The sequence below is a fragment of the Pteropus medius genome, unplaced genomic scaffold, assembly GCF_902729225.1.
Source record: "Pteropus medius unplaced genomic scaffold, Ma_sr-lr_union100, whole genome shotgun sequence".
In the NCBI taxonomy this organism is placed as follows: domain Eukaryota; kingdom Metazoa; phylum Chordata; class Mammalia; order Chiroptera; family Pteropodidae; genus Pteropus; species Pteropus medius.
Window position 1 is genome coordinate 1 of NW_024351200.1, and position 129,212 is coordinate 129,212.

General features: G+C 49.2%; 2 pseudogenes and 9 gene segments (V, D, J or C); all 11 read left to right on the top strand.

The window, feature by feature from the left end:
- Positions 1 to 5,455: 5,455 nt before the first annotated feature.
- On the top strand, positions 5,456 to 50,243 carry LOC120586559 (immunoglobulin lambda variable 1-40-like). The segment is given in 2 exon segments: positions 5,456 to 5,568; positions 49,924 to 50,243. Coding segments are annotated over 2 exon segments (366 nt in total).
- Positions 10,843 to 11,760, top strand: LOC120586557 (immunoglobulin lambda variable 8-61-like). The segment is given in 2 exon segments: positions 10,843 to 10,959; positions 11,055 to 11,760. Coding segments are annotated over 2 exon segments (366 nt in total).
- On the top strand, positions 18,282 to 18,900 carry LOC120586558 (immunoglobulin lambda variable 1-40-like). The segment is given in 2 exon segments: positions 18,282 to 18,375; positions 18,488 to 18,900. Coding segments are annotated over 2 exon segments (444 nt in total).
- LOC120586556 (probable non-functional immunoglobulin lambda variable 5-48) lies at positions 29,011 to 30,241 on the top strand. The segment is given in 2 exon segments: positions 29,011 to 29,114; positions 29,232 to 30,241. Coding segments are annotated over 2 exon segments (390 nt in total).
- Positions 42,560 to 43,386, top strand: LOC120586554 (immunoglobulin lambda variable 5-45-like). The segment is given in 2 exon segments: positions 42,560 to 42,747; positions 42,850 to 43,386. Coding segments are annotated over 2 exon segments (477 nt in total).
- A 4,885-nt stretch (positions 50,244 to 55,128) lies between the features above and the next one.
- Positions 55,129 to 55,650, top strand: LOC120586549 (immunoglobulin lambda variable 8-61-like). The segment is given in 2 exon segments: positions 55,129 to 55,229; positions 55,325 to 55,650. Coding segments are annotated over 2 exon segments (372 nt in total).
- Positions 55,651 to 60,739: 5,089 nt separating this feature from the next.
- Positions 60,740 to 114,118, top strand: LOC120586553 (immunoglobulin lambda variable 5-37-like). The segment is given in 3 exon segments: positions 60,740 to 60,799; positions 113,383 to 113,735; positions 113,945 to 114,118. Coding segments are annotated over 3 exon segments (501 nt in total).
- LOC120586551 (probable non-functional immunoglobulin lambda variable 5-48) lies at positions 98,232 to 99,076 on the top strand. The segment is given in 2 exon segments: positions 98,232 to 98,364; positions 98,441 to 99,076. Coding segments are annotated over 2 exon segments (570 nt in total).
- LOC120586552 (probable non-functional immunoglobulin lambda variable 1-50) lies at positions 104,510 to 105,173 on the top strand. The segment is given in 2 exon segments: positions 104,510 to 104,666; positions 104,770 to 105,173. Coding segments are annotated over 2 exon segments (537 nt in total).
- Positions 114,119 to 117,487: 3,369 nt separating the features above from the next.
- Positions 117,488 to 118,193, top strand: LOC120586555 (probable non-functional immunoglobulin lambda variable 5-48; annotated as a pseudogene).
- Positions 118,194 to 122,950: 4,757 nt separating this feature from the next.
- LOC120586550 (immunoglobulin lambda variable 1-40-like) lies at positions 122,951 to 123,573 on the top strand (annotated as a pseudogene).
- Positions 123,574 to 129,212: the final 5,639 nt, after the last annotated feature.

Consider the following 129,212-nt stretch of genomic DNA (forward strand, 5'->3'; position numbering starts at 1 on the left):
GTGACCTAACTCCCCTGAGTCTCCAGGTGCCAAGAACGCGATTCTTGTCACGGCTGTGCTTCTCTGCTGAGCCACTGCTGACACTCCTCCGTCACGTCTCCCGGTGCGGCCTCTCACCCACTTTATTATTACAGACTGAGTGTCTCAGCTGGGGCTGCTTCTCCAGGATCATGACCTCAGATCCATCCCGCTGTCCCTGGCTGAGCCCACATCCGCTTCTCATGAGGCTCAGGAGAGGGTCAAATTATTGTGGATGTGCTGGGATCATTCCTGTAAATGTCTTCAATTAACCTGATGGGTGGGGACACCACCTGGAGGTGGTGCAAATGACGATAGCCACCCCTCCTAAATCTAGGGTTTTCTAAGTTTGGACCAGCTGACTTTTTGTGCAGGGGAGACCCCTTGGGTGGTTCATAGCGTTGTGGTTGAACATGACTTCATGTGGTTCATTTCATTTTAGGTTCCCGACACCTGTGCACAGGAATGCTCCAGGCAATCCACTCGTCCCACTGCTAACGACCTAATTTAGGGACCAATCTCCCAGATTCGGCATAACCAAAATTGTCTTTTATCGTCTCCTATTAAAGTTTAGTCTTTTACATGTTTTTTTGTTTTGTTTTGTTTTAACTAAATCTACTTTCATCGTGAATAGTCAATAAATATTCTTTGTTTTAGGGTTTATTCTTAATGGTCTTTGGACCTAAGTTTTATACAAAAATGAGGAGCTCTGGCATTAGAAGGCCACCCAGAGTCTCATCATCACAACAGAAGATGCTCCTGTCACCCTGATACATAGAGCTCGGTGCCAGGAAACGAACGTAGAGACATATTTTCTTTTCTTATATTATTATTGTAATTATTATATAATTCTTCTTATAGAAATAAGACAATCAAAATGTTAGGTAAATTATCTAAACTTTGCCAGTTAATAGCAGAAATAGAACGCAGTGTTCAGTGTTGAATTCACATCATTGGTTTTAAAACTTCAAAGTGTATTAGTGTACTTTCTGTAAACTTGGAGCTAAAGAAATAATAGCACAAAATTCATTACTCTGTATAGTCCCTGTTTTCTGGAAATGTGCAATCTAAGGCTCTGAATGCCACTGTTGGCATAGGTAACGCATATACACAAACTCTAGAAACAATAAAAATCATACATGAAGACAGTAAGCAATAAAACAGGTAAATCTAAATTGCAAAATGAAATATTACGAGAAATTATAAGCTACATATATTATAGTATTATTAGTCATATAATCAATCCTCATCGTCTATGAAGCAGTAGAATCTCAAATAAGATTCAAAGTTTAGAACTAATTTCCGAGAAGTTCAAGTTGTTAAAGAGAAGCAAATTGGGACAAGCAGCGTGTACCCCAGGCTAGGTGTTCGTGGCCCCAGGAAAGTTAAAGCCACTCTAGGCATTGGTTTCTTCATCGATAAAATAAGGACCGAACTAGAGAAACATTATTCCTTCTTAAGTAAGAGTTTAGTGATATAACTTTTCTCAGAGGCTCAGTGAACTCTTCAAAGAACATATCAGGAATTCGGCAGAAAATTAGCCACTAATAGTTCAAGCCCTGTTTCCCTGCTGCCATTATCAACTGCTGGACCATACTAAACTCCCCAAGCCTCTGTTTTCTTAACCATTACATTGAGATGACATTCATACTCTCCTCGAGCTTTGTGCGATGATTAAATGAGATGATACATGCAACCTCTCCAGAAAGATATTTCCAATAAAATAATACCTAACATTTATTACAAGATGATAATCTTTCAGAAAATTTGCTTAGGAAGGGTGTAATTTTATAGCTGTATTCACGGTAAATCTACAATAATATAGGATGAAACCTTATCTCATCTTATTCCTTGTTCTTGGAGCATCCGTCCAGCCCAGCTACTCTAGATCCCTCCTTTCCTTCGTTCAGATCTTTTTATAGTGTCGCTAAACTCGTGGCTTTTCTGGTAGTTGAAATCAATACAAAAGGTGATCTCTTCCTCTGCCAGTTTTGCTCTGTACATTCTCAAATGTATTTACTCTCTTTTCAGTATATTTGCTGGTTTCGTGTTGGGGTCACCCTCTAAAATTTTGAGGAGGGGTCACCCTCTCTTCTTTTCTAAGTTCATTTGTTGAATTTCATAGGCATTTAAAGTTTCCATGTAAATTTGCTTTTTGCACGAAGCTACTTCGACCTTCCTGAAGTTTTCTTTTCCTTTGGCTTCAGTGACATTGGACTCCCCTGGCTCTCCTGTCTGTCAGGCATCTTTGTTCACCCTTTCATCCCTGCTTTATTGTCCTCTTCCCAACTTTGGAATGGAGGCCTCCCTTCATTGAAAGCGCTTTCACTTTCCAGACTTGAAACATCACCTTTAGCTAGTTAATGCCAAAACCTGTGCCTCTAGACCTCATCTCATTTTGGAACTTAAGACCTGCATTTCGAAAAGCACGTTAAACATTTTCCCGTTGATGTCCTGGAAGTCTTTCAAGCATTTCAAACTCAATCAATCCAAATAGGACTCAGGGTATTTTCGAATCCACCCTCCACTTCAACTATCACTCTATCCCCTAATTTTAAATGTTATTTAAGGACATTTTATTCACCTCTATCCTTCAAACTCTGGCTTCTTAGACTCTCCCTGCCTCACTCCCATCCTCTAGGCCAAGTAAGTTTCAAATTCTGCTAAATTCTTTACTTGCAAACTCTCTCAATTTTCCCTGCCCTTTCCAGGCTTATGGTGCTTGTGTTTGGACTCCCACCCACTTTTAACAGTATTGATTGGTAACTTAAGGTGTTCTTCCTGAATTTTATCCTATGCAGCACTGTCAAACTATTCCATTTACTGACTTCGTTTTATTTAGAATGTAATGAAAATGCAGTAACCTAGTCTACAAATGGCTTTCATTATCTCCTCCTAGAATATCTTGATAATCTTTGAACACACTGACAAAACACCTGTCTTTCCATTTTTCTTAATCTTTAGCTACAACTAAAGACATTTATGGTTTATCCCATGTTTATACATTTAACTAGATATTCTTCTTCTTCTTTTTTTTTTGTAAGAACAGGAGACACTCCTGTCACCCTGGCACTTGGAACTCTGTACCAAGAACCAAGGGTAGAGACATATTTTCTATTATCTGAAAACACTGTGTCGGCAGCTAAAGATTATGATCCAGTCAACCGTGATCACCCAGAAGTTACTATCATAAGTGTGAACTTGTGTCATGATGACACAGCCTCGGCTGATACGTTAACACTCATCCTGGATTAGACACAGTTTTCTCCTTCTCTGAACCAGAGGCCAAGACAGTAGGTCGCGGCTACCGCAGACTCTCACTGCCAACGCCCCTCACACCGTCCGTCCTTCTCTGTCCTCTGCTGCTGCCTCCCTCACCCGCCTGGTCTCCCCCTCTGGCTCTTCAGGACGTAACTCCATGTCCACGTTAGGTTTTCAGAGAAAATGGGCAAGTCCTTGCTGTAGATTCCACTCCCCAGGGCTCCATCTCTCGGGAGGACGATTACCGGACACAGAATGGCGTGGAAACGCCTTATGGTCTCGTTTCTGGTCTCATCACCATGCTCTACATTCCTGCCCTCAACACTCAGTCAAACTGTTTAAAATGAAAAGGAAGTTATTACATTTGCCTAAAAATGATGCACTCATTCAGCCTCAGAACCTACAGGACAGTGTATCCACCACGACATCATTTCCCTCAGGCCCCTAAATCTCATGCTTTAACTTTTTTTGCCCAAAGTGAGCACTGTCTCCTGGTCACCCCCAGGTAGACATCTGGGGAACACAAGAGGTTGGTGGGACATAGCTGCGGTGTCAGGAGCATGAAGGGGGACCATGTGGTCACCCCCTGCCCTGTGCTTCCTGGGACCGAAAGGCCCCACAGCTGTGGGTCCAGTACCTGTAGGATGAAGAAAGACAGATTTCTGTCACTCCACAGACCCTGGACTTCTGATTAAGCGGATTGCTCCGAAATGAGTCCTCACTGCCTAACGTACATCCTGCTCCTAGAAAAGTGCTTTTGAGACACTTGCTGTTTAAATGAAAGATCCAGGACTCTGGAAATTTTTACAGACAATCAGATTCCAGGATCTGGAAGAGGAAGGTGTGACAGCACCAGCTGTATCAGGATGCCCCTCGTGGGCTTTCACGGGGCAAGACCAGTTTCATGATACAACACTCATGACTAAATAGTGTGAAAAATAAACAAGCAAGTGTTTTAGAAAAAATTGTATAGGCCGTTATTTTCCTGAGAACAGGAGATGATTCTTTACCACTGCTTTTCCAGCCATATTACTTACCACAATTTCCATCAATATTCTCTCTGCAATTAGCACAGATTAAAAAAAAATACTTCTGATTATTCTTTCATCTTCAGAATGACATTAAGAATAATTCTTAAAATCTATTTTATTGAGGTGAATTTTATGTAAAAAGACATACATCCTATTTAATTGGGTAGGCAGTGACTAGTATATGAACTCTTTTAATCAATATCTATCAGAGCAACTTAAAAATTGAAGTCATTCCATCCTAGAACATTCTGCACATCTGTCCTTATTGGACTTAGGTAAGTGTCACAAACAATGTCATTCAGCCACGGCCCCTGCGGACATGTGACTTGGTGCTTGAGGACAGACTCCTAGGCGGGAATCTCTGCTCCCAGGACCTGGAGAACTTGTTGAGCGGGAGGAAATACAGACGACAAGGACTTACACAGCATCGTCTACGAGGGATGCATGGAAGGGCGTCCTCCCCACCCCCTCCCAGCCCCGGAGAGAAGAGCCCCTGCTCCTCAGGGAGGTGGGCGATCCACAGGTCAGAGAGCTCTGGGCACATGGGAGGGGGACACGGGGTGACTGAACCTGCATCCTGCACAGAAGGGGACATGCCTCCGTGGGGACAGTCACTGCTCTAGACTTGATCCTGATCTGAGAGGACTTTGTATGTGACAGGACTCCAGTCCTGACCACTGAACAGCCAAGGTAGTCAGGGACAGTCACCTTGAGGAGTCCGACTGAAGCCTAAAGGTGCTCCGAAGTGATGCGGAGGCCACATAAGGGGACATGGGTCCTGGCCCTATGAAAAGGCAGTGAACAGATTAAAGGGGAGGCAGGAGTTATTTCAGATGAGCTCTGGTCAACAAGTCACAGCATGGTGTGTCTGTACTTGAACAGCAGAGGGCACACAGGGCCTGTTTCTGAAGGTCTGGGGATTAATACAGCTGGGACCAGCCACATGGCACTGCCTGGGGCCCTCTGCATAGGCCTCACAGCTGTGACCTCCCCAACCCCCACGTCCCACACAGTCCCGCCTTTGCCCACCCCTTAACTCCCAAGCAGAGGGGCCTGACCCCGGGCACAGTGTGGGATGAAAAAGCTGGGGGTCTCATTTGCATGAGTGGACCCTCCCTCTGTCAGAGCTTGAAGAGGGGAGGGAGAGACTTGGGGGAAGCTCTGCTTCAGCTGTGGGGACACAGAGGACAGGACGCGGTGATCATCTCCACCATGGCCTGGTCCCCTCTCCTGCTCACCCTCCTCGCTCACTGCACAGGTGACTGGATACAGGGATAGTGGAGGGGAGTCTGGGAGGAAACATGGGACCCTACTCGCTCCTCATGTCTCTAGCGCCAGCATCACCATCTCTGTGTCTCTCCCTCTTCCAGGCTCCTGGGCCCAGTCTGTGCTGACCCAGCCGTCCTCAGTGTCTGGGGCCCCGGGACAGAGTGTCACCATCTCCTGCTCCAACATTAGGGGTAGTTATGTGCACTGGCATCAGCAGCTCCCAGAAACAGCCCCCAAAACCCTCATCTATGATAATAACAAACGACCCTCTGGGGTCCCCGACCGATTCTCTGGCACTAAGTCTGGCAGCTCAGCCTCCCTGACCATCAGTGGGCTCCAGGCTGCGGATGAGGCTGATTATTACTGCTCAGCATGGGACAGCAGTCTAGATGCTCCCACAGTGCTCCAGGCCCATGGGGAAGTGAGACAAAAACCAGCTGTTCCCAGTGCAATGGGGCTTCCTTGGGCCGAACTCACTTCTCAGACAAGACAGCTGCCTTCTTTGTGAGTTTGACCTAAACGTGAGGGCTGAGACCCACCCCAGGGAACTTTGTCTAGATAGTGTCCTCGTCTCTCTAAATCTGTCCTTGTTGGCAACACATTGACTGATTTTCTCAAACAGAGCACAAGTTCTTAGACGTGGGGCGGGCTGCTCTGGGGACAGATAACCAGAGTCTATGCAGCTGCCCCTTTTCTCCTTAATGAGGAAAATGAGCCTTTCCTCGCTTTCATGGTCGTCAGAGCGGGGACCACCCCATAAAGTGGACCGTCCTGCCCAGCACGGACTCTGCTCTTCCAGGGGTGACAGCACACACCTTCCCATCTCTCCCAGGCTCCAGTGATCATGGCGGGTCGAGGAGCCCTGTGTCCCAGATATGAGGCACTGAGATGTGGGGTGCTATGTGAGGATGGAGGCCCGGAAGGTACTCCAGGCACAGAGCTGGCCTGAGACCCTCACTGGGGACCTGAGACTTCGGATATGATGTCAGGAGAGGGGCGATTGTCAAAGAAGATTTGGGACCTGAAGCCAGGAACCTTCTTCATGGGATACGAAAGTGTCGAGGTACCCAACAGTTGCTGGGAAATGCTGAGTCCACCCCAGGGAAGGGGGTGAACTTGGCCCATGGATGACAGGTCCTTACAGTGACACCAGTTCAGACCATGGGGACTCCCTTGAGTGGATCTCGTGATCAAACAGGCACTGACTGTGTCGTCCTGTCCCTTCAGACCTCACTGGAGCTTTCCAACTATCCAGGCTTGAGGCAGGCTGTGGGACAATAAGATTGGAAGTCTCCATTTAGTGCCAATGTCACCTCCTTTTGAAGTTCTTGATGAACCCAGATCCGAGGTCACAATCTCCTGCACAGGATGCAGCGAACACATTGGGGTCACCATGGCAATGGTCTCAAGTGTTCCCAGGCAGAGCCCCTACCTTGTGACCTAGGACAGAGGTGATTGACCCTTAGGGGTTCAGCCCTCATCTCTGACTCCTGCTTTGTACTCGTGGCCTCTTGACCAACTTTGGGCTCCAGCCTGATGAGGAGGCTGATTATCACTGTCACATGACTAAATACAACGCACTGCCACATAGAACTCCCATCCCAGCAGGAAGTGAGGTGAACTTCTGCCCTGCACACCTCTGTCTCTGACTGTGTCCAACACCAGCTCAGGTAAAGGATTCTGCTGTCACATGTACTATTAAACCTGGTGGCTTCATGTTCTCACCCTGGTCTATGTTTATAAGGTCAATAAAAACACCTCGTATTCCTACCGGTCTCCAGTGCAAACAGAATCACTTTGTACCAGACACACGAGACTCCTCAGAGTTGCCGGCAAAGCTGGCGAGGAAAGCAGAAGTCCAGCACAAGTGACCTGGGAGAACCAGGTGGCCCTCTACCAACCCCTGGCATGTCCCCTGCTCTCAGCCCAAGTTACCCTCCTTCTTCCCTGAGCCCTGACACCCTAAGGAAGCTGGGTTTCTCTCTCTCTCTCGTGAGATGTCACTCTTGGGGAGGTCCTGTCTTCCTTGTACTTGAAGACCCCTCCCCATGATGGACATGGCTTCAGACCCACCACGTCCTCACTTTCTCCAGTGAATCCCCATGACTTCCAAATCTTTTCTCCCACTGGTTCTCTGTTGGATATGATATTCAATAAAAAATCAATTCTTTTGCACATAGACCTTATCAACCCAACCGCCATTAAATGCATGGAGCTCGTAACACAGGAACTTGATCAGGCCCAATGCAGATTTGGTAAAAGGTCACGAGGTGTCCTCAGGCCAGGAGTGAAGGAGCGACCTCTAGAAGCAGGTGACAGCTTCATTCACAGGAATGTTCTTTTTGTGTCAATCCTCGTGTTGAGAGAAATGGCAAAACTAGAGTAAAATATAGATTTAATGTGTCAGAGAATCCTAAGAAAATAAGTACTGCCGAGAAGACATTCAAAGACAGAGGAGATCCCACAGATGTTATCGAGAACACACGACATCTTGTTCCCGGACAGTGTTATAATGTCATGGAAAAGACAGACCCAAAAAGCCAAGACGCTTGCAGTGGGGACTGGGGACCCTAACTGGGCCCCTGACAAAAGCAACAGTATCAACCACATATTTCCAAACGTCTGGGTGACACAGGCTGAATTATGACCACATATGAACGAACAGGGTTCTCTGGGAACTTTAGAGGATCTAGGTTCAGGAACATCATGTGCTGGTAATGAACCAGGCAAAGCCAACTCAACCATCAGGCAATCCCAAAATTTCTGAAAACAGAGCACTTCATTTGGATATCTGGAGGTCAGTAGTGACTTGGAAAAATTAATGGCTCCATCCCACACCACAGAGGGAAGCTTCTCATTCTACTGCCCTGGGTAGTGACATCAGAAAGATCCACCTGCAAATATCAGAAACCCTTCCAGGAGAGCTGGGTGGTGTGAAATGGGCTGGAGGCTGTGGGGGGGTCTGGGCCCAGCAGGGGGCGCTGGGGGTCGGGTCATGAGAGCTCAGGGTCTGGGCCAGGCAGGCTGGGAAAATGCTCCACTGGCTCTTGCACACTTGGGCAGCAGCGTCCTCACTGAAGTGTGACTTTCTTGCACCTGGGGCCCCTGGAGCCACATAAGCAAGGGCTCTAGCTCACACCCTGGCTGCCTACTCCATCCTCCACTGCTCCTGGAGTCACAGCTCCGGCTGCAGTTCAGGCAGGATAGACAATCTCACATCTAGAACCAATCTGCAAGAAAACAAATCACCTACAATGCTACCTGGACATAGGTAAAGAGACAGCTGGGGAGGCGAGGGTCTGAAATCCAGCAATGAGACTTCAGCAAGCAGAGCTCCGGGCTCTGTGTCGTGGTCCTCATTCCTCACCGCACCCTCCTCTCTCGTAGGACACGGGGTTTCCTTTCGCATGAGGAGGAAAGACGGGGTGTGGGGTTGGCACTGCGCTGCTCCCATCATCTGTGCACAGGTGGTTGACCGTCCATTCTTGTTGTCACCTCGTGACCCTCCTTCTCTCCTTCTAGGCTGTGGAGTCAGACTGAGCTGCCGCTGCCGCTCACAATGTCTGGGTCTCTGCTTACAAATACATTAATTAATTAATGATAGGATTATATTATATAATATATAAACATTACATATACATATATAAGTAGTATATGTAACACATTATATTTCAATTAGTAATATAAAAGTATATTAGGTAATATATAAATATGATATAGAATACATAAACAATCATGATATAAGTTAATATTATAACACATAGTTTATATCCTGTTTCATGTTATATATATGTTATATATAGACACACTGGCTCCAGACCTGCCAAGTAGGAAAGAGTTATTCTGGCCCACGGTGCTTTGAGAATGTCTGAGACACGTTCCAGGGTTGGCTCAGGGCTCCCTTCAGAGGTCGGGAATCCTGGCTAATTACCGTGACTTCCCATATGTTCATGATAAAATAGATAATAAATGCATTAGCTTTAAAACTGTCGTAATTTTAGTTATTTGTCAGCAGCATGGTCTTGGTCGTTTATTTCTGTCTTTTAGAGTGACTATGGAAGCCCATATCGCTTCTGTTTCTCAGATATTTATATTACTCTTTCTACATCTTTCTTATCCTCCTAAGATCGAAGTCATCTTCATCTTGAATGTGGTGCACATCAAATTACACATTGTTCTCCACTATTGAAGAATCCTTCGTTTAAAAGGCACCGTAATTTGGTACGAATCTTTGTCTGAAATCTGTTGGGGTCTCAGACACGGCTCATGAGCAATGAGAACAAAAACAATGCGCATTTCATGAAGCAGACCAGGTACTAACGATTCTGAATCGAATATGAGATCATATTTTATTTCCCACTGCGGAAAATGATCTCTGTAGTTATCTTTCAAAAATTAACGAGAAATTTTATCTCCCTGCTGTTCCCCTTGACCCCAAACCCCCTCATCTGTTCTTCCCAGTTCTTTCTGCTCCTGGGAGACTGTTAAGAGGAGAGGGAGTTTTAAAATTCTCACGATGTTCGCACCAACTTGTTCAGATAGTATAATTTTCATTTCCGGTTCCAAGTTACATGTTTCCTTTTTCTTTTAAATCTGGTGTTGGGAGGAAGCTCATAATGTCGTGGTGACATCATCTCCCTGCTTGGCAAACCCTGCAGGGCATTGAAGCCGCTCCAGGGGGTCCATGGCTCCTCACAGCAGAGGAGAGCTTCCCCTCCCCCGCCAAGGCTGGCAGTGTAGCTTCGTGTGTGGGAGCCCAGCCCTGGGCTCTCACTGCTGAACTGGGAACCGTTGACAGGATGGTGACATTGGGAGACCCCTGTCCCTTCACACATCGCATGTGACCGGGATTTCCCACCGAGGCTGCTGCTGTGGGAGGGATGCCCGCTACTCGTCCTCCAGGGAGACAGGAAGGGACTGGACTGGGGAGGAGAGACAGCTTACGGGCAGGGGTGAGTGTTGGGGTGCACTAGATTGTCGCCTCCAGAATATGGAGAAAGCAGCATCTCATCATCCAACTCTCAGCCTTTCCAGAGGGGGAATTTGGAACTGAGGTCACCAGACACAGGAGAGACCATTTTGGTGAAAGGCCTGAAGTCTCTTCATCCATGTCTCAGTCACCACGGCATCTGGTCTGTGTGAGGTCCCAGCATCTGCCTCTTTCAAGACCTCGCCCAGGGACATCAGGGTGACTCTGGGTCAGGAAGAGACAGAAAGCTGATTTGCATGAGGCACCTTCTCCTCCTAATGAGTCTGTGAAACTTAAAAAGGCCTGAGGACACCACAGTACAGCCCAGGAGCCTGAGGAGTCCGTGACCTGTGAGTGTGCCCACCATGGCCTGGACGGTACTTCTGCTGGGGCTCCTCGCTTATGGCTCAGGTCAGGGAATGCGACTCTACATATTGGGGGTTCATAACGGCAGGTTCTCCAGGTGACCTAGTTTCATGACAACTGTGTGTCTCCTTTGGTTTTAGGGGCGAATTCTCAGACTGTGGTGACTCAGGAGCCATCGCTGTCAGTGTCTCCTGGAGGGACGGTCACACTCACCTGTGGCCTTAGCTCTGGGTCAGTCTCCACCAGTAACTACCCCAGCTGGCACCAGCAGACCCCAGGCAGGGCTCCCCGCGTGCTTATCTACAGCACAAACAACCGCCCCTCTGGGATCCCTAGTCGCTTCTCCGGATCCATCTCTGGGAACAAAGCCGCCCTCACCATCACGGGGGCCCAGCCTGAGGACGAGGCCGACTATTACTGTAATCTGGGTATGGGTAGTGGCATTTCCACAGTGATGTGAACCCACAGGGAAGTGCAACCAAAACCTCCTCACGTGCTCAGAATGGCTCAGCCTCAGAGGCAGAAGGGAAGAGAGAGGGTGGAAATGACCATCATGCCATGGGGCGGGGGCTCCAAGGCCCTGTTCTCCTGCCCAGTGGTTCATCACCACGTGTCCTCCATTCTCTCCAGGGTGACTCCACAAGACTGGTTTCCACTCTCCCTGTCTGCCTGTAATAACGGGGAGGGGCTCAGCTCCTAAATATGTCAACCACAGTGAGACTCAGAGACCCCACTGCTCCCTCTGAGTCTCCTCTGATGCAAAGAGCATGAGCAGATACACTCTCATTCATTGCTTGTCCCTGCAGATCACCTGGATAGTTCACTTAGCGTTAAAATGGGAGTCTCACTGCACTTGCTGGGATTGCAGTTCCTCAAACTAGGCCAACTGTGTGAGAAACCTGTGTTCTTCTGCAGGAATCTGTTTTAACAATCTCTCCAGGAGGTTTTTATGAACATTAAAGTTTAAGAAGTACCTCTACTTCTATAATTCTGAACTTATTCTTGAAAATTTCTGTTTAAAATTCAATTATTTTAACAAGGTAGGACAAAATCTCTCCCATTCAAAAATCAGGGACACTCAGAAACAAAATTCAAATCTCAGGACATCTTTGAAAACTGCGATTTATTTCAAGTTAACCAGAAATTGGAAGGAATTTCCACAAGCACGTGCTCTCTAAGGATGCATTTTGTGGCTCATGGGAATATGTATGCTGTTAGAAGGCGTCTAGTGTAGAAGTGGCTTCCAGAAGCTTCTACCTGAGCTGACTCCCCTGACGTCAGGACAGGAGGAGCAGGGCTGCAGGTTGTGTCACTACGCGAGCTCCCCCTAAGGCGTCCGGCACTGGGCCGTGACAGGAGAGAGTGAAATTAGGAATTGTTTGTTTTTTCTCCAATAAGAAAAATCTTGTTAGAAAAATATTGTGTTGAGGCAATGCAAAATAAATTTAAAGGAAGAATGAATTCTATAAGGCATGTGATCTGTATGGCTTTTTGCACAATTGGATTCCCGGATTGGCTCAAGGAAGAGAAATAGGATATTGGGGAAAAAATTATGAAGTCTGAATAAAGCCTGCAGCGGAGTAAATATTATTACTCCAATGTTCTTTTTTTAAAGAAATGACTGTGGTTTTCCAAGATTATAGCATTATGTGGATGTTTCTGTATTAACTTTTCAAGCTTTCTGCAATTGCTATATTATCACAAAATTCAAACTTTTATAACACACTCAGATGAAAATATTCTCTATTCCTTCCCCCGAGGATAAGGGTCTAAACCATAACTGCTGTGCTGTACGAGGTGCCAGAGCAGGTGATAAAACTTTTCAAACTCGACCCAGGGCCAAGTGTTATATTTTTGATATCATCTTCTCTAAAAAAACAAGCAAACATATTTTTAAAGTAGTAGTCCTACTTGCCATTTACCAGCTCGATGATCCTATAAATGATCTCCCTGGAATGAGATAACTGTAATCTCTCATCAGTCCAATTACTGGAGGAAACCGTTTAAAACTGGTGCCAGGAGATTTCCAGTTTGGATAATACGAAGTGTTCCCTTCTTCCCAGATCCTCTGTCTTATGAGTACAGGATCCAGACATCATACAGCAAATAGCATAGTTGTCTCTACAAGGTGAAAAGAAGGTAGACTTCGCACATCCTCAGAAGTGGTGGGATGACAGGATGTCATGTCCTTGGGACCTTATTACCTCCCTACAGTCAAGGTGGGATGAGACAGGGACATGGGACCGTGGAACAACAACGAGAGGAATAGACAGGTAGATAAATAGGTAGATTATGATGATGATAGACAGATAGATAGATAATAGATATATAGACAGAAAAAAGAACAAAAGAACAAACAAAAGATTATAGATATATAGACAGAAAAGAACAAACAAAACAAAATAAAGAAATGAAGAATCAGAAAACAGAGACTTCAAGAAAATCCTATCTTGCTGGCCATTTGCCATGCTCTAATCCTACCATTAACTTCCCCTTGAAGCCGTCGCCAGGGGGAGCTGTGGGTCTGTCCTGAGCTTTGAGGTCTGAAACCCAGTCAGAGGGTAGTAAGTGAATGGGCCCTGTGACCATGGTCATGCATGGCCTGAGTTACAGATGACAGCAGGTGCTTCCTCTCAAGGGACAGACTCAGTTCACAAGCATCTGAGCCTCCTCCTGGGAGTGAAGCTACACGCTGGGCTCAAACGCAGAACTAGATGGTGCTCTGCACTCATATGTGCATGTTGCCCCACCAAACACAGTCTCCACCCAGGGAGCTGAGGAGGAGAGGAAGGGACATCCCAGAGACCAGCGCCAGCCTGAGTCCAGGGGACGTTGGAAAGCCCCCAACATGACCTGAGCTCCTTTTTTCTCAGGCTGTGGTGACTCAGGAGCCATAACAGACCATGTCCTCTGGCATGACGGTCACTCTCACCTTTGGCTCCAGCACAGGAGCTGTTGCCGGTGGTCATCGTCAACACTGGTTCCATCAGAAGAATGGACAAGCCCACAGCATACTGATTTATGATACAAGCAATGAACTCTCCTGGACCCTGCATGGTTCTTGGGTTCCATCCTTGGAGGTAAAACTGCTCTGACCCTCTAGGGCCCCACCTGAAGCTGAGGCTGAGTATGTCTGCTCATTGGACTACAGTGGAACATGACACGATGAGAGACCCACATGACGAACCAGGACATAACCCTTGTCTGCAATGATCCTGGGCACAAATGTCATCAGTCAATATGGGGATCAGATGACCAGACCACTGAGCCCTCAGGGTGGCCTAACGTTGACCACCCTTAGCGAGAAAGATGAAGGAAAGGGTCTGAATTGCTTTCCATGCTCCGTGAGGAGTTCTCATGTGAAGGAAATTGATGAATGAGTTGGGAGAAACTGGCCCAGAAAAAGTACAATTCAAATACTTTATGTTCCAAAAGTAATAGTAACGTCTGTGTCTCATCTAAGGTTTGAGACCAAATGTGTTTCCTCCAAAAGAATCACCTTCGATGATTTTGGTGTCAGCTGAAAACAAAGAAATCACCTTCTGTACATTATAGATGTTTATTAGGGTTCATTGTAATGCAAATCATGTGTATTCTTAACATTTTAACAGTCTTAAAAATATTTCTGGTTGAAGGTTTTCTTCTTTCCTAATGAATTGAATGGTGTCCCCAAAGAGACTGTCTTTTGAAGTTCTAACTGAAGAACTAAGGAAGTTATTTGAAAATGGGGTCACTGCAGATGTAATGAGAGAAGATGAGGCCATACTTGGGAAGGGCGGCCTCCTGATGCCATATGACCGCTGTCCCTTTAAGAAGAGGCCCGTGTGGAGATGGAGAGATGCAGGGAGAACACCGTGTGAGGATGGAGGCCGACACTGAGCTCACACGGCTGAAAGCCAAGGAACGCCGGAGGTTGCCGGCCATCCACCAGCAGCCAGGAAGAGGCGAGGGAGGCTTTCCTGCAGCTTTCGGAGTGAGCTGGGCCCTGTGCTCCAAAGTTTGGACTTCCAGCCTCCAGAGCAGTAAAAGATAAGTTTCTGTTGTTTATCAACCACCCAGTGTAAGGTCGTTCTTTATAGCAGTGGGAACAGAGCAAGACAGAAATGGATCCTGAGAAGTAGGGGTGATGCTGTCAGAATTCCCTAAAAGGCGTCCTTGCTGTAAAGCTGCAAGATCATGGCTGAACGCTGCTCCTGTTCTAGGGTTTTGTGGAAGGACAACCTTGTGAGCAATGGAATTGGATATTCAGTTAAAATGATTTCTAAGCCTAGAGTGGAAGGGGCTTGGCTTCGCCTGACTGCTTATGGTAAAGTGAGAGCCGAGAGGAAGTTTTAAAAACAGAATCATAAAGAAAATGGAAATAGTACTTAAAGATACTTCACATTCTGGGACTGATCCAATTATGTGCAGTTAGCACACAAAGAGTGTGACCAAGCAACCACGTGACCAGGAGCTGAGAGCCCATGGACCATCTGCCCAGTCACCAGGAGCTAGCCTCCAAGCCGATGGAAGAATTCCCTGGGAGGAGATTCAGAGATCATCAGAGCTCCCACTGGCATCAAGGCCCAGAGACGAGGGCTGGGAGGAGGCAGAGAGGTTTCAAAGGGGCGCTTTCAGCACACAGGGGACCTGGGCGCTTCCCACTCAGGGCCACCTCACATCACATTCTCTGTGCTCCCCTCCCAGCTGGTCTGTGCTCCCCTCCCAGTTGCTCTGTGCATCTGGCTTCCACAGGTGTGGCTCTGGCAGGCGTGGTGTGGGCAGGGCCCGTGGCCACCCCTCCAGGCAGCAAACTTTGGTGGCATCATCTGTTTGCAGCATTTTCACCATTAACTGAATGGACAGTCCTGGGGCGTGGCTGCATCCACTTACATTTTAGAGCAGGAAATCTTGTGGCTGTGGTGTCATCCTACGGGGCTGTGGGGTCGAGTTTCCCCCGGCCTCTAACATCTTGTGTTCTCAGAGGCTGGGGTGGCCTCAGGGGCTTGTTGTGCATGGCCCCAGAGGAGGTGGTCAAGTGCATTCTTGTCAGACCCAAAAAGATTTATATTTAACATACAACTTTATGAAAACAATGTGATCTTAAAAAGAAGAGCTAATATAATCAGTAATCACAGAAAATGGACAAGATTGGCAAAGGAAAAGTTACACTCTCCCCCACACACATATTCAAGTCTAAATTCAGCTTGGCTGGTATTTAGTAACCAAGACAAAATTTAGTAACATATTGATATGAGACAGCTTGATTTTATGTGTAAAGATAAACGTAGAGCAAATTATATTTAAATGAAACTTACAGTAACATAGAAGAAATAAAAAAATCACGTCTCTCATTTGCTAATATGGAGAAAATCCTAAGTGAAAGTAAAATGGGAGAAAAGAATCCAAAAGGACCAGGATCGTTTACCACACCTAACAGTCCAGGGAACATTGCGTGCGTGTCAGACTCTCCACCCCGCAGAAGAGGGCGTTCTCTTCCTGCGTCTCAACCCCATGGACCAGAGGGAGCCTCCCTGTGTGTGTCCCTGAGGAAAAGCTCAGAGTCACAGAAGCAGAACAGCACTGGTCCCTCTGTCCTCAGAGCGTGTTCCCTACAGAGACTCCTCGTGACTCCCCAGTGATCCCTGCAGGGGTGACGGGCAGGCAGGGGGCTGGGAGGGGGCTCAACAGAGGACATGAGTCTGCAGGGAGGATGTGTCAGAGAGACAAGAGTCACAACTCTCTAATCAGCCTATTTCACGCAGCTTCTGTCTTTATTTGTTTCTCAAAACAAAACCAAGAACAACAACATTCTATAAGCACTTTAAAGGAATATCAAAAATTGAAAAAGTAAAAAAGTCTAAGTATATTGTTCAGAAAAAAATTGCAGAATGAAAATTTTAGCATATTTTAAATGTTGGAGACAGAGAAACTGTGCCCTCATTTCTTCACAACTAAGCCGAGAAGAAATTTTGAAATCTCCATATGTGTCCATGGGGGTGTCCATGAGCTGAGATCCGGTGTCCCCCACAGCTTCTCAGAGGAGATCTGGGGTCCAGTGGGTCATGTGAAGTTCATTAGTGCACAGGGTCCCTGATGAGAAGATTATACACAGCAATCGAACCCTCGTATTCCATATCCAAGTGATAAATTCTAGTGATCGTGTCTCCCACACAAAAGTGGGGGACACAGGGAAGTGCCACTCAGGACCCTTCAAAAAAGGCATATTGGCCTTCTTGACAGTAAGTCTCAGTGGAAAGTCTCAAGCTATCAGCAACTAAAGGGTGACCGTCAGCCGCAGAGAGCGGCCTCTACCACACACGTGTGTCCCAGACGAGCCCGTATCCACTGAGAGACAGGAGGGTATAAAGATCAGGTTGGTGGAAAGCGCCCCAGCGACACCGACACAAGGTGACACCTGGCAGGAAGGGAGACCCACCCCTGAGACTGCGGCATGTGCCCTGAGTCACAACTAGGATGCACGATCTGTCCCAAATGATCAGCTACACGGGCACTGGTGTTACGGGGGTGAATGGCGGAATCTCCATGGCACCCAGTGAATTATTTGGGGGATTGATGACTCCATTCCCCCTAAGTCTTGGCTTTGAGGGTTTAGATGTCGTGATGCCTAGACAGGCAGCACTTACACCACAGACACCGTCAAATCGCAATAAACTCACACTCAGCATCACTGTTTATCGGACAATCATCAGGATGAGAGAACGACGTGAAGACAGTCAGAAGATATCAGGACACATGGACCCTAACGAGCAAGGAATCACATAATAGGAAAGAGCCAAGTATCCTGCACAGAAGGGGACACGCCTCCTGGGATGGACGCTGTTCTGAACTTCATCCTGGGACAAGAGGAATTTGTACAGGAGACACCACCTCTGTCCTGACCACTGAACAGCCAAGGGAGCCGCGGACAGAGCGACCCTGAGGAGTCTGAGTGGAGCACGGAGACACCCTGAGGTGATGAGGAGACCACAGGAGGAAACACATGTCCTGGCCCTAAGGACAGAGCAGTTGGGAGGCAGGAGCTGTGTCTGAAGGGCTCTGGTCACCATGTCACACAATGGTGTGTTTGCGCCTGTGCACCAGGGGGCGCTCTGTCCTATTCCTGAAGGTCTGGGGGGGATCAGAGCTGTGACCATCCAGCCACCTGGCACTGCCTGGCACCCTCTGCTCAGGACTCAGTGCTGTTAACTTCTCACCCCTCAGGCCCCACCTAGCCCCACCCTTGCCCACGCCCTAAATACCTCAGGCAAAGGGGCCTGACCAGGGTTCCAGTGAGGGATCAGAAAGCTGGGGGTCTCATTTGCATGAGTGGACCCTCCCTCTGTCAGAGCTTGAAGAGGGGAGGGAGAGACTTGGGGGAAGCTCTGCTTCAGCTGTGGGGACACAGAGAGCAGGACGTGGTGATCATCTCCACCATGGCCTGGTCCCCTCTCCTCCTCACCCTCCTCGCTCACTGCACAGGTGACTGGATATGGGGACAGGGAAAGGGGCCCTGGGAGGACACATGAGGCTCTGCTCCCTCCTCTTGTCTCTAGCCCCAGCATCACCATCTCTGTGTGTCTCCCTCTTCCAGGCTCCTGGGCCCAGTCTGTGCTGACTCAGCCGTCCTCAGTGTCTGGGGCCCCGGGACAGAGTGTCACCATCTCCTGCACTGGAAGCAGCTCCAACATCGGGGATGGTTACTCTGTGCAGTGGTACCAACAGCTCCTGGGAACGGCCCCTAAAACTCTCATCTATGATACTAGCAGTCGACCCTCAGGGGTCCCCGACCGATTTTCTGGCTCCAGATCTGGCAGCTCGGCTACTCTGACCATCCGTGGGCTCCAGGCTGGGGACGAGGCCGATTATTACTGCCAGTCCTATGACAAGAGTCTCAGTGCTCGCACAGTGCTCCAGGCCCATGGGGAAGTGAGACAAAAACCTGCTGTCCCCCTGCAATGGGGCTTCCCTGAGCAGCACCCACATCCCTGATCATATAGCTGCTTCCTTTGGTTGTTTGACCTAAGAAAGGATCTAGAAAATCCGTCCACATCCTTTGAATTCTGCCCTCCCTCAGGCTGTTATACATTGGCAGCTACTCAATGTATAATTTTCTCAAATTGAGCAGCAATTCCTGAATGCCTGGGTCAGGCTGCCACGGGGACAGCGTCAATGACAGGTTGAGGCACAACTAGGAACACAAAATCCAGCTGTGTCTGAGTCAGGACACATTAATAGTGTCCAATATGTGTCCTGTACCAAGTGCTTCTAAAAACAGCCCCGGACCCCTCATCTGCTGTGAGAGCATCAACCCGCAGGGTCCCCAGTGGATTCTCTGGCTCAAGTCTGGCAACTCAGGCTCCTGGACTCTCATTGGGCTGAGGTCTGAGGAAGAAGCTGTGACACTCATGTGACAGAGGCCTCAGTGCTCCCACAGAGCTCAGACCTGTGGGACACTGAAACCAGAACCCCTTTCTCATCTGCCCACTCAGTCTCAGCCTGTGGCTAATGCTGCTGTTGCTGCTGCTGCCACCAGGGGTCGCGAATCACCCAGTGCACTGCCTGGGAGTGATGTTTCCTCCTCTTTCTGTCCTCAGAGTCACTCCCAGGGGCTCATTTCTAGACAATGTGTCTCAAAGGAAGCCAAGTCCAGCTCCCCATCAGCTGGGGACACCGAGACTCTGCACCGATCCTCAGGGACTGAGGTGAGGGGGCCAGCCGGTCATCTCAGACCTGAACTGTGACTATAGAATCCTGCATCTTCATTATTGGTCATTTACCTATTTCCAGAAGTTTCCAGAGCTAAGTTGTTCTCTCGTTAGTCCTCAGTGTGAATGCCTGCTCTCTGTGCTCACGGGGAGGTGTCTTCTGTCCCGGCACCAGAGCATCTCAGGCTGCAGCATCCGTTTGGGGCTCTGAGAATGAGCACGTGTCCATGCCCATCGATGCGAAGAGCTAACCGTCGATTTCTTCTTCTTCAATTACATTGTTTGACACTTGCAGATAGATGGTGAATAATAATGGAGTTAAAGTCACATTGACCTACTCCTGATCTCCATGGCCATGTCCTCCTCCCCGCCCCATTAGCTCAGGTGCTGGCTGTAGGACTAAGTCATTTGTGTGTGGGAGACTGTGAATTACCGTATCATGAATGTACCTCTGTTTCTATTTGTGTTTTCATTAAGAATTTATTTTAAATTTGGTGAAAGATTCTTTCAGGATCTAAAGATATCATATAATTTAACCTATGATCTATTGATATGTGTTACATTAAAGGTTGATTTACATGGAGCTTAATTTATATATAAGCCTGGAATAAATCACATGCGGTAATGTTGCATCCACTTAGTAATCTGATACTGACATATCTGTTAATATTGTATTAAGAACATTTTCATCAATATTTTGTAGCATTGCTCTGTAATTTCCTTTCAATATATTTTATTTGTAAGGTCTAGGTATCATTGTTATACCTACCTCCTACAAGAATTAGGATATTTGTTATGACCTTTGAAACTATCTTATTTTTTTTCTTTTGACATGTGGTATATTTTTTTTATCATATTGTTTTCTGAAACCAATTTTTTTATCTTCCTTGGAAAATACATATTTTATCTATTTTTATTACATGTTAATAATTTTTTTCATTTTTCATTTTCTCTATGTGCCATTTTTATATTGTATAATTATATATCATCCATTTTTAAACAAAATTTGTTCTATTCTGTCATTTTAAAATGGTATATAGATGTGCCAATTAGACCGAATATTTTGGTAATATCTTCCTCATTTGAGTTACATTTATTATGATGGAAAGCTGCTTCTTCCTTGTCTTTCTTTTTGTGTCCCTGGAAGAATTCTAAATGTCTCCCTCTTGGTTGCTGTTCTCTTTATGATATGGGAAATGCTCTACCTGTATTTCATCAAATAAATATAAAGAGATTTTAAAAATGTACAAACCAACACAGTCTCATTGAGCCAGGAAGTGACAGCCTTTCCTCTACTCGCCTGCATGTGAGCCTCGAAGCCGACGAAACCCAGATGCCCCTCTGATGAAGTCTCCTGGCTCAGAGACTCCACGTGGGCCCAAGGAAGACCCTCTCCTCCCTCCAGGGCCACGGCAGTGAGCACCGGGGCAGACCTGGCCGACGCCATTCTGGGAAATGTCCATTTAGGAGTAAATTCAGCTTCAAAGACGGGAGTGGGGGGCAAAACTGTGAAGAAACTGCATCCGTGGGGTTGGAATATAAAGCTTTGTCATCCATTGGTCCCAGAGTCCCACAGACGCCAGGAGTTACAATAGGTTAAACCTCATCCTGGTGCTGACCTGGGTGAAAGGTGAACAAGTCCATTAGAGGAAACTGGTACCCCGTCAACTGCAGCCCTGTGCCAGCCCTCACTGGCGTCCCTTGGCCCTGCTACTCAGGTGAAGGAGACCCCTCTGTGACTGCTCAGCCTCCAGGACCATCCCTGACCACGATCACCAGTGGGCAGGTCACTACAGGTGAGGAGACCGTGCACGTGGTGTGGCTGGAAACCACACATGAAGACGGGGACCCCTGGACAGTCCTCAGGCTCCTTAGGCACCTGCGGAAGCTCCCTGATGGCTTCTGAATCCATCAGTCAACATCTAAAACGTCAATGAGGGGCCGGGAACCCTGACCTTATCTTCAAAAAGCCCCCGTTCCCCTGCCATTCCCCCATCCCTCAGGCTGCTGTCTCTGCTCTCTGCCCTCCCTCTGGAAACCTAGGGACATCGCCTCACCTTGGGGCACCCCTGGAACCTACGCGGGGTGACAGGTCAGGCGAGGTCAGGCCTCGCAGAGTGACTGCTCTGTCTCCTGTTGTAGAAGGAGCGGTCGTCATGGTGAGAGACCCAGCGCTCGAATTTACACTCAGGACATTCAGTTGCACAGTGAAGGAACCCCCTAAACTCCTTAGGAGGCCACACCCACTCCTCTCTGACACCCAAGGCCGCCTGTTCCACGACATCCTCTTCCTGTCACGGACCTATTGGCCTTCATTAACACAGCCCAAAACAAAAGAAAAAGGCAAAGAAAATGTCCTGTTGGTCGTACAGAAATGCCAGGTGGCACAGGTCTGTGCAGGGAGGTCACGCACAGTTTCTGCCCATCAGACCTGACGTTGAGCTCAGAGCTTCATCCATTTGAAACCACTTTTAATCTTGAGTTGTTATTTTGGGTCACCGTGATATTTCTCTTAAGTCACTTTTTTATTTGGATTTCTGATGAGCTCCAAGTACTACATCACGACACACTTGTCGGGCTGGAGAACGCACAGCCCAGTCCTGCGCCAGGAGGATGCGAAACAACAAAACATCTGTGCTACAGCCTCCTGCAGCATCGATTTTGCTATCGGACTGGGGAGAAACAAGTCAGTTTATAATAATCCTCTCCTCTCCCCCCCGCAAACACAGAAGAAGAGATGGAGAAGACTGGGGAAGGGGAGACGCCCGAGGAAACAGTCCAGTCTCTGAAGTGTCACCAGGTGGGGTGGACGGGCCAGTTGCATCAAGGATGGAAGCCTCTCTCTCCTCTTGTCTCTCAGGTAATTCCTGAGAGGTCTTAAAACTCCATGGATGTTTTGGACACGATACTTTTGAAGGCCATGGAGGGGCCAGCCGGCCTCTTCATCTGTGCGCTGTGGAGGGAACACCCAGCACGTCACACACCTCCTTCCTCCACGGCACAAGTCCTCTCGCCTGCACGTGCTGTGCACACAGGGCCACGCGGACTTCCAGCAGAGCTCCCGCCAAAGCTGGCCGGGTCTCGCACATGGCCGGTCTCCTGCTCCATCGCCCTGGGCTCCCTGGAGGTCCAAGAATTCCTGCTCCACGTAAAGCACAGGGACGATGTCGTGGCTTCCCACGCGCTTGACCCTTGCACAGTGAATAGTGACCCCGTGGATGAGTGACACATTCAGATCTGTGGCTCAGAGCATCAGAATTGGCTTTTCTCCTTGGGAACCTGAGAGCTGGGCCATGAACCTGAGCGCCTCGGTGTTTCCATCTGATGAACTCGAATAATAAACAAACCTGCAGGTGGAGCTGGGCTGCGGGTTCTCTGAGTTATGGGTAGAGAGTGTGCAGCTGTGATGGAAGTGATTTCAGCGGGTTCACACTGACATCTGTGTTGTGTAAGTGGAAAATAACTCCTGGGGGGACACACAGTCTCACACACGCACCTCATAAGCAAACACTCATGATCACGCCACACAGAATTACACAAGACACCCCCACCCCAAGCACACAGCCCTACACCACCCAGAGGGAGCTCAGTCACTTCCAGGTGCCGTACAAACATATTTTTCCTAATCTGGAGAATCAGCTCCTTTTTCTACCAAAGCCACATCCCCATTCCCTCCAGGAGCCTGGAGTCCTGTGGGAGCTCAGCCTGACAGCAGCAGGGCTGCCCCCCGTCTCATCTGCGTGTCTCCCTCGGCCGGTGAGGACGTCCAGAACGTGCTCTGTGTCCTCTTGCTCTGAGACCACCTGAGATCACAGAAGAGAACGCTGGGAGGGTCACATTAAGCCACACTTTTTGGGTTCTCTCTGTAAATACCGAAAACCAAATGGAAATCATGGACACGTCAAGGCCGCACAGCAGGCTCAGAGTGCACCTGTGCAAACGCATGGACTTGTACTGGACGCCGTCTCTGCCCCTTCAGGTCGGTGACCAGGACGTTCTTAATCCCAGGAGGAAGTGCTGCTTCTCAGCAAAGCCCCCCCACACAGCTGCCAGCCTGCTGCTGCCACCGTGGATGCTCCTGGGGTCAGACGTCATGGTGTTACAGCTCTGCTCCCACCCACAGGACACAGCGTGGACGCCCACAGCGCGCATTCTCATGGGTGCACATCTGCACTCGAACGAGAAAGAGAGAAAGAAGAGGGAAATTTTGTTTGACAAATTGGAGAGTGAGAAATGAAAGAGAAATGATATTTCAAGAAAAAAATAATCACCCATTTGTCGTGACGGCATTTAGGAGTTCATATGAATCTGTCTGTGGAGCAGCAACTCACATTCCCATCTTGTTGGACTCCAGCTAGGAAGCTGAGGGCTCTCAACTTCTACCACATTTTAACCTCTTGGCTCACAGGTGACAGTTACAACGGAAGGCCAGATGTCCGTCACCACATGACAACTGCCACTGGTCATCATAGAATTTTCAGAATGACCGTACGGGGTCCAACTGCTGTTACGTAGAAAATTGTGTTTTTAATACATAAAAATCTCTCATTTAAGAGGAGTTTTGTATCTATATCTATTAATTTACTGATCAGCATCTCTGCATGTCACTGTCTGCTTGAAAGCCTGGCTCTTCATAGAGTAATTAAGACAAAAAGCAGTATACTTTTAGCAGTGCATTTCTGTAGGTCAATGTGACTGAAGGCAGGGTTGGCAGTGAGTTTTTAGACATGTCATTCCAAGCACAATCGAGAAGAGAAACATTTCATTATTTAGAACTTACGCTGTCCTGATCCAGGGCAGGATGACGGAGGTGGGGCCTGGGCCTCACAGAGCGGGGCTGAGAGAAGTGGGCAGAGGCAGAGAGGATGTTGTTCTAGAATATATAGGAAGAGGTTCGCTGCATGCTTGGTCAGGTGTGGGGGTGTCTCTCGGGTGACTCCACGTGTGTGACTGGGTCAGGGTGTGCGATCACAACGCATTAACTGTAACTCTGTCCTAGTGTCTTCACAGTGCTTCACCCATATGTCGTGGAGGGTGGAAAGATTTTTTTTTTAATATCGAGTCATCATATTAATGAGTTATTTCTTATAAAGCACATATTTTATGTGTTTTGGTTTTGCTTTAGAAGACACTTTTGTTTCCAAAATACTTTTTATTAGGTACTAAGTGTCATCACTCACCGGGAATTGAATGCCGCAGCAGTGACCAACACTGTCAAGGCCATGGACATCCTGTGAGTTTTGTTCTGATTCAGCGTTAGGGAAATCGAGCTGATGTTGTCGGGGAGCCATTTTGTCGAAACCATGAAGTACTAACAGGAATGGAGTACAGAAGTCTGAAGTTCAAAGGCAAAAGCTTGGCTACATAAATGTGTTTTCTGTTGACTGCAGTTTATTAAGGCCATTGTAACTACATTGTGGATTCGATCACTGGTTTAAATAATCATGTTAATGTTCACGAAGCAAGTAGAATAATATCAAGCACATAGCGAGTACCACAGAAGGATCTGGAAAGTAGTTTAAAGAATTTGTGGACTGTGAGGAGCTGGCTCAGGTGAGGAATCTGGCACTGGGTGTCACCCCTTTGTTCCTTTACTTGCAACGTCAACCCCTCAGCACTTGCCCAAACTTCCAACCCCATCCTGAAGCACAGCCTGCATCTTGTGTGGAGACCCCTTCTCTCTGGTGTCCACGGTCTGGGCTGTGGGTTCCTGGCTGCTCCCTGGGGTGGGGGGTGGGGAGGCTGGTGCCCTTGATCACCTTCCTCCGGGTGGAAGAGCAGCAAAGGGATCCGTCTCTCTTCTAAGTAACAAGGTCTCTTCATGAAGAATTCCCCAGTCGTTTCTTAAATGGATCTGCCCCTTCAGGATGAAGATCAGGGCACGTGCAGAGAGTGATGGACACTGGCCTCTGTGCTGGGGAGTGGCCTGTGGGGAGTGGGAGAGAGGGGCCGGTCCACACAGGCCTTCAGCCACAGGATGTGGCATGGTATAAGTGTCCTCTGCCCTTCTGCTCACTAGGCTCAGGACAAGTGATCTCTGAGGGTCACTCACGTATGTCCCCAAGAACATCATGATTTAAAAGGTAGAAGGAGCAAAAGATGACCTCATGCTGAAGACGCCATGTGTGTAAAGTGAGGAGTGAGGTGTGGGGACTCCTGCTGCCTAATAAAAAGCCTCTGCCCCGCGTGGTGGGCCGTGTGCCAGGCAGCGCTGGTGTCCAGATTCTCTCTCTCTCTCTCTCTCCCCTCAGCCCCAGATCACCCAGCCCAGGCATAAGTGAATCAGGTCTCTGAGACAGCAGAGGGCGCTGTGGGTCTGTCCCTGAAGGTCTGTTGGGGACCTCAGCTGGGAAACCAGCCTGGAGCCCTGCCTAGTCCCTCTGCTCTGTGCTCACTGGGACCAGCAGCTGTGAGGCCGAGGGCCCCAGGAGAGTGTCCCCCCAGCCCCACCCTCTCCTCAGCTTTCACCAAATTTAGCCCCAGAGACACCAGGGGGAGGAGCAATTTGCATGAGGGGTTCCTGTCTGCCCTACATGAGGGGAGAAGAGAAGAGGGACTCTGTGCAGTTCTCTCGCTTGCGGGGCTCAGAAGCAGAGTCTGGGGCGTCTCCGCCATGGCCTGGACCCCTGTCCTCCTCACGCTCCTCGCACACTGCTCAGGTGACTGGTGGGGGCTACACGTTGTCTCACTTTATCAGCACATGCTGCGCACAGTGGCCCCCGTCTCACTCTCTGCGTCTCTGCTCCTCTGTTCCAGGGACCTGGGTGCAGTCTGGCCTGAGGCAGGAAGCCTCGGTGTCAGGGTCTGTGGGACAGAAGGTCACCTTGTCCTGCACAGGAAACAGCAACAACGTTGGAAGCTATGGTGCAGGCTGGTACCAGCAGATGCCTGGTGCTGTCCCCAAAACCGTGATGCTCGGGAGATCTCGACCCTCAGGGGTCCCAGATCGGTTCTCCGGCTCCATGTCTGGCAACACGGCCTATCTGAGCATCACGGGCCTCCAGCCTGAGGACGAGGCCGATTTTACTGCTCAGCTTGGGACTATAGCATTAAGAATGACACAGTGCTCCAGCCCCATGAGGATCTGAAACAAAAACCTGCCCGTGTTTCCCTGATCACCCCCACGACTGCCTCTGACAAATGAAGAGGGTGACTGTGGCCAGACAATAGTGTCCACGTCTGACTGTCTGAGCACAGACACACTTTAAAGGGTCAATGAGAGTCGATCGCTCTCATAGTTTATTTCAAATATATATATATATATATATGTATATGCTTATTGAGAAGTAATTTGAATACCATAAATTGCATCCATTTAAAATGTGCAACTTAGTGTTTAGAATATTCACAAGGCTGGGAAACCATCCCCCAAATCTAATTTTAGAACATTTCCATTATCCCTCAGAGGAAGTCCCCACACATCTGCATCACTCCTCACCAGATTTCTACTCTACCCTTGATAACAACTGATCCACTTTCTGTCTCAATACATTTGCCTATTCTGGTCATTTCATATAGATGGAACCAGAGAATAGGTGGATTTTTGTGACTTTTATTTGTTTGTTCTCTTGCAAATATTTCTGAGATCTACTGTTTTGCCCATGGGTGAGTCATCCATTTTTTCTTGTGACATACGATATTCCATTTTTTGGACACCGTCCAGTTCACTACCCATTCATCCACTGTTGGACATTAGATTATTTTTCATCTTCTGTCTGTTATGCATATATCTGCCAAGAACATCTGTTTATGTGCTAGAAACTTATGTGTACAGGATTTTGACTTTGTTTTTGTGTATATTTATTTTTCATTTCTTGAATAGACACCTGAGATTGTGATTGATGAGTCATTTAGTAACTATACATGAAATTTCTCAAGGACCCATCAGAAGTTTTCTAATTTAGCTGCACTGTTAAATTTCTGCCAACAATAAGTTATGGTTCCAATTTCTCCTCATCTTCACAAAAAAACTTATTATTTCTCATTTTTTCTCACAACCCTTCTAGTCTGGGAAAAGTGATAACTCACTTTAGTTTTGAGTTGCAATTCTCTAATGATCAGTGGCACTGAGCATCTTCTCTGCACTGTATTGTGTTTCTCAGTGATGAGTGGCTGAGGCTCTGTGCTGTCTTAGGAATCACGGACTTTGACAAACTTTAAACTGAGCTGTTGCTGAAATCACACACTCAGCCTGTGTTCACCTCAACACAGCAGAACCTTCTTCAGAAACAGGATTCTTCTCAGAAACAGTGGAGTGGGCAGCGGGAGGCCACCATCGCCATGCAAAGACCACAGCACAGGAAAGTCCTGTGGCACCTGCCTGGGACGTGCCCGGCAGCCTCAGGACAGAAACATTTTCCTAGGCCTGATCCCGATTCTCCATCTAACCACGTTTCTCTTTCAGTCACCTGGTCAGTAAAACTGTAGGCCCAGCCTGTGTCATCTGATGCCTCAGCAGAGGCCTCTCCCCTGGGGACAAGGAAATGCCTGGTGCTTAACCTTAGCCCCTTCTCCCTCCACCCCACACAATATCACCACATGGACTCCTGACAGCCACCTGCCAAGGAATGCCTGAGGACAGTGTAAGACGAAATAAAAATTCCAGCCAAAGAGGGAAAAGAGAAGACTTGAATAATGGTAGATATAGATGTGTTGATAAAGAGGATATATTCATATAAAAAACACTGAAAACTATGATTATTTAATTTATCAATATTTTAAACTGAATTTTACAAATACCACACATAACTAATGGGGAATATTAATATTTTTTATATTTATATAAAAACAGTTAAGTCCAAGAATCACCTAAAACATTTTCAAATTAACAAAAAGACATGAGAAATACAGTTTGGCAGTTAAGAACATTAAAAAAAAAAAACAATTGAAAGATGTTGAGGCTGTTGCAGAAACATACAGTACAAACAAATAAACTCAATGTACAGCGTATGGGAATCACATTCACTAGGAATCGGCCCATGGGTGTGTGACTAGAGACAGGGACCTGCTGAGCTGCACAAAGCAGCTGGGCTCTCAGGGCTCTGGGCCACAGGGAGGTGTGTGTCCTGCCACCACTAGGGGCCGCTGTGGGACGGCCCTGTGGTCCCTGCACAATGGCTCAGTGAGGACCATTCACTCAAAGGAGCCTGGGCTTGGGGACTGTTCTCTGTGCTCCCTGAGGGGACTCAGCAGCTGTGTCCTCTCTGGGCTGGCAGAGTCCCCTGAGCAGGGACCTTTGCGTGGTGTCAGCAGGTGCTTCCTCCCAGGACTCTCTCAGAGGGAAAAACCAACCTCCATCCTCAGTCAGGCTGTGAACTGGGCTCCCGCACCATGGCTCAGGGAGGGGCTGGGCGGTCACTGGATGGACACACATTTGCATGCACAGCCCCTCCTCTGGTGGAGGGTGGAGAAGAAAAGGAGGCCTGGGGCAGCCCAGCCCCACTGTGGGCTCAGGGGCTGCGTGCACCATGGCCTGGACCCCCGTCCTCCTCCTGCTACTCTCTCAGTGCACAGGTACAGATAGGCCTCAGGATCAGATCTCGGTTTGAATTTCATTTCCTTCACGCTCAGTCCCCCCAGAAACTTTATCTTGGTCTCTAACCCGACCCTAACAATTGTCTGTGTTTGCAGGTTCCCTGTCCCAGCCTGTGCTGACTCAGCCGCCCTCCCTCTCTGCTTCTCTGGGAGCAACAGCCAGACTCACCTGCACCCTGAGCAGTGGCTTCAGTGTTGGCAGCTATGGAATAAACTGGTTTCAGCAGAAGCCAGGTAGCCCTCCCCGGTATCTCTTGAACTTCGACACAGACTCCAGTAAACACCAGGGCTCCGGGGTCCCCAGCCGCTTCTCTGGATCCAAAGACGCCTCGGCCAACGCAGGGCTTCTGCTCATCTCGGGACTCCAGCCCGAGGACGAGGCCGACTATTACTGTGCTGCAGGTCATGTTAGTGAGAGCAGCTTCAGTTACTCACAGTGACTCAGATGATGAGGAAGTGAGACAAAAACCCCTGGGCCCTCAGACTTGGGCCTTGAGAACCTTTATCAGGAAGCTTCTGTGGAGCCTCTTGTAGGGGAGACTCCTCTGCAGGAAGACACATCCATGAAAGGAGGAAAGGCAGAGCCAGGTTACCTGAGCTGGCACAGAGCATCCCAGGAGCACACAGGTGCGGTGACAGAGTCCCACTGCACATGCCCATTGGGTGTGGAGTCACGAACAAGAGAAATACTGTGTCTGCACCTCTACTGATGACCAGGACAAGCTAAGTTACCCAGAAATCATATCCCATTAAATATGAGTCTTGCGTTACTACTGATGTGTCCATAACTCGTATGTTGATTCTCACCAAGGTCATGGACAGACGTGACTTCATCCTCCATGAACATCCTACACATCCCATTGGTCTAATTTGTATAGACTCTCGCTGCCAAAACCCCTGACACTGTCCATCATTTTCTCTACTCCGCTGCTGCATCCCTCACCTTCCTGGTCCCTCTCTCTCACTCTTCAGGTATTAACTCCATGTCCACATTAACTTTTCAGAGAAAACAGACAAGTCCTTGCCGTTGTTTCCATTCCCCAGGGCTCCGTCTCTCGGGATGATGATGACCAGATTTGGAACAGGATGGAAACACCTCATGGTACCTTTCCTGCCCCCTCCCCACACTCTGGGTTTCTGAGCATCCCCACCACGCTCAGTTCATCTGTTCAATATAAAAGTGAAGTTGTTACATTTTCCTAAAAATGATGTCTTCATCCAACCTTTAGGTATTTGCACATGGAATCTATTGGGTTTTTTTCCTTCTCCAGAAATGACTGATGCCCTACACAAGGTGAGTCTCGAGGTCATCGACAGAGAAAGGATCAGCTGCGTGTTTCAGGATATGGCATTGCTCTTTCACGCTCCAGAATCTCTGTTTCCTAAGAACCTTCAGGACAGTGTATCCACCACGAAACGTTTCCCTCGGGTCCCTGAATCCCATGCTTTAGCCCCTTTGCACAATAAAGGGAGCACTGCCTCATGGTCGCCCACAGATTGACATCTGGGAATCACAGGGGACAGGGTTGGGGCTTAGCTGTGGTGTCAAGAGCATGAAGGAGGGGCTGTGTGGCCATCCCCTGCCCTGTGCTTCCTGAGACCTGAAGACCCTACATCTGTGGGTCTCGTGCCTGCAGGGATGGAAACAGCCATATTTCTCCCCCTCCACAAGATATGGACTTCTGATCAAGGGAGGTTGTTGACAGGGCCCGTCTGCTTTCAAACGTGTCTTCACCGCCTAAAATAAATTCTGCTCCAAGGAGAATATTTTTAAGACATTTTCCCTCGAGATCCAGGCTCCAGCACCCAGAGGATCTTATAGAGAATCATAAGCTTCAAGGAGGGTTGTCATGGAGAATCACCTCTCAGGGGTGGAGAAGCCATCAGAGAGACAGGGAGAGGCGTGACCTCATTGTCTCACACACACACACACACACGCACCCATGGCTTTCTTCGAACTGAGTGTATATTGACCTGGACTCCACAGTTGGGGCATGTCTGTTCCCCCAGAAGTCAGGGATAGGCCGGTGCTGACACAGCCGTCTTGAGGGTTAGAATCATCAGGAGACAGAATCTCCCTCAGCAGGAAACACCAGTGACACGAGTGTGACCTGGGTCTTGTTATTAGGGCAGCAGGACACGGCCTGAACACCTGCTCCACTGGCTGAGTCGATGCTCAGGGTCCTAGGGCGAGTCTCTATTCCCGTGGGTATCACAGCCCCCTGACCACTCAGGGCTCCAGTCAGCAATGGTGCTTGTTATGGCATTTATTCTGGGACAGCAGCCTCATGCTGCTCACACGGGATCACGGTCGATGGGGACAGAGACACATCCTCCCCTGTGCTCTCGGGGCTGGGCTGTCATTCACTGGGACACTACCGGGACACTTTCAGCCAGACTGGATCTCTGATAAAAAGTCTTCCGTCAGAACCCAGAGCCACAGTGACTGTGACCTCGGGGACATAGTCCCCTCCTGTCTCCACCTCTCCACAGCAGAGATGTGGGACTGTTGACAGGAACTTCTGCTCCTACCGGCCTTGTCGTGATAGAATAACATAGCTCTAGCCCTCGCTTGCTGTAGGGGCAGTTTCTCCATCGTGCGGGGGCTGCACACTTGGCCAGGGGCTGCAGCTCTGCCCGACCAGAGACAGGCTCCCCCCACAGCGCTCAGTCATGGACGCCGCCCCTCCCCTCAGGCTGTGCTGTTCCACATCCTGGATTCTAATTCTGCCTAAAATTATACAACTATTGTGCATCCAACTGAAAGTGCTTGATTGATGTTTAATCTTCTCTTTGGTATCATGTAATTTAAATATTATGATAAAAAATTAACAATACATAAATAATATTGTATAAAGTTATAATATCTTACCTTACATAAGAAGTGAAAAAGAGGAGGAAATATAATATTTGTTTACAATACACACATACACATATGCAAAACAAAATAAGAAAACATATCATGATTATTGCAGCCCCCATTTCTGGAATTAATATCTACCTTCTTCTCCTACCCCTGGTCAGTGATAGCCACTCGCTATCGTAGTTCATTAAAAGTGTATACATTTATTTCAAGTTTTCTCTTTTCTTCCTTTGCTGGAATTTATATTTCGATATCATTTACATGGCGTAAAGTTTTTCAGTTAAAAATGTACAACATAATCATGTGTAGAATTGTCACATGGTTGTGCAACCATTCCCAAAATCTAACTTTAGAACATTTCCATCATCCCTCAGAGCGAAGTCCCCACACATCTGCATCACTCCTCATCAGATCTCTACTCAACCCTTGGTAACAACTGATCCACTGCCTGTCTCAGTAGATATGCCTGTTCTGGACACTTCACAGACAGGGAAGTACAAAAGAGGTGGACTTTGTGACTGTTCGTTTCACTTTCTTCTTTGGCAAATATTTTTGAGATTCATTGTTGTGATCTGAGTGATCATCCTTCTTTTTTTTTTTTGATGTGTAATATTGCATTGTTTGGACATAGTTCAGTTCACTTATCCATTCATCCACTGGTGAACATTAGGTTATTTTTCATCTCCTGTCTATAACGCATAAACCTGCTAGGACTATTTGTGCATGTGCTGGGCCACAGGCCCCTGTGAACCACGGTGTCCCCCACTGCATCCAAATAGAAAAATCCTCACGCCCAATGGCATTCTGAGCTCTAGATGGTCACACATCATCACACAGGGCGGGGGAAAGGGTGCGATTCTCTCCAAACGCTGTCACCGCCCCCTGTCCTCTCTCAGGCCCACGACGCTCTGCAGCAAACCCCTCTGCTCTTTCCGACCACCTTCTCCTCTCAAGGACGTTCCCATTACTCCACCATGCCGTTCCTTTTCTTGATTTTGGCCATCGTCATGCACTATTTCTTCATCCACACCCAAACTCACTCTGGACGCGCGTGAAGAACACCTGTCTTGAGACACCTTCCCTGAGTCGCATGACTGGAGAGAGCACAGGCAACACTCTACTCGTTCAGCATCCTGCATATTTACTTCTGATTTGTTTATGACTCATTCCCTGTGAAGGACAAGTGTCCCCACACGTGCCGTAAGTTGATATGGGATGAAGCTGCTCCCAGCCCTGGGGCGTCTCATTGCTAGTGGACTGCAGGGCTCCACTCTCCTCTCCCCTGCTTCCTTCACTGGCCCCGACTGTTCAGCACCAGGAAGACGAGCTGTCATCGGAGTCCCCCCAGCGGGTTCTGCCCCACGTCTCCTACAAGACTTAACAGCGGAAACATCCACACGGTGCACAAAGGGAGAACCTCAAGTTCATACAGACCCTTCCCTCCTCCCTACCCAACCACCTCATTGATACCAGCCTTGCTGATTCTCTCTCCAAACCTCGTTCACATTCAAATGTTCCTGTTGGTTATCCATTCTCCTGTGAGTTTTCAATACAATATCTACCCAGATTGTGCGCTAACACTGTTTTAAATGTTTATGAAGTGAACATGGAAATATAGGAGATCCATCTCCCATACAAAGGAATATTTTCAGAACAGAAGGGAAAAATGTTGCTGTTTTTGAAGTAATTAAGAGAACTTGCGTGTGGTCTCAGTGTGACACATTGCAGTGGGGACAGGAGAGGGGAAGCAAATTTACATGAGTCCACATGATATAAAGGAAGGATGTAGACACGACATTATGAAGAAACATCCTAAGGATATGAGACTGGGAGCTTGAGGACAGACTCCTAGGCGGGAATCACTGCTCCCAGGACGTGGAGTGTTTGTTTGAGCAGGTGGGAATATTGACAGACAACAAGGACTTACAGAGCATCACCCACGGGGGATGCTGGGAAGGGCGTCCTCCCCACCCGCTCCCAGCCCCTGAGAGAAGAGCCCCAGCTCCTCAGGGCTGCGGGGGATCCACAGGGACGAGAGCCCTGGACTCCTGGGTGGAATCACACATGAGGAAAGATCCTGCGTCCTGCACAGAAGGGGACATGCCTCCATGGGGACGGTCACTGCTCGGGACTTGATTCTGATCTGAGAGGACTTTGTATGAGACACCACCTCAGTCCTGACCACTGAACAGCCAAGGGAGTTGGGGACAGTCACCCTGAGGAGTCTGAGCGAAACACTATGATGCCTTTAGTTGATGTGGAGGCCACATAAGTTGACACATGGACTGACCCTATGCAGGGGCAGTAGAGAGTAAAGTAAATAGACAGAAGGAGTCTCTGATGGGCTCTGGTCACCAACTCACACAATAATGTGTCTGTGGCTGGACACCAGGGAATGTGCTGTCCCGTTCCTGAATTTCTGGGGGTGATCAGAACTGGGGCCAGCCACCGGGTACTGCCTGTGCCCTCTGCTCAGGCCTCACAGCTGTGGCCTCCCCAATCCCTTGGGCCCTACACAACCTCGCACCTGCTCACCATCTGACACCCTAAGGCAGAGGGGCCTGACCAGGGTCCCAGTGACGGATTGGAAAGCTTTGGGTCTCATTTGCATGAGTGGACCCTCCCTCTGTCAGAGCTTGAAGAAGGGAGGGAGAGACTTGGGGGAAGCTCTGCTTCAGCTGTGGGGACACAGAGGGCAGGACGCGGTGATCATCTCCACCATGGCCTGGTCCCCTCTCCTCCTCACCCTCCTCGCTCACTGCACAGGTGACCGGATAAGGGGACAGTGGAGGGGCCCCTGGGAGGCAACACGGAGCTCTGCTCCCTTATCTGTACTCCAGCCCCAGCATCACCATGTCTGTGTCTCTCCCTCTTCCAGGCTCCTGGGCCCAGTCTGTGCTGACCCAGCCGTCCTCAGTGTCTGGGGCCCCGGGACAGAGTGTGACCATCTCCTGCACTGGAAGCAGCTCCAACGTCGGGGGTTATGGTGTGGAGTGGTTCCAGCAGTTCCCGGGAACGGCTCCCAAACGCCTAATCTATGGTACTAGCAATCGAGACTCCGGGGTCCCCGACCGATTCTCTGGCTCTAGATCTGGCAACTCGGCCTCGCTGACCATCCGTGGGCTCCAGGCTGAGGACGAGGCCGATTATTACTGCGAGGCATATGACAGCAGTCTCAGTGCTCACACAGTGCTCCAGGCCCGTGGGGAAGTGAGACAAAAACCTGCTGACCCCCTGCAACGGGGCTTCCCTGAGCAGCCCTACTCTTCTTACAAGAAAGCACGTTATCTTTTCTGTTTGGAAAATCTGGGGTCTGAAACCCACACCAGAAAACCTGTCTGCTAAATCTGTCCACATTGTGTGATTTTCTTAATTGACCTGAAGTTCCTGGATGTGGGGCGGGTGGGACCTGGGCACAGAGTCCATTATGAGATGTTTTGGAGCAGGGGCTGTCATAGCACAAAACACAGACGGGAACCTTAACTAACAGAAACGTATGTTCCCCCAGTTCTGCATTCTGGAAGTCCAAGGCAGAGGTGTGGGCAGGTGGGTCTCTCCCGAGGCCTCGCTCCTTGGCCGGCAGACGGCTGCATTCTCCCCGAGTCCTCACACGGCCTTCTCTCTGTGTGCGCTCAGCCCTGGTTTCTCCTCCTCTTCTCATAAAGACACCGGCCCTTCTGATTGGGCACCACCCGCATGAGCTCCTTTACCTTAGTTACTTCCTCAAGGCCTGGTTTTCAGAGACTGTCACCTGCGGGGTGACGGTTTCCACATGGGATTTGGAGGGAGCACAGTTCAGTCCACATCATGGGGTCAGGACAGGGCCAGGGATGCAGATTCAGCTGTGTCTGACTCAGGAGAGTCTCTTTGCAGATGATGTGCATCCACACCATGTACTGAACACCTACTAAGTGTCTGATTTGGGTCTAGGAGCTCGGGATACTGTGCAGACAAGACAGGAGGCTCCCTGTGCTCAGAGAGCTGACACTGCTTGGGAGAAGAAACAGGACATACAAGTCAAAATATTTTGTCTTCAGGCTGATTCCCCACCTGGGTACAAAATGTCTCTGTGGTCCCAGGCATCACATGCACACCACAAACCCCTCGGAAAGATAGAGACTTACACTCCGACACATTGGCCAGGAACTCCAGTCTTTAGGATGGCTGGACCTGATCACTCATGCATCTCCTTGACACCATCATGGTGACCAGATTGTCTGATTGTTTAGGTTACACAGCCCCTGTCCGGTCAGTCACAGACTAACCATAAGGCTGGGAGATTTGGGGTCCAAAGTGAACTTAAAACATGATGGAACTTTCAGCAAGTACATCCCCACCACACACATCACACTTCTCCTCCCCCTCATCGTTAGTTCAAGTTGGGACACTGGGGACACTGGGGTCTGGGCAGGGACACAGGCTAGACTGTCCCTGTCTCATAGAGCTGCAGCTGGCTCGCTGACCATTCTGATATTCCTGCAATAGATCAATTCCAGGCCAAGACACGCTCAGCCACATCCACGGAGTATCGATCTGAAATTCATGTAGTCCCAGGAGAGGCAGAAAGATGGCTTCACTTTCCAGAGGTAGAAGGAAGTTAGAGAAGGTTCAAGAACCCTCATTGGTGGCCAGTTCCGCACCACCCCTGAGAACTTCTCCACCGGTCACTCTGTCAAATGATGACCAGACTCAGGGACCAGCACTCGAAACTCTGCTCTGTCCACATCCTCCATCTGGGGGCGACTTTTCCCCCAAAACCAAGAACCTGCCTCCGCGGTCACCTCTGGGTCATGTCTGAGAGTCTCCACCTCGCAGGGTCATGGACACAGGAGCAAGATGAGACTCAGCCTTCTTCAGGGTCAGCTCCATGAGGCCGGGATGAGGTCGTCTAGCTCAGCCTGGGTTCCCCAGCCAAGCGCCGTACTCAAAACCAGGGGGTACTCAGTAAATAGTTACCACTGAAGACATGTCCCTTGTCACCCAGGCCACATGGTACTGGGCCAGGATAGGGTCTGAACCTGGGAGAGAGTCAGCTGTGCCCATGCTCCTGTCTCTGCCCTCAGCCTGAGAGATGCGGGGCCTCCTGCCAGGGAGAGAGAGCCCGTGGGAAGATCCAGGGCCTGTCCGGCCCCTCCCTCATATTCCCAGTGTCCGTCATTGCTTCGTTATCTATGTGAGCCGTCGCTCACTTACCTCTAAGCAGGGAAAATGTAGTAATGAATGAAATGAATGAATGATGCATCCTAAGTCCCCAGGCAAGTGGTTACTTTTAACACCTGCATTCTTCCATAGAGGAGGCAAATCATTCCCCAATTGTCTCCGCATTTTTCTCACAAGTCTCTATACTTTTATCCAGGACTTCAATGTGACAAATGTAGCACGAATCCATCACACAGCCATCGCACGTCTCCCCACCTGACCTCGCCTGTGTCAGGGGCATCCCCACCTCTCCCTGACTCAACCTCATCCACCTGGCTCTCCAGACTGTCCCACCCTCTCCCCCTGCCTGGGGTCAGTGCCCTGTGTCCCACCTCAGGGCACATGCCATTCCACACCTTCCCTGTGCCCTTTGCTGTCAAATTCCTCCAGCCACCTGAAATGACACCTTGCTAGATCTTGTCCAAGTTCTTTCTTTTTTGCTTTTGCAGATTATTTTGGTTTTGTTTTCTGTCTTGATGGGTAGAAAGCTGTAATATTTCATTTTTGCAGAACATAAAGAATCACAATTTTGTTTTGACAACTTGCACATCTAATTTCATTTGCCACTCACTTTAATGTCATCGTGAATCTCCCACCCCGAAACACAAAGTTATTACATTATGAGGTGGGGAGAGGCACCTGGAGTGCTCTGTGCCTCCTAACCCTTGGGGTACAGGGAGGTGAGCACCTCCTGAGGACGTCTCCCTGTCCCCCTGGTTTCCCTTATCCTGCCATTTCCCACCCAGGTACATGGAAGGCCACCTCCTTGGCCATAATATTAATAGCAGCCTTCGCGTGTGCCCCAAGAGCTGGCTTGTGAATCTGAGTTCTGTTTCCCTCAGGCTTCGACCCCAGGGCTGGCGTTGGTGACGAGGGATGGAAGGAGGGCCTTATGCCCCATCCGGCCATGACTGTGACTGTGACTCCTCCACCACTTTCCCCCGTGGTGCTCCATGCCAATCTCTTGGTTCTTCAGATCTTGGTTCCAGCAAAAGGCAGGGAGCCCTCCCAGGTATCTCCTGAGTTTCTACTCAGACTCCAATAAGCACCAGGGCTCCGGGGTCCCCAGCCGCTTCTCTGGATCCAAAGACGCCTCGGCCAACGCAGGGCTTCTGCTCATCTCCGGGCTCCAGCCTGAGGACGAGGCCGACTATTACTGTAGCACATGGGATGACAACTCTAAGACTCACACAGTGCTCCAGTCCCAGAAGGAAGTGAGACAAAAACCTCTGTGCTCTCCAGGCCTGTTGCAGTCACCCCAGCTGGTGTCTGTGACCAAGTCCAGCTCCGTGGTGACTTGTGTTGTCAGATCTCATGCAGCACCTGCTTTCCTTGGACCAGTCGTCCTGACATTGTCACATCCTTCTCTTCAGTTCAACTTTTAGATTGATTTGTTGTCCATGTATTCTCACGGTGTTCAAAAATCCTTACTCAGAGATAAATATCTCCTGGTAGACACAGCTGAGGATGTCAAATCCGGTTGATTCTTGTCTTTCCCAGCTCAGAGTCTAGAAGTGACTAAGATTTGCTTCTGGTGTGAGTGCTTCAAATTAATTCCATGATACAACCATCAAGCGGAAATGAAATTTATTCTATATACTATGAGTGAATTTTAAAAATTTAAAAATAATACCATTTACAACAACATCAATATGAAATATTAGAAATAAATCTAAAAAAATATAAAACCGTATATACTAGAAATAACAAACTATTGTGAGACAATGAAATAAAATTGATTAGGTCTTAGTAGTTTGTGGGTTGACATACACACTGTAGTTATGATAAAAAATTTTTCCCAAACTGAATGAAAAACAGTCTGAAAGTCGTCAGGTTAAAATGTCCACGCAATGAAGGATGAGGTAGGAAAGTTCAGGAAAGAAATGGAAATAGTACCAAAAAAAACCCCATAAATGAAACAATCCTTCTCCAGTTTCATGAGACTTGTCCCGGAGGAGGCACAGACCAGGTGATGGGACGCTGCCCTGAGGGGTGACGGGCAGTGTGGGTGCAGCCAGCCTGGGCTGGGTGTCACGAGGCACTGAAGCTGTGCTGTCACCTGTAATGTGTACCCAGACACCTGTAATGTCACCTGTAATGTGACATGGTTGTGATTATCACCTCTATCCAATGAATGACCCTGTGACCTGTACCTTGTTTGCTGAGAATCGGGACCACAAAGGCTCTGCATGGAAGAGGGGACCATGTGATTTCAGGGACTCTGACTCCAATTGCATTTCCACCAGTTAGAAATGGAACCTGCGTCCATAGTTCCTGGGAAGACAATCTGAAGGCCCTTCTCAGATAATGAGTGTCCTCTGATAGCTGCCTCACTCAGAAAGCCCGTGGGGATGTCCCTGCCACTCATGCGGTGTCTCTTACCTGATCTTGTGGGCCTGGATATCGTGGGAAGCCAGGCCTGCTGGGGAATCTCGGATGCCCTGACCTCCACTTCCTGAGACTCGGCCCTCTCAGGGCCTGTGTGGACCCAGGACACAGACTCGCCCTCCTCCAACACGTACCATAGATGGTTCCCCAGAACAGGACCCAGGAAGGGGATAGAAATCCAGAGTCTCATGTGGGCATTGAGCAGAGAAAGAGATGTGAGGCAGCGGGGCCTTAGATCTGGGCCCAAGGAACAGGGATGTGAATTGTCTACACCACACCCTGAATTCCTTTCTTCCTCATACACATTAACACTCATGGGCATCCCTCCCCATCTCTACCCCACACCTAACAGTCCAGGGAACATTGTGCGTGTCAGACTCTCCACCCTGCACAAGAGGGCATTCTCTTCCTGCGTCTCAACCCCATGGACCAGAGGGAGCCTCCCTGTGTGTGTCCCTGAGGAAAAGCTCAGAGTCACAGAAGCAGAACAGCACCGGTCCCTCTGTCCTCAGAGCGTGTTCCCTGCAGTGACTCCTCGTGACTCCCCAGTGATCCCTGCAGGGGTGACGGGCAAGCAGGGGGCTGGGAGGGGCCTCGACAGAGGACACGAGTCTGCAGAGAGGACGTGTCAGAGAGACAAGAGTCACAACTATCTAATCAGCCTATTTCACGCAGCTTGTGTCTATTTGTTTCTCAAAACAGCAACAACAACAAACCTCTAGAAGTGCTTCAAAGGAATATCGAAAATTGAGAAGGAAAAATGTCTGTGTGTGGATAAGAAAGCAAAATTGCAGAATGAGGATTTCAGAATATACTAAATGTTGCAGACAGATAAGCCACATCCTTAATTCATCATAAGTAAGCCAAGAAGAAATTTTGAAATCTCCATACGTGTCCATGGGGGTGTCCATGAGCTGAGACCCAGTGTCCCCTGCAGCTTCTCAGAGGAGAGCAGAGGTCCAGTGGGTCATGTGAAATTCATAAGTACACGGGGTCCCTGATGAGGAGATTATACACAGCAATCAAATCGTGGTATTCCATACCCAGATTATAAATTCTAGTGATCGTGCTTCCCACACACAAGTGGAGGACACGGGGTAGTGCCACTCAGGATCCTTCAAAAAAGACATAATGGCCCTGTTGACAGCAAGTCTCAGTGAACAGTCTCAAGCTGTCAGCAACTAAAGGGTGATCCTCAGCTGCAGAGAGCGGCCTCAACCAGACTTGTGTGTCCCAGACGAACCCGTATCCACTGAGAGACAGGAGGGTATAAAGATCAGGTTGGTGGAAAGGGCCCCAGAGATACCGACACAAGGTGACACCTGGCAGGAAGGGAGAGCCACCCCTGAGACTGTGGCATGTGCCCTGAGTCACAACTAGGATGCACGATCTGTCCTGAATTGCACAGCTACACGGGCACTGGTGTTACGGGGGTGAGTGGAGGAATCTCCATGGCACCAAGTGAACTATTTGGGAGATTGATGACTCCATTCCCCCTAAGTCTTGGCCTTGTGGATTTAGATGTCGTGATGTCTAGACAGGCAGCAGTTACACCACAGATACAGTCACATTGCAATAAACCATATCAGCGTCACTGTTTACCGGACAATCATCAGGATGAGAGAACGGCATGAAGACCGTCACCAGATATCAGGACACATGGACCCTAACGAGCAAGGAATCACATAATGGGAAAGAGCCAAGTGTCCTGCACAGAAGGGGACATGCCTCCCGGGATGGACGCTGTTCTGAACTTCATCCTGGGACAAGAGGAATTTGTACAGGAGACACCACCTCAGTCCTGACCACTGAACAGCCAAAGGAACCGTGGACAGAGTGACCCTGAGGAGTCTGAGTGGAGCACAGAGACACCCTGAGGTGATGGGGAGACCACAAGAGGAAACACATGTCCTGGCCCTAAGGACAGAGCAGTTGGGAGGCAGGAGCTGTGTCTGAAGGGCTCTGGTCACCATGTCACACAATAGAGTGTAGGCACCTGGACACCAGGGGGCGCTCGGTCCTATTTCTGAAGGTCTGGGGGAGATCAGAGCTGGAAATAGTTATTTAAATTGTAAGCCAATTGTATCACACCTAAGACAAAATCCTGACAAGAAACCTGTGAAGTAGAAATACTGAAAACTACAATGTGAGACTGTAAAGTCAGTTCCGAAAATAAAGAAGAGTGTTATACATTCCACAGACAAAGGTGAAACCTAAGCAAGTCGTCGTCATTATTATTATTATTATTATTATTATTATCATTATTATTTTACCAAGCACTAATTCAAATAGAATCCCTATAAAACAGTTCACACATGACATGATTCTGCAATGTTTACTGAACGGTCTACTTTTGAAAATGCCACTGAGTGTTTTCCTAGAAAATTCCCTTCTATGTCATTTCCCTGGAGAGCCCCTTAATCCTTTCAAATCATCAACTCTCCCCTCGGCTCCGGCACCGGACCTGATGCACACCTGGGTCATTTAGCTTCTTCTAAACTGTACTCTAAGTGCTCTGACACCTTAAATAGTTATATATGTACCTTACTTCCGTGGACTTTACTCTGGGAGTAATAAACTACAATATCAACACAGTGTACCAGGATCGCAGCATCTAGGGACCAGAGCAAGCATGCGTGAACAGAGGCAATGATATGTGCTGCACAAACCAGGAGGGCTCTCAGGACTCTGAGCCATGGGGAGGTGTGTGTTCTGCCACCAGCAGGGGGCGCTGTGGGACTGCCCTGTGGTCCCTACACAACTGCTCAGTGAGGACCATTCTCTCAAAGGAGCCGGAGCCTGGGACTGTTCTCTGTGCTCCCTGATGGAACCTGATAGCTGTGTCCTCCTTCGTCTGGCAGATTTCCCTGAGCAGGGACCTTTGCATGGTGTCTGTAGGTGCTTCCTCCCAGGGATCTCCCAGGGGGTGAGGCCAACCTCCACCCTCCTCAGTCTGGGTGTGAGCTGAGCTCCAGCACCAGGGCTCAAGGAGGGGCTGGGCGGTCACTGGATGGACACACATTTGCATGCACAGCCCCTCCTCTGGCGGAGGGTGGGGAAGAAAAGGAGGCCTGGGGCAGCCCAGCCCCACTGTGGGCTCAGGGGCTGCGTGCACCATGGCCTGGACCCCCGTCCTCCTCGTGCTCCTCTCTCAGTGCACAGGTGGGGACAGGCGAATACAGGGGAGTCCACGGCTTGCTTTTGCCATTTCTTTTTCAAAGAAACTTTACCCCGTTTCCTGACCACAATTTTCTGTGTTTGCAGGTTGCTTCTCCCAGGCTGTGCTGAGTCAGCCACCCTCATTGTCCACATCTCCGGGATCAACAGCCAGACTCACCTGCACTCTGATCAGCGGCTTCGATGTTGGCAACTATGTCATCAGCTGGTACCAGCAGAAGTCAGGGAGCCCTCCCCGGTATCTCCTGTGGTTTAAGTCAGACTCACAGAAGGACCAGGGCAATGGGGTCCCCAGCCGATTCTCTGGATCCAGTGATGCCTCGGCCAACGCAGGGCTTCTGCTCATCTCCGGGCTCCAGCCTGAGGACGAGGCCGACTATTACTGTGCTACATGGCACGACAACAATAAAAGTTACACAGTGCTGTAGAGTCACAGGGAAATGATACTGAAACCTCCCTGTGCTCTCCCTGCCTGGGTCGGTCGTCCCTGCCTTGCCTGGGGCCGTGTCTAACTCAGAGGTGGCAGTCGTTGTCACGTCTTCATTCAGCATCATTTTCCCTGGGACCCATGCGTGTGCAGATGTCTCTCATTCTCCTTTGTCAAACAGCTCATCTGATCCACCGCTACTGTCCTCTCAATCTGTTCACGTGTACAAAGGCACACGTCAGGTCTTCGGGCCACGTCCCCTGCCTAGGGGTTCATCACCGATGAAGGAAGTGGTTGACCCCACCCACTCCCAGGCCAGGGTCTAGGCCTGACTCAGAGCTGTGGGTCATCTGAGAGCTTCTGGTTGTTCACTGGGTCCAGCATGCCAGGCCGTTGTCCCAGAGACCAGCTCCAAGAGTGAAGGCATCTTCCCCCCACACCTGCTCATGTGGCCTGTCTCTGGGGACTGCTCTTTGTCTCCTGGGGCTCAGAGGAAGCAGCTCTCTGTGGCTCCAGCAATGCTGAGCCAATGGACTCTTCTTCACAGTGAAATGTGACTGAGTGTGACCTCCCTGTGACCATTGGGACATCATGGTCAGGCTCCCTCAGCACTGAGGCTGGTTCTGTAAGAGCCACCTCCTTCTCATCCGTGGTGATCTTAGGCTCATGGCACCTTGTCCTGGAGGCTGGGAACACTCTGGGTTTAGAGACACTCAGATGGGGAACATCCATCCCACAAAAGCATTGGAGGAGAATCGCCGTGTTGTGCCGGAGTTCCGTCCCCATCCTAGTGTCTCAGAAACCCAGCTCCGGGGACACTCCATGCCTGGCCCACGGTGCTCCTGTCCTCACCCTTCCCTCTGCACAGCGAGGGGCTGAGGGGTTTCTGAAGGCGTCTCATCGGGAGCACTGTCCTTGTTTCTCTTTCCCATCCCCTAGCACTGGGTCGGCCCTTCGTACTGCTGTCGAATCCAATTTAGGAGGAAGCAGCCATCTGTAGGTGACGCCAAAGTCTCTTTCAGGGTGACCTGGCCTGAGGTGGACTGGACAGCCATCTGTGCTTCCTGCAGTGACCTAACTCCTCTGAGTCTCCAGGTGCCAAGAACGCGATTCTTGTCACGGCTGTGCTTCTCTGCTGAGCCACTGCTGACACTCCTCCGTCACGTCTCCCTGTGCGGCCTCTCACCCACTTTATTATTACAGACTGAGTGTCTCAGCTGGGGCTGCTTCTCCAGGAGCATGACCCCAGGTCCATCGCACTGTTCCTGGCTGAACCCATATCCCCTTCCCATGAGGCTCAGGAGAGGGTCAAATTATTGTGGATGTGCTGGGATCATTCCTGTAAATGTTTTCAATTAACCTGATGGGTGGGGACACCACCTGGAGGTGGTGCAAATGAGGATAGCCACCCCTCCTAAATCTAGGGTTTTGTAAGTTTGGACCAGCTGACTTTTTGTGCAGGGGAGACCCCTCGAGTGATTCACAGCGCTGTGGATGAACATGACTTCATGTGGTTCATTTCATTTTAGGTTCCCGACACCTGTGCACAGGAACGCTCCAGGAATCCACTCGTTCCAATGCTAACGACCTAATTTAGGGGCCATTCTCCCAGATTTGGCATAACCAAAATCGTCTTTTATCATCTCCTATTAAAGTTTAGTCTTTTACATGTTTTTGTTTTGTTTTGTTTTGTTTTAACTAAATCTACTTTCACCGTGAATAGTCAATAAATATTCTTTGTTTTAGGGTTTATTCTTAATGGTCTTTGGACCTAAGTTTTATACAAAAATGAGGAGCTCTGGCATTAGAAGGCCACCCAGAGTCTCATCATCACAACAGAAGATGCTCCTGTCACCCTGACACATAGAGCTCGGTGCCAGGAAACGAACGTAGAGACATATTTTCTTTTTTTATATTATTATTGTAATTATTATATCATTCTTCTTATAGAAATAAGGCAATCAAAATGTGAGGTAAATTATCTGAACTTTACCAGTTAATAGCAGAAATAGAACGCAGTATTGAATTCACATCATTGGTTTTAAATCTTGAAAGTGTATTGGTGCACTTTCTCTAAACTTGGAGCTAAAGAAATAATAGCACAAAATTCATTACTCTGTATAGTCCCTGTTTTCTGGAAATGTGCAATCTAAGGCTCTGAATGCCACTTTTGGCATAGATAAAGCATGTACACAAACTCTAGAAACAATAAAAATCATAGATGAAGACAGTAAGCAATAAAACAGGTAAATCTAAATTGCAAAAGAAATATTACGAGAAATTATAAGCTACATATATTATAGTATTATTAGTCATATAATCAATCCTCATCGTCTATGAAGCAGTAGAATCTCAAATAAGATTCAAAGTTTAGAACTAATTTACGAGAAGTTCAAGTTGTTAAAGAGAAGCAAATTGGGACAAGCAGCGTGTACCCCAGGCTAGGTGTTCGTGGCCCCAGGAAAGTTAAAGCCACTCTAGGCATTGGTTTCTTCATCGATAAAATAAGGATTGAACTAGAGAAACATTATTCCTTCTTAAGTAAGTGTTTAGTGATATAACTTTTCTCAGAGGCTCAGTGAACTCTTCAAAGAACATATCAGGAATTCGGCAGAAAATTAGCCACTAATAGTTCAAGCCCTGTTTCCCTGCTGCCATTATCAACTGCTGGACCATACTAAACTCCCCAAGCCTCAGTTTTCTCAACCATTACATTGAGATGACATTCATACTCTCCTCGAGCTTTGTGCGGTGATTACATGAGATGATACATGCAACCTCTCCAGAAAGATACTTCCAATAAAATAATACCTAACATTTATTACAAGATGATAATCTTTCAGAAAATTTGCTTAGGAAGGGTGTAATTTTATAGCTGTATTCACGGTAAATCTACAATAATATAGGATGAAACCTTATCTCATCTTCTTCCTTGTTCTTGGAACATCCGTCCGGCCCAGCTACTCTAGATCCCTCCTTTCCTTCGTTCAGATCTTTTTATAGTGTCGCTAAACTCGTGGCTTTTCTGGTAGTTGAAATCAATACAAAAGGTGATCTCTTCCTCTGCCAGTTTTGCTCTGTACATTCTCAAATGTATTTACTCTCTTTTCAGTATATTTGCTGGTTTCGTGTTGGGGTCACCCTCTAAAATTCTCTTCTTTTCTAAGTTCATTTCTTGAATTTCATAGGCATCTTAAAGTTTCCGTGTAAATTTGCTTTTTGCACGAAGCTACTTCGACCTTCCTGAAGTTTTCTTTTCCTTTGGCTTCAGGGACATTGGACTCCCCTGGTTCTCCTGTCTGTCAGGCATCTTTGTTCACCCTTTCATCCTTGCTTTATTGTCCTCTTCCCAACTTTCGAATGGAGGCCTCCCTTCATTGAAAGCGCTTTCACTTTCAAGACTTGAAACATCACCTTTAGCTAGTTACTGCCAAAACCTATGCCTCTAGACCTCATCTCATTTTGGAACTTAAGACCTGCATTTTGAAAAGCACGTTAAACATTTTCCCGTTGATGTCCCGGAAGTCTTTCAAGCATTTCAAACTCAATCAATCCAAATAGGACTCAGGGTATTTTCGAATCCACCCTCTACCTCAACTATCACTCTATCCCCTAATTTTAAATGTTATTGAAGGACATTTTATTCACCTCTATCCTTCAAACTCTGGCTTCTTAGACTCTCCCTGCCTCACTCCCATCCTCTAGGCCAAGTAAGTTTCAAATTCTGCTAAATTCTTTACTTGCAATCTCTCTCAAATTTCCCTGCCCTTTCCAGGCTTATGGTGCTTGTGTTTGGACTCCCACCCACTTTTAACAGTATAATTGATTGGTAACTTAAATTGTTCTTCATGAATTTTATCCTATGCAGCACTGACAAACTATTCCAATTACTGACTTCGTTTTATTTAGAATGTAATGAAAATGCAGTAACCTAGTCTACAAATGGCTTTCATTATCTCCTCCTAGAATATCTTGATAATCTTTGAACACACTGACAAACACCTATCTTTCCATTTTTCTTAATCTTTAGCTACAACTAAAGACATTTACAGTTTATTCCATGTTTATACGTTTAACTAGATATTCTTCTTCTTCTTACTTTTTTTTTTGTAAGAACAGAAGACACTCCTGTCACCCTGGCACTTGGAGCTCTGTATCAGGAACCGAGGGTAGAAACATATTTTCTATTGTCTGCAAACACTGTGTCGGCAGCTAAAGATTATGATCCAGTCAACCGTGATCATCCAGAAGTTACTACCGTAAGTGTGAACTTGTGTCATGATGACACAGCCTCGGCTGATACGTTAACACTCACCCTGGATTAGACACAGTTTTCTCCTTCTCTGAACCAGAGGCCAAAACAGTAGGTCGCGGCTACCGCAGACTCTCACTGCCAACGCCCCCCACACCGTCCGTCCTTCTCTGTCCTCTGCTGCTGCCTCCCTCACCCACCTGGTCTCCCCCTCTGGCTCTTCAGGACGTAACTCCACGTCCACGTTAGGTTTTCAGAGAAAACGGACAAGTCCTTGCTGTAGATTCCACTCCCCAGGGCTCCATCTCTCGGGAGGACGATTACCGGACATGGAACGGCGTGGAAACGCCTCAAGGTCCCATTTGTGGTCTCATCACCATGCTCCGCGTTCCTGCCCCCAACGCTCAGTCAAACTGTTTAATACGAAAATGACGTTATTACATATGCCTAAAAATGATGCGGTCACCCAGCCTAAGAACCTACAGGACAGTGTATCCACCACGACATCATTTCCCTCAGGACCCTAAATCCCATGCTTTAGCTTTTTTTGCCCAAAGTGAGTACCGTCTCCTGGTCACCCCCAGGTAGACATCTGGGGAACACAAGAGGTTGGTGGGACATAGCTGCGGTGTCAGGAGCATGAAGGGGGACCATGTGGTCACCCCCTGCCCTGTGCTTCCTGGGACTGAAAGGCCCCACAGCTGTGGGTCCAGTGCCTGCAGGATGAAGAAAGACAGATTTCTGTCACTCCACAGACCCTGGACTTCTGATTAAGCGGATTGCTCCGAAATGAGTCCTCACTGCCTAACATACATCCTGCTCCTAGAAAAGTGCTTTTGAGACACTTGCTGTTTAAATGAAAGATCCAGGACTCTGGAAATTTTTACAGAAAATCAGATTCCAGGATCCAGAAGAGGAAGGTGTGACAGCACCAGCTGTATCAGGATGCTCCTCGTGGGCTTTCACGGGGCAAGATCAGTTTGATGATACAACACTCATGACTAAATAGTGTGAATAAATAAACAAGCAAGTGTTTTAGAAAAAACTTTATAGGCCGCTCTTTACCTGAGAACAGGAGATGATTCTTTACCACTGCTTTTCCAGCCATATTACTTACCACAATTTCCATCAATATTCTCTCTGCAATTAGCACAGATTAAAAAAAAAATACTTCTGACTATTCTTTCATCTTCAGAATGACATTAAGAGTAATTCTTAAAATCTATTTTATTGAGGTGAATTTTATGTAAAAAGACATACATCCTATTTAATTGGGTAGGCAGTAACTAGTATATGAACTCTTTTAATCAATATCTATCAGAGTAACTTAAAAATTTAAGTCATTCCGTCCTAGAACATTCTGCACATCTGTCCTTATTGGACTTGGGTAAGTGTCACAAACAATGTCATTCAGCCATGGCACCTGCGGACATGTGACTTGGTGCTTGAGGACAGACTCCTAGGTGGGAATCTCTATTCCCAGGACGTGGAGAACTTGTTGAGCGGGAGGAAATACAGACGACAAAGACTTACACAGCATCGTCTACGAGGGATGCACGGAAGGGCGTCCTCCCCACCCCCTCCCAGCCCTGGAGAGAAGAGCCCCTGCTCCTCAGGGCGGTGGGCGATCCACAGGTCAGAGAGCTCTGGGCACGTGGGAGGGGGACACGCGGTGACTGAACCTGCATCCTGCACAGAAGGGGACATGCCTCTGTGGGGACAGTCACTGATCTAGACTTGATCCTGATCTGAGAGGACTCTGTATGAGACACGACTCCAGTCCTGACCAATGAACAGCCAAGGTAGTCAGGGACAGTCACCCTGAGGAGTCCGACTGAAGCCTAAAGGTGCTCCGAAGTGATGCGGAGGCCACATAAGGGGACACGGGTCCTGGCCCTATGAAAAGGCAGTGAACAGATTAAAGGGGAGGCAGGAGTTATTTCAGATGAGCTCTGGTCAACAAGTCACAGCATGGTGTGTCTGTACTTGAACAGCAGGAGGCACACAGGACCTGTTTCTGAAGGTCTGGGGGTTAATAGAGCTAGAACCAGCCACCTGGCACTGCCTGGGGACCTCTGCTTAGGCCTCACAGGTGTGACCTCCCCAACCCCCACGTCCCACACAGCCCTGCCCCTGCCCATCCCTTAACTCTCCGACAGAGGGGCCTGAACCAGGGTCCAGTGTGGGATGAGAAAGCTGGGGGTCTCATTTGCATGAGTGGACCCTCCCTCTGTCAGAGCTTGAAGAGGGGAGGGAGAGACGTGGGGGAAGCTCTGCTTCATCTGTGGGGACACAGAGAGCAGGACTCAGTGATCATCTCCACCATGGCCTGGTCCCCTCTCCTCCTCACCCTCCTCGCTCACTGCACAGGTGACCAGATAAGGGGACAGGAGAGGGGAGCATGGGTAAAAGCATGGGGCCCTGCTGCCTCCCCTTGTCTCTAGACCCAGCATCACCACCTCTGTGTCTCTCCCTCTTCCAGGCTCCTGGGCCCAGTCTGTGCTGACCCAGCCGTCCTCCGTGTCTGGGGCCCCGGGACAGAGTGTCACCATCTCCTGCACTGGAAGCAGCTCCAACATCGGGGGTAGATATGTGAGCTGGTACCAACAGCTCCCGGAAAGGGCCCCCAAACGCCTCATGTATGGTGATAGCTATCGAGACTCCGGGGTCCCCGACCGATTCTCTGGCTCCAAGTCTGGCAACTCAGCCTCCCTGACCATCCGTGGGCTCCAGGCTGTGGACGAGGCCGATTATTACTGCTCAGCATGGGACAGCAGTCTCAGTGCTCCCACAGTGCTCTAGGTCTATGGGGAAGTGAGACAAAAACTGGCTGTTTCCTGTGCAGTGGGTCTTCCCTGAGCAGACTCCACTTCTCTGATCAGACAGCTGCCTTCCTTGTGAGTTTGACCTAAAAGTGAGGGCTGAGACCCACCCCAGGGAACTTTGTCTAGATTGTGTCCTCGTCTCTCTAAATCTGTCCTTTTTGGCAACACATTGACTGATTTTCTCAAACAGAGCAGAAGTTCTTAGACGTGGGGCGGCTGCTCTGGGGACAGATAACCGGAGTCTATGCAGCTGCGTTTTTTCTCCTCAGTGAGGAAAATGAGCCTTTCCTCGCTTTCATGTCCGACGATGCGGGGACCACCCCAGAAGGTGGACCGTCCCGCACAGTACGGACTCTGCTCTTCCAGGGGTCACAGCACACACCTTCCCATCTCTCCCAGGCTCCTGTGATCACGGCGGGTCTAGGAGCCCTGTGTCCCAGAGATGAGGCACTGAGATGTGGGGTGCTGTGTGAGGATGCAGGCCCGGAAGGTACTCCAGGCACAGAGCTGGCCTGGGATCCTCACTGGGGACCTGAGACTTCGGATATGATCTCAGGAGAGGGGCAATTATCAAGGGGATGTGGGAACTGAGGCCAAGAACCTTCTTCAAGGGATACGAAAGTGTTGGGGTGTCCCACAGCTGCTGGGAAATGCTGAGTCCAGTCCACGGAAGGGGGTGAACTTGGCCCATGGATGACAGGTCCTTACAGTGATGCCAGTTAGACCATGGGGACTCCCTTGAGTGGATCTCCTGACCCCACAGGCACTGACTGTGTCCTCCTGTCCCTGCAGACCTCACTGGAGCTTTCCAACCATCCAGGCTTGAGGCAGGCTGTGGGACAACAGGATGGGAAGTCCCCATTAGGTGCCCATGTCACCCCCTTTTGAAGTTCTCGATGTGCCCAGATCCGAGGTCACCTTTTCCTGCACAAGATGCAGCAGACACATTGGGGTCACCTTGGCAATGGTCTCAAGGACCTCGAGGCAGAGCCCCTACTCTGTGATCTAGGACAGAGATGATTGACTCTTAGGGGTTCAGCCCTCATCTCTGACTCCTGCTTTGTACTCGTGGCCTCTTGACCAACTTTGGGCTCCAGCCTGATGAGGAGGCTGATTATCACTGTCACATGACTAAATACAATGCACTGCCACATAGAACAGCTGTCCCAGCAGGAAGTGAGGTGAACTTCTGCCCTGCACACCTCTGTCTGTCCAATCACTGCTCTGTCCCCAACTGTGTCCAACACCAGCTCAGGTTAAAGATTCTGCTGTCAAGTGTGCTATTAAACCTGGTGGCTTCGTGTTCTCACCTTGGCCTATGTTCATGAGGTCAATGAAAACACCTCCTATTCCCACTGGTCTCCAGTGCAAACAGAATCACTTTGTACCAGAAACACGAGAGTCCTCAGAGTTGCCGGCAAAGCTGGCGAGGAAAGCAGAAGTCCAGCACGAGTGACCCGGGAGAACCAGGTGGCCCTCTACCAACCCCTGGCATGTCCCCTGCTCTCGGCCCAAGTTACCCTCAATCTTCCCTGAGCCCTGACACCCTAAGGAAGCTGGGTTTCTCTCTCTCTCTCGTGAGATGTCACTCTTGGGGAGGTCCTGTTTTCTTTGTACTTGAAGACCCCTCCCCATGATGGACATGGCTTCAGACCCACCACGTCCTCACTTTCTCCAGTGAATCCCCACGACTTCCAAATCTTCTCCCTCACTGGTTCTCTGTTGGGGATGATATTGGATTAAAAATCAATTCTTTTGCACATAGACCTTATCAACCCAACCGCCATTAAATGCATGGAGCTAGTAACGAAAGAACTTGATCAGGCCCAATGCAGATTTGGTAACAGGTCACGAGGAGTCCTCAGGCCAGGAATGAAGGAGCAACCTCTAGAAGCGGGCGACAGCTTCATTGACAGGAATGTTCTTTTGTGTCAATCCTCGTGTTGAGAGAAATGGCAAAACTCGAGTAAAATATAGATTTAATGTGTCAAAGAATCCTAAGAAAATAATAACTGCCAAGAAGACATTCAAAGACAGAGGAGATCCCACAGATGTTATCGAGAACACACGACATCTTTTTCCCGGACAGTGTTATAATGTCATGGAAAAGACAGACCCAAAAAGCCAGGACGCTTGCAGTGGGGACTCGGGACCCTACCCGGGCCCCTGACAACAGCAACAGCATCAACCACATATTTCCAAACGTCATGGTGACCCACATGGAATTATGACCACATATGAACTAACGGGGTTCTCTGGGAACTTTAGAGGATCTAGGTTCAGGAACATCATGTGCTGGTAATGAACCAGGCAAAGCCAACTCAACCATCAGGCAATCCCAAAATTTCCGAAAACAGAGCACTTCATTTGGATATCTGGAGGTCAGTAGTGACTTGGAAAAATTAATGGCTCCACCCCACACCACAGAGGAAAGCTTCTCATTCTACTGCCCTGGGTAGTGACATCAGAAAGATCCACCTGCAAATATCAGAAGCCTGTCCAGGAGAGCTGGATGGTGTGAAATGGGCTGGCGGCTGTGGGGTCTGGGCCCAGCAGGGGGCGCTGAGGGACAAGTCCTGAGAGCTCCGGGTCTGGGCCACAGGCTGGGAAAATGCTCCACTGGCTCTTGCACACTTGGGCAGCAGTGTCCTCACTGAAGGGTGACTTTCCTGCACCTGGGCCCCCTGGAGCCACGTAAGCAATGGCTCTAGCTCATACCCTGGCCGCCTACTCCATCCTCCACCGCTCCTGGAGTCACAGCGCCGGCTGCGGTTCAGGCAGGATAGACAATCTCACATCTAGAGCCAATTTGCAAGAAAACAAATCACCTACAATGCTACCTGGACATAGGTAAAGAGACACCTGGGGAGGCGAGGGTCCGAAATCCAGCAATGAGACTTCAGCAAGCAGAGCTCCGGGCTTCTGTGTCGTGGTGGTCATTCCTCACCGCACCCTCCTCTCTCGCAGGACACGGGGTTTCCTTTCGCGTGAGGAGAAAAGATGGGGCGTGGGGTTGGCACTGCGCTGCTCCCATCGTCTGCGCACAGGTGGTTGACCGTCCATTCTTGTTGTCACCTTGTGACCCTCCGTCTCTCCTTCTAGGCTGTTGAGTCAGACTGAGCTGACGCTGCCGCTCACAATGTCTGGGTCTCTGCTTACAATTACATTAATTTATTAATGATAGGATTATATTATATAATATATAAACATTACATATACATATATAAATAGTATATGTATCACATTATATTACAATTAGCAATATAAAATTATATTAGGTAATATATAAATATGATGTATAATATATAAACAATCATGATATAAGTTAATATTATAACACATAGTTTATATCCTGTTTCATGTTGTATATATGTTATATATAGACACACCAGCTCCAGACCTGCCAAGTAGGAAAGAGTTATTCTGGCCCACGGTGCCTTGAGAGTGTCTGAGACACATTCCAGGGTTGGCTCAGGGCTCCCTTCAGAGGTCGGGAATCCTGGCTAATTACCGTGACTTCTCATATGTTCATGATAAAATAGATAATAAATGCATTAGCTCTGAAACTGTCGTAATTTTAGTTATTTGTCAGCGGCATGGTCTTGGTCATTTATTTCTGTCTTTTAGAGTGACTATGGAAGCCCATATCGCTTCTGTTTCTCAGATATTTATATTACTCTTTCTACATCTTTCTTGTCCTCCTAAGATCGAGGTCATCTTCATCTTGAATGTGGTGCACATCAAATTGCACATTGTTCTCCACTATCAAAGAATCCTTCGTTTAAAAGGCACCGTAATTTGGAACGAATCTTTGTCTGAAATCTGTTCAGGTCCCAGATACGGCTCATGAGCAATGAGAACGAAAACAATGCGCATTTCATGAAGCAGACCAGGTACTAACGATTCTGAATCGAATATGCGATCATATTTTATTTCCCACTGTGGAAACATGATCTCTGTATTTATCTTTCAAAAATTAACGAGAAATTTTATCTCCCTGCTATTCCCCTTGACCCCAAACCCCCTCATCTGTTCTTCCCAGTTCTTTCTGCTCCTGGGAGACTGTTAAGGGGAAAGAGAATTTTAAAATTCTCATGATGTTCGCATCAACTCGTTCAGATCGAGTATAATTTTCATTTCCTGTTACAAGTTACATGTTTCCTTTTTCTTTTAAATCTGATATTGGGAGGAAGCTCATAATGTCGTGCTGACAACATTGCCCTGCTTGGCAAACCCTGCAGGGTATTGAAGCCACTCCACAGAGTCCATGGCTCCTCACAGCAGAGGAGAGCTTCCCCTCCCCCGCCAAGCCTGGCAGTGCGGCTCCGTGTGTGGGCGCCCAGCTCTGGGCTCTCACTGCTGAACTGGGGACCGTTGACAGGATGGTGACATTGGGAGACCTCTGTCCCTTCACACACCGCGTGTGACTGGGATTTCCCACTGAGGCTGCTGCTGTGGGAGGGAGGCCCGCTACTCGTCCTCCAGGGAGACAGGAAGGGACTGGACTGGGGAGGAGAGACAGCTTACGGGCAGGGGTGAATGTTGGGGTGCACTAGATTGTCGGTGCCGGAATATGGAGAAAGGAGCATCTCATCACTCAACTCTCAGCCTTTCCAGAGGGGGAATTTGGAACTGAGGTCACCAGACACAGGAGAGACCATTTTGGTGAAAGGCCTGAAGTCTCTTCATCAATGTCTCAGTCACCACGCCATCTGGTCTGTGTGAGGTCCCAGCATCTGCCTCTTTCAAGACCTCGCCCAGGGACATCAGGGTGACTCTGGGTCAGGAAGAGACAGAAAGCTGATTTGCATGAGGCACCTTCTCCTCCTAATGAGTCTGTGAAACTTAAAAAGGCCTGAGGACATCACACTAGAGCCCAAGAGCCTAAGGAGTCTGCGACCTGTGAGTGTCCCCACCATGGCCTGGACGGTGCTTCTGCTAGGGCTCCTCGCTTATGGCTCAGGTCAGGGGAAGGGACTCTACATATTGGGGGTTCATAAAGGCAGGTTCTCCATGTGACCTAGTTTCATGATAACTGTGTGTCTCCTTTGGTTTCAGGGGTGAATTCTCAGACTGTGGTGACTCAGGAGCCATCGCTGTCAGTGTCTCCTGGAGGGACGGTCACACTCACCTGTGGCCTTAGCTCTGGGTCAGTGTCTACCAGTAACTACCCTGCTTGGTACCAGCAGACCCCAGGCCGGGCTCCCCGCACCCTTATCTACAACACAAACAGCCGCCCCTCTGGGATCCCTGGTCGCTTCTCCGGATCCATCTCTGGGAACAAAGCCGCCCTCACCATCACGGGGGCCCAGCCTGAGGACGAGGCCGACTATTACTGTGCTACAGCTCATGGCAGTGGGAGCAGCTTCAGTTACTCACAGTGACTCAGATGATGAGGAAGTGAGACAAAAACCCCTGGGCCCTCAGACTTGGGCCTTGAGAACCTTTAGTAAGAAGCTTCTGTAGAGACTCTTGTAGGGGAGACTCCTCTGCAGGAAGACACATCCATGAAAGGAGGAAAGGCAGAGCCAGGTTACCTGACCCGGCACAGAGCATCCCAGGAGCACACAGGTGCGGTGACAGAGTCCCACTGCACATGCCCATTGGGTGTGGAGTCACGAACAAGAGAAATACTGTGTCTGCACCTCTACTGATGACCAGGACAAGCTAAGTTACCCAGAAATCTTATGCCATTAAATATGAGTCTTCTGTTACTACTGATGTGTCCTTAACTCATATGTTGATTCTCACCAAGGTCATGGACAGACGTGACTTCATCCTCCATGAACCATCCTACACATCCCATTGGTCTAATTTGTATAGACTCTCGCTGCCAAAACCCCTGACACTGTCCATCATTTTCTCTACTCCGCTGCTGCATCCCTCACCTTCCTGGTCCCTCTCTCTCACTCTTCAGGTATTAACTCCATGTCCACATTAACTTTTCAGAGGAAACAGACAAGTCCTTGCCGTTGTTTCCATTCCCCAGGGCTCCATCTCTCGGGACGATGATGACCAGATGTGGAACAGGATGGAAACACCTCATGGTACCTTTCCTGCCCCATCCCCACACTCTGGGTTTCTGAGCATCCCCACCACTCTCAGTTCATCTGTTTAATATAAAAGTGAAGTTACTACATTTTCCTAAAAGCGATGTCTTCATCCAACCTTTAGGTATTTGCACATGAATCTATTGGGGTTTTTTCTTCTCCAGAGATAACTGATGCCCTACACGAGGTGAGTCTCGCGGTCATCCACAGAGAAAGGATCAGCTGCGTGTTTCAGGATATGGCATTGCTCTTTCACGCTCCAGAATCTCTGTTTCCTAAGAACCTTCAGGACAGTGTATCCACCACGAAACGTTTCCCTCGGGTCCCTGAATCCCATGCTTTAGCCCCTTTGCACAATAAAGGGAGCACTGTCTCATGGTCGCCCTCAGATAGACGTCTGGGAACCACAGGGGACAGTGTTGGGGCTTAGCTGTGGTGTCGAGAGCATGAAGGAGGGGCTGTGCGGCCATCCCCTGCCCTGTGCTTCCTGAGACCTGAAGACCCTACATCTGTGGGTCTCGTGCCTGCAGGGATGGAAACAGCCATATTTCTCCCCCTCCACAAGATATGGACTTCTGATCAAGGGAGGTTGTTGACAGGGCCCGTCTGCTTTCAAACGTGTCTTCACCGCCTAAAATAAATTCTGCTCCAAGGAGAATATTTTTAAGACATTTTCCCTCGAGATCCAGGCTCCAGCACCCAGAGGATCTTATAGAGAATCATAAGCTTCAAGGAGGGTTGTCATGGAGAATCACCTCTCAGGGGTGGAGAAGCCATCAGAGAGACAGGGAGAGGCGTGACCTCATTGTCTCACACACACACACACACACGCACCCATGGCTTTCTTCGAACTGAGTGTATATTGACCTGGACTCCACAGTTGGGGCATGTCTGTTCCCCCAGAAGTCAGGGATAGGCCGGTGCTGACACAGCCGTCTTGAGGGTTAGAATCATCAGGAGACAGAATCTCCCTCAGCAGGAAACACCAGTGACACGAGCGTGACCTGGGTCTTGTTATTAGGGCAGCAGGACACGGCCTGAACACCTGCTCCACTGGGCTGAGTCGATGCTCAGGGTCCCAGGGTGAGTCTCTATTCCCGTGGGTATCACAGCCCCCTGACCACTCAGGGTCCAGTCAGCAATGGTGCTTGTTATGGCATTTATTCTGGGACAGCAGCCTCATGCTGCTCACACGGGATCACGGTCCATGGGGACAGAGACACATCCTCCCCTGTGCTCTCGGGGCTGGGCTGTCATTCACTGGGACACTACCAGGACACTTTCAGCCAGACTGGATCTCTGATAAAAAGTCTTCCGTCAGAACCCAGAGCCACAGTGACTGTGACCTCGGGGACATAGTCCCCTCCTGTCTCCACCTCTCCACAGCAGAGATGTGGGACTGTTGACAGGAACTTCTGCTCCTACCGGCCTTGTCGTGATAGAATAACATAGCTCTAGCCCTCGCTTTGCTGTAGGGGCAGTTTCTCCATCGTGCGGGGGCTGCACACTTGGCCAGGGGCTGCAGCTCTGCCCAACCAGAGACAGGCTCCCCCCACAGCGCTCAGTCATGGACGACGCCCCTCCCCTCAGGCTGTGCTGTTCCACATCCTGGATTCTAATTCTGCCTAAAATTATACAACTATTGTGCATCCAACTGCAAGTGCTTGATTGATGTTTAACCTTCTCTTTGGTATCATGTAATTTAAATATTATGGTAAAAAATTAACAATCCATAAATAATATTGTATAAAGTTATAATATCTTACCTTACATAAGAAGTGAAAAAGAGGAGGAAATATAATATTTGTTTACAATACACACATACACATATGCAAAACAAAATAAGAAAACATATCATGATATTAATTCCCATTTCTGGAATTAATATCTACCTTCTTCTCCTACCCCTGGTCAGTGATAGCCACTCGCTATCGTAGTTCATTAAAAGCGTATACATTTATTTCAAGTTTTCTCTTTTCCTCCTTTGCTGGAATTTATATTTCGATATCATTTACATGGCGTAAAGTTTTTCAGTTAAAAATGTACAACATAATCATGTGTAGAATAGTCACATGGTTGTGCAACCATTCCCAAAATCTAACTTTAGAACATTTCCATCATCCCTCAGAGCGAAGTCCCCACACATCTGCATCACTCCTCATCAGATCTCTACTCAACCCTTGGTAACAACGGATCCACTGCCTGTCTCAGTAGATATGCCTGTTCTGGACACTTCACAGACAGGGACGTACAAAAGAGGTGGACTTTGTGACTGTTCGTTTCACTTTCTTCTTTGGCAAATATTTCTGAGATCCATTGTTGTGACCTGAGTGATCATCCTTTTTTTCTTTTGACGTATAATATTGTGTTGTTTGGACATAGTTCGGTTCACTTATCCGTTCATCCACTGGTGGACATTAGGTTATTTTTCATCTCTTGTCTATAACGCATAAACCTGCTAGGACTATTTGTGCATGTGCTGGGAACATTTGTGTACATGTTTTTTATTTTGTTTTGTGGATAGCTCTTTTCGTATCTTGGATAGACACCTAGGATTGGGATCTTTATATGGTATCTTTATATTAATTTTTTGAGAAACCCATCAGAAAATTTTCCAATATGGCTTCATTGGTTAAACTTCTACCAACTTTGTATTAAAGTTGCAATTTCCACTCATCTTCACAAAAAAAACTGTTATCATATCTCATTTTTCTCACAGCTCTTCTAGTCTGGGAGAAGCAATATCTCGCTTCAGTTTTGACTTGCCGTTCCCTAGCGATCAGGGGCACTGAGCATCTTCTCTGCACTGTACTGTGTTTCTCAGTGATGAGCGGCTGAGGCTCTGCGCTGTCTCAGGAACCGCTGATGTTAGGAAGCTTTAAACTGAGCTATAGCTGACTTCACACATCCAGCCTGTGTCCGCCTTGACACAGCAGAAAACATTTTTTCAGGAACAGGATTCTTCTCAGAAACAGCGGAATGGCAGCGGGAGGCCACCATCACCATGCAAGGACCACAGCACAGGAAAGTCCTGTGGCACCTGCCTGGGACACGCACGGCAGCCTCAGGACCCAAACATTTTCCTAGGACAGTTCCTGAGTCTCCATTCTGAGCGTGTTTCCACTTCAGTCACCACTTTAGTGAAATGACAACTCCAGACTGTGTCATCTGATGCCTCGGCAGAGGTCGCTCTACTGAGAACAAGGATGTGGATGGAGCTTGATCGCAGGCCCTTCTCCCCCTACCCCACACGGACTCACCGCATGGACTCCTGACAGCCACCTGCCAAAGAAAGATTGAGGGCAGTGTAATACAAAATAAATATCTAACAAAGGGGGAAAAAAGAAAACTTAAATAAACATAGAAATAGACACGTTGATACAGAGGATAGATTAAATCAAAAATCAAAAAATAAAGATTACTTGATTATCAATGTTATAAATTTAATCTTATAAATATCATTCATAATTATTGGGATATGTAACCTTTTTCTTATTTTTATGTGAAAAACATTAAACCCAAGAGCAGCCTAGAATATTTTCTTTTATTATTATTATTATTTATTATTATTTATGCCTATAGCACCTGGTCTTCTTAGGTGGTCTCCCATCCAAGTACTAACCAAGCTCGACCCTGCTTAGCTTCCTAGATCAGGCATCCAGCTTGTTTGGGTTGGCATGGCAGTAGACCATGGACTGTGGCTTCCCTGGAGCATGAAACCAGGACCTTCTACGTGTAAAGCGGACGTGCTAACTGCTATACTATGGAACCACATCTGAATATTTTCAAATTAACAAAAAGACATGGGAAATACAGTTTTGTAATCAAGAAACCTTTCTGTAGAAAAACAATTGAAAGAGAATGAGGCTATCACAGAAATCAAAAAGTACAAACAAATAAAAATCAATGTTTGGCGTATCAGAATCACGTTAACTAGGAATCAGCCCATGGGTGTGTGAATAGAGACAGGGACCTGCTGAGCTGCACAAACCAGGTTCTCAGGGCTCTGGGCCATGGGGCGGTGTGTGTGCTACATCAGCAGGGGGCGCTGTGGGACTGACTTGTTGGTCCCTACACAATGGCTCACTGAGGACCATTCACTGGAAGGAACATGGGATTGGGGCCTGTTCTCTGTGCTCCCTGATGGGACTCAGCAGCTGTGTCCTCTCTGGGCTGGCAGAGTCCCGCAAGCAGGGACCTTTGCGTGGTCTCAGCAGGTGCTTCCTCCAGGGCTCTCCAAGGAGGTGAAGCCAATCTCCATCCTCCTCAGTCTGGGTGTGAGCTGAGCTCCAGCACAGGGCTCAGGGAGGGGCTGGGCGGTCACTGGATGGACACACATTTGCATGCACAGCCCCTCCCTCCTCTGGCGCAGGGTGGAGAAGAAAAGGAGGCCTGTGGCAGCCCAGCCCCACTCTGGGCTCAGGGGCTGCGTGCACCATGGCCTGGACCCCCATCCTCCTCGTGCTCCTCTCTCACTGCACAGGTGGGGAAAGGCCTGGGGACGAAGTCTCAGTTCCCACTCTGTGTCAGTTCGTCTTCCTACTACAACCCTGAGCTTCACTCTCATCACAAAAGTTTGTCTGTGTTTGCAGGTTCCCTCTCCCAGCCTGTGGTGACTCAGCCGCCCTCCCTCTCTGCATCTCCGGGAGCATCAGCCAGACTCACCTGCACTCTGAGCAGTGGATTCAGTGTTGGGGACTACAATATACGCTGGTTCCAGCAGAAGCCAGGGAGCCCTCCCCGGTATCTCCTGCGGTTTAAATCAGACTCCGATAAGCACCAGGGCTCCGGGGTCCCCAGCCGCTTCTCTGGATCCAAAGACACCTCGGCCAACGCAGGGCTTCTGCTCATCTCTGGGCTCCAGCCTGAGGACGAGGCTGACTATTACTGTAACACATGGGATGGCAACTCTAAGGCTTACACCGTGCTCCAGACCCATGGGGAAGTGAGACACAAACCTCCCCCTCACTTTCCTGGCCTAGTGCCATCACTCATGGGAGGGGCTCTGACCAAGTCAGACAAGAGGTGACTTCTTTTGTCATTTCTTCTGTCAACACCCGATATTCCTCAGTCCACTTGATCTGACAATATCACATGCTTCTCTTCAGTTTAAATTCACATTTCTCTGTTGCTAGTATATCCTCCCCATGTCACCTTGTCCACTCGCAGTAACCCCATGTCCGAGGTCAACAGCCCTCAGAGGGGACACGGGAGGAGCCTGAGGGGCTTGGGTCAGGCCCTGACCTCTTGAGGGAGCAGAGGGGGTGACCCGATGCCGCTCCAGGTCTGAGTGCTTCCACCTGGGGTAGGGATGAGAGATGGGCCCTCTAAAACTAGAGTTAAAAATAACACATTTACAATAGCTGTGGGTCCCAGGTCTGGGTGTGATCCAGGCTCACGGCTAGAAATAGGACCCCAGATGTAGAATGTCACATTAGTGTAGTAGGTGCCAGTGCCTAAAACTGTAAACGGAATTCAGCTTACTGTATCACGCACGTGTGGCTGAATGCCACGATCGCACTCTGCTGCGTGTGGCGCCGTGCGGGCCCCTGGGGAGCAGACGGGGAGCAGAAGAAGAGGAGCAGCAGGAGTGAGCTCCCCGCAGTGCGGTTGGTGCAGCCGTTTCGTTCCCGTGTCAGCCCCTCGTGCATTCTCTCCACTGGGCGTCTCACCACCGACACCTTCGTCTCCATCAGCTCCGCGCTGACAACAGCATCACACACATGTAATACTTTAGGACAATCTGACAGAATTTAAAATATTTATGCACTGAAGACTATAAAACATTCTAAGAGAAATGAAATAAATAAATGCACAGATAATTCTAGCTTATGAGTTGAAACACTCAATGTGGTTAAAGATAGAGTTCTCCCCGGACTGATCAATATGATCATTGCAATGACTTTGGGAATACTATACATGCAATGGTGGTTGATTTTAGAAAAAAATTGGAATCTCTAAGAAAACCTGTGAAAGGAATTTCAACCTACGAGAATTGTGACCTGCCCGCGTCTGAGGACAGGGAGGTGAGGAGGGAGATGAGAAGTCACAGGAGCCACATCAAGGTGCAAGACGGGACAGCAGCTTTGGTCACTGAGGGGCACAGAGCAGGAGGGGAGACGCTGCCCTGAGGGGTGACGGGCAGAGTGTGGGTGCAGCTGGCCTGGGCTGGGTGCACCTAGTGCTGAGTGTGTGCTGTCACCTGTAATGTGCACTGCAGTGACATGTCTGTGAATGTAACCTCATCCCAGTGAAGGACCCTGTGACTTGTACCCTGTTCAAGGAGAATCAAGACCCCAAAAGCTCTGTATGGAAAAGTGTACAATGTGATTTCAGGGGCTCTGACTCCGACTGTATTTCAAAGGGTTAGAAATGGAAACTGTGTCCGTAATTCCTGGGAAGACAATGTGAAGACCCTTCTCAGTAAACGAGTGTCCTCCGATAGCTGCCTCAGTCTGTCTCAGAAAGCCCTTGGTGATGTCCCTGCCACACACGGGGTGTCCCTTGCCTGGTCCTGTGAGTGTGCATATCGTGGGAAGCCATGCCTGCTGAGCAATCTCGAATTCCCTGACCTCTACTTCTCTCTCAGGGCCTTGGTGTACCCAGGACATAGATTCTCCCTCCTCCAAAACTTACCATAGATTATTCCACAGGACAGTACTCAGAAAGGGGACAGAAACACAAAGAGGCCGATGTGGTTGGAGCAGAGAAAGAGATGTGAGGCATCTGGGCCTCACTTCTGGGGCCCGAGGAACAGGGCTGTGGGTTGTCCACACCACGTGCTGGACGCCCCTTTCTTCTGTGATCTTAGCCACACAGGTGAAGGCTCCTGACGTTCATGCTCATGCAGCATCCTTCCCCGGCTCTGACTTCCTCCTGCCGAGTGGACACTGTCCTGTCCTCATAGGTCCTTGTCTCTCTCCTTGCAGATTCACCTTCTTTAGGGGCCTGGAACCTAGGATAGAAAGCGAACAGCTACTGCCCTGGGAGTAGCTATGACAGTGGCTAGAATAGTGTCATTCTGACACATCAGAATTAGAGTCTGTTCACATCATCAAAGCTCCGCACGCATTGAAACAGCGATGTCCTCTGGAACTTTGCTTCTCTTTGTTGTCTCCTACAGTAGAAGCTCCTCCTTACAACCTGAGGATGGAGCCAAACACCACTGACCAGCACCATGCGAGATCCCCGTCCTCCTCACTGCACCAGCCCCGGGAGATGAGAGTCAGCACCCCGGACCCACAGTCGTCTCCCCTGCAGCAGTGCTCACGGGAGCACCAAGTGTTTGCTCATGTGATCAAGTGCGGATGTGAGAAATGGGTGTGTAGCTCGTTTCCTAATAGTTTATCACCTCACCTCACACGAGGATAGAGGGGCTTCCTTCTCAGTTTGTGTTCAGATGCCGGGGCTCCCACACTTGGTGGCTTTATTCTTTTGCAATTCCCCTTCATTTACCAACTTCTCTGGCAAACCCACATTCTATGCTCTGGATGCTCAAGTCTGTTAGGCTGAGGATAAAGTGAGCAGAGACCCAAAATCTCTCCTCCCTGGATATTTTAGATTGTTTAGCCTCCTGCACCCAGGGCGTGCTAACACATCCATCCATGGTGTGGGGTCGGGTCTCAGGAATATCATCGTCAACTGCACAAAAAGCAGCTTCATGGAGAAGCACAGTACGGCCCAGCAACAGCACATCCAGGGAGGAGTCCCAGAGACGTGATACCTTGAGTTCTGTCTTAGAGCCACGTGAAAAAATTTGCTGGCAAGAAATTGATTCCGAGGGGCCCTCGATCCTGTCCTAAGAAGAGGGTGTTCATTAGGACCAGAAGTGAGTGATCCTGGCACAGTGCTCCAGACCCCAGAGGAATGGAGACTCCGTCCTCCCTCTCCTCCTGTGGGATCTTCACACTCTGGTCCCTTCCTGCATCTAACTTCACATCAGGGCTGACTCTCCTGCTAAAATGGTCACCAGCCTCTGAGGATCTAAAGACTTTCCAAGGGTCTGAGGCTTTGAGGAAGGATGAACTATATTTCACAGCATGTTCTCAGCCTGGTCATCTCTCCACAGGCGGAACCTTTCGCCTGATGGCACAGATTTCTTCTGGATAATCAATGGAAGGGTCAATAGGAGGCTGATGCCAAAACCCAGCTCAGGATCTGACCGCAAGGAACCCATGTAATTCAATCTCAGGTCTTTGTCAAGAACTCAAAGCGATGATTACTTTTCCATGTCTGCACTCCACCCATGCCTGGTGGTCCTCTTCTTGTCCCCCTGAGTCCAAAATTTCCCTTAGAATTGTTGGATTGAGTGACAAGGAAAGCAGAATGTGAGCATCTATAACTAGGAGCCCCCTGTGGCCCCCTGTCAAGCCTGTGCATGTCCCTTCCTGCTCCTGGCCAGGCTTTGCTGCTCATTCCCTGAGCCACGAAATGTCAAGAAAGGCAGAGTCTCTCTCTTGAGATCGCCCTCTGAGGGGATCCTGACCCCCAGGACGCGGGAGACGCCCCCCATTAAGGGCGTGACTCTCAGACCCTCAGCGGCTCACTCTCCCCACTTCAACCCGGGACTTCTCGTGTATTTCCAACCTCTCTGGTTCTCTGTCTGGGATGAGATTTAGTAGCTGTCAGTATTTTAGACCTAATCCTTATCAATCCCACCTCCATTAAATCCATAGATTTCTTAACAAATGGACATGATCAGGCCCGAGGCAGACTGGGACACATCCTGAGAGTTTCCTAGGCCAGAAATGGAGGAAGAACCGCTATGAAGAATAGGAGTTATGTTCATAGTAATGTTCTCTCCCTCTCAATCCGCAGATGGGAAAAAATTACAGACCTAGAGTAAAAGAAGCTTAAATATATCAAAATCAAAATAAAAGGTCCCCTCAAGGTCATTTTCAAGGGCACCTGAGAACCTACAGAAGTAATCGAGGAAAAAAAAACATTTTCCCTGAGGACATTTTGCTCTCATAGCAAAGACACGTGTAATGTGAGTGGGAACCTGTCAGGTGCCCTTTAAGACGACAACAAAAACAACAACAACTGCCACCAAATATTTACACCTGCAAGTGTCACCCAAGGAGAATTATGACCAGATATGAAGTAGTGGGGCTCCTCGGAAACTTTAAGCCTGGCTCTTGGTTCGAGGTCATCATGTGCTTGTAATGAACAAAGGCTAAGGCAAAAGCAAAATCAAGTATCAGCAAATTCTGAAACGTCTTGTAACAGATGCATCAGTTTATCTGTCTCAAAGTCCTTAGGGATCTGAGAGCTGAATCTCTTCGCCCCAGACTGCACACGGTGGTGCTTCTCCTTCTACTGCTTTGGGAAGCGACATGAGGAAAATGCACCTGCAGAAATCAGAAGCCCTTCCAGGAGAGCCAGGTGGAAGGAATGGGCTGAGGGCTGAGTTTGGAGACCAGCAGGGGGCGCAGGTGGACCTGTCCTGAGAGCTCAGGGTCTGGGCCAGGCAGGCTGGGAGAATGCTCCACTGGCTCTTGCACACTTGAGCAGGCAGTGTCCCCGCTGAAGTGTGACTTTCCTACACCTGGGCCACACGAAACCACATGAGCACTCGGCTCTGACACACACATTTGCCTCATGTGTCATCCTCCTCTCATGAAGTCACTGTCCAGATCTGATTTACAGGCAAAGGTCAATGGACAATCACACAAAGGAAATAAATTTGCTTGAGAAACTTGACCTACAGCGCTACCTGGGCACAGGATAGGAGACATCTGGGGAGGGGGTGTCTCAATGCCAACAATTAGGCCTCAGCAAGCAGAGCTCTGGGGCTTCTCCCCAAGACCCAGATTCCTCTCTTCTTCTCCTCACTCATTGGACAGGAGTTTCCTTTAGGGGACAGGGAAAGGACACTGGGGAGGAAGGGCATTTGCACGGCCTTTTGCTCCTGGCATCTGGGCACAGGTGGTTGTTATCTATTCTCTACCACATGTTAATTCCCAACCGGGGTCCTGGGTCAGAGGGTGCCGGCTCTGCCATCAGAAGTGCCTAAGTCTTTGGTTAAAAATGATTTAAAATACATATGAAATTAGAGGGCCTGTAACCTGAACTCCTTTTCTTATTTTAGAAAATCGGTGGAGTCCGACCCAACAGGAACAGTGTCAGGATTGAAAATTACAGTAATCACATTATGTTCATAGCTGAGCATTGCACAAAGATATCAACACAAGAGCAAGAAGAATCCATTGTATCAGAAAAAAATTCACCTTGGCCCCCAGTGAGGATTTGGGCTGAAGGTAGGGTATGTGTATCAACTCTGGCTGACGATGTACTTGGACTCTGGAGAGCAGCAGATCTGAAAAGGTGGTGGTCAGCCTGCATCAGCATGTTCCCTCAGGCACCTTCCTGAGTCAGGCAGTGTCACTCAGGACCCCCAGGGGGCGCTGCTCTGTCTCCTTCCTGCATGTGAGGGGCTCCTGGGGCCCTGGCTGTGTCTCCCTTATCCAGCCTGTCAACCCCTCCCTTCCACACTGGCTCCTAATCCCCACCCAGATCTGCTCCAGAGGGGACACTAATGGGACCCACGGTGCCTAGAGAACGCCTGAGACAGTGTGTACGTGGCAAACCTCAGGGAGCCCTGCTGCTCACAGGACTCCCAGTGGATTCACGGCGAGATGTGTCATGAGTGTGTTAGTCCTGTCTGTGTCCCCGTTTCAGTTGCTATTTCTTTCTCTTCTGTAAGTTGTCACTGATTTCAGAATTTTAGAGGGACCACCCTAAACTGATATGGTTTGTTATCAGTTTTCTATTTATTTCTTTTCCTTGTGTGTTCATAGTTAGTCCTCATCTCCATATTTGAGAGATGTGAAAATACCTGTATTTATCTACACTATCAGATTATGTATTTGTATAATAGGAAAAGTAATTTATTGTGAATATTGTTCAATGATATGAGTTGTGACTTTCGAACCCATATGAAGAGAAAGGAAAATAACAACGCAAGTTTAATACACAGACAATTTACTAGCGATTCCAAAATGAATATCATAAATCGCAGTTTTATTGCACAGTTTGAAAAACACCAATTGCATGTCTCATTGTCACCAAAGACTAGAGACATTTTATCCTCCTGCCAGTGCCCCTGACACCCCAAACCCCTTCTCGCCCTTCCCATTCCTTCTGCTCCACAGCAGGAGGTGAAGAGAAAGGGGGTTTTAGAACGTTCTAGGGTGTTATCACCACCTCGTTTACACACAGTGCTGTCTCCATTTCTCATAATGAGATATGTGTTCCTATTTTGCTATACCTGATGTTGCGAAGGAAATCATAATCTTATGGTGACATTCTGAACCATTCTCCTCAAAACTCTCTATTTTGAAGCTCATCCATATAATAATGGTTTCTTAGAGCAAAGGACATTTGCCTTCCTAAGCCTGACACTGCAGCTCTTGGGGACAGCACAGAGCTCTGGTGCCTTTTAAAATGTCACTGGTGGGGAGACCCCTGTCCCTTCACACCGGGACTTAAACTCTGTGATTTCCCAGTGGACTCACTGCTGGAGGGAGGAGTGACTGCAAATCTCTGTCAAAGAAGATGAGAAGGAATTTCACGGAGGAGGATGAAATGTTCCCAGCAATGTGGTTCAATTTGGCATGAGCTAGATCGATGGGGCCAGAATGTGAACATACACATCTCATCGTTGAGCCCTTACGTTTCCAGAGATGAAATTTGGGACTGATGTTACCAGGGACATGAGGATGCTGATTTGGTGAAAAACCTTAACCGATCTTTCTCAGTGTCTCTGTCACTATTCAGTCATTGGTCATTGCGTGGTCCCAGCACCCGACTCATTCAAGATCTTCCCCAGGGGACATCAGGGTGACACTGGGGCTGGAAGACAGAAGAAGCTGATTTGCATGAGGCACCTTCTCCTCCTAATGGGTCTGAGAGGCATAAAAAGGCCCAAGGACACCACACTCCAGCCCAAGAGACTGAGGAGTCCACGTCCTGTGAGTGTCCACACCATGGCCTGGATGTTGCTTCTGCTGGGGCTCCTCGCTTATGGCTCAGGTCAGGGGAATAGACTCTGTTTCCTCGGGGGGCACATAAAAGGAGGGTCTGAGGCTGATCGCATCTCTCCTGTTGTTTTTAGGGGCGAATTCTCAGACTGTGGTGACCCAGGAGCCATCACTCTCAGTGTCTACAGGAGGGACGGTCACACTCACCTGTGGCCTTAGCTCTGGCTCAGTCTCCACCAGTAACTATCCTGGTTGGTACCAGCAGGCCCCAGGCCAGGCTCCCCGCACGCTTATCTACGACACAAACAACCGACCCTCTGAGATCCCTGGTCGCTTCTCCGGATCCATCTCTGGGAACAAAGCCGCCCTCACCATCACGGGGGCCCAGCCTGAGGACGAGGCCGACTATTACTGTTTACTCTGGCACAGTAGTGCTCACACCGTGACACACACAGATGGGGAAGTGGGACAAAACCCTCAGGCTGCTCAGGCCTTTGTTCCGAACAATTAAAAGTCTTTTAAAAACTCGGACCTTTGTAGCCTCTACTTTGAACCCTTCCTGGTCATAATGTTTTACTATCCATTTTTCATTCAACATTTCTGATTTTTCAGGAAAAATAAAACCAAAATAATCTGTGATGACACAGAAAGATTAGCCAGTTGTTCATGTGACAACACCAGGGCCTGGGGAGCTGCCTTTACCCCGTGAAATAAGGAAGATGCACCTGTCCCAAGTTTCACCTTCATCAGAGCCCAGGAACATCCCAGCACATAGATCCTTTTCCACAGCATGGACTCTGCTCTCTCAGGGGTCACAGCGGAGATGTCCCCATCCCACCCGGGCTCCTGAGTTCAGGGCTGACCGAGGGACAGAGTGTTCAAGAGACGATGCACTGAGATGTGAGATGATGGTGAGGACCCAGGCCCAGGAGGACTGACCTACAGAAAGCTGGCCCGACACCTGAGCATGCAGAGTGGGATTCAGGGTGGGGAGTCAGCAAAGGGGAAAACTGGGGTCTGAGGAACCCTCTTTATGGGCCGTGAGTGGGTGGGGTGCCACATAGCCACTGGGAAATAGCTGCTTAGTCTGCTCCAGGGAAGGGGGTGAAGTTGGTCCATGGATGACGTGCTCCTACAGTGACACCACTGGGGACCGTGAAGACTCCTGCGAGTGGTTCTCCTGAGCTCACAGGCACCGACTGTGTCCTCCTGTATCCTCAGATCCCACTGGAGTTTTCCAACAATATAGGATGTGGGGTGGCCTCTGGGACAACAAGAGCAGGAACTTCCCACGTGTGTCACTCCTACTGTGAGGCTCTTGATAATCTCAGATCCGAAGTCACCTTCTCCTGCATAGGGGTGAGCAGACATCTTGAGAGTCAACATACCAATGGTCCCACAGGCTCCCAGGCAGAGCCTTCACATTTGCGACCTCGGACAGCAGTGAGGGATCTTCCAGGGGTGTGACTGAGCCTGAATCTCCTGCCCCAGGTTTGTTACCAGAACCTCACTGACCACTCTGGGCTCCAGCCTGAGGACGAGGCTGATCATCACGGTTACAGAGCTGAGAACAACTCCAATGCTCGAGGATCTCCTGTTTGTGGGGTCATGTGATAAATCTGCCCTCCACTCCTCAGTCAGACCCATCACTCTCCTGTCCCTGCCTGGGACCTGTACATGCTCTCTATCTCCAACAATGCTGGGTGGACATGACATGGAGAACGGAAGTCCAGCCTGTGTGACCCAAGGGACCTGGGTCCCTTCTGCTCCTCCTCTATGTTTCCCATGAGCTTCACCCAGGCTTTGCTGATCATTCCCTGAGCTCCAGAATCTTTGCTAAGTGGGGTTTCTTTTTTTTCTCCAGAGTTTCCATCCTGGAGGAACTCCTGGAGTTGAAAGGACCCCTTCCCATTAAGGACGTGGCTCTCACGCCCATCACCTGCTCACCCTCCCCAGTTTAATGCCACAGACCCTGATTGTGCTCACACCCTTTTTCAGGTAGGAAGATGTTTGAACGCATCTCAGTGACTGGAGTCCAGACTGTATGACCCAAATCTTATTACGTCTGAGAACCCCAATATTAAAGGAAAGTTTCCAGAAAGCTCAGTTGTTCCTTCAGTGACAATATTGGTGTATTTACCAATAAAGTTAATCACTGTGGGCTCAGTGTGGGATGAGTAATAGACATTGGAGGCCACTAAGTTAGGACGGGAAAAAAATGTTTATACTAACGGCTTAGTTCTCAATCCTAAGAATAAAACAAGTTTAAAATTAGACTAAATAAGGAAAAAGAATCAAAAACTTATCATGGATTCAAAAGATGACAGCATGAACCTTCAGATTAGCAATGAAAGACAAATGAAAGCCCAGAGTGGTAATCAGGAGGAGAGGACACTTTTCTCTGACATCGTTAAATTCTAGTGGCCAGAGAGACATCCCATGTCAGTATGGGAGGAATGGGGGTGGGGATCTAACAGGAGTCCCTCATGACAATGACAACAGCAACAGCAGTAAAATAAGGCGGCCTGTAAGGTAATTCATGTAGAATTATTGTCAGTATGAACCGGCAGGGTACCCAGTAGTATTTTCCACTCAAACTTGATTTAAGATGGTCCTATACTTTCGATGACCTCACAGTCATGGCAGAAGCAAAACAAACTGTCAGGTCATTCAGACACACCTGGCAACATAAGAACTGTGATCACATCCTACATTTAGCAGCCAGGAGGCCATTCATTGTGTAGAGACAATTAATGTCTCAGTCCCCAACCCCATGGAGGGACTTACTCATTCTCCTGCTGTGGGTGGTGGCATCACAGAGATCCACGTGCAAAATCAGATGGCCCTTCCAGGGTGCTGGGTGTGGTCAGGTTGGTCTGGTCTGAGAGGAGAAGATTTCTGGGACAGGCCAACATGGAAAATGCTCCAATCTCTCCCGGATACTTGGTCAATCTGTGACCATGCCGAAGTTTGGAGTTTACACATCCCTGTTTGTTTGTTTATTTAGTCAAATCCAGGAACTCACTCTCATTTCAGGGAACATAATTTAGAACATATAGCCCTGTGCTCTCAGTTTAGGCCACCAAATCCTGTCCTTGGCAGCAGCACGTGATCTGATTGTCTCACACCTAGTAGACAGTCCCCAATGTCAGAGGCAGGCTGCCCTGGGAAGAATCCATGATGAGTCAGGACAGAACCAGGGACAGAGTCCAGCTGTGTCTCACTCAGGAGAGCTGACTATTCAGGGGCCCACCCGTCTACACCATTTATTGAGCACTTGCTACATGTTGGGCTCAGGTCAGGGCCGGAAACCTAGATGATGTGACAAGAAAGATACAGAATCTGATTAAGTCTCCGAAGTCCAGCTGCTGCAGAGGATGAATGAGGGGGACGTGGGAATATAGTCAGGGACCTTGAGTGTTCTGTGGATTTGGTACAAAGATGAAGCTCGAGTCCTGGGTAAGGGATGGTGCAGGTGAGGTAGAGAAGAAAGGTCCGATTCTGCGTGGTTTTGGAGGGAAGAGGGAGAGAATGGGGGGTGGGAAAAGGCTTAGAGCTGGTCCTTGGGAACAGGGTGGGAGGTGAGTAGCTGCCCCTCCTTGAAGAAGGCTCACGGGTCAGGATGTGAGGTTTAGGACCCAAGGTCATGTCTGTGATGTAAACCTTGACCTCAGTCTCCCTTCTTGATCAGTGGTGACCCAGGAATGTTTCTTTTCCAGATGACAAGTAGAGGATCTTGCTGGGTTTTCCCCCTTCTTCTCTGAGCTTTATTTGAGATGTCCCTTCTTTATGGTACCCATGTCACCAGAGTGATTTCCTTCCTGGGAACTAAATGCCCGTGCAGTCATGGGCATCTCATCCCCCAAACAACCCTTCCAGGTGAGAGAGACTCAGCCTCCTGACCTATTGATCTGGAGCCCTGGCCTTCACGAGCACCAGACCGGGTCACTCACAGCGTCTTCCGTGGCACGGTCATTGACCAGGGACTATCTCAATGGTCTGGGTAAAACAAGGTCTGTCTCTGTAGCTGTAGCGGGGTCCATCACATGCTGACCACATGGCTGAGAGATATGGGTCCACAGAGGAGAGAAGAGGAAAGACGGTTTCCCTAACTGGCCCCTCCATGTGCATCGCTCTGCCCTCCAGCCTCTTCCTCAGTTCATGCTGGGTGTGGTACTGTGGACACTGGGAGCTGAGCAGGGCACGCAGGCCAGCTGGCGCCTGTCTCACAAAATCCCAGATCTGCCTCCCTGACCATTGCATTGTTCTGCAAAAGATCAGCCTCCGAAAAAGTCCACACACTTCCATCAGTGAGGCCATGATCTAAAATTCAGTAGTCTCAGAAAAGGTCGAATGCAGCGTAACTTCCACGTCTGGCCGCCTTCTGCCACGGGGAGCAACATGGGTGCAACAGGTTTATTAGCTGCAGTGACAGCATTGTCCACCCTCACCTGAGCACCTCTCTTCCATCTGCCCGTCCCTCAGGGGGGACCGTCCCAGAAGCCCAGCTCGTGAACCCCTGGCCACATATTCTGATTCTGGTCCCTTCTGGTCTCATCACCAAGCAAGTGCTCCCCCAGGTCACCTCAGGGTCATTGCTGAGAATCCCCATGGCAGGGGTCCCGGTCCCAGGTGGTGCTGTCACGGTCACCCTCCTCTTCTGTGTCCTGGAAGCTGAGATCAGTGTGAGCCTGATTCAGAAATGCAGAGACCTGACTCTCATACACATACGACACAGACTCGTGTGCCGTGTTTTATGCAGTTCACACACTAACAAGGAGACCGGTTGCCAGGTGAAGCTTGATCAAGGAGCAAGTGTAAAACAAAGTGCCGTGAGTCCCTGGGGGGGACACGGAACCAGCAGTTCGTGTGCTGGAGACACACGGCTCGATCTAACAAGGAGGAATCACACAGAAGGGAAGAACCGCGTCCCGCACAGAAGGGGACTCGCCTCCACGGGGACGGTCACTGCTCTGTATTGTCCTGATCCATGAGGAGTTTGTATAAGACACACCACCTCTGTCCTGACCACCGAACAGCTAAGGAACCTGTGGTCAGACTCACCCTGAGGACTCTGAGTAGAGCACAGAGACTGCCCTCAGGGGATGGGAGGCCACATAAGGGGACACAAGGCCTGGCCCTTAGTCAGGGAGAGGTGAACAGAGCCTTAGGGAGCAGGACCTGTTTCTGATGGGCTCTAGTCACCATGTCACAGAGTGATGCATCTGGGACTGGGCACCAGGGGGCACTCAGTGACTGTTTCTTTGGAGTCTGGGGGACCCCAGCTGAGACAAACCACCTGGCACTGCCTGGAGCCCCCTATGCATGGCTCGCAGCTGTGACAACCTCACCCCACAGGCCCCACACAGCTCCGCCCCTGCTTATCCCTTCAGCTCCCAGTCAGAGTGGCCTGAACCAGGGTCCAGTGAGGGACCAGAAAGCTGGGGTTCTCATTTGCATGAGTGGACCCTCCCTCTGCCAGAGCTTGAAGTAGTGAGGGAGAGACTTGGGGGAAGCTCTGCTTCAGATGTGGGGACACAGAGGGCAGGACTCAGTGATCATCTCCACCATGGCCTGGTCCCCTCTCCTCCTCACCCTCCTCACTCACTGCACAGGTGACCGGATACAGGGACAGTGGAGAGGACCTAGGGAGGCCACACGGGACCCTGCTCCCTCCTCTTGTCTCTAGCCCCAGCATCACCATCTCTGTGTCTCTTCCTCTTCCAGGATCCTGGGCCCAGTCTGTGCTGACCCAGCCGTCCTCAGTGTCTGGGGCCCCGGGACAGAGTGTCACCATCTCCTGCACTGGAAGCAGCTCCAACATCGGGATTGGTAACTACGTGGGCTGGTACCAACAGCTCCCAGGAACAGCCCCCAAAACCCTCATCTATGATAATAACAAACGACCCTCTGGGGTCCCTGACCGATTCTCTGGCTCCACGTCTGGCAGCTCAGCTTCCCTGACCATCAGTGGGCTCCAGGCTGAGGACGAGGCCGATTATTACTGCCAGACATATGACAGCAGTCTCAGTGCTCACACAGTGCTCCAGGCCTGTGGGGAAGTGAGACAAAAACCTGCTGACCCCCTGCAACGGGGCTTCCCTGAGCAGCCCTACTCTTCTTACAGGAAAGCATGTTATTTTTTCTGTTTGGAAAATCTGAGGTCTGAAACCCACGCCAGCAAACCTGTCTGCTAAATCTGTCCACATTGTGTGATTTTCTTAAGTGACCTGAAGTTCCTGGATGTGGGGCGGGTGGACCTAGGGACAGAGTCCATGAGAGGTGTTTTGGAGCCGGGGCTGTCATAACACAATACCCAGACGGGAACCTTAACTAACAGAAACGTATGTTCCCACAGTTCTGCATTCTCAAAGTCCAAGGCAGACGTGTGGGCAGGTGGGTCTCTCCCGAGGCCTCGCTCCTTGGCTGGCAGACGGCTGCATTCTCCCCGAGTCCTCACACAGCCTTCTCTCTGTGTGCGCTCACCCCTGGTTTCTCCTCCTCTTCTCATAAAGACACCAGCCCTTCTGATTGGGCGCCACCCGCCTGAGCTCCTTAACCTTAGTTACCTCCTTTAGACCTAGTCTCCCGAGACTATCACATTGGGAGTTAAGAGTTCTATGTAGGATTTTGAGGGGACACAGTTGAGTCTGTATCAAGGGTTCAAAACAAAACAAAACCCAGAACCCAGAGTCCTCTTGTGTCTGACTCAGGAGAGTCTCTATGCAGATGATGTGCATCCACACCAGTTACTGTACACCTACTATGTGCCTGACTTGAGTCTAGGAGCTAAGAATACACTCCAGAAGAGACAGGAAGTATCCCACACTCATGGAGATGACACTGTCCGGGAGAGGAGAGGACAAACAAACCAAAATACGGTGTCCCGGCCTGATTTCTCACTTGGGGACAGAATGCCTTTGTGGTCTCAGGCATCCATCCACTCAGCAAACCTTCCCGAATTAGAGACTCTCCCTCCCTGGCCCATTGGTCAGGAACCCCGGCCTTCAGGATGACCAGACACGATCACTCACACCGTCCCCCCTATACCACCGTGGCAAACAGAGACAAGATGGTCTGATTTGGTTTAGACAACACAGTCCCTGACCCTGGACTTGGAAATTGGTCAATTGCATGCCAACCACATGGCTGAGGAATTCTGGGTCCAGGTGGAGAGGAAAGACACAAATTTTTTCCCTAATTCATCCCAGCATGAGCATTATCTGCCCTCACCCTCACTGTTAGTTCTTGTTGAGTATTGTTCTGTGGATGCTGGGACCCGAGCAGGAGACACTGGCCACGTGACTCCTGTCACATAAAACCACACTTCTCTGTCCATGACCTTTTTAATATCTTGTAAAAGATCAATTTCAGGTAACATCGCACCCACTTCCATCTGTGGGCATCGATCTAAAACTGAATAGTCTCAGGACACGTAGAAAGCTGCAAAAATTATCTTCAAGGTCTTCTGTTCCCTGGCAGAGTCAGAAGAGTGAAGGATTCTCAAGAGACCACAGTAGCGCCAGTGCCCCCACGACCTGGGTGCTTCTCTTCCATTTAATACATTTGGAATGTTCCAGAGGCCCAGCTCATGAACCTCTGACCCCTACACCTTAGTCCAGTCCCTTCTGCTCCCATCCCCAGACTCTGCCCTCTCAGGTCACATTGGGGTCATTGCTGAGAATCCCCACCGCACAGTATCCTGATCACAGGGGGTGCTATCACCGTCACCTTCCTCTTCTGTGTCCTGGGAGCTGGCATCAGATGTCGTCTCGCTCCCAAAGGACGTGATGGTTTCTTTATGCGACTCACACATTCACCCCATCTGCAAACACATCGCAATCTCACATTTAGCTTTTTAGTAAAATAAGGCAATGTGTAAGAGAGTAAGCTAGGGAAAATGTTTATTTAAAATGTAAGCCAATCGTATGACACCTAAGACAAAATCCTGACAAGAAATCTGTGAAGTAGAGATCCTGAAATCTACAGTGTGAGACTGTAAGTCAGTTCCTAAATAGTGTTACACATTCCACAGGTAAAGGTGAAGCCTGACCAAGACATTATTATTATTATTATTATTATTATTATTATTATTATTACCATCATCATCGTCATCATCATTATTATTATTTTACCAAGCACTAATTCAAATGGAATCTCTATGAAACAGCTCACACATGACATGACTGAAATATTTGCTGAATGGTCTTTTGAAAATGCCACTGCGTGTTTTCCTAGAAACTTCTTTACTATGCCATTTCCCTGGAGAGCTCCTTCAAGCCTTTCTAAACATCAACTGTCCCTTCGGCTCTGATCCCGGACCTGATGCACACCTTGGTCATTTAGTTTCTCCTAGAATGTACTCTAAGTGCTCTGACACCTTAAATAGTTATATATGTACATGTTTGCAAGTCCCATGGAGCTTAGTCTGGGAGTAATAAACTACAATATCGACACAGTGTATCAGGATCGCAGCATCTAGGGACCAGACCAAGGATGTGTGAACTGCACAAAGCAGTGACAGTGACAGTGAACAGCACAAAGCAGCTGGGCTCTCAGGACTCTGGGCCACGGGGAGGTGTGTGTCCTGACAACAGGAGGGGGTGCTGTGGGACTGGCCTGTGGTCCCTACATAACTGCTGAGTGAGGACCATTCACTCAAAGGAGCCTGGGCCTGGGACTGTTCTCTGTGCTCCTTGATAGGACTCATCAGCTGTGTCCTCCCACATCTAGCAGAGTCCCCTGAGCAAGGACCTTCATGCGGTGTCAGCAGGTGCTTCCTCCCAGGGCTCTCCCATGGGGTGAAGCCAACCTCCATCTTCCTCAGTCTTGCTGTGAGCTGAGCTCCAGGGCTCAGGGAGGGGATGGGCGGTAACTGGATGGACACACATTTGCATGGACAGCCCCTCCTCTGGCGGAGGCTGGAGAAGAAAAGAAGGCCTGGGGCAGCCCAGCCCCACTGTGGGCTCAGGGGCTGCGTGCACTATGGCCTGGACCCCCGTCCTCCTCGTGCTCCTCTCTCAGTGCACAGGTAAGGACAGGCCTCGGGGACCTGGGAAAGCCACATAGCTTTCATTTTTCTCTACTGGTCCAGAGCCCTGAGAAATTTTAAGCAGGTCCTTTTCCCATCACCCATGGGTGTCTGCGTTTGCAGGTTCCCTCTCCCAGCCTGTGCTGACTCAGCCGCCCTCCCTCTCTGCATCTCTGGGAGCATCAGCCAGACTCACCTGCACCCTGAGCAGTGGCTTCAATGCTGGCAACTCTGTCATAAGCTGGTACCAGCAGAAGGCAGGGAGCCCTCCCCGGTATCTCCTGTGGTTTAAGTCAGACTCACAGAAGCACCAGGGCTCCGGGGTCCCCAGCCTCTTCTCTGGATCCAAAGGCGCCTCAGCCAGCTCAGGGCTTCTGCTCATCTCCGGGCTCCAGCCTGAGGACGAGGCCGACTATTACTGTGCTACATGGCATGACAACACTAAAAGTTACACAGTGCTGTAGAGTCACAGGGAAATGATACTGAAACCTCCCTGTGCTCTCCCTGCCTGGGTCGGTCGTCCCTGCCTTGCCTGGGGCCGTGTCTAACTCAGAGGTGACAGTCGTTGTCACGTCTTCATTCAGCACCATTTTCCCTGGGACCCATGCGTGTGCAGATGTCTCTCATTCTCCTTTGTCAAACAGCTCATCTGATCCACCGCTACTGTCCTCTCAATCTGGTCACGTGTACAAAGGCACACGTCAGGTCTTCGGATCACGTCCCCTGCCTAGGGGTTCATCACCGAGGAAGGAGGTGGTTGACCCCACCCACTCCCAGCCCAGGGTCTAGGCCTGACTCAGAGCTGTGGGTCATCTGAGAGCTTCTAGTTGTTCACCGGGTCCAGCACGCCAGGCCGTTCTCCCAGAGACCAGCTCCAAGAGTGAAGGCATCTTCCCCCACACCTGCTCATGTGGCCTGTCTCTGGGGACTGCTCTTTGTCTCCTGGGGCTCAGAGGAAGCAGCTCTCTGTGGCTCCAGGAATGCTGAGTGAGATGTGACTGGGTGTGACCTCCCTGTGACCATCGGGACATCATGGTCAGGCTAACTCAGCACTGAGGCTGGTTCTGTAAGAGCCACCTCCTTCTCATCCGTGGTGATCTTAGGCTCATGGCACCTTGTCCTGGAGGCTGGGAACACTCTGGGTTTAGAGACACTCAGATGGGGAACATCCATCCCACAAAAGCATTGGAGGAGAATCGCCGTGTTGTGCCGGAGTTCCGTCCCCATCCTAGTGTCTCAGAAACCCAGCTCCGGGGACACTCCATGCCTGGCCCACGGTGCTCCTGTCCTCACCCTTCCCTCTGCACAGCGAGGGGCTGAGGGGTTTCTGAAGGCGTCTCATCGGGAGCACTGTCCTTGTTTCTCTTTCCCATCCCCTAGCACTGGGTCGGCCCTTCGTACTGCTGTCGAATCCAATTTAGGAGGAAGCAGCCATCTTTAGGTGACGCCAAAGTCTCTCTCAGGGTGACCTGGCCTGAGGTGGACTGGACAGCCATCTCTGCCTCCTGCAGTGACCTAACTCCCCTGAGTCTCCAGGTGCCATAAACACGATTCTTGTCACGGCTGTGCTTCTCTGCTGAGCGACTGCTGACACTCCTCCGTCACGTCTCCCTGTGCGGCCTCTCACCCACTTTATTATTACAGACTGACTGTCTCAGCTGGGGCTGCTTCTCTAGGATCATGACCCCAGGTCCATCCCGCTGTCCCTGGCCGAGCCCACATCCGCTTCTCATGAGGCTCAGGAGAGGGTCAAATTATTGTGGATGTGCTGGGATCATTCCTGTAAATGTTTTCAATTAACCTGATGGGTGGGGACACCACCTGGAGGTGGTGCAAATGAGGATAGCCACCCCTCCTAAATCTAGGGTTTTCTAAGTTTGGACCAGCTGACTTTTTGTGCAGGGGAGACCCCTGGAGTGGTTCACAGCGTTGTGGTTGAACATGACTTCATGTGGTTCATTCCATTTTAGGTTCCCGACACCTGTGCACAGGAACGCTCCAGGCAATCCACTTGTCCCAATGCTAACTACCTAATTTAGGGGCCAATCTTCCAGATTCGGCATAACCAAAACTGTCTTTTATTTTCTCCTATTAAAGTTTAGTCTTTTACATGTTTTTGTTTTGTTTTGTTTTGTTCTAACTAAATCTACTTTCACAGTGAATATTCAATAAATATTATTTGTTTTAGGGTTTATTCTTAATGATCTTTGGACCTAAGTTTTCTACAAAAATGAGGAGCTCCGGCATGAGAAGTCCACCCAGAGTCACATAATCACAACAGAAGATGCTCCTGTCACCCTGACACTTAGAGCTCGGTGCCAGGAAACGAACGTAGAGACATATTTTCTTTTTTTTATATTATCATTGTAATTATTATATCATTCTTCTTATAGAAATAAGGCAATCAAAATGTTAGGTAAATTATCTAAACTTTGCCAGTTAATACCAGGAACAGAACACAGTGTTGAATTCACATCATTGGTTTAAACCTTTAAAGTGTATTAGTGCCCTTTCTCTAAACTTGGAGCTAAAGAAATAATAGCACAAAATTCATTACTCTGTATAGTCCCTGTTTTCTGGAAATGTGCATTCTAAGGCTCTGAATGCCACTATTGGCCTAGGTAAAGCATATACACAAACTCTAGAAACAATAAAAATCATAGATGAAGACAGTAAGCAATAAAACAGATAAATCTAAATTGCAAAATGAAATATTACGAGAAATTATAAGCTACATATATTATAGCATTATTAGTCATATAATGTAGCCTCACCTTCTATGAAGCAGTAGAATCTCAAATAAGATTCAGACTTTAGAACTAATTTACGAGAAGTTCAAGTTGTTAAAGAGAAGCAAATTGGGACAAGCAGCCTGTACTCCCAGGCTAGGTGTTCGTGGCCCCAGGTAAGTTAAAGCCACTCTAGGCCTTGGTTTCTTCATCGATAAAATAAGGATTGAACTAGACAAACATTATTCCTTCTTAAGAAAGGGTTTAGTGATATAAATTTTCTCAGTCTCAGTGAGCTCTTCAAAGAATATATCAGGAATTTAGCAGAGAATTAGCCACTAATAGTTCAAGCCCTGATTCTCGAATGCTGCCATTATCAACTGCTGGACCATACTAAACTCCCCAAGCCTCAATTGTCTCAACCATTACATTGAGATGACATTCGTACTCTCCTCGAGCTTTGTGCGATGATTAAATGAGATGATACATGCAACCTCTCCAGAAAGATACGTACAATAAAATAATACCTAACATTTATTACAAGATGATAATCTTTCAGAAAACTCGCTTATTATTTTAGCTTAAGGAAGGGTGTAATTTTATAGCTGTATTCACAGTAAATCTACAATAATATAGGATGAAACCTTATCTCATCTTCTTCCTTGTTCTTGGAGCATCCGTCCGGCACAGCTACTCTAGATCCCTCTTTTCCTTCGTTCAGATCTTTTTATAGTGTTGCTAAACTCGTGGCTTTTCTGGTAGTTGAAATCAATACAAAAGGTGATCTCTTCCTCGGCCGGTTTTGCTCTGCACATTCTCAAATGTATTTAGTCTCTTTTCCGTATATTTGCTGGTTTCGTGATGGGGTCACCCTCTAAAACTCTTTTCTTTTTTTAAGTTCATTTGTTGAAATTTCGTGGTCATCTTAAAGTTTCCGTGTAAATTTGCTTTTTGCACTAAGCTACTTCGACCTTCCTGAAGTTTTCTTTTCCTTTGGCTTCAGTGACATTGGACTCCCCTGGTTCTCCTGTCTGTCAGGCATCTTTGTCCACCCTTTCGTCCTTGCTTTATTGTCCTCTTCCCAGCTTTCGAATGGAGGCCTCCCTTCATTGAAAGCGCTTTCACTTTCAAGACTTGAAATACCACCTTTAGCTAGTTAATGCCAAAACCTGTGCCTCTGGACCTCATCTCATTTTGGAACTTAAGACCTGCATTTCGAAAAGCACGTTAAACATTTTTCCGTTGATGTCCTGGAAGTCTTTCAAGCATTTCAAACTCAATCAATCCAAATAGGACTCAGGGTATTTTCGAATCCACCCTCTACCTCAACTATCACTCTATCCCCTAATTTTAAATGTTATTGAAGGACATTTTATTCACCTCTATCCTTCAAACTCTGGCTTCCTAGACTCTCCCTGCCTCACTCCCATCCTCTAGGCCAAGTAAGTTTCAAATTCTGCTAAATTCTTTACTTGCAAACTCTCTCAAATTTCCCTGCCCTTTCCAGGCTTATGGTGCTTGTGTTTGGACTCCCACCCACTTTTAACAGTACTGATTGGTAACTTAAATTGTTCTTGAATTTTATCCTACGCAGCACTGTCAAACTATTCCATTTACTGACTTCGTTTTATTTAGAATGTAATAAAAATGCAGTAACCTAGTCTACAAATGGCTTTCTTTATCTCCTCCTAGAATATCTTGATAAATTTTGAGCACACTGACAAAAACCTATCTTTCCATTTTTCTTAATCTTTAGCTACAACTAAAGACATTTACAGTTTATTCCATGTTGATACGTTTAACTAGATATTCTTCTTCTTCTTACTTTTTTTTTTTGTAAGAACAGAAGACACTCCTGTCACCCTGGCACTTGGAGCTCTGTATCAGGAACCGAGGGTAGAGACATATTTTCTATTGTCTGCAAACACTGTGTCTGCAGCTAAAGATTATGATCCAGTCAACCACGTTCATCCACAAATTACTACCGTAAGTGTGAACTTGTGTCGTAATGACACAGCCTCGGCTGATACGTTAACACTCACCCTGGATTAGACACAGTTTTCTCCTTCTCTGAACCAGAGGCCAAGACAGTAGGTCGCGGCTACCGCAGACTCTCACTGCCAACGCCCCCCACACCGTCCGTCCTTCTCTCTCCTCTGCTGCTGCCTCCCTCACCCGCCTGGTCTCCCCCTCTGGCTCTTCAGGACGTAACTCCACGTCCACGTTAGGTTTTCAGAGAAAATGGGCAAGTCCTTGCTGTAGATTCCACTCCCCAGGGCTCCATCTCTCGGGAGGACGATTACCGGACATGGAATGGCGTGGAAACGCCTCAAGGTCCCATTTCTGGTCTCATCACCATGCTCTGCATTCCTGTCCCCAATGCTCAGTGAAACTGTTTAATACGAAAATGACGTCATTACATTTGCCTAAAAATGATGCGCTCATCCAGCCTAAGAACCTACAGGATAGTGTATCCACCACGACATCATTTCCCTCAGGCCCCTACATCCCATGCTTTAGCTTTTTTTGCCCAAGGTGAGTACTGTCTCCTGGTCACCCCCAGGTAGACATCTGGGGAACACAAGAGGTTGGTGGGACATAGCTGTGGTGTCAGGAGCATGAAGGGGGACCATGTGGTCACCCCCTGCCCTTGCTTCCTGGGACTGAAAGGCCCCACAGCTGTGGGTCCAGTGCCTGCAGGATGAAGAAAGACACATTTCTGTCACTCCACAGACCCTGGACTTCTGATTAATTGGTTTGCTCCGAAATGAGTCCTCACTGCCTAACGTACATCCTGCTCCTAGAAAAGTGCTTTTGAGACACTTGCTGTTTAAATGAAAGATCCAGGACTCTGGAAATTTTTACAGACAATCAGATTCCAAGGTGTGACAGCACCAGCTGTATCAGGATGCCCCTGGTGGGCTTTCACGGGGCAAGACCAGTTTCACGATACAACACTCATGACTAAATAATGTGAATAAATAAACAAGCAAGTATTTTACAAAAAACTTTATAGGCCGTTATTTACCTGAGAACAGGTGATGATTCTTTACCACTGCTTTTCCAGCCATATTACTTACCACAATTTCCATCAATATTCTCTCTGCAATATGCACAGATTTTTTTTCAAAAAAAACCAACTTCTGATTGTATTTTCATCTTCAGAATGACATTAAGAGTAATTCTTAAAATCTATTTTATTGAGGTGAATTTTATGTAAAAGGACATACATCCTATTTAATTGGGTAGGCAGTGACTAGTATATGAACTCTTTTAATCAATATCTATCAGAGCAACTTAAAAATTGACGTCATTCCAACCTAGAACATTCTGCACATCTGTCCTTATTGGACTTAGGTAGGTGTCACAAACAATGTCACTCACCTGTGGCCCCTGCAGACGTGTGACTTGGAGCTTGAGGACAGACTCCTAGGTGGGAATCTCTGCTCCCAGGACGAGGAGAACTTGTTGAGCCGGAGGAAATACAGACGACAAAGACTTACACAGCATCGTCTACGAGGGATGCACGGAAGGGCGTCCTCCCCACCCCCTCCCAGCCCCGGAGAGAAGAGCCCCTGCTCCTCAGGGTGGTGGGCGATCCGCAGGTCAGAGAGCTCTGGGCACGTGGGAGGGGGACACGTGGTGACTGAACCTGCATCCTGCACAGAAGGGGTCATGCCTCTGTGGGGACGGTCACAGCTTTAGACTTGATCCTGATCTGAGAGGACTTTGTGTGAGACACGACTCCAGTCCTGACCACTGAACAGCCGAGGTAGTCAGGGACAGTCACCCTGAGGAGTCCGACTGAAGCCTAAAGGTGCTCCGAAGTGATGCGGAGGCCACATAAGGGGACACGGGTCCTGGCCCTATGAAAAGGCAGTGAACAGATTAAAGGGGAGGCAGGAGTTATTTCAGATGAGCTCTGGTCAACAAGTCACAGCATGGTGTGTCTGTACTTGAACAGCAGGGGGCACACAGGACCTGTTTCTGAAGGTCTGAGAGTTAATAGAGCTGGGACCAGCCACATGGCACTGTTTGGTGCCCTCTACATAGGCCTCACAGCTGTGACCTCCCCAACCCCCACGTCCCACACAGTTCCGCCTTTGCCCACCCCTTAACTCCCAGGCAGAGGGGCCTGACCCCGGGCCCAGTGTGGGATGAGAAAGCTGAGAGTCTCATTTGCATGAGTGGATCCTCCCTCTGTCAGAGCTTGAAGAGGGGAGGGAGAGACTTGGGGGAAGCTCTGCTTCAGCTGTGGGGACACAGAGGACAGGACGCGGTGATCATCTCCACCATGGCCTGGTCCCCTCTCCTGCTCACCCTCCTCGCTCACTGCACAGGTGACCGGATACAGGGATAGTGGAGGGGAGTCTGGGAGGAAACATGGGGCCCTACTCGCTCCTCATGTCTCTAGCCCCAGCATCACCATGTCTGTGTCTCTCCCTCTTCCAGGCTCCTGGGCCCAGTCTGTGCTGACCCAGCCGTCCTCAGTGTCTGGGGCCCCGGGACAGAGTGTCACCATCTCCTGCACTGGAAGCAGCTCCAACGTCGGAAGATACAGTGTGCAGTGGTTCCAGCAGCTCCCGGGAAAAGCCCCCAAACTCCTCATCTATGGTGATAGCAATCGAGCCTCGGGGGTCCCCGACCGATTCTCTGGCTCCAAGTCTGGCAACTCAGCCTCCCTGACCATCCGTGGGCTCCAGGCTGCGGACGAGGCCGATTATTACTGCCAGACATATGACAGCAGTCTAGATGCTCCCACAGTGCTCCAGGCCTGTGGGGAAGTGAGACAAGAACCTGCTGTTTCCTGTGCAGTGGGGCTTCCCTGAGCCGACCCCACTGCTCTGACCAGACAGACATACGCCTTCTTTGAGTGTTCGACCTAAAAGTGAATGTTGAGAACCACCCCAGGGAAATGTTGTCTAGAGAATGTGTCCACATCCTTTGAATTCTGCCCCCAAGTCTGTCCTTGTTGGCAACAGATTGAGTAATTTTCTCAAGTTGAGCAATTTCTGGGGACCAAGGTTTGGCTACCCTAGGGACAGATTCTGTGACAGGTTAGGGCACAACGAAGTACACAGAATCCAGCCCCATCTGAATCAGGAAATATCAATCATGTCAAGTACGGGTCCCTGTAGCAAGTACTGCCAGGAATGGGCTCCTAATCCTGCGTTTATCATTATAAGAGTCGACCTTCGGGGTCCTGTCTGATTACCTGATTCAGATCTGGCACCTCCAGCTCCTTAATCATCACTGGGCTGAGGTCTTAGGACGATGCTGATACTCAGTGCACCTCTGTGACAGCAGCCTCGGTGTTCACACAGAGCTCCAGGCCTGTGGAGAACTGAGACCAGGACCCCTTTTTCATCTGCCAGGAGTGGGAACACCCAGCAGCGCCCGCTCAGGCTGCATCTGTGGCTTCTGCTCCTTCTACTTCTGCTGCTGCCTCCATGGGCCCAGGTTCATCCAGGGTCACTGCCTGGGAGTGAAGGCTCCTCATCTCCCTTGTGTCCTCAAAGTCATCACAGAAGCAAAAGGTCTCAAGAAGACAAAGGCCAGCTCCCCATCAGCGGGGGATACAGGGATGCCTGTTCTCTGTGCTCACAGAGAGGTGTCTTCTGTCCTGGCCCCAGAGTGTCTCAGGCTGCAGCATCCATTTGGGGCTTTGGGAATGCGCTCGTGTCCATGCCCATGGATGCAAAGACCTAACCATCCATTTATTCGTGTTCAATTGCATTGTGATACTTGCATACTGGTGATGGATAATAATAGAGCTAAAGTCACACTGACTCGCTCCTGGTCTCCGTGGAAATGTCCTCCTCCCCGCCCTATTAGCTCAGCTGCTGGCTGTAGGACTAAGTCATGTGTGTGTGGCAGACAGTGTGAATTACTGTATCGTAAATGTACCTCTCTGTGTCTATTTGTGTGTGTTTTTATTAGGAATTTAAATTTGGTGAAAGACTCTTTCAGGGTCATGTCATTTAATCTATGATCTATTTATATGATCTGTAATATTAAAGGTTGATCAATGTGGAGCCCAACCTCTATACCTGGAATAAATCACATGTGGTATGTTCCATCCTCTTAGTAATCTGACACATCTCTGTGAATATTGGATTTAGAACATCTGTATCAATGTTTTGTAGAATTGCTCTGTAATTTCCTTTAATGTATTTTACTTGTCAGGTGTAGATATCACTGTTTTACCCATTTCCTACAAGAATAATCTTTCATGGCATCCTATGCTTTTTCTAGCATGAGCAACCAAATTCCTCTGGTTTCTACCTGTTGCCTGGTTCCACATTTTTAGGTATTTGTTACAACTGTACCCCATTTTTCAGTTCCAAAATCCACCTTAGTTGGCTCAGACTGCCATAACACAATACTACAGACCACGTGGCTTAAACAACAGAAATGTATTTGTCACACAGTTCTGGGAGCTGGAAGTCTGAGATCAGAGCACCAGAATGGTTGGTCCCTGGTGAGAGCTCCCTCCGTGGCTTGCAGATGGCTGTCTCCTCGCTGTGTCCTCACATGGTGGATAGAGAGCATGCTGTCTGCTGTCTCTTCTTACAAGGACACTAATCAGGGTCTCGCCCTTATGACCTCATTTAACCTTAATCCAAAGACAGCCACATGAGGCTTAGGTCTTGAAAATATAAATTTTGAGAGCACAAGAATTCAGTCCACGACAGAGAGGTTAGGGGTTTGAGGTCAGAGGAAGAATTAAGAACTATCCATGCATAGAGTGGACACTGACTAGAGAGCAAGGTTCATTGCAGGTTTGCCCTTGAGGCTTTCATGGGAGAAGTTCTCTTGAATTTAGAATCCGCCATGGGTCAACATTGGTACATTCACTTTTCTACAAGCACAGTGAGTTGAATGAATACTGGAGAAAAGTTGGTGAGAGTTAAGTTTATGCAACATGGGGCTTTCCCAGTGGATGCAGTGAAGCCACAAAGGAGCACAAAGCCAAAGGGAGCTTGGAGAGGAGGGATTGTAACGATGAGAAAGAACGGACTTGAGAAGATGAGAAGTGTGGGGATGGGAAAAGTTTTGTCTGATATCACAACGAAGCCTGTGTTTTCCTTCATTTCCAGCCTCTTTATGGCATCCCCTGTCTGAAGCACTTCAGCCTAACCTTGGAGGCTGTGCCCTCATGCTCACTCCACGATCCACCCCGGAGCTGCTCCCCAGCACTGTAAAGGTCTGCACTTGTCACATCCTTAATGTCCTCAGCCCTTTCTGTAACATTTGCTTGGAGCAAACAAGACGGTGCTAGTGTGTCTCAAAGCTGCACCCTCTTCCCCACTTAAGACCAAGAGCAGAAGATACTAATTAATTAAAAATATGTTGCATGAATGATTAATCTAATAAATGGACGCATAAATAAGAGACAGCTTTAATCAATGACATATGCTTTCAGGTCTCCTTTACCCACTCTGCACATGCGGATGCCTCCCAAAGTACCATCCCAAGCTCAGGTCTCTTATAAATATCCACACACCCCCATTAGTGACTCTCGTGGGACGAGGACACAACTATCAACGCCATGGTGACATTTTGCAAGCAGACAAGGCCAGCCATGGTCATTCTGAAATTGCAATTCAGTGGTTCAGATTGATTCTCAGATATTCAAATACTTTATAAATAGAGAAACTCCGCATTTTTCACCCCCAGAGGTCCTTCTGGTTCCGCAATCCCAGAGAGTCTGTCTTTGAATATCATTGCATTTTCCTCTTCCTGTTTTTCCCTTCCCATTGCTGCTTTCAAAACTACATCATGTCTTAAGGTCTGCCCTGCTGTCTCCACTCCTTCCTACCATCAGCCTGCAATGTCATCTCCATGGTCTTTCTAGTCTGTGAAAGACCACATTCTTTCACGGTTTCAGGATTATTTCCACTCCACCTTCTGTTACTCCAGGGGAACCACACTTCTGCTCATCCTTTCAGACCTAGCTGGAAGGGTGCCTCCTCTGAGAGGCATCCCTATATGTCCCAGAAAATGAGGCAGTCTTCTTCTTTTATGTTTTATGTGTTTTACAGAGATTCTCATAGTCATGGGGTTATCTATTTTTGACAATTTCCCCTCTAAATTTCAAGCTTCTAGAATTATAGACAGAAAAATAATATTCATTAAGTTAGACCTAAGCACATTCTTCACACACGCATCCTGGTGACTGGTGACGCTGGTGACAAAGTTCTGGGTTCTGCTGGGACCATTTGTACATGTGTTGGAAATAAGTTTTCAATTTTGTTTTTGTGGATATCTGTTTTCATTTCTTGGGTAAACACCTAGGAATGGGGTTGCTGAGACATATGGCATCTTTACATTAAATTTTTTGAGAAACCATCAGAAGTTTTCCAGTATGGCTGCACTGGTTAAAATTCCACTAACAGTGTATTCAGTTCCAATTTCTACTCATCTTCACACAAAAATACTTATTATTTCTCATGTTGATCACGGCCTTTTTAGCCTGGGCAAAGCAATATCTCACTTCAGATTTGACTTGCTATTCCCTAGTGATTAATGACACTGAGCATCTTCTCTGTACTGTATTTTGTTTCTGAGTGATGAGCAGCTGAGGCTCTGTGCTGTCTTAGGAATCACTGACTTTGACAAACTTTAAACTGAGATATTGTTGAAATCACTCATCAGCCTGTGTTCACCTCGTCACAGCAGAACCTACTTCAGAAACTGGATTCTTCTCAGAAACAGTGGAATGGGCAGTGGGAGGCCACCATCACCATGCAAGGACCACAGCACAGGAAAGTCCCGTGGCACCTGCCTGGGACGCGCACGGCAGCCTCAGGACCCAAACATTGTTCTAGGACTGTTCCTGAGTCTCCATTCTGAGCATGTCTCCATTTCAGTCACCACTTCAGTAAAATGACAAGTCCAGACTGTATCTGCTGATACTTCAGCAGAGGCCGCTCCATTGGGGACAAGGATGTGGATGGAGCTTGACCGCAGATGCAGCTCCCTCCACCCTCCACGGTGTCAGCGCATGGATGCCTGACAACAAGCTGCCAAGGAATGATTGAGGACATTGTAAGACAAAATAAAAATTCCAGGAAAGGGGGAAAAGAGAAAAATGGAATGAACATAGAAATAGATGTGTTGATACAGAGGAATCGATTAATATAAAAAAAATCTAAAAATAACGATTATTTAATTTATGAGTTATAAATTTAATCTTACAAATACCATTCATAATATTTGGGAAATGTGACATTTTTCTTACATTTATACGAAAAAAGTTATGTCAAAGAGTAGCCTAGAATATTTTCACATTAACAGAAAGATGTGAGAAATACTGTTTGGAAATCAAGATATATATTTTAAGAAAAACAATTGAAAGAGAACGAGGCTGTTGCAGAACCATAGATACAAACAAATAAAAATCAATGTACAGCGTATGGGAATCACACTCACTAGGAATCGGCCCAGGGGTGTGTGACTAGAGACAGGGACCCGCTGAGCTGCACAAAGCAGCTGGGCTCTCAGGGCTCTGGCCACGGGGAGGTGTGTGTCTTTCTGCCAGCAGATGGCGCTGTGGGACTGCCCTGTGGTCCCTACACAGCTGCTCAGTGAGGACCATTCACTCAAAGGAGCCTGGGCCGTGAGGCTGGACACTGTGCTCCCTGATGGGACTCAGCAGCTGTGTCCTCTCTGGCCTGGCAGAGTCCCCTGAGCGGGGATCTTTGTGTGATGTAAGCAGCTGTGCTGGATTTATGTGGCACAGGGTTCAGCAAGGTGAATGGGACTAGAGCACCGTGGAGGAAAAGGTGAGATGTTTGAAGAGGACTAATTATGACGATTAAATGACGGACCATTCCCTTAAGCAGGGCATGTAAGAGAGAAAGGAAGAGAGAAGGGTGAGGGAGAGAGAAAATGCCATTTCTTATGTATCCCCACATGCTCTTCCTTGTAAGGGCACTGTGGGGAAAGGCATCTCCTGCAGGCTATTGTTAGACCTCGGCTGGTCCCCTAAGAAGGGATCTGGGGCCCGGAACAGTGTCTTAGGAAGAGATGGAGTCCTCATGGTAAGCTTCTCGCCCATCTGGAAACACCGTCCCCATCAACGACTCGATGCACATTCCTTTGTTCCGTCTGCAAGTGTGTACAACGACCCTCAGGCAAGGTCCAGCTCTCTGTGTTTCAGACACCACAGGGGAGGGCCAGGGCAAGGCGCTTGCAGTCACACTGGCATGGAAGCTGTGGAACGAAGGTGCAGGCCGAGGGGGCTGTCACAACTCAGGGACTGAAGCTTCTGGGCACTGCTTCCTCTTTGGCTGTCCATCATCTCCACACCACTTGAGTCGGTGTGGGTGTTTCTGTCCCCACGGACCAGGAATCGAGTACTGGTCTCCTCTCTGAGCGGCGCTTATCTGCCTTTCAGTCTTGATCTTGCAGCCAGGTCCCCATGAACAGTGAGACACCCACAGTCTGAACACTCCATCAGTCGGCTTTGGCCTCTGCTGGCCCGCAGGCCCCTGTGAACCATGGTGTCCCCCACTGCATCCAAATAGAAAAATCCTCACGCCCAATGGCATTCTGAGCTCTAGATGCTCACACATCATCACACAGGGCGGGGGAAAGGGTGCGATTCTCTCCAAACGCTGTCACTGCCCCCTGTCCTCTCTCAGGCCCACGACGCTCTGCAGCAAACCCCTCTGCTCCTTCCCGACCACCTTCTCCTCTCAAGGACGTTCCCATTACTCCACCATGCCGTTCCTTTTCTTGACTTTGGCCATCGTCATGCACTATTTCTTCATCCACACCCAAACTCACTCTGGACGCGCGTGAGGAACGCCTGTCTTGAGACACCTTCCCTGAGTCGCATGACTGGAGAGAGCACAGGCAACACTCTACTCGTTCAGCATCCTGCATATTTACTTCTGATTTGTTTATGACTCATTCCCTGTGAAGGACAAGTGTCCCCACACGTGCCGTAAGTTGATATGGGATGAAGCTGCTCCCAGCCCTGGGGCGTCTCATTGCTAGTGGACTGCAGGGCTCCACTCTCCTCTCCCCTGCTTCCTTCACTGGCCCCGACTGTTCAGCACCAGGAAGACGAGCTGTCATCGGAGTCCCCCAGCGGGTTCTGCCCCACGTCTCCTACAAGACTTAACAGCAGAAACATCCACACGGTGCACAAAGGGAGAACCTCAAGTTCATACAGACCCTTCCCTCCTCCCTACCCAACCACCTCATTGATACCAGCCTTGCAGATTCTCTCTCCAAACCTCGTTCACATTCAAATGTTCCTGTTGCTATTCCATTCTCCTGTTAGTTTTCAATACAATATCTACCCAGATTGTGCGCTAACACTGTTTTAAATGTTTATGAAGTGAACATGGAGATATAGGAGATCCATCTCCCATACAAAGGAATATTTTCAGAACAGAAGGGAAAAATGTTGCCGTTTTTGAAGTAATTAAGAGAACTTGCATGTGGTCTCAGTGTGACACATTGCAGTGGGGACAGGAGAGGGGAAGCAAATTTACGAGTCCACATGATATAAAGGAAGGATATAGACACGACATTATGAAGAAACATCCTAAGGATATGAGACTGGGAGCTTGAGGACAGACTCCTAGGCGGGAATCACTGCTCCCAGGACGCGGAGTATTTGTTTGAGCAGGTGGGAATATTGACAGACAACAAGGACTTACAGAGCATCACCCACGGGGGATGCTGGGAAGGGCGTCCTCCCCACCCGCTCCCAGCCCCTGAGAGAAGAGCCCCAGCTCCTCAGGGCTGCAGGGGATCCACAGGGACGAGAGCCCTGGACACCTGGGTGGAATCACACATGAGGAAAGATCCTGCGTCCTGCACAGAAGGGGACATGCCTCCATGGGGACAGTCACTGCTCTGGACTTGATTCTGATCTGAGAGGACTTTGTATGAGACACCACCTCAGCCCCACTGAACAGCCAAGGGAGTTCGGGACAGTCACCCTGAGGAGTCCGAGTGAAGCACTATGATGCCTTTAGTTGATGTGGAGGCCATATAAGTTCACACATGGATTGACCCTATGCAGGGGCAGTAGAGTAAATAGACAGAAGGAGTCTCTGATGGGCTCTGCTCACCAACTCACACAATAATGTGTCTGTGGCTGGACACCAGGGAATGTGCTGTCCCGTTCCTGAATTTCTGAGGTTAATCAGAACTGGGGCCAGCCACCTGGTACTGCCTGTGCCCTCTGCTCAGGCCTCACAGCTGTGACCTCCCCAATCCCTTGGGCCCTACACAGCCTTGCACCTGCTCACCATCTGACATCCTAAGGCAGAGGAGCCTGACGTGGGTCCCAGTGAGGGATCAGAAAGCTGGGGTTCTCATTTGCATGAGTGGACCCACCCTCTGCCAGAGCTTGAAGAGGGGAGGGAGAGACTTGGGGGAAGCTCTGCTTCAGCTGTGGGGACACAGAGGGCAGGACGCGGTGATCATCTCCACCATGGCCTGGTCCCCTCTCCTGCTCACCCTCTTCGCTCACTGCACAGGTGACCGGATAAGGGGACAGTGGAGGGGACCCTGGGAGGCCACACGGAGCTCTGCTCCCTTATCTGTACTCCAGCCCCAGCATAACCATCTCTGTGTCTCTCCCTCTTCCAGGCTCCTGGGCCCAGTCTGTGCTGACCCAGCCGTCCTCAGTGTCTGGGGCCCCAGGACAGAGTGTGACCATCTCCTGCACTGGAAGCAGCTCCAACGTCGGGAAGTATGATGTGCAGTGGTTCCAGCAGTTCCCGGGAAAAGCCCCCAAACGCCTAATCTATGGTAATAGCAATCGAGACTCGGGGGTCTCCGACCGATTCTCTGGCTCCAAGTCTGGCAACTCGGCCTCGCTGACCATCCGTGGGCTCCAGGCTGAGGACGAGGCCGATTATTACTGCGAGGCATGGGACAGCAGTCTCAGTGCTCGCACAGTGCTCCAGGCCCGTGGGGAAGTGAGACAAAAACCTGCTGACCCCCTGCAACGGGGCTTCCCTGTGCAGCCCTACTCTTCTTACAGGAAAGCACGTTCTCTTTTCTGTTTGGAAAATCTGGGGTCTGAAACCCACACTAGCAAACCTGTCTGCTACATCTGTCCACATTGTGTGATTTTCTTAAGTGACCTGAAGTTCCTGGATGTGGGGCAGGTGGACCTAGGGACAGAGTCCATGAGAGGTGTTTTGGAGCCGGGGCTGTCATAACACAATACCCAGACGAGAACCTTAACTAACAGAAATGTATGTTCCCACAGTTCTGGATTCTGGAAGTCCAAGGCAGAGGCGTGGGCAGGTGGGTCTCTCCCGAGACCTCGCTCCTTGGCCGGCAGACGGCTGCATTCTCCCCGAGTCCTCACACGGCCTTCTCTCTGTGTGCGCTCAGCCCTGGTTTCTCCTCCTCTTCTCATAAAGACACCGGCCCTTCTGATTGGGCACCACCCGCATGAGCTCCTTTACCTTAGTTACTTCCTCAAGGCCTGGTCTTCAGAGCCTATCACCTGCGGGGTGACGGTTTCCACATGGGATTTGGAGGGAGCACAGTTCAGTCCACATCACGGGGTCAGGACAGGGCCAGGGACGCAGATTCAGCTGTGTCTGACTCAGGAGAGTCTCTTTGCAGATGATGTGCATCCACACCATGTACTGAGCACCTACTATGTGCCTGGTTTGGGTCTAGGAGCTTGGGATACAGTGCGGACAAGACAGGAGGCTCCCTGTGCTCGGGGAGCAGACACTGCCTGGGAAAAAAACGGGACAAATAATCCAAAATATTGTGTCCTCGGGCTGATTCCCCACCTGGGTACAAAATGTCTCTGTGGTCCCAGGCATCACAAGCACACAACAAACCCCTCGGAAAATAGAAGCTTGTCCCCCGACACGTTGGCCAGGAACCCCGGTCTTTAGGATGGCTGGACCCGATCACTCAGCATCTCCTTGACACCATCATGGTGACCAGGGAGGAGATTGTCTGATTGTTTAGGTTACACAGTCCCTGTCCGGTTGGAACTGGGGTCATAGTGCTGGGAGATTTGGGATCCAAAGTGAATTTAAAACATGATGGAACTTTCAGCAAATACATCCCCACCACACACATCACACTTCCCCTCCCCCTCATCGTTAGTTCAGGTGAGACACTGTGGACACTGGGGTCTGGGCAGGGACACAGGCTAGGCTGTCCCTGTCTCATAGAGCTGCAGCTCGCTCGCTGACCATTCTGATATTCCTGCAATAGATCAATTCCAGGCCAAGACACGCTCAGCCGCATCCACGGGGTATCGATCTGAAATACATGTAGTCCCAGGAGAGGCACAAAGATGGCTTCACTTTCCAGAGGTAGAAGGAAGTTAGAGAAGGTTCAAGAACCCTCATTGGTGGCCACTTCCACGCCACCCCTGAGACTTTCTCCACTGGTCACTCTGTCAAATGATGACCAGACTCAGGGGCCAGCACTCGAAACTCTGCTCTGTCCACACCCTCCATCTGGGGGTGACTTTTCCCCCAAAACCAAGAACCTGCCTCTGTGGTCACCTCTGGGTCATGTCTGAGAGTCTCCACTTCGCAGGGTCATGGTCACAGGAGCAAGATGAGACTCAGCCTGCTTCTGATTCTTCTGTGACTCTGCCTCTGCAGGACACGAAGTCAATTACAACATAAGAATAAAATTCTCCTGATTTCCCCACCTTGGAATGTCCTTGTCACTGTCCTGAAATATTGTTTGTGTGTCCATAATATCATGCTAAGTCCTCAGGCCAAGGGTCATTTACCTCCCAGACTGCACCCTATCCCTTCCGGTCTCATCTCCTGTCCATGCATCAGTTTCAAACCCAAACATCATCTTCAGCCCATTGATACAAAAGTGTTTGTGAGGGGGGAGGGGCGTAATTTCTAGAAAAATACAGGGTGTGCACAGAAAAGTTTTAGTCGTCTTGAGAATCACTCCAGAACCCAAGAAAATTAATCACTGCACTTAAGGAAAGCTCTCAGTCACAATATATAAGTAGATTAGGTTAAAGAATCCACTTAGATCAACTACTCATCTCCAGGGTGTCAGAGAATAATTTTGAAACGTTACACACATGGCTCTCATACAAATAAAGCGTGAACATGTGTCCTATGTTTTGTTTAACTCATATTTATTGAAGAGAACAGTGAAGTGGTAAAGAATTTAAGAGAATTTTTTTTAATAAAAGAATTTATTTTTTTTCCATGAAGAAATGACTATTGATGCCAATTGTGTTTCTTAGAGATAAAATGATTAATGTTTTAAGAGGTAATAAAATTATAAATTTGGGATATATCTTCTCCTGTTACAAAAACTACAAATTGAGTTCATTTCACTTCTTGACACACTCGGAGAAGGACGTCTAGACTGTGGACTTTCTCCATCTCACTCTTCCCCTCCGACCTTTGCTAAGGGGACTCTGCTGTCCCTCTGTCACCTTCTCGCTTCTCTTCACCTCTCACGCTCTGACACACGGCTCCTCCCCGTCTCCCTTTCCAGAAGCTTCAGTGGATCACGCTCAACCAGTCAGCGAGCTCAGCGACCCCACAAACCAAAGCGCATCTTCTTAGATCCAGTGTCGCTTGCCTGGCCAGACTCTGGTTTTTCTGAATTTTAATCCTATTGTTGCTGGTCGTCTGCTCCTCCTGGGTCATGTGATTCACATCTGTCTTCCTCTGTTTGTATCACTTTGTGGACTTCGCCTAAACCCTAGAGACATTTGTGTCAGGCCCGGGTCCCCTCTACTCTCATGTTGTCTCTGATTCCTGCTCCCCCGTCATCCCCTCCCAGAACCCGGATAAAGGGCGACTGTGGCCTCTCTGGTGTCCCAGCATCCGGTGTTGCAGGTGAGGCCCTGTTCACCTCCCACCCTTATGCTACTTCTTCAGGGTCAGCTCCATGAGGCCAGGATGAGGTCATCTAGCTCAGCCTGGGTTCCCCAGCCAAGCCCCGTACTCAAAACCAGGGGGTACTCAGTAAATAGTTACCACTGAAGACATGTCCCTTGTCACCCAGGCCACATGGTACTGGGCCAGGATAGGGTCTGAACCTGGGAGAGAGTCAGCTGTGCCCATGCTCCTGGCTCCGCCCTCAGCCTGAGAGATGCAGAGCCTCCTGCCAGGGAGTGAGCGCCTGTGGGAAGATCCAGGGCCTGTCTGGCCCCTCCCTCATATTCCCAGTGTCCGTCATTGCTTCGTTATCTATGTGAGCCATCGCTCACTTACCTCTAAGCAGGGAAAATGTAGTAACGAATGAAATGAATGAATGAGGCATCCTAAGTCCCCAGGCAAGTGGTTACTTTTAACACCTGCATTCTTCCATAGAGGAGGCAAATCATTCCCCGATTGTCTCCGCATTTTTCTCACAAGTCTCCATACTTTTATCCATGACTTCAATGTGACAAATGTAGCACAAATCCATCACACAGCCATCACACCTCTCCCCACCTGACCTCGCCTGTGTCAGGGGCATCCCTACCTCTCCCTGACTCAACCTCAATCCACCCTCTCCAGACTGTCCCACCCTCTCCCCCTGCCTGGGGTCAGTAGGTTAACTCCCTGTGTCCCACCTCAGGGCACATGCCATTCCACACCTTCCCTGTGCCCTTTGCTGTCAAATTCCTCCAGCCACCTGAAACGACACCTTGCTAGGTCTCTTCCAAGTTCTTTCTTTTTTGCTTTTGCATATTATTTTGGTTTTTGTTTTCTGTCTTGATGGGTAGAAAACTGTAACATTTCATTCTGCCAGAACATAAAGAATCACAATTTTGTTTTGACAACTTGCACATCTAATTTTATTTGCCGCTCACTTTAATGTTATCGTGAATCTCCCACCCTGAAATACAAAGTTATTACATTATGAGGTGGGGAGAGGCACCTGGAGTGCTCTGTGCCTCCTAACCCTTGGGGTACAGGGAGGTGTGTGCACCTCCTGAGGACGTCTCCCTGTCCCCCTGGTTTCCCTTATCCTGCCATTTCCCATCCAGGCACATATAATGCTACCCCCTTGGCCATAGTATTAACAGCAGCCTTCACGTGTGCCCCAAGAGTTGGCTTATGAATCTGACTTCTGTTTTCCCTCAGGCTTAGACCCCAGGGCTGGGTGTTGGTGACAAAGGATGGAAGGAGGGCCTTATGTCCCATCTGGCCGTGACTGTGACTGTGAGTCCTACATCGTTTTCCTCCATGGTGCTCCATGCCAATCTCATGCTTCCGCAGATCCTTTTCATGTTAATAAGTGTCCTGGTGGCAGGACATAAGCCTTCAACCACACCTATTAAGTTCTGTCCTAAGATCTGTGCTAGAAATTCCTGCAGAGTATATCTCTAAGGTGCAGCACTGATGACAGACACAGATGGGACTAACTCTCCCAGCACATGGCCGCGGGGCGGGGGGGGGCGCCCACAGTGGTGCCTCATGGACGCCTAGGCCCTGCTCAGCACCCATACCCCACAGCAGCCTCATGGGTGTGCAGTGTCCTCCCCTCCCTGCTCTGGAATATCCACATTCTGCAGCTTCCACGTCCTCCTCTGGGAAGGTGTATTTCCCTTCGTGACTTCTGTTCACACTCAGCTCCCAGAGCAAGAATCCCCTCTGAGCCCACCACGGGGACAGAGCCTCTTGGCTCTCCGTTTCCTGCGTTGTGTCCTCAGCTCCACAGTGGTTCCTACCCACTCTAGGCTCAGAATTCACGCATACTTCCCTCCGAATTGCCACCCACAGAAGAAGCCCGAATCAACAATGGTCACATCAGAACCCCAGCTGCATCTTCTCCTGTAGGGGCGACTCTAAGAGAGAAAAAAGGAGTTAAGAAACAGGTGAAGGTGAGAACTTGGAGCAGCATGAAAGAGCAGAGGTTCTCCTAAGTACCAGCAGAGGGCGGTGTGAGACCCTCTTGGGAGTCTCTACGGGACAGGTGCCCTAGCTGGGCACCGCTCCACTGAATGGAGGCCCAAGGAATGGGCCCTTTGCTTCCTGTGGGGAAAGGGCTGACGTGTCCCCTCTTGGCCTGGCAGTGTCCCCTACACATAGGCCTATGTGTGGTCCCAGCAGCAACTTCCTCCCAGCAACGCACATGGCAGAAACCAGTGCATCAACTGCCTCCCTCTGCAAGGGGACCCAGACTCTGTCAGTGCACCTGGGGGAGGGCAGGGAGTGGGGACACATTTGCATGAGCAACTTCTCCTTTATGAGGCCATCTGGGAGGGGATAAGAGAGGCCTGGGCAGCCCAGAACCAGATCTGTGGCCTAAGAAGTGGCTGCGTGCACCATGGCCTGGACCCCAGTCCTCCTCGTGCTCCTTTCTCTCTGCACAGGTAGGGACAGGACCCAGAGACCCAGGACAGCTGCCCCCTGACCCTTTTGTTCACTCCGATGTGTCTGTGTTTGCAGGTTCCCTCTCCCAGCCTGTGCTGACTCAGCCGCCCTCCCTCTCTGCATCTCTGGGAGCATCAGCCAGACTCGCCTGCACCCTGAGCAGTGGATTCAGTGTTGGCAGCTATACCATATTCTGGTATCAGCAGAAGCCAGGGAGCCCTCCCCGGTATCTCCTGTACTACTACTCAGACTCCAGTAAACACCAGGGCTCTGGGGTCCCCAGCCGCTTCTCTGGAGCCAAAGACACCTCGGCCAACGCAGGGCTTCTGCTCATCTCCGGGCTCCAGCCTGAGGATGAGGCCGACTATTACTGTAGCATATGGGACGGCAACTCTAACACTAACACAGTGCTCCAGTCCCAGAAGGAAGTGAGACAAAAACCTCTGTGCTCTCCAGGCCTGTTTCAGTCACCCCTGCTGGTGTCTGTGACCACGTCCAGCTCCGTGGTGACTTGTGTTGTCAGATCTCATGCAGCACCTGCTTTCCTTGGACCAATCGTCCTGACAATGTCACATCCGTGTCTTCTGTTCAACTTTTAGATTGATTTGTTGTTCATATATTCTCACGGTGTTCATGTTTTCACAGGCAAAAATTCCTTGCTCAGAGATAAATTTCTCCCGGTTGATACAGTCGAGGAGGTGAAATCAGGTTGATTCTGGCCACGCCCAGCTCAGCGTCCAGAAGTGCCTAAGATTTGCTTCTGGTGTGAGTGCTTCAAATTAATTTCATGATTCAACCATCGAGCGGAAATGAAGTGTATTCTATATAGTATGAAAGAATTATTTAAAAAAAATACCATTTAAAACAACCTCAGCATGAACTATTAAGGCTAAATCTGAGAAGTATAAAAATTTGAACACTAAAAAGTACAAACTATTGTGAGACAATGAAATAAAACCGATATAGATTTTACTAGTTTGTGGGTTGAAATACACGATGTGGTTAAGATAACATTTTTTCACAAACTGAATGAAAATTTGCCTGCAAGTTCATCAGGTAAAACGTTCTCACAATGAAAGATGAGGTAGGAAAGTTTAGGAAAGAATTGGAAAAAGTACAAAAAACACCATAAATGAAACAATCCTTCTCTAGTTCCATGAGACCTGTCCCAGAGGAGGCACAGACCAGGTGGGGTGACACTACCATGAGGCTGACAGGCAGTGCGGGTACAGCCAGCTGGAGCTGTCTACCATGTGATTTTAGGGACTTTGACTCCGACTGTATTTCCAGGGATTAGAAATGGAACCTGCGTCCATAATTCCTGGGAAGACAATCTGAAGACCCTTCTCCGATAATGAGTGCCTTCCAATAGCTGCTTCACTCCATCTCAGAAAGCCTGTGGGCATGTCCCTGCCACACATGGGGTGTCTCTCACCTGATCTCATAGGCGTGGATATCGTGGGAAGCCAGGCCTGCTGGGATATCTCGGATTCCCTGACCTCCACTTCCTGAGACTCAGCCCTCTCAGGGCCTTTGTGGTCCCAGGACACAGACTCCCCCTTCTCCAACATTTATCATAGATGGTTCTCCAGGAAGGGACCCAGGAAGGGGCCAGAATGACAAAACAGTCAATCTGGGTATGGAGCAGAGAGATGTGAGACAGCTGGTCCTTACCCAAGGGGCTAAGGAATAAGGTTTTAGGATGTCTACACCAGTGGCCCCTGAACATTTTGGCACCAGGGACCAGTCCTCCTATGAGAATCTAATGCCTGATGTACTGAGGTGTAGCTAAGTGCTGATCCCAGTACTAGTGAGCAGGTGCAAATACAGACAAAGCTTTGCTTGCTCACCTCCTGCCGTGCAGCCAGGTTCCTTACAGACCACAGACCAGCAGTGGTCCATGGCCCGTGATTGGGGACCATTATCTATACCGTATCCTGGATCCTTGTCTTCTTCACTCACCTTAATACTCACGCTCATCTCTCCTCCGCTCCACCCCACGCCCTCCGATACGTGGAGATCCTTCTCTGTGCTCACAGGTCTCTGTATCTCTCTCTGCGGAGCCATCCTCCTTCAGAGACAGGAACCCAGGACCAAAAGATAGCACCTACTGCCCTGGGTGGATCAGACAGTGGCTGGAATGTTGTCATTCTCACTCATTGTCACTATGCACATCTCATCAAAACTATGGACCCATTCACATGGAGCATACTCTCCAAATGTTGGTTCCCTTTATTGTCACCATGTCACCTAGAGCAGAAGCTCTTGTTTCCAACTTGACAATGAAGCCAAACATCACTGACACTCACACCCCAGGTCTCCGTCCTCCCCCAGGGCTCCAGGCTCAGGGGATGAGAGTCAACTTCCTTGACCACCCAGAGCCACTGCCGTCCATCCACCAGTGCCCATTTTAGGCCGATTTTTGTTCCTTTCTTCTCAGAGTGTTTCCTCATCTGATCATGTGAGGACGTGAGAAATGACTGTGCATCTCATCTCCTTACAGTCTTCCCGCCCACACCTCACTCGGGGACAGCCGGGGCTTTCCAGAAGCGGGGAGCACTCCTCTGATGTAGTATTCACTTTATGACAATATGATAAAACTAAACTAAAATATAGACTTATTCTATCAGACGATATCAGCTCTCCTTGACAACCCTTGGACTCCAGTCTGAGGACAGGGTTGATGATCACTGTCACACACCTGGCTTTGACATTTATGTCACCAAAAGCTATTGCTCCATGTTGAAGTGTGGTGAACACCTGCCCTCCAATCCTGTCCCTCCTCTGTTCCTGCCTGTGACCTGTACCAGCTCAGGTTGTGTCATTCTCTGGCACCTATAACTAACAGCAGAGAATGGAATCCATAACAATAACCCTTTTCTTACTGGTCTCCCCATACACTCACCATCAATTTGACCTCAGAAGTAAAAATAGTTTCCCACACATGGTGGATGTGGATGATGTGGGCTGGACAAGAGGGGCAGAGTCCAGCCTGTGTCCCCTCGGGATCCAGATGCCTCTGCAACAACCCATAGCTCCCCTCGTCCTGCCCTTGCTTTGCTGGTCATGCCCTGAGCTCAGAATCCTCAGGGGAGCTGGGTTTATGTCATTTTCCTCCAGTTATTTTTCCTCACTGGTCCATTGTTACGAATGGCATCGGATAAACCTCAGTTATTTCGGGCTTAGAGCCTGTGGTCCCAGCCCCTAGTATCGTACAGCCAACACCCGAAAGTCCTGCTTTGCTTCGGTGCCAGTGCGTGGAGTGTTTGCCAGTGAAATGAATCAGGACAAAGGACTTTTGAAATACCAGGCCCTGGGGGCGCCGGAACCAGTAGTGGAGGAAGAACCCGAACGAGAGGGAGTCTCTTTAGAGAAATGGTCTTTTTATATCAATCAGATACCAGACCAATTATGAAATCGACTCAAATCTTGAAGTTCTCAGCATGTGAGCAAATAACACCCATGTGAGATGAAGGAAGATTTGCTCACCACCAGGGAGGATTTGGGCTGAGACTGGGACCTCTGCGGGGCCTGTGGGGTTCATGAACGTGGACTTGGAGGACAGCAGATGTGAGCGGTACTGAGCCGTCCTTCAGATGCCACCGTCACGGAAGGAACCTCTGAGCGCTCAGCACTGCGGCTCTGACACACGGCGGCTGAATTGGGCGAGTTCCCGTGATGGGCCTCACCTGCCCCTAGCCCAGGTGCGCAGCAGGTGCCAGTGCGGGCCTTCGGGGATCAAAGCACAGCCGAAGAAGCTCTCATCTGGGACAAGCAGGTCACTCGCGACGCGGAGGGGAGACACTCTCTGCTCCTCCCCGTCCCTGGTTCTTCTGCCACGTGCAGCTTCCCGATCCTCACTTCACCACTGGCTCCTAACTGCCACCCGGACCTTCTTCATGACAAAAGGCATTGTGACCTTTGGTGCCTCAAGAATGCCAAGAGACAATGTGTAGGGATGACAGACGTCAAGGTCCTTGCTAATTCTATGACCTCTCAGCATATTCATGATGAAATATGTAACAAATGCTATGTCCTTTGTCATACTTTAGACTGCATTTCTGACAAGTATGAATACTTACAGTGATCTACAAAAGGTAATGCTTTGGTGTTTTTCGATTATTTAATGATCCTTTTTCTATTTTCTTTTCTAATAAATTTTAGTCCCTCCCATCCATCTCAAAAATTACATAAATGCATATATATGTGTCTTCCATGTGTATTTATATGCATATGCATAAATATATAAAAATGTGCATGTAGCATATACACATATGTGATACTATGATTTACCATAATAAATATATATTTGGTCTTCATCCCATTTTTGGAACAGAGCTCCTGAAATCCATGAATTTCCAAAGTGACCAGAGCTAGAAATGAGTCTTTTGTTTGTTAATAAGGTGACTTTGGGACTCACCAGAGGGAAGGAGCAGGTGGCCAGGAGGGCCAACTGTGTGCTTAGATGGTTGGAACTCTCAGTCATGGTCCCCTGACCACGGGGAAGGATGGAGGGGCTACAGATCAATGGCTTTCCATGGCCAGTGTACAACAACCATGCCCAAGTAATGCTGGAGATTCTGGTGCCTAGAGAGGGCCACACCCCTTCCCCCCATATGCATCTCTTTCATAATCAACTGATAGCAAGTAACATGCTTCTCTGAGTTCCGTGAGCTCCTCTGACAAATGACTCAGATCGAAGGTAGTGAGGAGGGATCATTGGACCTTCCATCTAGAGTTGGTCGGTCAGGAGCAAATGTAATAACCTGAACTTGTGACTGGCTTCTGAAGCTGAAGGTGGGCTTGTGGGGGATGAGGGAAGTCTGGTGGGACTGAACTCTTTAACTGTGGAACCGGATGCCATCTCCAGGTAGATGGCCGCAGAATCCAGTTGAATCGTAGGGGTCGAATTTCTCAAAACCTCCACCCTTCACACATTGGAATTGGTGTCCATACTTTAAACATAGAATATTTTTTATCTAACCTGTCAGAGGCGCATTTGGTGATTAGAGCAGAAATTAACACGAATCATTCTGTCTGACATGCATTGAGCCTCTCAAATACAGATGATGAGAAATTAAATAATCATGCAAATGTTATTAAACAATCTATTAACAGGGACGGGTCCAGGATTGCGGCACAGGAAGATGCTGAGCTCACCCCCTCCCAGGACACAGTGAATGCTCAGCGACAATGAGGACAAGTTTCCTGAGAGACGCTGAGGGCCGACTGCGCAGCTTCTGCACAACGCAGGAGAGGCCCACACAGAGAAGGTGGGGCTGGGGAAGCTCTGGGCGTGGAGGGAGGGCTCCAGGGTCAGACGAGGAGGGGAGGCCATTGTTCATCTCCTCTCCACCTGGAAAGCACAGGTGGGCGCTCTACCCAGGTGCTCTCTCCAGCATGTACGGCCTCCATGGCACGTTGCAGGACACCCCACGTGGATTCACTCCAGCAGGAACATAGAGCTCCACCGCGCATGCACACACATCTGCCCTGAGCCCGCTCCTGCAGGGCAGCTGGCACCCCGGGGGACACAGTGTCTGCCCTGACCCCAACCAGCCTGTCACACCACCCAGCACAGTCCACACGGAGGTCGCTTCTACGCACATCCACATTTTCAAAATCAGGAGAGAAACTATTTCATCTAATTCTTAGGACAAAATATAGGTAGTCAAAATAATGAGAAGACTTGGGAATATGCTCCAAATGAAGTAACGAGAAAAAACAAACCTCACAGTCAGGAAACTGGAGACAGACAAACCCTATAGTCTGAGTAGAGCATGAAGACTTGCTGAGATGGTGGGGAGGCCACATGAAGTGACAGCTATCGTGGACCTCAGGCAGGGGGACAAGGAACAGAGCAGTGGGGAGGCAGGAGCTGTCTCTGAAGGGCTCTGGGCACCAAGTCACACAATAGTGTGTTGGACCTGGACACCAGGGGGCGGTCAAGGCTTGCTCTTGAACTAAGTGTATTCAGAGCTGGGACCAGCCACGTGGCACTGCCTGCTGCCTTCTGTTCAGGTCTCACAGCTGTGACCTTCCCACCCCACACAGAGCCACCCTGGCCCACGCCCTAATTTCCTTAGGCAGAGGGGCCTGACCAGGGTCCCAGTGAGGGATCAGAATGCTGGGGGTCTCATTTGCATGAGTGGACCCTCCCTCTGTCAGAGCTTGAAGAGGGGAGGGAGAGACTTGGGGGAAGCTCTGCTTCAGCTGTGGGGACACAGAGGGCAGGACTCGGTGATCATCTCCACCATGGCCTGGTCCCCTCTCCTGCTCACCCTCCTCGCTCACTGCACAGGTGAGTGGATATGGGGACACATACAGGGAAGACACACTGGACCCTGCTCCCACCTCTGTCTCTAGCCCCAGCATCACCACATCTCTGTCTCTCCCTCTTCCAGGCTCCTGGGCCCAGTCTGTGCTGACCCAGCCGTCCTCAGTGTCTGGGGCCCCAGGACAGAGTGTCACCATCTCCTGCACTGGAAGCAGCTCCAACATCGGGGGTGGTAACTACGTGGGCTGGTACCAACAGCTCCCAGGAACAGCCCCCAAAACTCTCATCTATGATAATAACATACGACCCTCGGGGGTCCCTGACCGATTCTCTGGCTCCAAGTCTGGCAGCTCAGCTTCCCTGACCATCAGTGGGCTCCAGGCTGAGGACGAGGCCGATTATTACTGCTCAGCATGGGATGATAGTCTCAGTGCTCGCACAGTGCTCCAGACCCGTGGGGAAGTGAGACAAGAACCTGCTGTTTCCTGTGCAGTGGGGCTTCCCTGAGCCGACCCCACTGCTCTGACCAGACAGCCGCCTTCTTTGTGTGTTTGACCGAAAAGGGAGGTCTGAGACCACAGGACTTTGTCTAGATAATGTGTCCTCGTCCTCTCTAAATCTGTTCCCAAAGCCCATCCTTGTTGCCAACACATTAACAGATTTTCTCAAACAGAGAAGAAATTCTTAGATGTGGGGCGGGCTGCCCTGGGGACAGAGTCCATGAGGGGTGTCCTGGTGCCAGGGCTGCTGTAATCCACAGACTGGGAGACTGAATCAGCAGAAATCTGTGTTCTCACAGGCCTGAGGGCGGGAAGCTCAAGATGGAGGTGTAGGCAGGTGGGTCTCTCCCGAGATCTCGCTCCTTGGCCGGCAGACGGCTGCATTCTCCCCGAGTCCTCACACGGCCTTCTCTCTGTGTGCGCTCAGCCCTGGTTTCTCCTCCTCTTCTCATAAAGACACCGGCCCTCATGAGCTCCTTTACCTTAACCTTAGTTATCTACTCAAGGCCTGGTCTCCAGGAACAGTGACATTGGGAGTTAGGGTTTCCATGTACGATTTTGACAGGACACCGTTCAGTCCATATCAAGGGGTCAAAACAAAACCCAGGACACAGAGTCCACCTGTGTCTGACCCAAGAGAGTCTCTATGCAGATGATGTGCATCCACACCAGTTACTGTACACCTACTATGTGCCTGACTTGGGCCTAGGGGCTCAGGACATAGTCCAGAAGAGACAGGAAGTATCCCATACTCATGGAGATGACACTGTCTGAGAGTAGAGAGGACAAACAAACCAAAATATGGTGTCCCGGCCTGATTTCCCACCTTGGGAGAGAATGCCTCTACAGTCCCAGGCATCCATCCACTTAGCAAACCCTCCAGAATTAGAGATTCGCCTTCCCTGGCCCATTGGTCAGAAAACCCGGCTTTCAGTATGACCAGATATGATCACTCACACCGTCTCCCCTGACACCACCGTGGCAAACAGAAACAGGATGGTCTGATTTGGTTTAGACAACACAGGCTCCAACCCTGGACTTGGAAATTTGTCGATTGCATGCCAACCACATGGCTGGGGGATTTGGGGTCCAGGTAGAGAGGAAAGACACAACATTTTTCCCTAATTCATTCCATCGTGAGCATTATCTGCCCCCCACCCTCACTGTTAGTTCTTGTTGGGTGTTGTGCTATGGATACTGGGACCTGGGCAGGGGACACAGGCCAGGTGACTCCTGTCACATCACTTCACTTCGGCCTCCATGACCTTTTCAATATCTTGTGAAACATCAATTTCAGGTAGCTTCACACCCACTTCCATATGTGAGCATCAATGTAAATACTGAATTGCCTCAGAACACGTAGAAAGCTGCACAAAAGTCCCTTCAAGGTCTTCTGTTACCTGGCGGAGTCCGAAGAGTGAAGGATTCTCAAGAGACCACAGTAGCGCCAGTGCCCCCACGAACTGGGTGCTTCTCCTCAGTTTAATGCATTCGAGGAATGTTCCAGAGGCCCAGCTCATGAAACTCTCACCCCTACAGCTCAGTCTGGGTCCCTTCTGCTCCCATCCCCAGACTCTGCCCTCTCAGGTCACCTTGGGGTCATTGCTGAGAATCCCCACCTCACAGTATCCTGATCACAGGGGGTGCTATCACCGTCACCTTCTCTTCTGTGTCCTGGGAGCTGGCATCAGATGTCGGCTCGCTCCCAAAGGACGTGATGCTTTCCTTCTGCGACTCACACACATTCACCCCATCTGCAATCACATCACAATCTCACATTTAGCTTTTTAGTAAAATAAGGCCCTGAGGGAGAGAGCACAGCGAGGGGAAAGGTTTACTTACAATGTCAGCTACTGAGCAGTTCGGATCAGTCCTCGCGGCCTCGCTCCACGTCCTCTGCAGCCACGTCTGACAAACCCGATATGGTTGAGATTGAGACATTCGATAAGCCAGAACTGAAGCAGACAAAACGCCAGAGAAACACTCACTGTCACCAAAAGATTGATTGAACAGAAGAAGCGACCAGGCGATTCATGATGAGGCGCGCACCGCCAATCTGCACTGGACATCCCACGAGCATCGCCTTCTTATTCTACGCCTTTTAGCTGTTTAACGTGGTAAGATGTAAAGAGGTTGGATCAAGTTTAAATGTCTGTGCTGCTCCTTTTTCACATCCAAGAACTACTGTCAACGAAGGCCGCACCTGCCTCTCCCACCTGCCTGTCTGACTGGCGGGGAAGGAGAGGAACTTGCATGCTGGTGACGGCAGACGCTGGGTGGGACCACAGAGACATCTAGAGTGAAAACCAAGCTGGTCCATGGTGTCCCGCAGGCTGTACGTGCAGTTTAATCAGAGTGCCACTTTCTCTGTTCAAATTATTTTAATTATTGGAATGCACAATGTTTTAAATATGCAAATAAAATGTTTGAAAACCTGGAAGAAATAATAACAAAATTTTTAAAAAATGTAAGCCAATTGTGTGACACCTAAGACAAAATCCTGACAAGAAACCTGTGAAGTAGAGATCCTGAAAACTACATGACAGACTATAAAGTCAGTTCTTAAAATAAAGAAAGGTGTTACACATTTCACAGGTAAAGGTGAACCGTATACAAGCCATTATTATTATCATGATGGTTATTATGATTATTATTATTATTATAGCAAGCACTGATTGAAATGGAGTCCCTATAATTAGCTCACACAAGACATGACTCTGAAATGTTTGCTAAATGGTTCTCTTTTTAAAATGCCACTGAGTATTTTCCTGGAAAATTCCCTTCTATGACATTTCCCTGGAGAGCCCCTTCAAGTCTTTCAAACCATCAACTGTCCCTTCGGCTCTGACACCGGACCTGATGCACACCTGGGTCATTTAGCTTCTTCTAGACTGTACTCTAAGTGCTCTGACACCTTGAATAGTTATATATGTACCTTATTCCCATGGACCTTACTCTGGGTGTAATAAACTACAATATCAACACAGTGTACCAGGATCGCAGCATCTAGGGACCAGACCAATGATGCGTGAATAGAGACAGTGACTGATGAGCCGCATAAACCAGCTGGGCTCTCAGAGCTCTGGGCCACTGGGAGGTGTGTATCCAGCCAGCAGCAGGGAGCACTGGGGGACTGACTTGTGATCCCTGCACAACTGCTCAGTGAGGACAATTCATTCACTCGAAGGAGGCTGGCCTGGGTGTAGTTCTCTGTGTTCCCTGATGAGACTCAGCAGCTGTATCCTTTCTGGGCTGGCAGAGTCCCCTGAGCAGGGACTTTGCCTGGTATCAGCAGGTGCTTCCTCCCAGGGCTCTCCCAGGGGGGTGAAGACAACCTCCGTCCTCCTCAGTCTCACTGTGAGCTGAGCTCTAGCACCAGGGCTCAGGGAGGGGCTGGGTGGTCACTGGATGGACACACATTTGCATGCACAGCCCCTCCTCTGGCGGAGGATGGAGAAGAAAAGGAGGCCTGGGGCAGCCCAGCCCCACTGTGGGCTCAGGGGCTGCGTGCACCATGGCCTGGACCCCCGTCCTCCTCCTGCTCCTCTCTCAGTGCACAGGTAAGGACAGGACTCGGGGACCTGGGAAAGCCACATGGCTTTCATTTATCTCTACTGGTCCAGAGCCCTGAAAAATTTTAAGCAGGTTCTTTTCCTATCAGCCATGAGTTTCTGTGTTTGCAGGTTCCCTCTCCCAGCCTGTGCTGACTCAGCCGCCCTCCCTCTCTGCATCTCCGGGAGCATCAGCCAGACTCACCTGCACCCTGAGCAGTGGCTTAAGTGTTGGTGGCTACTGGATAGGCTGGTTCCAGCAAAAGGCAGGGAGCCCTCCCCGGTATCTCCTGAGTTTCTACTCAGACTCCAATAAGCACCAGGGCTCCGGGGTCCCCAGCCGCTTCTCTGGATCCAAAGATGCCTCTGCCAACGCAGGGCTTCTGCTCATCTCCGGGGTCCAGGCTGAGGACGAGGCCGATTATTACTGTTCAGTCTGGCACAGTGGTGCTCGCACAGTGACACGCGCAGATGTGGAAGTGGGACAAAAACCTCAGGCTGCTCAGGCCTTTGTTCTGAACAATTAAACATCTTCTTTTAAAAACTCGGGCCTTTTTAGCCTTGCTTTGAACCCTTCCTGGTCATGTTTTACTATCCATTTTTCATTCAACATTTCTGATTTTTCAGGAAAAATAAAACCAAAATAATCTGTGATGACACAGAAAGGTTAGCCAGTTGTTCATGTGACAAAAGTAGGACCTGAGGAGCTGCCCTTCTCTCCTGAAATAAGGAAGATGCGCTTGTCCCAAGTTTCACCTTCATCAGAGCCCAGGAACATCCCAGCAGGTGGATCCTTTTCCACAGCATGGACTCTGCTCTCCCAGGGGTCACAGCAGAGATGTCCCCATCCCGCCCGGGCTTGTAACTTCAGGACTGACGGACAGGCAGTGTATTCGGGGGATGAGGCACTGAGTAGTGAGATGATGGTGAGGACCCAGGCCCAGGAGGACTGACCTACAGAAAGCTGGCCCAACACCTGAGCATGCAGAGTGGGATTCAGGGTGGGGAGCCGGCAAAGGGGAAAACTGGGGTCTGAGGAACCCTCTTTATGGGCCGTGAGTGGCTGAGGTGCTACACAGCCACTGGGAAACAGCTGCTAAGTCTGCTCCAGGGAAGGGGGTGATGTTGGTCCATGGATGACGCGCTCCTACAGTGACACCACTGGGGACCATGAAGACTCCTGCGAGTGGTTCTCCTGAGCTCACAGGCACCGACTGTGTCCTCCTGTCCCCTCAGATCACACTAGAGCTTTCCAACAATCCAGGGTGCAGGGTGACTTCTGAGACAACAGGGGCAGGAACTTCCCACGTGTGTCACTCCCACTGTGAGGCTCTTGATGATCTCAGATCCGAGGTCATCTTCTTCTGCACAGGGGTCAGCAGACAAATTGGGAGTCACCGTGGCAATGGTCCCACAGGCTCCCAGGCAGTACCTTCACCTAGGACAGCAGTGAGGGACCTTCCAGGGGTCTGACTGAGCCTGAATCTCCTGCCCCAGGTTTGTTACCTGAACCTCACTGACCACTCTGGGCTCCAGCCTGAGGACGAGGATGAGGATCACGGTTACAGAGCTGAGCACGATCCCGATGCATGAGGATCTCCTGTTCATGGGGTCATGTGATAAATCTGCCCTCCACTCCCCAGTCAGACCCATCACTCTCCTGTCCCTGCCTGGGACCCACACATGCTCTGTATCTCCAATAATGCTGGGTGGACATGACATGGAGAACGGAAGTCCAGCCTGTGTGACCCAAGGGACCTAGGTCCGTTCTGCTCCTCCCCTATGCGTCCCATGAGGTTCACCCAGGGATTGCTGATCATTCCCTGAGCTCTGGAACCTTCACTAAGTGGGGTTTCTTTATTTTATCCAGAGTTTCCATCCTGGAGGAACTCGTAGAGTTGAAAGGACCCCTTCCCATTAAGGACGTGGCTCTCATGCCCATCACCTGCTCACACTCCCCAGTTTAATACCAAAGACCCTGATTGTGTTCACATCCTCTTTCAGGTAGGAAGCTTTCAGGTCTCCTTTACCCACTCTGCACATGCGGATGCCTCCCAAAGTACCATCCCAATCTCAAGTCTCTTATAAATATCCACAGACCCCCATTAGTGCCTCTCATGGGACAAGGACTCAACTATCAATGCCATGGTGACATTTTGCAAGCAGACAAGGTCTGCCATGGTCATTCTGAAATTGGAATTCAGTGGTTCAAATTGATTCCCAGATATTCAAATAATTTATAAATAGAGAAACTCGCATTTTTCACCCCCAGAGGTCCTTCTGGTCCCACAATCCCAGAGAGTCTGTCTTTGAATATTATTGCATTTTCCTCTTCCTGTTTTTCCCTTCCCATTGCTGCTTTCAAGACTACATCATGTCTTAAGGTCTGCCCTGCTCTCTCCACTCCTTGCTACCATCAACCTGCAATGTCATCTCCATGGTCTTTCTAGTCTGTGAAAGGCCACATTCTTTCACGGTTTCAGGATTATTTCCACTCCACCTTCTGTTACTCCAGGGGAACCACACTTCTGCTCATCCTTTCAGACCCAGCTGGAAGGGTGCCTCCTCTGAGAGGCGTCCCTATATGTCCCAGAAAATGAGGCAGTCTTCTTCTTTTCTGTTTTATATGTTTTACAGAGATTCTCATAGTCACGGGGTTATCTATTTTTGACAATTTCCCCTCTAAATTTCAAGCTTCTAGAATTATAGACAGAAAAAAAATATTCATTAAGTTAGACCTAAGCACATTCTTCACACAGGCATCCTGGTGACTGGTGAACGCTGGTGACAAAGTTCTGGGTTCTGCTGGGACCATTTGTACATGTGTTGGAAACAAGTTTTCGATTTTGTTTTTGTGGATATCTGTTTTCATTTCTTGGGTAAACACCTAGGAATGGGGTTGCTGAGTCATATGGCATCTTTACATTAAATTTTTTGAGAAACCGTCAGAAGTTTTCCAGTATGGCTGCGCTGGTTAAAATTCTACTAACAGTGTATTCAGTTCCAATTTCTACTCATCTTCACACAAAAAAAACTTATTATTTCTCATTTTGATCACGGCCTTTTTAGCCTGGGCAAAGCAATATCTCACTTCAGATTTGACTTGCTATTCCCTAGTGATTAATGGCACTGAGCATCTTCTCTGTACTGTACTGTGTTTCTCAGTGATAAGCAGCTGAGGCTCTGTGCTGTCTCAGGAATCACTGACTTTGACAGACTTTAAACTGAGATATTGTTGAAATCACTCATCAGCCTGTGTTCACCTCGTCACAGCAGAACCTTCTTCAGAAACTGGATTCTTCTCAGAAACAGTGGAATGGGTAATAGGAGGCCACCATCGCCATGCAAGGACCACAGCACAGGAAAGTCCTGTGGCACCTGCCTGGGACACGCACGGCAGCCTCAGGACACAAACATTTTCCTAGGACTGTTTCCTAGGACTGGAGACCTCGTCTCTCTTTCAGTCCCCAGGTCAGTGAAATGGTAGGCCCAGCCTGTATCATCTGATGCCTCAGCAGAGGCTGTTCCACTGGGGACAAGGAAATGCCTGTTGCTTAACCTTAGCCCCTTCTCCCCCCACCCCACACAGTGTCACCACAGGGACTCCTGACAGCCACCTGCCAAGGAATGTCTGAAGACATTGTAAGACGAAATAAAAATTACAGGAAAGGAGGAAAAGAGAAAACTTGAATGAATATAGAAATAGATGTGTTGATACAGAGGATCAATTAATATCAAAAAATCTAAAAACAATGATTATTTGGTTTATCAATATTATAAATTTAATCTTTGAAGTACCAGTCATAAATATTGGGAAATGATACATTTTTCCTACATTTATATTAAGTTAAGTCCAAGAGTTGTTTATAGTATTTTCAAATTAATTAAAAAGCGTGAGAAATATAATATGGCAAGATATATTTTTTATAAAGAACAATTGAAAGATACTAACGCTGTTGCAGAAACTATCAAGTACAAATAACTAAAAATCAATGTACAGTGTATCCGAATCACATTTACTGGGAATTAGGCCCTGGGTGTGTGACTAGAGAGAAGGACCTTGTGAGCTGCACAAACCAGCCGGACTTTCAGAAATTTGATCCATGGAGATGTATGTGCCCTACGACCACAAGAGGGCGCTGTGGGACTACCCTGTGGTTCCTACACAGCTGCTCAGTGAGGACCACTCACTCAAAGGAGCCTGGGCCTTGGGGGTGGGCCTTGTGCTCCCTGATGGGACTAAGCAGCTGTGTCCTCGCTGGCCTAGCAATGTCCCCCGAGCAAGGTTCTTTGTGTGTTGTCAGCAGGTGCTTCCTTCCAGAGCTCTCCCAGGGGATAAAGCCAACCTTCGTCCTCCTCAGTCTGACTATGAGCTGAGCTTCAGCACCTGGGCTCAGAGAGGTGCTGGGCAGTATCTGGATGGACACACATTTGCATGCACAGCCCCGCCTCTGGCGGAGGGTGGAGAAGAAAAGGAGGCCTGGGGCAACCCAGCCCCACTGTGGGCTCAGGGGCTCCATGCACCATGGCCTGGACCCCTGTCCTCCTCGTGCTCCTCTCTCAGTGCACAGGTGGGTACAGGCCTCGGGGACAGTGGGCATCCCCCACCACCACTGCCCCTTTGCTCAAAATCCTGAGAAATATTCTCTGGTCTCTTGTGCGAGTGATCATGTTTGTCTGTGTTTGCAGGTTCCCTCTCCCAGCTTGTGCCGACTCAGCCGCCCTCCCTCTCTGCATCTCCCGGAGCAACAGCCAGACTCACTTGCACCCTGAGCAGTGATCTCAGTGTTAGTGGTAAAGGCATAAACTGGTTCCAGCAGAAGCCAGGGAGCCCTCCCCGGTATCTCCTGTACTACATCTCAGACTCCAGTAAACACCAGGGCTCCGGGGTCCCCAGCCGCTTCTCTGGATCCAAAGACACCTCGGCCAACGCAGGGCTTCTGCTCATCTCGGGGCTCCAGGCTGAGGATGAGGCCGACTATTACTGTAATATATGGGACGGCAACTCTAAGACTCACACAGTGATCCCGTCCCAGAAGGAAGTGAGACAAAAACCTCTGTGCTCTCCAGGCCTGTTGCGGTCACCCCTGCTGGGGTCTGTGACCAAGTCTAGCTCAGTGGTGACTTGTGTTGTCAGATCTCATGCAGCACCTGCTTTCCTTGGTCCAATAGTCCTGACAATGTCACGTCCTTCTCTTCAACTTTTAAATTGACTTGCTCATATATTCTCATGGTGTTCATGTTTTCACAGTCAAAGATTCCTTGCTCAGAGATAAATATCTCCCGGTGGACAGAGTTGAGGACGTCAAATCAGGTTGATTGTGGCCATTTCCAGCTCAGGGTCCAGGAGTGACTAAAATTTGCTTTGGTGTGAGAACTTCAAACGAAATTCCGTCAAGCAAAAATGAAGTGTATTTTATATACTATGAGCAAATTATAAAAATTTTAAAAATAAAACAATACCATGTAAAACAATCTCTCATGAATTATTTAAGAATAAATCTGAGAAAATATGAAAATCTTGAACACTCAAAATTACATACTATTGTGAGGCAATTAAATAAAACTGAAATAGATCTTACTAGTTTGTGCCTTAAAATACACAATATTGTTAAGGTAACAATTTTTCCCAAACTGAATGAAAAACTGCCTGCAAGGTCATCAGATAAAATGTCCTCTCAATGAAGGATGAAGTAGGAAAGTTCAGGATGAAATGGAAATAGTACAAAAAAACTGAAATGAAACAATCCTTCACTAGTTTCATGAGACCTGACCCAGAAGAGGCACAGACCAGGTGGGGAGACACTGTCCTGAGGGGTGACGGGTAGTGTGGGTGCAGCCAGCCAGGGCTCGTTGAAACTAGGCACTAAAGCTCTGCTGTCACCTGTAATGAGCACCTGTGGTAACATGGTTGTGATTATCACCTCAACCAAATGAAGAACCCTGTGACCTGTTTATGGAGAATCAAGACCACAAAGGCTCTGTATGGAAGAGGGTACCATGTGATTTCAGGGACTATGATTCCGATTGTATTTCGAAGGGTGAGAAATGGAACCTGTGTCCATAATTCCTGGGAAGACAGTGTGAAGACCCTTCTCAGATAATGGGTGTCCTCCAATAGCTGCCTTAATCCATCTCAGTAAGCTTGTGGGGATGTCTCTGCCACACACAGGGTGTCGCTTGCCTGATCTTGTGGGTGTGGATATCGTGAGAAGCCAGGCCTTCTGGGGAATCTCGGATTCCCTGACCTCCACTTCCTGAGACTCAGCCCTCTCAGGGCCTCTGTTGATCCAGGACACAGACTCCCCCTCCTCCAACACGTACCATAGATAGTTCCCCAGGACAGGACCCAGGAAGGGGCCAGTGAAAGGCCAATTGTGGGTTGGAGCAGAAAAAGAGATGTGAGGTGGCTGGGTCTCAGCTCTGGGGCCCAAGAAACAGGGATGTGGGTTGTCTACACCACGTGATGGATGCCCGTTTCTTCTGTGATCTTAGCCACACAGGTGAAGGCTCCTGATGTTCATGCCCATGCAGCATCTTTCTCCAGGTCGGACCTCCTCCTTCTGTGTGGACCCTGCCCTGTGCTCACAGGTCCCTGCCTCTCCCTGCTGATCCTCCTTCCTTAGGGGTCTGGGACCCAGGATAGAAAGCGAACAGCTACTGCCCTGGGAGAAGCAACTACGGTGGCTAGAACGGTGTGATTCTGACACATCAGCATCAGGATCTGTTCACATCACCAAAACTCGGTACACGTTGATACAGCAGCGACCTCTGGGAACTTTGCTTCTCTTTGTTGTCACCTACAGTAGAAGCTCCTCGTTCCAACTTGAGGATGGAGCCAAACACCACTGACCAGCACCATGCGAGGTCCCCGTCCTCCTCACTGCACCAGGCCCGGGAGATGAGAGTCAGCACCCCGGACCCACAGTCAGTCTCCCCTGCAGCAGTGCTCATGGGAGCACCGAGTGTTGCTCATGGGATCAAGTGCGGATGTGAGAAATGGGTGTGTAGCTCGTTTCCTTACTGTCTTCCCTCCGCACCTCACACAGGGACAGTGGAGCTTCCTTCTCAGGTCGTGTTCAGATGCCGGGCTCCAACACTTCTGGCTTTCTCCTTTTGCAATTCACCCTCACTTAGCATCTTCTCAGGCAATCCTCCACTCTGTGCTCTGCGTCTTCAGGTCTGTTAGACTGAGGAGAAAGTGAGCAGGACCCCAAATCTCACCTCCCTGGATCTTTTAGATCCTTTAGACTCCTGCACCCAGGCTGCGCTGACACATTCAACCACCGTATGTGGTCAGGTCTCAGGAATAGCATCGTCTACAGCAAAAAAAAAACAAAAAAAAACAGTGTCACGAAGACGCTCTCTCAGTAGGGCCTGGCAACAAAACATCCAGGCAGGAGCCCCAGAGACGTGGTACCTGGAGTTCTGTCTCAGAGCCACGCAAAATGACTCCTCTGGCAAGAAATGGATCCTGAGGGGATCTTACTCGTGTCCCAAGAACAGGCTGTTCATTAAGACCTCACGTGGGTGATCCTGACACAGTGCTCCTAACCCCGGAGCATTGGAGACTCATCCTCCCTAACCTCCTGTAGGAACATCACACTCTAGTCCACGGTGTCCCGCAGGCTGTACATGCAGTTTAATCAGAGTGTCATTTTCTCTGTTCAAATGATTTTAATTATTGGAATGCACAATGTCTTAAATATGCGAATAAAATGTTTTATAACCTGGAAAAAATAATAACATAAAATTTTTTAAAAATGTAAGCCAATTGTGTGACACCTAAGACAAAATCCAGACAAGAAATCTGTGAAGTAGGGATCCTGAAAACTACATATTAGACTGTAAAGTCAGTTCCTAAAATAAAGAAAGGTGTTACACATTCCACAGGTAAAGGTGAACCCTAAACAAGCCTTTATTATTATTATTGTTATATGATGATTATTATGATTATTATAGCAAACACTGATTCAGATGGAGTCCCTATGAATTAGCTCACACATGACATGACTCTGAAATGTTTGCTAAACGGTCCTCTTTTCAAAATGCCACAGTATTTTCCTGGAAAATTCCCTTCTATGACATTTCCCTGGAGAGTCCCTTCAAGCCTTTCAAACCATCAACTGTCCCCTCGGCTCTGACACCGGACCTGATGCACACCTGGGTCATTTAGCTGCTTCTAGTCTGTACTCAAAGTGCTCTGACACCTTGAATAGTTATATATGTACCTTACTCACATGGACCTTACACTGGGTGTAATAAACTACAATATCAACACAGTGTCCCAGGATCGCAGCATCTAGGGACCAGACCAATGATGCGTGAATAGAGACAGTGACTGATGAGCCGCATAAACCAGCTGGGCTCTCAGGGCTCTGGGCCACTGGGAGGTGTGTATCCAGCCAGCAGCAGGGGGCACTGGGGGACTGACTAGTGATCCCTACACAACTGCTCACTGAGGACAATTCATTCACTCGAAGGAGCCTGGCCTGGGTGCAGTTCTCTGTGCTCCCTGATGAGACTCAGCAGCTGTGTCCTTTCTGGGCTGGCAGAGTCCCTAGAGCAGGGACTGTGTGGTGACAGCAGGTGTTTAGCTTCCAGGGCTCTCCCAGGGGGTGAAGCCAACCTCCATCCTCCTCATTCTGGCTCTGAGCTGAGCTCCAGCACCAGGGCTCAGGGAGGGGCTGGGTGGTTACAGGATGGACACACATTTGCATGCACAGCCCCTCCTCTGGCGGAGGGTGGAGAAGAAAAGGAGGCCTGGGGCAGCCCAGCCCCACTGTGGGCTCAGGGGCTGCGTGCACCATGGCCTGGACCCCCGTCCTCCTCGTGCTCCTCTCTCAGTGCACAGGTAAGGACAGGCCCCGGGGACCTGGGAAAGTCACATGGCTTTCTTTTATCTCTACTGGTCCAGAGCCCTGGGAAATTTTAAGCAGGTTCTTTTCCCATCACCCATGAGTGTCTGTGTTTGCAGGTTCCCTCTCCCAGCCTGTGGTGACTCAGCCGCCCTCCCTCTCTGCATCTCCGGGAGCATCAGCCAGACTCACCTGTACCCTGAGCAGTGGCTTCACTGTTGGTGGCCACCGGATAAACTGGTTCCAGCAGAAGCCAGGGAGCCCTCCCCGGTATCTCCTGAGTTTCTACACAGACTCCGATAAGCACCAGGGCTCCGGGGTCCCCAGCCGCTTCTCTGGATCCAAAGACTCCTCGGCCAACGCAGGGCTTCTGCTCATCTCCGGGCTGCAGCCTGAGGACGAGGCCGACTATTACTGTTCAGTCGGGCACAGTGATGCTCGCACAGTGACACGCGCAGATGGGGAAGTGGGACAAAAACCTCAGGCTGCTCAGGCCTTTGTTCCGAACAATTCAACATCTTCTTTTAGAAACTCGGGCCTTTGTAGACTGTACTTGGAATCCTTTCTGGTCATAATGTTTTCTTATCCATTTTTTATTCTACTTTTTTGATTTTTCAGTAGAAATAAAACAAACAAACAAAAAATCCGTGATTACACAGAAATGTTGACTGGTTTTACATGTAACAAAACCAGGGCCTGTGGAGCTACTGTTTGCCCCTGGAAATAAGGAAAATGCACCTGTCCCAACTTTCACCTTCATCAGAGCCCAGGAACATCCCAGCAGGTGGATCCTTTTCCACAGCATGGACTCTGCTCTCCCAGGGGTCACAGCAGAGATGTCCCCATCTTGCCCAGTTTCCTGGGTCCAGGGCTGACCGAGGGACAGTGTGTTCGACAGACGAGGCACTGAGATGTGAGATGATGGTGAGGACCCAGGCCCAGGAGCACTGACCTACAGAAACCTGGCCCGACACCTGAGCATGGAGAGTGGAATTCAGGGTGGGGAGCAGCAAATGGGAAAACTGGGGTCTGAGGAACCCTCTTTATGGGCCGTGAGTGGGTGGGGTGCCACACAGCCACTGGGAAAATGCTGAGTCTGCCTAAGGGAAGGGAATAAAGTAGGTCCGTGGATGAGACACTCTTAAGGTGACACCACTGGAGACCATGAGGAATCCCGGAAGTGGTTCTCCTGAGCCCACAGGCACCGACTGTGTCCTCCTGTATCCTCAGATCCCACTGGAGCTTTCCAACAATCCAGGATGTGGGGTGACCTCTGGGACAACAGGAGCAGGAACTTCCCACGTTTGTCACTCCCACTGTGAGGCTCTTGATGATTTCAGATCCGAGGTCACCTTGTCCTGCACAGGGGTCAGCAAACATATTGGGAGTCACTGTGGCAATGGTCCCACAGGCTCCCAGGCAGAGCCTTCACCTAGGACAGCAGCGAGGGACCTTCCAGGGGTGTGAGCCTGATTCTCCTGAGCCAGATTTGTTACCAGAAACTCACTGACTACACTGGGCTCCAGCCTGAGGACGAGGCAGATGATCATGGTTACAGAGCTGAGAACAACCCTGATGTACGAGGATCTCCTGTTTGTGGGGTCATGTGATAACTCTGCCCTCCACTCCCCAGTCAGACCCATCACTCCCCTGTCCCTGCCTGGGACCTGCACATGCTCTATATCTCCACCAATGCTGGGTGGACATGACATGGAGAACGGAAGTCCAGCCTGTGTGACGCAAGGGACGTAGATCTCTTCTGCTCCTCCTCTATGTGTCCCTTGAGCTTCACCCAAGGATTGCTGATCATTCCCTGAGCTCTGGAACCTTCGCAAAGTGGGGTTTCTTTTTTTTTCCAGAGTTTCCATCCTGGAGTTGAAAGGACCCCTTCCCATTCAGGACGTGGCTCTCACGCCCATCACCTGCTCGTCTTCCCCAGTTTAATGCCACAGACCCTGATTGTGTTCACACCCTTTTTCAGGTAGGAAGATGTTTGAACACATCTCAGTCACTGGAGTCCAGACTGTAGGACTCAATCCTTATTATGTCAGAGAACCCCAATATTAAAGGAAAGTTTCCAGAAAGCTCGGTTCTTCCTTCAGTGACAATATTGGTGTATTTACCAATAAAGTTAATCACTGTGGGCCCAGTGTGGGATGGATAATAGACTTTGGAGGCCACTAAGGTAGGAAGGGAAAAAATGTTTATACTAACGGCTTAGTTCTCAATGTTAAAAATAAAACAAGTTTAACATTAGACTAAATAAGGAAAAAGAAACAACAACTTATCATGGATTCAAAATATGACAGCATGAACCTTCAGATTAGCAATTAAAGACAAATGAAAGCCCAGAGTGGTAATCAGGAGGAGAGGACACGTTTTCTCTGACATCGTTAAATTCTAGTGGCCAGAGAGACATCCCACGTCAGTATGTGTGCAATGGGGGTGGGGATCTAACAGGAGTCCCTCACAACAACGACAATGACAACAGCAACAACAGCAAAACAAGGCGGCCTATAAGGTAATTCATGGAGAATTATTGTCAGTATGAACCGGCAGGGTACCCGGTAGAATTTTCAACTTCGAACTTGATTTAAGATGGTCCTATATTTCCGATGGCCCCACAGTCATCACGGAAGCAAAACAAACTGTCAAGTCAGTTACCTGGCAACATAAGAACTATGAGCACATCCTACATTTAGCAGCCTGGAGGCCATTCACTGTGTAGAGACAATGAAGATCTCAGTCTCCAACCCCAAGGAGGGACTTACTCATTCTCCTGTTGTGGGTGGTGGCATCACAGAGATCCACATGCAAAATCAGATGGCCCTTCCGGGTGCTGGGTGTGGTCAGGTTGGTCTGGTCTGAGAGGAGAAGCTTCACGGACAGACCCACATGGAAAATGCTCCAGTCTCTCCCGGAGACTTGGACAATCCCAAAGTGTGGAGTTTACACATCCCTGTTCGTTTGTTTATTTAGCCAAATCCATGACCTCAGGCTCATTTCAGTGAACATAGTTTAGAACATATAGCCCTGTCCTCTCATTTTAGGCCACCGAATCCTGTCCTTGGCAGCAGCACATGATCTAATTGTCTCCCACCCAGTAGACAGTCCCCAATGTCAGAGGCAACTACCCTGGGAAGAATCCATGACGAGTCAGGACAGAACCAGGGACAGAGTCCAGCTGTGTCTCACTCAGGAGAGCTGACTATTCAGGGGCCCACCCGTCTACACCATTTATTGAGCACTTACTATGTGTTGGACTCAGATGGGGGCTGGGAACCTAGATGATGTGACAAGAAAGATACAGAATCTGATTAAGTCTCCGAAGTCCAGCTGCTGCAGAGGATGAATGAGGGGGACGTGGGAATATAGTCAGGGACCTCGAGTGGTCTGTGGATTTGGTACAAAGATGAAGCTCGAGTCCTGGGTAAGGGATGGTGCAGGTGAGGTAGAGAAGAAAGGTCCGATTCTGCGTGGTTTTGGAGGGAAGAGGGAGAGAATGGGGGGTGGGAAAAGATTTAGAGCTGGTCTTTGGGAACAGAGTGGGAGGTGATTAGCTGCACTTCCTTGAAGAAGGTTCACCGGCCAGGGCATGAAGATTAGGTTCCAAGGTCACGTCTGTGATGGAAACCTTGACCACAGTCTCCATTCTTGATCAGTGGTGACCCAGGAATGTTTCTTTTCTAGATTCCGAGCAGAGGATCTTGCTGGGTTTTCCCCCTTTTCTGAGCATTATTTGAGATGTCCCTTCCCCATGACACCCGTGTCACCAGGCTGATTTCCTTCCTGGGAACTAAATGCGCATGCAGTTGTGGGCGTCTCATCCCCACAACAAACCTTCCAGGTGCGAGAGACTCAGCCTCCCAATCCATCGATCTGGAGCCCTGGCCTTCACGAGCACCGGACCGGGTCACTCACAGCGTCTCCCCTGGCATAATCACCGACCAGGGACTGTCTCACTGGTCTGGGAAACACAGGGCCTGTCTGTGCAGCTGAAGTGAGGTCCATCACTTGCTGACCAGATGGCTGGATAACTGGGTCCACAGAGGAGAGGACAGGAGAGACGGTTTCCCTAACTGGCCCCTCCATGTGCATCGCTCTGCCCTCCACCCTCATCCTCAGTTCATGTTGGGTGTGGCACTGTGGACACTGGGAGCTGAGCAGGGCACGCAGGCCAGCTGGCGCCTGTCTCACAAAGTTCCAGATCTGCCTCCCTGACCATTGCATTGTTATGAAAGAGATCAGCCTCCGAAAAAGCCCACGCACATCCATCAGTGAGGCCACGATCTAAAATTCAGGAGTCTCAGAAAAGGTCGAATGCAGCGTAACTTCCATGTTTGGCCACCTTCTCCAACCGGGAGTAACAGCTGTAGGAGGTTTATCAGCTGCAGTGACAGCATTGTCCACCCTCACCTGGGCAACTCTCCTCCACCTGCCCTTCTCTCAGTGGGGACAGTCCCAGAGGTCTAGCTCATGAATCCCTGGCCACCCATTCTGATTCTGGTCCCTTCTGGTCCCATCACCAAAAAGTGCTTCCCCAGGTCACCTCGAGGTCATTGCTGAGAATCCCCAAGTCAGGGGTCCCGGTCCCAGGTGGTGCTGTCACGGTCACCCTCCTCTTCTGTGTCCTGGAAGCTGAGATCAGCGTGAGCCTGATTCAGAAATGCAGAGATCTGACTCTCATACACATACGACACAGACTCGTGTGCCGTGTTTTATTCAGTTCACACACTAACAAGGAGACCGGTTGCCAGGTGAAGCTTGGTCAAGGAGCAGGTGTGAAACAAAGTGCCGCGAGTCCCCGGGGAGGACACGGAACCAGCAGTTCGTGTGCTGGAGACACACGGCTCGATCTAACAAGGAGGAATCACACAGAAGGGAAGAACTGCGTCCCGCACAGAAGGGGACTCGCCTCCACGGGGACGGTCACTGCTCTGTATTGTCCTGATCCATGAGGAGTTTGTACAGGAGACACCACCTCTGTCCTGACCACAGAACAGCCAAGGAATCTGTGGTCAGACTCACCCTGAGGACTCTGAATAGAGCATAGAGACTGCCCTCAGGTGATGGGAGGCCACATAAGGGGACATGAGGCCTGGCCCTTAGTCAGGGGGAGATGGACAGAGCCTTAGGGAACAGGAGCTGTTTCTGATGGGCTCTAGTCACCATGTCACAGAGTGATGCATCTGGGGCTGGGCACCAGGGGGCACTCAGTGACTGTTTCTGTGGAGTCTGGGGGACCCCAGCTGAGTCAAACCACCTAGCACTGCCTGGAGCCCTCTATTCAGGGCTCACAGATGTGACAACCTCACCTCACAGGCCCCACACAGCCCTGCCCCTGCCTACCCCTTACACCGTCAGTGAGAGGGGTCTGAACAAGGGCCCAGTGAGGGATCAAAAAGCTGGGGGTATCATTTGCATGAGTGGACCCTCCCTCTGTCAGAGCTTGAAGAGAGGAGGGAGAGACTTGGGGGAAGCTCTGCTTCAGCTGTGGGGACACAGAGGGCAGGACGCGGTGATCATCTCCACCATGGCCTGGTCCCCTCTCCTCCTCACCCTCCTCGCTCACTGCATAGGTGATTGGATATGAGGACAGGGCAGGGGACCCTCGGAGGCCACATGGGGCCCTACTCCCTCCCCTTGTCTCTAGACCCAGCATCACCATCTCTGTATCTCTCCCTCTTCCAGGCTCCTGGGCCCAGTCTGTGCTGACCCAGCCGTCCTCAGTGTCTGGGGCCCCGGGACAGAGTGTCACCATCTCCTGCACTGGAAGCAGCTCCAACTTCGAAGATACGGTGTGCAGTGGTTCCAGCAGCTCCCGGGAACGTCCCCCAAAACCCTCATCTATTATACTAGCAGTCAACCCTCGGGGGTCCCCAACCGATTCTCTGGCTCCAGATCTGGCAACTCGGCCTCCCTGACCATTAGTGGGCTCCTGGCTGAAGACGAGGCTGATTATTACTGCTCAGCATGGGACAGCAATCTCGATGCTCCCACAGTGCTCCAGGCCTGTGGGGAAGTGAGACAAGAACGGGCTGTTTCCTGTGCAGTGGGGCTTCCCTGAGCCGACCCCACTGCTCTGACCAGACAGCCATACGCCTTCTTTGAGTGTTCGACCTAAAAGTGAAGGTTGAGAACCATCCCAGGGAAACGTCGTCTAGAGAATGTGTCCACATCCTTTGAATTCTGCCCCCAAGTCTGTCCTTGTTGGCAACAGATTGAGTAATTTTCTCAAGTTGAGCAGTTTCTGGGTATCAAGGTTTGGCTGCTCTAGGGACAGATTCTGTGACAGGTTAGGGCACAACGAAGTACACAGAATCCAGCCCCATCTGAATCAGGAAATATCACTCAGGTCCAGTATGGGTCCTGGTATAAAGTGCTACCAGGAAAGGGCCCCTAATCCTGCATTTATCATTATAGGAGTTGCCCTTCAGGGTCCTGTCTGATCACCTGGCTCAGATCTTGCACCTTGGGCTCTTTAACCATCACTGGGCTGAGGCCTTAGGATGAGGCTGATACTCAGTGCACCTCTGTGACAGCAGCCTCGGTGTTCACACAGAGCTCCAGGCCTGTGGGGAACTGAGAACAGAACCCTTTTTTCTACTGCCCGGAGTGGGAACGCCCAGCAGCGCTCGCTCAGGCTGCGCCTGTGGCTTCTGCTCCTTCTGATTCTGCTGCTGCCTCCATGGGCCCAGGCTCATCCAGGGTCAGCGCCTGGGAGTGAAGGCTCCTCTTCTCCCTTGTGTCCTCAGAGTCACTCAAAGCAGCAAAAGGTCTCAAGGAGACAGAGGCCAGCTCCCCTTCATCTGGGGACACGGAGACTCTGTACTAATGCTCAGGGGCAAAGGTAGGGTTCCAGCCATGGTCACCTCAGACCTGAACTGTGACTGTGGAATCCTGCATCTTCATCGTTGGTCATTTACCTATTTCCAGAAGTTTACTGAGCTAAGTCGCCCTCTCATGAGTCCTCAGTGTCAATGCCTGTTCTTTCTGCTCACGGGGAGGTGTCTTCTGTCCCTGCTGCCCCAGCCCCGGAGTGTCTCAGGCTTCAGCATCCATTTGGGGCTTTGGGAATGAGCGCGTGTCCATGCCCATTGATGTGAAGACCTAACCGTCCATTTCTTCTTGTTCAATTGCACAGTTTGATACTTGTAGATAGATGGTGAATAATAATGAGATAAATTCACACTGACCTACTCCTGGTCTCTGTGGACATGGCCTCCTCCCTGCCCCATTAGCTCAGGTGCTGGATGTAGGACTAAGTCATGTGTGTATGGGAGACAGTGTGAAATATCGTGTCATAAATGTACCTCTCTGTGTCTATTTGTGTGTGTTTATTAGGAATGTTTTTTAATTTGGTGAAAGACTCAAGATCCATCAAGATTACATAATTTAACCTAAGATCTATTGAAATGATGTGTAATATTAAAGGTTGATGAATATGGAGCTCAATATGTATGCCTAGAATAAATCACATGTGGTAATGTTGCATCCACTTAGTAATCTGATACTGACATATCTCTGTTAATATTTTATTGAGAAGATTTGCATCAATATTTTTTAGTACTGGTTTGTAATTTCCTTTTAATGTATTTTACTGTCATTTATAGGTATCTTTGTTATATCTACCTTCAAGATGATTTGGGATATTTTTCATTTTTCTCAATATTAAAATTTCTACATATAAACACAAATAAGGTCAAAATATTTGAAGCCTCTAAAGGTTGGTTATGTCCCTGTGAAACTAACTGTATCTTTTTTTTTCTTTTTTTTTGGCATGTGGAATAGTTTTATAACAATGTTTTCTGTTTTTTCTATGGAAATTGCTGTCTTCATTCATTTCTTCTATCAGAATCAATTTTTTAGTCTTAGGAAATATGTTTCTATGTTTAATAGACATTAACAGAGTTTTGATTTTTAATTTTCTCTATGTGCAACTTTTTTATTGGTACAATTATATATAATCCATTTTTAAGCAAAATTTAGTTAGTGGTGGTTCTATCATTTTATACGTGTTTTATATGTGCCAATTAGACCAAATTTTTGTATTATCTCTGTAATTTATTGTTTCATTTATTATGGTGAAAGGTATTTCTTATTTGTCTTTTTCTTTTCTTGTCCCTGGCAGAATTCTCTATTTCTCCCTCTTGGTTGTTGTTCTCTTTATCATATGGTAAATACTCTACCGATATTTCATCAAATAAGTATAAAGAGATTTTTTGAAATGCACAAACCAACACAGTCTCACTGAGTCCGGATGTGACAGTCTTTCTTCTACTCATCTGCATGTGAACCTCAAAGTCAACAACGCCCAGATGCCCCTCTGATGTCTCCTGGCTCAGAGACTCCACGCGGGCCCAAGGAAGACCCTGTCCTCCCTCCAGAGCCACAGCAGTGAGCACCAGGGCAGACCTGGCCCACGGCATTCTGAGAAATGTCTATCTAGGAGAAAAATTCAGCCTCAAAGACAGGGGTGAGGGGCAAAACTGTGAAGAAACTGCATCCGTGGGGTTGGAATAGAAAGCTTTGTCATCCATTGATCTCAGAGTCCCACAGAGGCCAGGAGTTACTATAGGTTAAACTTCATCGTGGTGCTCACCTGGGTGAAAGACGAACCAGTCCATGAGACAAAATTGGCACCTTTGTTAACTGCAGCCCTGTGCCAGCCCTCACTGGCGTCCCCTGGCCCTGCTCCCTGGGGGAAGGAGACCCCTCTGTGACTGCTCAGACTCCAGGACCGTCCCTGGTCACGATCACCAGTGTGCAGGTCAGTGCAGGTGAGGAGACCATGCATCCGGTGTGGCCAGAACCCACACATGGAGGCGGGGACCCGTAGACGGTCTTCAGGCTCCTTAGGCACCTGCGGAAGTTCCCTGATGGCTTCTGAATCCATCAGTTCACATCTAAAACGTCAATGGGGGGCCAGGAATCCTGACCTTATCTTCTAAAAGACCCCTTTCCCGCCATCCCCCTTATAACTCAAGCTGCTCTCTCTGCCCTGCGTCCCTCCCCCACAACCCCAGGGACGTCGCCTCACCATGGGGCCCCCCTGGAACCTAGGCAGGGTGACATCCAGGCCAAGGTCAGGACTTGCAGAGTGACTGGTCTGTCCCCTGTTGTAGAAGGAGCAGTCGTCACGGTGAGAGGCCCAGCACCCGCATGTACACTCAGCACATTCAGTTGCACAGTGAAGGAACCCCTAACTCCTTAGGTGGCCACATCCACTCCTCTCTGACACCCAAGGCGCCCTGTACGCAGGACTTCCCTGTCCTGCATGAAGCTATTGGCCTTCATTAACAGAGCCCAAAAAGAAAGAAAAAGGCAAAGAAAAGGTCCTGTTGGTCCTACAGAAATGCCAGGTGGCACAGGTCTGCGTAGGCAGGTCACGCACAGTTTCTGCACATCTGACCTGAAGTTAAGCTCAGAGCTTCATCCATTTGAAACCACTTTTAAGCATGAGTTGTTATTTGGGGTCACCGTGATGATTCTCTTAAGTCACTTTTTTATTTGGATTTCTGATGAGCTCCAAGTACTACATCACGACACGCTTGTCGGGCTGGAGAACGCACAGCCCCAGTCCTGTGCCAGGAGGATGCGAAACAACAAAACATCTGTGCTACAGCCTCCTGCAGCATCGATTTTGCTATCGGACTGGGGAGAAACAAGTCAGTTTATAATAACCCCCTCCTCTCCCCCCGCAAACACAGAAGAAGAGATGGAGAAGACTGGGGAAGGGGAGACGCCCGAGGAAACAGTCCAGTCTCTGAAGTGTCACCAGGTGGGGTGGACGGGCCAGTTGCATCGAGGATGGAAGCCTCTCTCTCCTCTTGTCTCTCAGATAATTCCTGACAGGTCTTAAAACTCCATGGATGTTTTGGATACGATGCTTTTGAAGGCCATGGAGGGGTCAGCCGGCCTCTTCATCTGTGCACTGTGGAGGGAACACCCAGCACGTCACACACCTCCCTCCTCCACGGCACAAGTCCTCTTGCCTGCACGTGCTGTGCACTCAGGGCTGCGTGGACTTCCGGCAGAGCTCCCGCCACAGCTGGCCGGGTTTTGCACGTGACCGGTCTCCTGCTCCATCGCCCTAAGCTCCCTAGAGGTCCGAGAATTCTTGCTCCACGTAAAGCACAGGGAGGATGTCGTGGCCTCCCACGTGCTTCACCTTTACATGGTCAATAGCGATTCCGTGGATGAGTGACACATGCAGGTCAGTAGCTCAGAGCATCAGAATTGGCCCTTCTACTTGGGAGCTTCAGGGCTAGATCATGAATCTGAGCGCCTCGGTGTTTCCATCTGATGAACTGGAATAATAAACAAACCTGCAGGTGGAGCTGGGCTGCGGGTTCTCTGAGTTAATGGGTAGAGAGTGTGCAGCTGTGATGGAAGTGATTTCAGCGGGTTCACACTGACATCTGTGTCGTGTAAGTGGAAAATAACTCCTGGGGGGACACACAGTCTCACACACGCACCTCATAAGCGCACACTCACAATCACACCACACAGAATTACACAAGACACCCCCACCCTAAGCACACAGATCTATGTCACCCAGAGGGAGCTCAGTCACTTCCAGGTGTTGTACATCATTCTTTTCCTAATCTGGAGAATCAGCTCCTTTTTCTACCAAAGCCACAATCCCCATTCCCTCCAGGAGCCTGGAGTCCTGTGGGAGCTCAGCCTGACAGCAGCAGGGATGCCCCCCGTCTCATCTGCGTGTCTCCCTCGGCTGGTGACGAAGTCCAGAACGTGCTCCGTGTCCTCCTGCTCTGAGACCACCTGAGATCACAGAAGAGAACACTGGGAGGGTCACATCAGGTTGAATTTTTTTAGGTTTTCTCTGTGAATACCATTAACCAAATGGAAATCATGGACACGTCAAGGCCCCCACAGCAAGCTCAGAGTGCACCTGTGCAAACGCATGAACTTGTACTGGATGCCGTCTCTGCCCCTTTAGGTTAGTGACTAGGATGTTCTTAATTGCAGAAGGAAGTGCTGCTTCTGAGCAAAGCCCCCACCACACAGCTGCCAGCCTGCTGCTGCCACCGTGGATGCTCCTGGGGTCAGATGTCATGGTGTTACAGCTCTGCTCCCACCCACAGGACACAGCGTGGACGCCCACAACGCACATTCTCATGGGTGCACATCTGCACTCGAACGAGAAAGAGGGAAATGAAGAGGCAAATTTGTATGACAAATTGGAGAGCGGAAAATGAAAAGAGACAATCGGATATTTCGAGAAAAAAATAATTACCATTTGTCGTGACGGCATTCAGAAGATTCATATAAATCTGTCTCTAGAGCAGCAACTCACATTCCCATCTTGCAGGACTCCAGCTAGGAAGCTGAGGGCTTTCGAATCCTACCACATTTTAACCTTGGCTCACAGGTGACAGTTACAACGGAAGGCCAGATGTCTGTCACCACATAACTACCGCCACCGGCCACCATAGAATTTTCAGAATAACTGCATGGGGTCCAACTGCTATATCTTGAAGAGTTTGTTTTTAACATGTAAAAATCTCTCATTTTAAAGTACTTTTGTATCTATAGTGAATGTGGATAAGAGGAATGTGTTTTAAGGGGCTAGTGTGTTTAATTTAGACCAAAAAAATAGACCAAAATATTAATTTAATTCTGAGAATATCAAAAAAG